The sequence below is a fragment of the Lynx rufus genome, unplaced genomic scaffold (genome assembly GCF_022079265.1).
Source record: "Lynx rufus isolate CCGP_SWC_20201006 ecotype Redwood Valley unplaced genomic scaffold, mLynRuf1.p SCAF_2, whole genome shotgun sequence".
NCBI lineage: Eukaryota > Metazoa > Chordata > Mammalia > Carnivora > Felidae > Lynx > Lynx rufus.
The window spans coordinates 103,210,964-103,355,142 of record NW_025814834.1 but is presented as its reverse complement, the minus strand read 5'-3'; the positions used below and the strand labels follow the sequence as shown (position 1 = coordinate 103,355,142).

At 45.6% G+C, this 144,179-nt stretch overlaps 2 protein-coding genes and 2 pseudogenes across 2 annotated transcripts; 1 reads left to right on the top strand and 3 right to left on the bottom strand.

The window, feature by feature from the left end:
• Positions 1-6,678: 6,678 nt before the first annotated feature.
• TMEM177 (transmembrane protein 177) lies at positions 6,679-8,335 on the bottom strand. Its single transcript, XM_047085164.1, has one exon. It carries the CDS (start codon positions 8,319-8,321, stop codon positions 7,386-7,388), a length of 936 nt encoding a protein of 311 aa, XP_046941120.1. The 5' UTR covers positions 8,322-8,335; the 3' UTR covers positions 6,679-7,385.
• A 24,853-nt stretch (positions 8,336-33,188) lies between these two features.
• Positions 33,189-137,812, bottom strand: CFAP221 (cilia and flagella associated protein 221). The gene is made up of 23 exons (XM_047085581.1): positions 137,674-137,812; positions 133,957-134,057; positions 126,351-126,437; positions 126,104-126,202; positions 123,877-123,977; positions 102,722-102,825; positions 86,916-87,075; positions 82,299-82,419; positions 82,103-82,214; positions 81,307-81,415; positions 78,039-78,126; positions 73,359-73,448; positions 71,077-71,175; positions 68,755-68,860; positions 65,561-65,694; positions 62,882-62,962; positions 62,127-62,234; positions 61,692-61,826; positions 48,704-48,862; positions 47,039-47,130; positions 41,161-41,253; positions 38,201-38,296; positions 33,189-33,365 (listed from the first exon to the last, which is right to left on the bottom strand). The coding sequence occupies exons 1-23, from the start codon at positions 137,810-137,812 to the stop codon at positions 33,257-33,259; spliced, it is 2,523 nt and encodes an 840-aa protein (XP_046941537.1). The 3' UTR covers positions 33,189-33,256.
• On the top strand, positions 55,081-55,575 carry LOC124515682 (60S ribosomal protein L12-like; annotated as a pseudogene).
• On the bottom strand, positions 92,687-92,780 carry LOC124516761 (uncharacterized; annotated as a pseudogene).
• Positions 137,813-144,179: the final 6,367 nt, after the last annotated feature.

Sequence of the window (144,179 nt, the reverse complement as noted above, 5' to 3'; positions counted from 1 at the left end):
GGGTTGGGAATAGAAAGTGGAGGGGAGCTTTCGTATCACGATGTAGATCTGACTCCTGGAAAGGAGTGGGGAATAAAGGAGGATTGGGTAGGGAAGGGTCTCGGACCTAAGACAGACCTGCCCAGGTTACATACAGTAGAGTCCTGGAGCCACAGTCACCCACTGGTGAAGTCCCTCAATTCACTGGAATGAGCCTGCCTTAGCATGGCCACCAGACCAGCCGTTGGCTGAAAGCAGCCTGTGAGAGGCATGGCCTCAGTGAGAATGCGGCGGTGGAGCGAAGGAAACAACAGCTGCGGCTGTCAGTCACTTCTGCTCCCCGCAGATCTGAGCAGCACATTTTCATGATGGCTACGGAAGCTGACAGACAGAAGGTTGGCCACACCCCAAGGACACACAGCCAAAAGCAGTGATGCCAGAATCTGTCACCTTGATGCAGGGAGAGGGAGCGGGCCCATGGACCCCTCTGAATAAGCCTTCACACACAAGTATAAACATATATAGCAGTAAATCCTTACATATATTGAATGCATAGTCATTTCAAACTCCACAGGAACAGATTTACTTTCAACTTTGTGAATTTCTTTTTCTTTTTTTTTTTTAACGTTTATTTATTTTTGAGACAGGAGAGACAGAGCATGAACAGGGGAGGGGCAGAGAGAGAGGGAGACACAGAATCTGAAACAGGCTCCAGGCTCTGAGTGGTCAGCACAGAGCCCGACGCGGGGCTCAAACTCACGGACCGTGAGATCATGACCTGAGCCAAAGTCGGACGCTTAACCGACCGAGCCAACCAGGCGCCTCAACTTTGTGAATTTCTTTCCAGGTCCTACCCATGGGACATTATTGCAATCATCATTGCAAGCAGCACTTCCTATTTTCTAAAGATTTGCTATTTGTAACTAATATTTCTACATTTCTATCATAACCTTCACAATTATGCTTTTTGGTGACCAAACAACATTCAACAGATGGATGTGCCATAATTTCCTAAGTCATTGCTGTTCAACATTTCTATCATTTTGATTTTTTTTTTTTTTTTTTAATGATCACCGCTAATGTTCTTATGTACATCTTTGGGCATATACTATTTAGTTTCTGTTAGGTCGTAGCTTTCGGATAAGTTTCTAGGTTTCAAGTTACTGGCTCAAAAGATACAGTTTTGTGGTCATATCAAATTTTGCCAAATTGCTTTCTAAAATCATTATGTCAATTATGTTTATTATTTTGAGAGAGAAAGAGAGAGAGAGCATGCAAACAGAGGAAGGGAAGAGAGTGAGGGAGAGACAATCCCAAGCAGGCTCTGCGCTGTCAGCGCAAAGCTCAGTGCAGGGCTCAATCCCAAGAGCCGTCGAGATCATGACCCAAGCGGAAATCAAGAGTTGGATGTTCAACTGAGCCACCCAGGCACCCCAAACCATTGTTAATTAATCATGTGCATTAGTTAGCTGTTGTTGCACAAAAAATTACCATAAAACTAGGTGGTTCATACAACCCACACTTATTGTCTCACTGCTTCTGTGGGTCAAGGATCCAAGCATAACTTAGCTGTGTCCTCTGCTTCAGAGTCTGTCACAGGTTACAGCGAAGGTGTTGTCTCTTCTGAAAGCTCGACTGGGGACAGATTATCTTCCAAGCCTACTCAGTTGTTGTCAGAATTCAGTTCCAGCTGTTGTCAGAATTCAGTTCCTCATGCACTGTTGGATTGCGGGCCTCAGTTCTTAGCCAGCTGTTGATCAGAGATGGCCCTTAGTTCCGTGCTATGGCAAGGCTCCGATACAGCAACTTGCTTTATCAAAGCATGCATGTGAGAAGACAATAGAGTCTGCTAGGAAGACAGAAGTCACAATCTTTTGTGACTTGATTACAGAAGTGATACCCCCTTAATGTTGCTGTATTCTACTGTTTTGAACCAGGGGAGTAAAGACAGAGGATGACACAAGGCCAAGAGCACCAGGAGTGGGAATCACTGGGGCCATTTTGGAGGCTGTTTACTATAAATGTCACCAAGAACATACGTTTGTACCAATTTCACAGCAACCACCCTAAAAGTGAATGGTCTTTAATTACCAGTATAGTAGGTGTAAGACTATCTCCCATTTTAATGACCTCTTCTCTGGCCTGGTATCTACACCAAAGGGACATGGGTCCTTTGCTCTCAGCTGCTGCCATGTAATTTCCAAAAAGTTGTCAACTGATAGCAACTCAGCAAAGGAACTGACCTAACTGGGACTTTGAAAAGCTCTAAGCACAGACTTGTAGTAGGTAGCAGTGAGTTCCCTGGGAGGGTTCCAGCCTCAAGGAATTGCTGGTATTTGGGCAGCAACTCCAAGCTCTGAACACCCTAGTACCTATATCACTTAAAAAGCAGGGAAATTTAGGAAATCAATCTTCTTTTAATTTTTTTTTAACGTCTTTTATTTTATTTTTGAGAGAGAGAGAGAGAGAGAGAGAGACAGAGCATGGGCGGGGGAGAGGTAGAGAGGGGGAGACTCAGAGTCCAAAGCAGTCTCCAGGCTCTGAGTGCCAGCACAGAGCCTGACGTGGGGCTCGAACTCATGAACCGTGGGATCATGACCTGAGCCAAAGTCGGCACTCAACTGATTGAGCCACTCAGGTGCCCCAAAACCAATCTTCTTTGACTTCTCGACTGGGGACAGATTATCTTCCCATAATAAATAAATGTTTATTTATTTTGAGAGAGAGAGAGAAAGAGAGAGAGCATGAGTGGAGGAGGGGTGAAAAGAGAGGGACACACAGAATCTGAATCAGGCCCCAGGCTCTGAGCTGTCAGCACAGAGCCCGACGCAGAGGTTGAACTCATGAACTGTGATATCTTGGCCTGAGCCAAAGTTGGACGCTCAACCGCCTGAGCCACCCAGGTGCCCCAAAACCAATCTTTTAAAGCTTACTATATACTCTCACTGGGCTTCACATTTTGCAAACTTTATTTCACTTTCATTATCAAAATAATACTGTAAGCTACATATCAATATCCCCATTTAATAGAAAACTTGGGGACCAAGATGGGACATCACCTGTTCAAGGTCACTCTGCTAAAGTGGCAGGACCAGTATTTGAACCCACAGCAGGCTATCCTGTCTGTGTCCTCTCTCTGCTTCCTAAGGTAACCTTGTCCTCAGCTGGAGCTTCTGAGGGCTCCTAATGCTTGGTCCCTCCACTCCATTCTCACCTCAGCACCAAATATGACAAATTGGGTGTCCTTTCCTCTTCAGTTAGCTGAAAGGGTCTCCTGTGGAAGTTCCAGAAAGCTCTGCTCAGTGACCATTTTCTCCTGATGAGAGGTGAGGCTAGAGAGTCACCTCTAACCAGCAGGGGAGAAAGGCTGTAGAGGTTACAGTACAAGTTTATAGCACAAAACCCTCAGGATAAATAGGACAGTGTAAACAAAGGGTTTGCAAAGGGGATCTGGACCCAGGCTCCTGACTTCAAATCTTTGTTCTGTTATTTTCAAAGCTTTGTGGCTTGGGGCCCATTTCTTCACCTTTCTGTGCTATTTCCTTGCCTGTAAAATTGAAATAACATTGGGGCGCCTGGGTGGCTCAGTCGGTTAGGCGGCTGACTTCGGCTCAGGTCATGATCTCACGGTCCGTGAGTTCGAGCCCTGCGTCGGGCTCTGTGCTGACAGCTCGGAGCCTGGAGCCTGCTTCAGATTCTGTGTCTCCCTCTCTCTGACCCTCCCCTGTTCATGCTCTGTCTCTCTCTGTCTCAAAAATAAATAAACGTTAAAAAAAAAATTAAAAAAAAAAAGAAAATCGAAATAACATTATCAACTACCTGTTCCAATTTGGGGATCAATGAAAACAGACTCTAAGAGCCTAGCAGAGTTTCTGCTACATAGTAAAGGCGCTATAAACAATACTGTAGGGATGTAGTGGGCAGGAGGACTCACTGGGTGAGGATCCACAGGTCTCTTTCAGCCCCAGACTGTGATATACGCACACCTGGGGATGGGGGTGCCAGGCATGGCCACATGGGGCATGGCACTGTGGATACTGGCTGCTGGGGATGAGTCAGGCTGCTAGGGTCAGGGATGGGCAGAGCCAATGATGGCATGATGGCTCTGGGGCTCCCTTTCCTATATTCCGGGTGTGTGGGTGTGTGTGTGTGTGTACGCGCGCGCGCGCGCGCCCCTGCATGCGCGCGCATGCGCGCGTGCATATGGGGTGGGGGGATCTGTGTGCGTTGACAGAGCCTTCTGTCCGCCAGCCTACCTCGGAGTCTGGGCAGGACTGTTCTGGGTGGGGGGATTGGGTATCTCTGCACATTCACGCTCAGAACCAGGATCATGTGGGAGGGGGACACGACTCAACAGGACAATGTTCTCTTGGGATCAGGGGCAGAGTGCTGACAGCTGAGGCGTGCTGCAGGCATCTGAGAAGGAAAGACGCAGAGCCGCATTTACAGGGTACCTTCCTGCCACCTGGTCTGTTACAGAGCTCTGGAGCATGTTTTTTCATCTTTCTAGGATCAACACCCAAATCTGTGTGCGAGGGCACAATATATCACAAAATTTGGGGGGGGAGGTGACCTATTTCCTAAAGCCTCTTGGACGCCCTGGTGGCCTGAGTGGTAATCTGTGCTCTATAGGAAGTGACCAGAAGTGTCCTGGTTTCCCCACAGAACAACAATCACAGAAGATCCGGGCCAGCCCCTGCCCTTGGAAAGTCCCAAGTTGGGAAGACAGGACAGGGTCACCTATGATTCATATGGCCTCACCCATGTGTGCAGCCAGCCCTACAGTAAATGCTCTGACTCTAGGGAGCCAGGCCTGCCTGTTGTAGCTTAAAAGTTCCATTCATTTATTCAAACATGTTATGGAAAGCCTCAGTGCACAGCAGTATACAAGACATAAACACTGTTCTTATAGATAGTACGTTTCAGTAGAGGAGATGGTAAGCCATTAGCTTCACGGTAACTTATGTAGTTACAGTTTGCACTAAGGGCTCGGGAGGGGTACAGGGTGCATGATGGGCATGAATGGGGAAGGTTCCCAGGGTCAGGTCACTGGGTACTCCTGCAGAAAGAGCACTAAATAACAGAGACAAGAGCAAAATGGGAGAAAGCACCCCAGATCAAGGCACTGTGTGGGGAAGGAAGAGGAAAGCAGTGAGGGAACCAAAGTGCTCCTGAGTTTAGGATCCACAGAACTGGGAGAAGAGGACACAAGATGGTTAGAGAGGCCATTAGGTCCAGGCTCAGAGATGCAGCTCTAGCAGAAAGCAAGGGGATGTCCACAAACTTTTTTTTTTTAATGTTTATTTATTTTTGAGAGAGACAGAGACAGAGCACGAGTGGGGAAGGGGCAGAGAGAGAGGGAGACACAGAATCCGAAGCAGACTCCAGGCTCCGAACTGTCAGCACAGAGCTGGATGCGGGGCTCGAACTCACGAGCTGTGAGATCATGACCTGAGCTGAAGTCGGACGCTCAACCGGCTGAGCCACGCAGGCGCCCCTAGCAGAAAGCAAGGGGATGTCTGCAAACAGTTTTAAGCAGAATGGAACCCAGACAGACCTGATTTTCCAAGAGCTGGGAGGGGTGGGAGCAGTGGCCAGGAGGCCGGAGGGAGGAACTATCTGGGGAGGGCAAGGACAGAGCTGAGGGTTGCCTGGGCCTGGGCGATGTGCAGAATGCAGCAGGGAGGAAGGGGAGGGGCAGCTCACAGGGTGGAGGCTCTGGGCCAAGGTCTGGAAATTGGGCCACACGAGGCATGCGTGGGGACCGGGAGCAGCTGAGGAGTGCAAAGTTTGTGACATGGACTAGAGGGAGACAAAGCAGCAGCCATCTCAGGGGATCACTTCCCTTACCACGGGGGCTCCCTTTCCTTCCCTTTTGGGCAAGTCAGCAGGAATGCCTGGCGTGGCCATCCTGCTGCTCCTCTAGTATTGAACGCAGTGGGGCGGGGAGTGGTAAGTGGATGGAGCTCACCGAATCCAGACCCCAAACCACGTTTCTCCAGCCGAGATCACAGTCATACATGGGGGCAGCAGCTGGGGGGGACAGCCTGAGGGGCCCCCTGAAGTGGTACTTCCCAGGGCGGACACGCGTTCTAGCACTCACTAACTCATCCACCTGCCTATGCATCCACCAAGTGTGTGCCCAGTGCCATCCCGGAGACCTGAGAGATGGGGTGTGTGGCCAGGCCGGACGTTGGGACCCACAGGCTGGCCCCATGGAGCCAGAGCACAGATCTGCAGCCACCGTGAAGGACCCAGAAGGAAGACATGACACCCCCCGCCCTTGCTCACTCTCCATTCAGCCTCCTGCAGGAACTGTCTGCCACTGAGTGGGCTTCCTGGCTCCCTGGGTGTGGCCTGATCTCTTTGCCCTGAGTTACCTTGGCAATGGGCCTGAATTCTTCCACTGTTCCGGGGAAAACATAATCGACAATGAAAAATAAAAATAAAAAAGGGAACCTGGCTTGCTGGCCACAACTGTCCCCACCTTTCCTGGGAAGGGGTCTCCTGTCCAAGGACCAAAAGTGGGGTCTGCTCCATTTGCCACTAGAAGGCCCAAGGGAAACAGAGCAAGGGTGCAGCATATCCTCCTGGGCCCTGAGTGTGACACCAGGCCCAGTCCATTGCTCTCCTCCACCCTGCTTCCTCCTGGCCCCTGAAAACCAAGCTCCCTCTGCCCCCACCCCCGGCCCTCTCCTCCCCAGGCACTGACCATGCATCAGCAGGCTCCCTCCCCGCAGAGCCTTAGTTCTGCAATGGCTCGTTCCTTCCTCTTCCTTCGGCCACAGGTCTCGCCGGGTCTCAGCAACACCTCCACTCCCCTTCAGGCCCAGGGGCTCTCTCTGAGCATGCCATCTTCGCTGGACACATCACCCTTGAAGCTCTCCCTCAAGCTCCCACTTCCCAGCCTCTCAGGGCGACACTAGCTTCTCACCTGGGCCTCGAAGGTTTTCAATGTCTGCCACAGTAGAAGGAAATTGGGATTAGACCACCAGGTAAACTACAGGGTGGTTGTACACGTCGTGCAAGCACCTCCAGTGGGGAGAAGTGGCCTGACTCCCACAGCCGGCTGGTATTCAAACACCAAGGAGGGACATCCCATTTCTTCGAGGGATGTCCTCTTGGCCAAGCCCTTTCGTTCACAGCTCATGCTGCCCCACAATCCTGCCAGGTAATTTACATCGTCCCCATCTGACAGCTGAGGAAACCGAGGCTTAGATTCAAAAGGGACTTGCCCAAGCTCCCCGGGATCATGAGTGGTGGACTGGGATAGAACCTAGGCTGTTTAATTCCAAAGTCTGATTTATCTGACAATGGGCTGTGGGTCCAGAGGCACCAAGAGAGCCCCCAGAGTCAACGGCAGGGTGGTGCCTGCAGGAGCCGCATCTGTCCTTGTGATGAGTCCCTCAGGAGCGGCCCGAGTTGAGCGTGGCCCTCCACATCTGCAGCACAGAATCCCGGCGGGTCGTGAAGGGTAAATGTTTGATGCGGAACCAGTGTCTGGGAACGATGTTCCCACTAGGCGTATACAGCTTCGCTCCGTGTGTGCCCAAGAGGCTGCGCAGGGCTACGTTGCCGGATAAAACCTTCTCATAGAACTCCACTCCACCCCGGGCATAGGCTGCAGACAGGGAGGCCGTGCGGCGGTCCAGCCAGGCTTCCAGGGCATGAGTGAGAGAGTCTGTGGAGAAGGCATAGGCCACAAAGCCCACCACCGCTGCCACCAGGTTGAAGGCAGCCCGTATGTTCATGGGGCCCCCATAGAGCCCCAGTGCATGCTTGGCACCCACGCCCAGTGCCCACGTTCCTGCCAGGCAAGCTGGGGCCGGCAGAGCCTGTAGGGCGGCTGCACTGCTCTCCAGGTACACCACTTCCTTGGCCAAGGCAAACTTCTGGGCGTCGCGGGACAGGGTCAGGGCATCTCTCAGCCGGGCACCTGCTGGGCTCTGCCAGTTCACTCTTTGTCCATGTACAACCACTGGCTGATCAGTGTTGGTCAATGAGCCACCCAGGAAGCTGGCTGGGATGCCCACTACCGCCCCGGAGGGGAGTCTCGGGAAGCCAGCACTCACAGGCTGGAAGGTGAAGGTGGTGAAAGCCTCATAGCTATGGCCTGCGGGGACACCAATGTCCTGTAGCACCTCTTGGAAGAGCCTCTGCAGCTCTGGGGAGAGTGGGGCTGGCTGGCCCTGAGGCCAGTACTGGTATAGCCATTGGATCACAGGATCTGGGAGGACATGGTATGAGATCTGGGCCCCAAATAGGCCTGCACAGGAACCCACCACCAGGCCTGTCCTGTGTCTCTGCACAAACGCTGCGGCCCGCCACAGGGGACCTGCCATGAGCGCTGCCACCGTTGTAAACCTGAGCCAAGAGAAAGAGAAGTCAGCCAACAGTTCCCTGGGTCTGCCTGCAGGCTGACCTACCCCAGGGCCACAACCTCTGTAACTGAGGCAATACAGCAAGGTGGGTAAGAGCATGAACTCTACAGCCAGAGCTCCAATCCAAACTCCCTCTCTTGTGCATCACCTTACCCATCTGCCAAACAGGCAAGGGACAAGGGCATCACTAGGGTGGCGGTGACGGGCATATGAATAAACATATGAATACGTAAAATAATCGGTCTGGCACAGCAGCTGACACCTCTTGTGATAATGCATGATTATTACGTTTAATAAGCACCAAGTCCCCAACTGCCTCATGACACTATTCATCCCATAGTGAGGCCCTAGGTTCAACGTATGAAGTACTTCTTAGATGCTAGACACAACTCTTAGAGCTTTATATATATTATCCAACAATTGAATCCTCACAACTCCATGCCCAATTACTCTTGCCCCTATTTATTTGTTTATTTTATTTGTTTATTTATTTTTAAAATTTTTTTTAACATTTATTTATTTTTGAGACAGAGAGAGACAGAGCATGAAAGGGGGAGGGTCACAGAGAGAGGAAGACACAGAATCCGAAACAGGCTCCAGGCTCTGAGCTGTCAGCACAGAGCCCGACGCGGGGCTCGAACCCACGGACCGTGAGATCATGACCTGAGCCGAAGTCGGACGCTTAACCGACCGAGCCACCCAGGCGCCCCTATTTGTTTATTTTTAAAAAAATGTTTAATGTTTATTTATTTTTGAGAGGGAGAGAGACACGGAGTGTGAGCAGGGGAGGAACAGACAGAGAGGGAGACACAGAATCCAAAGCAGGCTCCAGGCTCTGAGCTATCAGGACAGAGCCCGATGCGGGGCTGGAACCCTCGAGCTTTGAGATCATGACCTGAACCGAAGTCAGACGCCCAACCGACTGAGCCACCCAGGAGCTCCTACTGCCCCTTTTTTAAAGCATTGGAAACTGAGGCACGATAGGCTAAGTAAATTGATCAAAATCCCAGACTACCAAAGTGGCAGTATTAAAGGTTGAGTTGTGTTCCCTCCAAATTCACATGCTGAAGTCTTAACCCCTGCCCCCCCTCTAAGAATGTAACTGTATTTAGGGATATAACTGTATTTAGAGATAATTAAGTGAGGTCATGAGGGTAGGTCCTCATCTAATATGACTGCTGTCCTTAAGAGAACACCTTAGGACACCAACACAGAGGAAAGACCATGAGAGGACACAAGCCACAGGTGACTATTTACAAGCCAATGGGAGCAGTCTCAGAAGACGCGTCATGTTGACGCCTTAATCTTGGACTTTCAGCTCCCAGATCCTGAGAAAACCAACTTCTGCCACCCAGTACTTGTCCTGACAGCCCTCGCTGTGACTAACACAGGCACAGTATTTGAACACAGGCTATCAGGGGTCCACAGAAAATTTTTCATCTCAGAACAAAATTTAATGCTAAATTACAAATATATAAACAAGTAGAGAAAAGAGCACTTAGCCACTTAGCACTTCAACCAACTCATGGCCAATCTTGTTTCCTCTCTCCCACCCACATTCCTCCTCCAACTGGTTTATTTTGAAACACGTCCTGGGCGTCCTCTTATTTCATTCGTAAATATTTCAACAAGAATTCACAATTATTTTACTTTGGTTGAGGCTTACTGTCTTCCTGCCTCTGAAACGTGTTTAATTAGCAAGTAAGTTGCTACAAACAAGAACGTGGGGGTACCGGCTGGCCTATTTTAACAAAAAACTCCTAACGGGGCACATCACTTGGGCCTATTTTCCCAATGGAGAAACTAAGGCTAGGAAAGCAAGGGTCCTGGCCAGGGTCCCAACGCCCCCAGGCCCACCAGCGCCAAGGCCACGATCCAGGCTGGCCGAGGAAGGGCCGCGGGACCCTCGCGGAGGGCTCGCCGCCGGGCGTCCGTCCCGGGCCCCAGGCTGCGCACCGCGGCTCGAAAGCGCTGCTGGAGTGGACCCTAGGGAGGGGGCCCGTCCCCGGCTCCGCGAACCTGCCATCCCCTCCGCGCGCTCACCTTTTCCGCAGCAGCCACCTAGCACACGGCGACACGTGCGCGGGGCGGGCCCAGCGCAGAGCGCGGCCGGCCTGGGCTCTGGGGGCGGGGACTACAGGGGGCCTGGCGCAGAGCTGCCTCTGGAGGCGGGACAGGGGGGCGGGACGTCCGGGGCGGGGCCTGGGGCGGGGACTAGCTCGCTGGCGGTCGGGGTTGGAGCTGGAGGCTCCTCCCCGACTGAGTGCCTTGGGGCGGGGCTGAGGCCTGCGGGGGTCCTCGCCTTCGGCTGTGCTGCGTGGGCGGGGGCTTCCTTCTCTGTCCCTGAAAGGCGGCCTTGGTCGCCTGTTTAGCCCTCTAAGAAACGGCGGCCCCACGTGGGTCAGGAGGTGACCTGTGGTTACGTTGCCTTCAGAGCCCAAGCCCACCTGACTGCCAGGTCCGTGGCCTTTCCTGTCTGGAAGCGTTCACCGCCAGTGGTCTGCTCTGGGCTTTAGTTTACCGTAGCAGCTGCCCCCTGGCCCATGCCCCTCAAGTGATCCATGCTGTACAGCGCACAGAGCAGCGTCACACCTGTCACTTCATCTTCCCAGCAGCGCTGCTCGCCGCCTGTTTTTTGTAAATAAAGTTTTATTGGAGGACAGCCATACCTATTTCTTTACAAGTTGCGTATGGCTGCTTTCTCCCAGAAGGGCACAGTTGACTAACCAGGACAGAGACCGTCTGACCCAGAAAGCCTAAAATTTTAGCTATCTGGCCCTTATGGAAAAAGTCTGTGGACACATGAAGTACATTATTCCCATCTTACAGATGGAGAAACAGAGGCATTTAGCTTGCACAGGATGCCCAGCTCATATGCACCTAGCATGCACCAGAATGGCACAGGACTCCTGTCCCTGTACATTTCCCATTACATCTCCTGCCTTCATACAATTCAACCTAGTCGCTCTTGTCCATTCTCCCAAGTGGGTCTGGCCTCTGTGTCTGACTTTCTCTTCCATCCACGCCCTTTTCTGCCCAAGGAGAAAGAAGGGCTTAGGTCCTGGGTGGAAAGGTGAGGCTGCCAGGGAAGATAAAGATGTAAGGAGACCCAGAAGCCTGTGGGCATTGGGGTGGGGTTTTGGATGGTTAGCAGGCTGTGGGCCACTGTCTCTCCATACAAACCATCAGCTCTCTGCAGGGGTCTTGACCACGAAAGGGCTAGCTGCAATCTCAGTCAGGACCATACCTGACTCCTAGCTAACCCTCTGTGTGTAGTATCCCATGGAGACACCTTGGGGTTGGTGTTTCCTGTCTCAGGCTTGGCCCAGCAGCCCCTTCTGGAGCCATAGGCTGGTCTGGCAGAGATAACCCTACTGACACTAGGGAAGAACCTAGATCTGGTGTGGCTGCCCCCAGGCAGCCATGGGTTGGTCCCTCAGCCCAGAAGCAGTATTTATGGAGACTGAAAAAGCACTTTCTTAGGAGGCAGGGGGCTCTTGCCTAAAGGATGTCACCTGCCCTGGACCTCAGTTTCCTCATCTCTGGAGTGAGGATAATATCTATCTCAAAGGACCATGTTACCTCCTAATCCTAGAAGTTTCCTAGATACTCTCATCCCCATAACCAAAGAGGGGTCACTTCAAGTCACATGCTCCTGAACAGGACTTGGGGGTCTCCCTTCAATCGTGGCCTTGAAAGTCTGTCGTAAAAGGTTCTGTGACCAGATGTAAATCTAGAAATAGTGCAGTGCACAGAGGCTGACGCTAGACTGCTGGGGGTACATCCTGGCTCTACCCCTTACTAGCCGTGTGACTTTGGGCAAGTTAACCTTTCTGGGCCTAGTGTTCTCGTCAATAACACGGGATGAGAGTACCACCTAGCTCCTAGGATTACTGTGAGGATTCAATGGGTTCGTGTACGTATGATGTCCTGCATAGTTTGTACCAAATAGCTATTAGCTATTATTACTGGGCTCCGTTCTGTTTCTGACGGCAACTCTGGCTGCTCGTTTGTTTGTGTGTAAATGATGCTATAACACGCTTCAATATGTGACCTCAGCTAGATTCCGAAGGTGGGATAGTCTACAGGGCAGATGATGTGGTCTTTCTAACAAATCAATGGCATGAAAAACAAGGGAAAGGAGACATTCACAAAATAAGAGATGTGAAAGACAGAGCAGTTAAACGCAAGATGTGGCTTTTGTTGGGATCCTGAATCAATAGTTTAAGTGTAAAAAAAAGACACCTTTGAGACAGCTGGGGAGATCTGAATATGGAGTGAACATTAGGTAACATTAATGAATTGTTTATTTTGTTAGGTGGGATGAAGGAAGATATTTATGTAAACCAAAAAGTCCTTGTCGGTTAGAGATGCATATTGAAGTATCTAGAGGTGCAACGACAAGATGTCTGCTATTTAGTTCAAAATATTACAACCAAAACAAACCACCGCCATGAAAACAAAAACCAGGGGCATAGATGAAACAGCAACGAAATGTTGGTAGTTGTTGAAGCTTCGTGACCAGTTTAGGAGGGAGTTCGTTATCCTGTGCTCTACGTACGTTTGGAAATTTCCAAATAAAATGTGTTTTGTTAAATGTGTATTTGAAAGTACGCTGATCAATTGAACTTCATCAAATTAAAAAATTTGGGCATCAAAGAACATTATCGAGAAAGTGAAAAAACAGTCCACAGAATGAGAGAAAATATTGGCAAATCATAGATATAATAAGGGCCTAGTTTCCAGAATATATAAGAACTTGTAACAACTCAACAACAAAAAGACAACCTAATTTAAAAGTGGGCAAATTGGGGCACCTGAATGGCTCGGTTGGTTAAGTGTCTGACTTCCATCAGGTCATGATCTCATGGTTTGTGGGTTCGAGCCCTGCATTGGGCTCTGTGCTGACAGCTCAGAGCCTGGAGCCTGCTTCAGATTCTGTGTCTCCCTCTGTCTCTCTCTCTGTCCCTCCCTGCTTGTACTCTGTTTCTCTCTTAAAAATAAACATTGAGGGGCGCCTGGGTGGCGCAGTCGGTTAAGCGTCCGACTTCAGCCAGGTCACGATCTCGCGGTCCGTGAGTTCGAGCCCCGCGTCAGGCTCTGGGCTGATGGCTCGGAGCCTGGAGCTTGTTTCCGATTCTGTGTCTCCCTCTCTCTCTGCCCCTCCCCCGTTCATGCTCTGTCTCTCTCTGTCCCAAAAATAAAAATAAAAAACGTTGAAAAAAAAATTAAAAAAAAATAAACATTGAAAAATTTACAAGAAAAAAAAGTGGGCAAATGACTTGAATAGACACTTCTCCAAAGAAGATTCACAAATGGCCAACGAGCACATAAAAAGATGCTCAGCATCCTTCATCATTAGGAAAATACAAGTCAAATCCACAATGAGATACTATTTCACCCACTGGGACGGCCATAAAAACAAAACAAACCAACAGAAAATAACAAGTGCGAGGATGCGGAGAGACTGAAGCTCTCATACATTACTAGTGGAAATGTAAAACAGGTCAGCCACTAGAGAACACGGTCTGGCGGTTCCTCATAAAGTTAAGCGTAGAATTACTATATGATCTGGCAATTCTACTCCTAGGAACACAGACAACCCTCTTAGCTGTGAAGGATGGGGTCTAAGAGGCTTTGTTTTGTTCGCCATGTTTATATGATAATGATCTCACTGAGAAAGAGTGTATTGACAATATCTCATTGAGAGAGACAAATTGATGACGCCAGAGAGAGGGGATCCCTGTGGGAAAGAATTCCTTGGGTAGGTGAGAGGGGTTGGGGTCCAGGGCATGAGTGGTCCAGAGGGAGTGGGATCAGGAACAATTCTTCACCGTAACAAGATAAAGCTGCTAACAAATCAACACATTGTAACTTTAAACTTACAAAATTCTTTAAAAAGATTTATTTATTTATTTGAGAGAGAGAGAGAGAGAGAGAGAGAGAGAGAAAGTGCGAGTGGAGGAGGGGCACAGAGAAAGCAAGAGAGAGAGAATCCCTCTTCACTGATAGTGTGGAGCCTGACGCAGGGCTCGAACCCAGGGTGAGAGCATGACCTCAGCTGAAGTCAGATGCTTAACCAACTAAGCCACCCAGGCGCCCCAAACTTACATGTTATATGTCAGTTATATTTCAATAAAGCAGGTGGCGGGGGGGAGAGGGAAGCCGTGGTCAATGGGCCCAGGCTAGTGATTTCACAGGGGGAAGGTGAGGCTGTTCTTACCTGATTGCTGCTTTGTTTTCTCGGTGACACATGGAGCCAGCAGGGTGGGGAATGTATGAAGAAAGCAGAAAAGATGTGAAATTTCCACCTGAAGAGGAAGAAAGAACCCACCTGGACACTGTAATGATTGTTGAGTGCCCATTTGGGATCTGGGTCAAAAACACAGCGTGAGGGCAGTTAATATGGTTGTGTGATTTTCTACAATACTGTTCAGATGCTCAGGTGCAGGGATGGGTGGATGGATAGTTGAGGGGTTTAGCCAGAGGTAGAGTTTGCCAGTCAGGTGTAGAGTGGGGAGAAATGAACGAGGGAGGTGAGGGCGTTTGCAAAGAGGTGGTTATATACTGATGGACCATGAACTCTAGGCTAGAGAAGAGGACAGTGAGGGCCCACGGGATGATTTATGTGCTAACCACGGAAATAGTGGATACCATGTGCACTTAGCACTGTTTCTAGGCCCTTTGCAGAAGGAAGGAGTGGCAAGATCATCGTCCCAGTGGAATGTAAGGATTGTTGGAATGGGGTCACCATAGTAAGGCGTGTAGAAGTATAAGGAGGTGGTGATTAGAAGGGGGGAGGTTGGAAATGGACACTTCAGAAGTGGTGTCAATATTGGTGATGGCAAGGTCAAGAGTATGACTGTGAAGGGCGCCTGGGTGGCTCAGTCGGGTAAGCGTCTGACTTCGGCTCAGGTCATGATCTCACGACTCGTGGGTTCGAGCCCCGCATCGGGCTCTGTGCTGACAGCTCAGAGCCTGGGGCCTGCAGCCTGCTTCTGATTCTGTGTCTCCCTCTCTCTCTGGCCCTCCCTTGCTCACACTCTGTCTCTCTCTCCCTCTCAAAAATAAATAAACATTAAAAAAAAATTTCTGAATAAAAAAAAGAGTATGACTGTGGGAGTCAATGGCTATGGTGAGGCGAAAGGTTACAGAGAATTGAGGAGGTGTATGACTTGTGTTTTTAAAAAAATTTTCCATATTTAATGATATTTTGACAATTTAGGGGTCTTGCTAATGCCGGAAAGACTGCCCCTCCCAGGACTAGCTAATTCCTAGAGAGAACAAGTGACTCCCTCTACTTTGCCCATAAACATACCTTCCACATGGGAAACCAACCGTACCCCCGACCATTTCCTTCAGCTCTCACACACCATGCCAGTATTTCCCTTGCCCTAAATGAATGACCCTTGGGTCAGGTACTGGACAACTAGAGACCATCCCTGTAATCCCAGAGGTGGCCAAAATTATTCAAACTATCCAATCCTTAACTTCTTTAAACTTCCCTACCCTGCCTCACCATTCCTTCCCATGGAAACCAGAGTAGAGGGGCGCCTGGGTGGCGCAATCGGTTAAGCGTCCAACTTCAGCCAGGTCACGATCTCGCGGTCCGTGAGTTCGAGCCCCGCGTCGGGCTCTGGGCTGATGGCTCAGAGCCTGGAGCCTGTTTCGGATTCTGTGTCTCCCTCTCTCTCTGCCCCTCCCCCGTTCACGCTCTGTCTCTCTCTGTCCCAAAAATAAAAAATAAAAACGTTGAAAAAAAATTAAAAAAAAAAGAAACCACAGTAGAGGTTCTGGGCCATGCCTTCTACTTGCTCCTTTTGCTTCTTGACTGACCCCGCTACTTCCCATGTTGCCCCACGTGGCATGATGTGCTCCCTCCTCTCAGGAAATGTAAATAATAAATACTTCTTTCAATGGCGTTGACCTTTCCATGTTGCCCCTCGGTCACCTCTATAAATTACATCTGAGGTACAATCAAAACAGGAGGCTCAGTTACAAGAGGCCGAGGTCTTGGGTGGATTGTCTCTGCCAATGTTGAAGTTGGCAAGAATGGTGAAAAAGAGAGTGTTAAAGAATGCAAGGGTCCAGGTGCTAAAATAATTCAGGAAGGAGACAGAGAGTGACTAGGAGGTGGGTGGATCATGGTAGCAAGGCTGGGGGTGTATCGGAATGGTCTGACAGCACGGATGTCACAGGAGCTGAGGTTTGTGAAGGAAATGGCCATGGGGGCAAAGAGGACGCCTGTTCTATCCTGATTTCCGCAGGGTGTGGGGGGAAGTTATGGTATCCTCACAAAAGAGAGCCAAGCTTTGGCGAAAGCAAGCAAGAGAAACAAATGTTCAGAGGAGGTGGTGAAGGTATGTGGAATTTGCTGATGGCGGACCAAGCATCCTAAAGGTTGCAGTGATGTTTGGGAGGCTTGCAAGGGGTGCATGATTGGGACTGGAGTTTGCTGATGGCGGACCAAGCATCCTAAAGGTTGCAGTGATGTTTGGGAGGCTTGCAAGAGGTGCATGATTGGGACTAGATTAGGGTATAAAGAGGAAATAAATATATAGGGATAAGCACCCAGGGAATGACAGATTACAGGGCATCTGGTGGTTGGTATTTTTCGATGGTGGTAAAACACACATATTTTTAAGTTGTACAGTTCAGTGGTCTTTATACATACATTCATCATGTTGTACAAGCATCACCACTATACATCTCCATACTTCATCTTGTAAAACCGAAGCTCTATACCTAAAAACTCCCCATCTCCCCTACCCCCTAGTCCCTGACAACCACCCTCGTAATTTCTGTCTCTATAATTTTTACTAAGTATCTCATATAAGTGGAAGCATACAGTATTCGTCTCCTTGTGACTGGGTAATGTAATGCAGTACAATGTGCTCAAGTTTTGTCCGTGTTAAAGCGTGTGACAGGATTTCCTTTCTTTTTAAGGCTGAAAAAGATTCGATTTTATGTATGCACCACAATGTGTTTATCCATTCATCAGCTGATAGGCATTGAGTTGCTTCCACCTTTTGGCTATTGTGAATAGTGCGGTTATGAACGTGAGGGTACAAATATCCCTCTAAGACCCTGCTTTCAAATGTTTTATATAGACCTAGAAGTGAATTGCTAGATGAAATGGCAATTCTATTTTTTCTCTTTGAGGGACCACCGTACTGTTTCTCACAAAGGCTATACCGTTTACATTCATCAACAGTGCACAAGGTCTCCAATTTCTCTACATTCTCTCCAACAATTGCTGTTTTCTGGGATTTTTTGATAGAGGCCATCATAATTAGTGTGAGATAGTTATCTCATAGTTTTGATTTGCACTTTCCTAATAATTAGTGATATTGAGCATCTTTTCCTGTGTTTATTGGTCATTCATATATCTTCTTTGGAGAAATGTCTATTCAAGTGCTTTGCCCATTTTTTAATTGGGTTGTTTTTTTTTTTTGTTGTTGTTGTTGTTGTTGTTGTTTAGTTTTAGGAGTTCTCAGTAGACTCTGGATGTTGATCCCTTATGAGATACATGATTTGCAAATATTTTCTCTCATTCTGTTGGTTCCCTTTTTAGTCTGTGGACATTGTCATTTGATGTTTTTGGTTTTGTTTTCGTTTTTGTTTTTTTATAGAGTTTGAAAATTGTCACGAAGTCCAATTTGTCTATTTTCTCTTGTTGGCTATGCCTCTGGTGTCATATCCAAAAAATCATTGCCAAATCCAGCACCAGGAAGCTCTATCACCATAGGACAACTGTGTTTTCTTCTAAAAGTTTTTATCGTTTTAGATCTTACATTTAGGTCTTTGATCTGGTTTGAATTAATTTTTTGCATACAGTGTTAGGTAAGGGTCCAATTTCATTCTTTTGCATGTGGATATTCAGTTTCCCCAGCACCATTTGTTGAAAAGACTGTTTTGTCCTCATTGAATGGTCTTGACATCCTTGTCAAAAATCATTTGGCTATATATATGAGGGTTTACTTCCAGATTCTCTCTTTTGTTGTATTGGTCTGTCTTCATGCTAGTACCATACTGTTTTGATTGCTGCAGCTTTGTAGTAAGTTTTGAAATCAGGATGTGTGAGTCCTTCAACTTTGTTCTTCTTTGGCAACATTGTTTTGGCTATTTGGGATCCCTTGAGATTCCATATAAATTTTAGGATGGGTTTTCCCATTTCTGTTAAAAATGTCATTGGCAGGGCGCCTGGGTGGCTCAGTCGGTTGAGCATCCGACTTCGGCTCAGGTCACTATCTCGCGATCCGTGAGTTCGAGCCCCACGTCAGGCTCTGGGCTGATGGCTCAGAGCCTGGAGCCTGTTTCCGATTCTGTGTCTCCCTCTCTCTCTGCCCCTCCCCCGTTCATGCTCTGTCTCTCTCTCTCTCTCAAAAATAAATAAATGTTAAAAAAATTTTTTTTTAAAAATGTCATTGGGATTTTGATACATTGCATTTGTAGTTTTCTTTGAATAGTACTGACATCTTAACAATGTGAAATCTCCCAATTCATGAACATGGGATGTGTTTCCATTTATTTATGTCTTTAATTTCTTTCAGCAACATTTTGTAGTTTTTATCATTAAAAAGCCTTTCACCTTTTTAGTTAATTCCTAAGTATTTTGTTCTTTTTCTTGCTATTATAAATGGACTTATTTTCATAATTTCCTTTTCAGATTGTTTATTGTTAGTGGATAGCAATTGAATTTTGTGTTGACTTTGTATCCTGCGACTTTGCTGAATTTCATTTATTAACTGACTGTGTGTGTGTGTGTGTGTGTGGAATCTTTAGGGTTTTCTACATATAAGACCATATGTCATCTGTAAACAGAGATAACTTTACTTCTTCCTTTCCAGTTGGATGCCTTTTCTTTCTGTTCCTTGCCTAACTGAATTGCTCTGGCTAGGACTTTTAGTACTATGTTAAATGCAACTGGTGAAAGCAGGCATCCTTGTCTTGTTCCAGATCTTAGAGGAAAAGCCTTTGGTCCTTCACCATTGTGGATGATGTTTGCTGTGGGTTTTTCATATGGCTTTTTATTATGTGGAGGCAGTTTACTTCTGTTCCTAGTTTGTTGAATGCAGGCGTGCTAACAACACTGACTCCATCTTTGGCCTTCCATCTTGCCAGAGATGACTCCACTTTAGATGACTACTAGCACGCCCCTCAGGTGCACAGGTGGCACTATTTTAGATAACTACCTTGGGACCTCACCACCAGGCGTCTCCATTTATACAAGCTGTGGTTGCAGTCAGGGCTTGGTGGAAAATGGGCAGAGAATAACTGCTTAGCACCACTTGGATTGGCAGCCCTCCGGATTGCCCCCATCAGTAAAGTGTGCAACCAGTATGAAGTGGCTTGCTTTGTGTTTCAGTATTAAAGTGAAACACTTTCTCCTTCTGGAGGACACAGTACTTACTGACCCTCCTCTACCATCTAACAGTTGTGTGTCAAATTTTATATAAATTGAGATGATCAATTGGCTTTTTTTCTTTATTTTGTTAATGTGGTGTATTATGTCAATCTGTTATGTTGATATGTTGAGCCATCCTTGCATTGCAGGAATAAACCCCACGTGGTTTTGGTGTATAGTCCTTTTAATGTGCTGAATCCGTTTACTAGAATTTTGTTGAGGGCTCTTGCATCAGTATTCACAAGGGATACTTGTTGAATTTTTCTTGTAGTATCTTTGTCTGGCTTTGGAATTGGGGTAATCCTGACCCACAGAATGAGTTACGAAGTGTTCCCCCTTTGGAAAACATTTGAGAAAAGAAAGATTGGTATTATCTCTTAAAAAAATTTTTTTTAATGTTTGTTTATTTTTGAGAGAGAGAGAGCGTGAGCAGGGGAGGGGCAGAGAGAGAGAGGGAGACACAGAATCCAAAGCAGGCTCCAGGCTCCGAGCTGTCAGCACAGAGCCTGACTCGGGGCTCAAACCCATGAACTGGAAGATCATGACCTGAGCCAAAGTCAGGAGCTTAATTGATTGAGCCACCCAGGCACCCCCTTGGTAGAATATTTAAAACCAAATAGATCAGTGAGACCATCAGCTCCAGAGCTTTTCTTTGTGGGGAGATTTTATATTTTCATTTTTTTAAGTTTATTTATTTTGAGAGAGGGAGAGAGAGAATTCCAAGTGTGGAGCTGGATGTGCGGCTTGAATTCACAAACTGTGAGATCATGACTTGAGCTGAAACCAAGAGTCAGATGCTTACCCTACTGAGCCAACCAGGTGCCCCTTTTGTGGGGAGATGTTAAATCACTGATTCAATCTCCTTTCTTGTTATTGGTCTACTCAGGTCTTCTATTTCTTCATTAAAAAAAAATTCTGAAAAAAAAAATTCTGAGGGGGCTTTTGGGCACGATAGAAATATTTAAAAGTTCATTGTATTTTGATTATTATTTAGTTGATTAAAATAGCAAGCTCCAGGGGTGCCTGGGTGGCTCAGTCGGTTGAGCATCCAACTTTGGCTCAGGTCATGATCTCGCGGTCCGTGAGTTTGAGCCCCGTGTCAGGCTCTGTGCTGACAGCTCAGAGCCTGGAGCCTGTTTCGGATTCTGTGTCTCCCTCTCTCTCTGACCCTCCCCCGTTCATGCTCTGTCTCTCTCTGTCTCAAAAATAAATAAATGTAAAAAAGAAATTTAAAATAGCAAGCTCCAATATCCCATGTCTTCTAAGCCGAGAACCTCAATTTACAAACATAATCTTAGTAAGAAATCTAGTATTTTTTTTTTTTTAATTTTTTTTTTTTTTTTCAACGTTTATTTATTTTTTTGGGGACAGAGAGAGACAGAGCATGAACGGGGGAGGGGCAGAGAGAGAGGGAGACACAGAATCAGAAACAGGCTCCAGGCTCTGAGCCATCAGCCCAGAGCCTGACGCGGGGCTCGAACTCACGGACCGCGAGATCGTGACCTGGCTGAAGTCGGACGCTTAACCGACTGCGCCACCCAGGCGCCCCAGTATTTTTTTTTTAATAAAATAAGAATTTTTTTCTACTTGTTCTGTGATTACCTTTTAATTAAGTATGGGCTTTACAGATTAAATCTTCCTTAATTATATCACATCCCTCCTGTACTTAATTGATCAAATTCCCTTAGACATTTCCAACCATACTTTCAAATTTAATTGAGCTGATTCTTTTAAATACACTCTCCTCAGACTGCAGCCTTTCAAATCCAGTAAGCAAAATCTTTCAAACAGTGGAATGAAACTCCTTATTACAGATAACCTAACCGGCACCCAGGTACCAATTCAGGTAGATTTCTTTATTCATCCTGACATTACAAATGTCGTCTCCCAACCCAGGTGTCCAGAACCATCCTCTCAAGTCACTTCACGCTGCAGTGCTCTGGGTCAAACTTTCAGTGGTATGTTCTTGCCCAGGACGGGTCCAGAATGATTTCCGGGGTGATTCATCATGAGTTCGTTTATTAGGTTGAGTATCGGTGGGGATAATTGGACTTCCCAAACCTCTGTGGGTTTTTTTTTTTAACAGTAAATCTTCCACAATTTTTCATTGCCTGAGGAGAATTGATGCGATGCTGAATCCCCTGCCAAGATTGCAATCCATCTTTTACCTGTTTGATTTGCAATGATCAAGTTTTGATGTCATATTCAAAACCTGAATATAGTATATACATCGTTTTGGCTTTGTCAACATACTGTAAACATCATTAAAAAGTTGTACCTGCCTTTTTTTCTTTTCCTTTTTTCAGTATGCCTCATAGGGCTGTGCAGAGAACTATTGCTGTCTTTCTAATTGTCACAATTTGCTCAGTGGGAGCCCTTTCAACTGGCTCCTTTATCCTTTAAATTGCGTTGGATCACTTTGGAGGCATACTTTCTTTCTGGCAACAAAGTGATACCCCACACCCATCTGAATGATCCTTGCTCCAGGATATAGAATCAGAAAATTTTCCAAGGCTCCTTGGTTCTTGCTGGGGAACTGTAAAGACTAGAATCTAGGTGCTTCGGGCACAGGTTAGACCGCTCTACTCGATATTGGGGGTGGGCTACAGCATAACAGACTATTTTAGAGGCAGACCCAGAAAAAATATCATGGAAGGGGGGGCCTGGGTGGCTCAGTCATTTAAGCGTCCGACTCTTGATTTCCGCCCAGGTCATAATGTCGCGGTCATGAGTTTGAGCCCCGAGTTCAGCTCTCTGGTGGGCATGAGGTCTGCTTAAGATTCTCTGCCTCTTGGGACGCCTGGGTGGCTTAGTTGGTTGAGCGTCTGACTTCAGCTCAGGTCATGATCTCGTGGTCTGTGAGTTCGAGCCCCGCGTCGGGCTCTGTGCTGCCGGCTCAGAGCCTGGAGCCTGCTTTGGATTCTGTGTCCCCTTCTCTCTCTGACCCTCCCCCGCTCATGCTCTGTCTCTCTCGCTCTCTGTCAAAAATAAATAAAACATTAAAAAAAAAAAAGATTCTCTGCCTCTCCCCCAGTTGCATGGGTGTGCGTGCTCTCTCTCTCTCAAAAATAAAAAACAAACAAAAAAATCCCCCCCCAATAACAACAAAAAAGAAAAACATCATGGAATCATATTATTTTCAACTCCAACTTAACTGAGAACTTAAACAAATCATGCTTTAGTATAAAAGATTTTTTCCAGAGATACCAGCTTCCCTTATTGCCACAATAATACAACGCTGTTTTTCTAACTTTAACATGCCAAGCTGTATATTGTAATTCTGACCCGCAGAGACCAAATTAGATCCTGTATCCCTCTCCTTAGGCTGCACTGAGCACCCTCCCTTCCACTTTCATGATCCCATGTGTCCACTGACTATCATTCCTCTCTGAGTCACAAGCTGGGACTTGGGGTGGTGACTATAGTGTGGATAGTTTGATTGAGTAATATCAGCTCATTGAGGCATAGACGAAATGACTTTATTGTTCCGGTAATTACTACCAACTGTATTTAAACATGTGCTTTCCTGCCTACTGGTGGGCTCCCTTAATGATACATAGTCCAAACCTATAGTTTGTCGGTCGATGTCCGTTACTAAGACAGTATCCTTTTGGTGAAGACTCGGTTTCATTGTGTGTTTTAAAACTTCAGTCCTGTATTTGACACAAGGCTGCCCCTACCATGTCAGCACGCCACCCCCAGTGTAGACCAGACTTCTATCTCCAACAGCTTGGAGCACGGAAGTACGGTCTGCTCTCGTTCCCATAGCTCCTGGGGCTTCCTTTTTTGGTAGGAAGGATGGAAAGAGAAACAAAGATGTTTGCCTACACGACTGCTCACTGGTGGTCTTCCTGGTGGGTCGTAATGTGAACAGCTGATGTTATAGTGACCAAGTTCCTGTTGCCTTCTATTAGCCCCTCTGCTAATCTAGCTTGGTTGGTGGTGATGGTGGAGGTAAACACTGGGTCAAGATGAGATTGGCCTTGGTAAGTACTCTAGACTTTGAATCTAGGGCAAGGTGGGTAAAAGGTCCAGAGTAATTTAAAGGTCCAGAGTAATTCGCTGGAAGTTGCAGGAGAGGCTCGGGGCTTCGTTGTTCAGGCTTGCCATTGGAGGTAGATGCATCAGCCTGAAGCAGAGGCAAGAGCTTCTGGAATGTCAGAGTGGGAGGAGGAGCAGCAGAAGCCATTGGTGCCCCCAGGATGGCCAGCTTGGAGCTCCGGGCATTGGGGACCTTGAAGAGTAGCCTGTCCTTGGCTTCAGCCTCCACCTGGGTCAACTTCCACCTTCAGGGACAGTAAGCACATAAAAAAGGGCTCTACCTTTTGCAGGTATCTAGTTGTTGAGATATTGACAGCTGGACCCCAGGCAGGGTGTGTGTGTATGTGTGTGTGTGTGTGTGTGTGTGTGTGTGTATGGGCTTGCACTGTTGGTTACTGGGGGAGTAAGCATCATCTGACAACCTTCTCTATACATCTCAAGGTCTTTCTTTTGCATTGCTTTCTCTAAAGTCTTCTCACAATGGCTTTAACACACTTCCTGCAAACAGTATCTGAAATGAAACATTTTTTTTTAAGTCACTGCTATTGGAGAATGTGACACCAGACCTCTGTGCCCATGCCTTGGCCGAGTCTCGAGATCTGATTAGACTCTTTGGTGTTAAGGAGTAGATTCTCTTAAGCTTCTGAAGAAAGAGAGGGCTTGTTACAGGGTGGGGTCCCAGTACTGGGGCTACCTGAGATTGGGGCTGCTCAGGGAGAGGCATGCTTGGGTTCCATCCTGACTTGCCTCTTGTCTCTTGGTGCATCTTGGTGCATCTGCTTTATTTCTTGTGTTTACCAAACCAAGAAACCTGCTTCTTCACTGCTTCCTAACTTCAGCTGCTCAGGGCCTATCATAGCTGCCCCACATAACTTCTCTGTTTCATAACCATCCAGCTTCTGTCCCTGTTACCAGGTTGCTCAATCTCTCTCTCTCTCTCTTTTTTTTTAATGTTTATTTATTTTAGAGAGAGAGAGAGAGCATGAGAGTGTTGGGGGGGTGCAGAGAGAAAGGGGGGCACGGAGGATCTAAAGCGGGCTCTGTGTTGACAGCAGAAAGCACAATGCAGGGCTCAAACTCACAAACCATGAGATCATGACCCGAGCTGAAGTTGGACGTTTAACCGACTGAGCCACCCAGGTGCCCCAGTTGCCCAATCTCTTTTGAACTTCCTGGTTCAAATTCCTGAGAGAAGGGATCAGATTAGCTCAGTCTACCTTTTTTAAAAAAAAATTTTTTTTTTAACATTTTATTTATTTTTGAGAGAGCACAAACGGGAGGGGCAGAGAGAGAGGGAGACACAGAATCCGTAACAGGCTCCAGGCTCTGAGCTGTCAGCACAGAGCCCAACGCAAGACTTGAACCCACAGATGCGAGGTCATGACCTGAGCTGAAGTCAGATGCTTAACCAACTGAGCTACCCGGGTGCCCCTCTATCTTTTAATGACAGACTATTGGTCCCCATCTCCCATAGACCAAAAACCTTTGGGTAAGGTGCTTGCTTGCTCTGATTGAATCCACTGTGAGAAGGAAGGGGAAGGGCTCCTGGGTGGCTCAGTTGGTTGAGGAGGATCTGACTCATGATTTCAGCTCAGGTCATGATCTCATGGTCGCTGAGCATGGGGCCTGCTTGGAATTCTCTCCCTCCCTCTCCCCCTGCCCCTCCCCCCCGGTGCTTTCTCTCTCAAAAATATCAACGCTATTAAAAAAAATAAAAAAATTTTAAAAAGGAGCGGGAGGGGTGCTATGGGCTCTCTACCCTGGAAGTAAGTGGCTGCCCCCTGGATAAAAGGCCCTTCTGGGTGTCCTCTAGGAGAGGTAGTTCTCCTTGCCTTCATAATGAACCTCTCTCCATGATGCCATCTGCTGGGCAAAGGGGGAATGGCCTGTGATGTGACTGGGAAGGGGAAGGCGGCGAGGTCTGGACAGAGACCCAAGATGAAGTCCTCCTTCTTTGGAAGGGACATGAGAGACCACTGAGTCGATCAGTCCATTCCCACCTTCAAAGAGGCCCACATCCCGACCGTTCCATTCCCAATCTTTAGCATTTACGTGAACTCCTGTTCCCAAACCCTGCTTGAAGAGAGAGACTTCGTGTTCTTTAGTGCAATGTTTCATCCCCACACCTTCTGGAAGGTTCTCTTTCGTGTGCAGTTCTCAGCTTAGCCATTGGAGCATGGGAGACAGATGGTAGAGGGTGGCAAGGGGAATTGCGGAAGGTGGGGCGGCAGGTAAGGAGTCAGCTTCACTCCCTCAACAAATAAACAGGGAGACGCTCGTAACAGCTAATATCTGTTGTGTAATGTGCTGTCATATCATCTCACTTAACTCCACGGCCATCCCGTAAAGTTATTATTGTTATTTCCCTGTTTAATAAAAGGCAAGGAGATTGCATAAACTTGCTGTATTTGCTGAGAGTACACCCTTATTTACCAGGGATTCAGAATTCATTTATTACCTTCAGCTCCTATTTCTCCTATAACAAATATTCTCCATAAACATACACGTTCATGAAAATGTAAATGGATATTAGACACACAGTTTTCATATTTCTTTCATATTCTTTGATTCAACAAACATTTACTGAGAGCCTATATTGTGCCAAACCTCTTGCTGTGTGCTGGGGACACATAAATGTGGCCAATGCCCTGGTGGGGTAACATACTATCTGATTTCTTTAGATCCAAACTGATCGATTTTAGAGCTAGGAGATTTGCTAATTCGTACTTTTTCTACGTTACATATTTTAAAGAACAAATAATTAAGTAAAATGTAAGTATTATTCTGTGACACGTAGAAACCCAGAAGCTGAGATTTTAAATTAAAAGTAAAGAGGGGCGCCTGGGTGGCTCGGTCGGTTAAGCGTCCGTCTTCGGCTCAGGTCATGATCTCACGGTCCGTGAGTTCGAGCCCCGCGTCAGGCTCTGTGCTGACCGCTCAGAGCCTGGAGCCTGTTTCAGATTCTGTGTCTCCCTCTCTCTCTGCCCCTCCCCTGTTCATGCTCTGGCTCTCTCTGTCTCAAAAATAAATAAACATTAAAAAAAAATTTTTTTTAAATAAAAGTAAAGAAATATAAAGCAGTAAAATTTCCATTGACTTTCATGTGGTAGAGGGAAGAGTGGATACAGAATCAGGCAGCCTGGGTTCTGCCCAAACCTGGCTGTTCTGTTAACTGGGCAAGTCCACGAACCTCTCTGGGCCTCAGTTTCCCCACTTATATCACGATAATAATGGCCAGTCTGTGTGTCTCAGAACACTGTAAGGATCATTGAGAAAATACTTCACAAACTGAAAGTCTTAAACAAGGAAGCAGTTATAATTACTTGTAAAATGAAGCAACGGTAGTGAATTACCCTGAGGTCCTTTGGTTTCACAGCTCTTGGACTTTAGAGAGAAGGAGAGGGGATAATCTGAGTAAATGCAAGCGGGAAGGAGCTAGCGGGTCTTCAGAGACCGCTGCTTAACCCTGAGCTCCTCATCTACCCTTTGACTATATCCACGATCCCTAGAGAACCTGGCTGGCTGATTCCGTAGGAAGCCCCCGAACTTCACGTGGTCAATGATTCCACTGAAGAAACTTTCTCTACGGGATTAATTGTGGAAGACAACACGTATAAGGGTTCCTTGCCTTTTCTCATCTAAGGGTGGTCTGAAAAGAAGGAAGAAAAGCACAGACCATAGTCCCTCTTTGGAAGCTGGTTTGTTTCATGGGGGAAATCCGAGGCTACGGTGTACTTGGGAGGCAGATGAGGCCTTTCTTGTGGCATCCAGCAGGTGGCACCGGATCCCCAACACAGCCCCATTCTTTCAGAGGGCCCATAGCCATAGGACGCGTTTGGAAGGCAAGGAGAGAAACAAAAGAAGTTGGCCCTTGTTTATGTGGGGCAACAGAGCTGGATGTAAACACATGCACTGACATGAGCCCAGGTTCCAAGCCCTTGGAACAAGCCCTGAGCAGGAAAGTTCGCACAAATAATATAATGCTGGGCACCCAGGAAGAAAGGGGGAAGGGGCGGGTGGAGTCAGCCAGGGGCTCACTAATGGTGGGCTGGGTGTGCTGAAGGAAGCAAAGTAGACAAAGTGGTGTTGAATGTGGACGTCGAGGGAAGCAATTCCCTGAACAGGCAACGATGCCCCGCCGCCTTCCTCAGTAGTGGAGGTACGAGTACCAGGTACCCAGAGATGACAGACCTAGTCCCTGCCTTCGAGGTAGTGCGGTCCTGCAGAACCAGGGGCCGAGGGAAGCCTGACCTGGGAACAGGAGGCAGGAAGGTGGTGGAACCTTAGGAACAGTAAGGGCACAGGTGCTGGGTGTGCATGCGTGGGCTGTGTCTAGGGAACTTCTGAGTGAAGGTGGAGGTGGGATATGGATCTCAAGACCAGCCCGTGAGAGATTTACGAAAACTACCTATTCAGAGGATAAACCACAAACCAAAGGGACTGGTTACCTACAGGGTGCGTATGAGGAGGAGGGAGAGACCTTCCCCTGAGTCTTTTTGTGGAGCTCCGGCTCTCAGAACCGTGGTAATGCTCCACAAACCAACCCCTCCCCCCGCCGATCCCAAATATGAGCAAATAATTAAACCCAGAGATGGAAGATAAACAGTAACACATGGGCCTAACTGTATCCCAAATGCACGGCACAACCACAGTGGTAGAAGCAGAGAAGAAAAAGAAAAGAACTAACTTTGGAAAACTGTATTTTAATTGGACTCTATAACACTAACGACAAAAAGAACCCAAGCAATATAATCTAGTTAAAAGATAAGCTTCTTGGGGCGCCTGGGTGGCTCAGTTGGCTAAGCGACCGAGTTCGGCTCAGGTCATGATCTCACTCACGGTTTGTGAGTTCGAGCCCCGCATCGGGCTCACTTCTGTCAGCACAGAGCCCGCTTCAGATCCTCTGTTCTCCTCTCTCTCTGTCCCTCCCTCACTCACTCCTGCTCATGCTCTCTCTCAAAAATAAATAACACGTTTTAAAACAAAACAAAAGAAAAGCAAACCAGAAAACACCTGTTGTTGCTGGAGTCCTACCCCAGCTGGTCCGAGCTGGGTCTGAGCTATGGCTCAGGCGTCCTTTCTTTTTTCTTTTCTTTTTTTTTTTTTTTATTTATTTTTGGGACAGAGAGAGACAGAGCATGAACGGGGGAGGGGCAGAGAGAGAGAGGGAGACACAGAATCGGAAACAGGCTCCAGGCTCTGAGCCATCAGCCCAGAGCCTGACGCGGGGCTCGAACTCACGGACCATGAGATCGTGACCTGGCTGAAGTTGGACGCTTAACCGACTGCGCCACCAAGGCGCCCCTCAGGCGTCCTTTCTTATGAAGTGCTTATCAAGTGCTTCTGACGCACAGCCGGGTGGAAGTCTCTCAATCCAAGAAGAGCAGGTGTATCATTTCCCAGAATAAAACCTGGCCAACTGTCCACCCCGTGTCCGAGCCCTAGAGCATGGCCCTTACCCTGCAGACACTTGGCTTGGGGCAGCAGGCAGGGGAGATGTGTCCCAGGGCTTCCCCTTCCCACCTATTTTCCACGGCTCCAGCAGGAGCCCCCACATTGGTTGTCCTTTGTTGGTGTAATAAGATGCCTGACCCTGAGATGAGCCCCACCCCAACCAGCTCACCTTCAAAAAAAAGGCCCTGGTGCCAGACAGCAGGAGTTCTGACTGGGACAGACTGGTGCCGGCTTCCTCTCATGGTCGTCTTTGCGCCCCCGCCCCCTATGGCTAGTTCTCCACGCAGGCCCGTAAAGTGTGTTTACTTTTGTGTTTTTTTTTAATTTATTTTTTTTATTAACGTTTATTTATTTTTGAGACAGAGAGAGACAGAGCATGAACGGGGGAGGGGCAGAGAGAGAGAGAGAGAGGGAGACACAGAATCTGAAACAGGCTCCAGGCTCTGAGCCGTCAGCCCAGAGCCCGACGCGGGGCTCGAACTCACGGACCGCGAGATCGTGACCTGAGCTGAAGTCGGACGCTTAACCGACTGAGCCACCCAGGCGCCCCTATTTTTGTGTTTTTTTAAGTTTATTTATTTATTTTGAGAGAGAGAGAGAGCACAGCGAAGGGCAGAGAGAGGGGGAAAGGGGCAATCCCAAGCAGGCTCTGCGCTGTCAGCAACGAACCAGACGTGGGGCTCAAACCCACGAACCGTAGGATCACGACCTGAGCCCAAACCAAGAGTTGGACGCTTAACTGACTGAGCCACCCAGTAAAGTGTGTTTAAAACAGAACATGGCTCCTGTTACTCCCCTGCTCAAAACTCTCCAAGGACTCCCTGACCTAGGATGAAACTCCAAATCCAAAGTCCATGTCCTAGCTGCAAGATCCCATGTGACCAGCCTCCTGGCCACATCTGTGTTCTTTCCCTGTCCCTTTCCCTGCAGCCCCCACTGTTCTAGCTATCTGAGCCTTGTCCCTGGTCCTCCAGCAGGCCAAACACACTTCCTCTGAGGGCCTCTGAATGCGGCGTCCCAAGTGCCTGGAAGTGTCTGTCCCCAAATGACAGCCGGCTTGCGCCTTCCTACAGTCAGGTCTCTGTTCCATGACAAGTCCTCCGGGCGGCTCTTGGGCCACTCCCTCTCCCCTTGGCCAAACGTCAGTCTTCCTTTGTAGCACTTCTCCTGCCCTGGCTTTATAGTGCATATGTAAAATCTGGCTTTTGTTGATGACGTGTGCCCTTTGCCACGGGGCAAGCTCGGGGTTACATCCCTTGCTGGGCCCAGCAAGGCCCAGCTCCTAGACGGCACTCAGCAACTCTTCTGAATTGTGTGTCTACACGTGTACATCTTTGTGTGTGTGGGCGGGGGGTGCGTGCACACGTGTGCCCTCTTCCAGGCCACTCTTCCCTTCTCCACCCAGAGAACCACTGCCTGGCCAGCAATGGTGGCATGAGCCTGTGTCCCCACAGCAGATGGGCATCCATCCGACACCAGCCTGCAGAGACCCCTGAGCTGGGCAACCAAAGGTCCAGGCTCCTCAGAGGTCATCAGGACCAGCCTCTTGGGCTGAGCGGGACTCCCCAGGGTGCTTCCACTTATCCTGGAAACGGAGTGTGACATTTTAGGTGGGAAGGGAGATACAAATTGTGAACTCTGATTAGTCCAAGTACTGTGACCTCATTTTATCCTTGAAGCTGATGAGGCAGGACAAACGGGTAGCTTAAAAAAGGGGCAGCTGGGGAGTCTGGGTGGCCCCGTCGGTTAAGCGTCCGACTTCAGCTCAGGACACGATCTCGCGGTCTGTGAGTTTGAGCCCCGCGTCGGGCTCTGGGCTGATGGCTCAGAGCCTGGAGCCTGCTTCAGATTCTGTGTCTCCCTCTCTCTCTGCCCCTCCCCCCGTTCATGCTCTGTCTCTCTCTGTCTCAAAAATAAATAAACGTTAAAAAAAATTTTTTTTAAAGGGGCAGGAGGTGGCGGTGGTAGAGAAGGAAAACAGAGCCTGTTGTGTGTGACTCGGGAATGAAGAGTCTGGTGTCCTCGGGCAGAGGCAGGCAGTGTCCCCATCTCCGACTGCCCCTCTTGCCCAGCACAGGCGACCCAGCTGGAGTTCTAGCTGTCTGAAGAGTCCCTCTCTGATTCTGCCCGACCTCGTAGTCACACAGGCCTTGTGGGTCGTCACCAGCTTGAAGCGTCACCTGGCTTCTGGGACCTTTGGGCTTCTCTGTGCGGGAGGGTGTGAGGACTCAAAGAGCAGTCCCCCCTTATGGGCCAGCACAGGGCCTGACACATGGGGGACACCAGGGAAAAGGAACCGGTGTTCTTGTTCGGAAAGCCTGTCCCCTGCCTTACATGCGACTCCCATGTTAACCACTGACTCTGTGTCGTTCAGCCATCCCATCTTTCATTCACCAGGGATCTCTCACGAGGCTGCTGGGTGTTGAATGGGGTTGGCGGATTCAGCAAATAAAAATGTAGGATGCCCAGTTAAATATGAATTTCAGAGAAACAATGAATTTTTTTTTTTTAGCGTAATATGTCCCAGAAAGTGCATGCCCTATTGGGACATACGTACAGTAAAATATTATTTGTTGATATCTGAAATTCAATTTCAAGTGGGCGCCGTTGTATCTGGTAACCCCAGTTCTGAGGAGGGGCCGTGGCCTCTGCCTAGTGCTGTTGGTGTCTCCCTCTCTCTGGGACATTCCCCAGAGGGACTTGGTTGCATAAATGAGTGATGCGAAGTTCTGTCTTGCACGTGGGCTGGGTTAGCCTTTAAGAATACTAAAGGGGGTGCGTGGGGGGCCCAGGTGGTTGAGCGTCTGACTTGGGCTCAGGTCATGACCTCACGGCTGGTGGGTTCGAGCCTCGCGTCAGGCTCTCTGCTGACAGCCCGGAGCCTGGAGCCTGCTTCGGATTGTGTCTCCCTCTGTCTCTGTCCCTCCCCCATTTGTGCTCTGTCTCTCTTTTTCTCTCAAAAATAAATAAACATTAAAAAAAAATATTTTTTTTAAGAACACTAAAGAAATGGCTTCACAGATCCAAGCTCACTTGTGTACCTATTATACTGACAGGAAGGAAATGGTCATTGACAACATTTAATTGTCTAACGTATGCGAATTGCCTCAAACACACTGTAGGTCCTGCCCCTAAAGAGTTTTGGTTTCATGATGGAAAGACAAATCCCAGAACAAATGTCAGAATCAATGAGCTAATGAAGAGCTCTTTTAAAACGGTACATAGAGTCTGATAACAGCTTCGCACAGAAAGAGGAATGTAGGGAATACATCCAAATATACTTGGATAATGATGGGTTGTTATAACCCAAATGTCATCAGTCTTACCAGCTTCTGCAAATGAATGGCGTCATGTTAACAAACACAAGCAAAACCAAAGACTCACACAATCAAAAGGTTTTCGCTGATGGGTTCAACAGAGCCTCCCGACCCCTTGGCAGTGACCTTTTGCCTCAGGTGTTTCTTAGCGTTTCCAGAGGGATAGTTTCCAGTTGCTTCCAAACCAGTCTGCACGCTTGGGTGGCTCACTGTGTCCCCTCCGTTTTCCAGCCCCTGCTCGCTAGTGCGTGCCGTCCCACAGATGCTTGGGGAGCGAGGGTCCTCACCAAGGCTGTGACACTCAGGGGCCGTGGAGGTGAGCAAGCAACCCTGCTCTGAACCCTCCTACCTCCGGCCCCAGGCACCACACCTCCAAAAAGGCTCTCAGGAACGGCGGATAGCCCCGGCTCTTGGTCTCAGCATGGTGGCCCACGACTTACTCAGGAAGTCTGTGCCAGCACGAAATCTCGCACCGAGAAGCTTCTGACACCGCCATCCCACCAGTGACATTTTATTTTTGAAAGGAAACATCATTACTTAAAAATATATACACCGTCCACATTCCGATTTTATCCTCTAGGAAGTTTAATTCCAGAGATGGCTGGGATGCAAATGGACACAGAGGACCACGGTGACGGGGGGGAAAGCCGACGGAAGGAACTGACCTCCTGGAGGTTTTATCCTAGAATCAGGTACGAGTTGAGAGCTTTGTTCTTCAGAAGCTTCATCTCCTCCAGCACCTTTTCTCCCGCCTTCTCCTCTGGCTGTGCTTGTTCTTTGGCCTCTCTGCATATCAAACACCCAACAAGGACACATCAGGGCATTTGGTAACAGCTCCAGTCACCATCTCCCATCCCCCCACGCCCTTCTGCTGGCTCCGGGATAGCGGGATAGCGAGGTGAAGGCTGGACGACTTGTTTTACATGTTTTTATACGTGATTGATAGCATATATGTATATATGTACACACACATCTCAATGTACATAAACGTGTATGTATAACTACATGTATATATAAAAAACTATATTTAGCAATAATTTAGTTACCAGTGAAAACACTTGGCTGATAAGTGATGCAAACCTGGCTTCCGATCTTAGCTACACGCGTTTCTTAGCATGGCCAAGTTCCCTAATTCAGGCTCCGTTTCCAGACGTACAGACAGTGGGAATTCCCACCTCCCAATATTGTCGAGGTGAAATGAGAAATTACTCCTAGACATCTTAGTATGATGTCTTCTGAATGCCCAGGCAGCATTAGACGCTTCCTCACGTTTGTGAATGAAGCAGACACATAATATCTCCGACTCTGATGACGGCTCCAGAAGCGGGGGAATCAAGAGGGAGGGTTCTGCATCTGGATCAAGTGATGGCTGGTGTGGAGCCCAGACTTTGGCTGGGCGTGGCAAGGGGGTTGCTGGGTAGAAGTTTCCAAATGTCTGGCAAGGAATGACCCAAGTGCATTTGGTTGAAAGGACAGATGTCTGAGGATGGTGAGCTCAGCTAGATGATGTGCCTAGTCAGGAGAATACGATATAAACTCAAGTGTTTCTGGAATGTTTTCTAAGCAGGGTGAAATGTAAAGTTCTGACAAATGCCTGGCAGTTTTGAGAAAGCAGAAATATCTGAAAATGAAGAATTAAAATGTTCCCTGATGCATGTCATAAAAATATTAATTGGTATCATTTAATGGAATCAATCTTAGGGGCGGTGCCTGGGTGGCTCAGTTGGTTGAGTGTCCAACTCTTGATTCGGCTCAGGTCATGATCCCAGGGTCGTGGGATCAAGCCCCACATTGGGTTCCGTGCTGAGCGTGGAGCCTGCTTGAGATTCTCTCTCTCTCTGTCTCTCTCTCTCTCTCTCTCTCTCTCTCTTGCTCCCTCTGCCCCTCTCCCCTGCTCATGCTCTCTCTCTAATAAAAAAATTAAAAAATTTAAATATATAGGTCTGTCTCCCTATCTTTATTAGTAAAGATACTAATGGTTGAATGATACTATGAAAATCTCAGAAGTGCCAAATGATGTGTCATCAACTAAAGTCGCCCTCACGGTTTCTTGGACATTTTGCATGATTCCCCTTAGGGGTTCTTGAGCAGGCTGAGATCACCACGAGGGCAGCAAAGAACCTCTCAGGGTAATTACAGCTGTTGAGGGAGAACACATGATTCTTTGCATCCCTGAAAACAGAATTTTCGAGAGACCAAACAGATAGCAGTCCTTATGGGAAATTATACACCACTGATGTGTTCTTTTTATTCTGTCTACCTCCTGGTTGTGTGTGTGTGTGACAGTGCGGATGCTGGCAGCTTCTGCCTGAGGTTGAAGAGGTGAGGAAAAGGAACAAGTAGGGACAGAGAAGACAAAACAGCACAGGATAATGCTTGATACGAGCTGAAGAGAACCTGTGAATCAATGAACTTTCTAAAACCGTCTATGGGCTATCAACCTGTTGGAATAGTCTTCAGCCAATAAAATCATGATCACGTTGATAATTTTGCCATGGGAAAACATGTACATACAATAATGTAAACAGAAAAATAGGTGAATTGAAAATGCCATGATATGTCTATTGAAAGTGGGTCGAATGTTCTTGTATTTTTTAAGGTCTTTTTTGAAGTTAATTCATTTATTTTTGAGAGAGAGAAAAAACATCTCTCACCCCTACATCTGTGTTTTTTGAAAAAAATTAGAAACTAATGTGATGTGCAGAAATGTTTAGAGGTCACTCAGTTTATTTTTGTGGTAAAGCAGCTGAAACATGTAAAAAAAATACCACTGGGTGAATATATAAAGTAATAACTTCTGTTTCATTTAATAATAATTTGATAATCAGGTGGCATTCAACATTTGCTCTGTAGTATAAAGGGTGAAAAACCACATTTAAGAGCACATGAGCAGAGAGGTATTACATATTACTCCACTCGTGTGGCAAGTCATTATTTGTCCAGGGGCAAGTTTTAAAATAGAAAAAAAGGGGCGCCTGGGTGGCTCAGTGGGCTCAATGTCCGACTTCCGCTCAGATCATGATCTCGTGGTCTGTAAGTTCAAGCCCCGCATCGGGTGCTGTGCTGACAGCTCAGAGCCTGGAGCCTGCTTTGGATTCTGTGTCTCCTTCTCCCCCACTCTCACTCTTTCTCTCTCTCAAAAATAAATACTAAAAAAAAAAAAAGAAGAGTCTCTTAAAAAAATAATAAAATAGAAAAAAAAAAGGGTTTTATTTAAAACCCTCAGTCAATTGTTTGAAACCTGAAACAAATGCAGTGCAAAGAGCATCTGTTTGTTGAGGTACACGAGGTTTGACATGTTGTGTTGTGTGAGATGATATTTCATTGGTAATTGACCAAAGCAGGCTCACTGAAATTCTATTTAACATTTTTCTACCTTAAATTTCCTTTTCCTAGAAACTGCTAAAAAATTTTCCGAGGAGTGTTGGTTTCTGTAGGCCTCTGAAACCATCACAAACAGGCCAAAGGAACCCCATACTAAGACATGTGGGGGGTGGGGTGGGGGTTAGTTCCTTTTAAAAAAGGCAAGGCCTCCCAAAACATTCCAAACAAAGTTCCAAGACAAACTGAGAAACTTATAACGTATGTAAGAAAGGGTAATTATCCTTAATGTACAAGAGACACAGAAATAAACGACAAACAGATAAATGCTTCTGGCAAAAAAGGCAAAGCGAGCCCCTCGTTAAAGAAGAAAAATAGGGTGATAATATCAGCCTGGGAAACTATGTAACATCACTTGTACACACAGAAATTAAAATGAAGACAATGAGAAGGTCTTTTTTAAATCTATCCTATTGCTAAAGAAGAAAAGAAAAATGATACTTTTCCATGTTATTCAGGGCATTTGAATGTGGGCAGTCCTGACCTCTGCTGATGGAACTCTGAATGACAATTAGACTATATACAGTGATTCTCAATATGCAGTATGGAGTAAGCATGGAAATTTACTACAGCACAATCGCTAACAGCAAAACACTGACAACTCAGAAGACAGTTAAGTAACTTATGGTGGAATACAATGTCTGCCTATATTTATAAATATATGTTTATGGTAGATTGATAAATAAAAGTGCAGAAGATGAAACATTATGAATAATATGTTAAATGTTATTAAAACATAAGTATATAATCAATATAATTATGTTAATATATATTAACATATTATATATAATGAATAATATAGATACTAAATAAGTAAATATTTGGAAGACCGTACATCAGAATGTACAAGTTACTGTCTCTGGTGGAATTATTGTTTTTATTTTTTGTATTTTCTGATTTTTTAATAAGAAAAAGGCATTTTTAAATTATTTATTTTTATCTTTATTATTATTTTTTTAAATCTGTCTTTATTTTTGAGAGAGAGACAGAGCATGGGAAGCAGAGGAGCAGAGAGAGAGGGAGACGCAGATTCTGAAGCAGGTTCCAGGCTCTGAGCTGTCAGCACAGAGCCCAACGCGGGGCTTGAACTCACGGAAGCGAGTTCATGACCTGAGCCGAAGTCAGACGCTTAACTGAGCCACCCAGGCGCCCCTATTTTTATTTTTTAACGTTTATTTATTTATTGAGAGAGAGAGAGAAACCACATTTGAGAGAGCAGGGGAGAGGCAGAGAGAGAGGGAGAAAGAATCCCAGGCAGGCTCTACGCTGTCAGCACAGAGCCTGACATGGGGCTCGAACCCACAAACTGTGAGATCGTGACTGGAGCCGAAATCAAGAGTCAGATGCCTAACTGACTGAGCCATCCATGCGCCCCAAAAAGGCATTTTTTAAAAGAAAAAAGACATTTTAAACAATATTTTTATGTTTATTTATTTTTGACAGAGAAAGAGAGCGAGAGAGAGCGGGGGAGGGGCAGAGAGAGAGGGAGACACAGAATCTGAAGCAGGCTTCAGGCTCCGAGCCGTCAGCACAAAGCCCAACTCGGGGCTTGAACTTGCGCATGGTGAGAGAGCATGACCTGAGCTGAAGTCGGACGCCCAACCGACTGAGCCACCCAGGCGCCCCAAAAGAAAAACATTTTAAAAGCATACTTGGAATTTCAAACTTATAAACCATATGAACTATATCAGGTTATTTCCATTACAAAACTGTTCACCGAAACTAATGTTTTGAGGGATGACGATGTTTGCTTAGCTCTTTGGCCCCTGATGGAGAGGCGAAGGGAAACAACGTTTGCTGAGCATATTAGCTCCCATCAAGCAACTGGCGAGACGTCCTCTCGTTGGTGTCTCACTTAATCCTCACGCCGTCTGTGAGGGACACTATGTTCCGCACGGTATAAACGAGGAACCCGAAGCTCAGTTACTGAGGTGAGTGACATGGCTGGAGATCTCACGTGTAACACATGGTGGGGCTGAGACGCGGCTACAGGTGCCCCCCCCCCAAACACACCTGTGAAATGAGATGATAAGCAAATGGAAAAATTGGGTTCCGTTCTTAAATGTTCACTTACCAACCACATTTGAGGGCACGTAATTGTGCATAAACTAAGATATGTGCAAATCTCTCTTTTTTAAGCCTGAGGTATTTCGATTCGGACAACGTGACAATCATGCACTTCATATAGGACACATTCGATCGGAAGGCTGCCCGTTCCTAAGCATAAATCATCTACTTACTTCTCCTTTTTGGTGTCCTTGTGGTCCAAGATAGGGAATTCTGCTTCAATTATTTCTGGAGTCAGTATAACTTCTACATTCTGTTCGCAGAGCTCACTGAAAAGGGAGAAGACGCTTAGCTGGCATGGATTTTCCTTCCCAAAATAAAATAGAGAAATATTCTGATCGTTTAAGAGTTACGTAATTCTTGTGGCTTTCAAGGTTAGTTCTACCCACTTTTGTTGAGTGTATGTTAAGAGAAGCATAAGGCTGGGGCACCTGGCTGGCTCAATCAGTTGAGCGTCCGACTCTTGATTTCAGCTCTGGCCATGATCTTATGGTCATGAAACTGAGCCGTGGAGCTTGCCTGAGATTCTTTCTCCCTCTCTCTCTGCCCCTCCCCTGCTTGCCTGTGTACTCTCTCTCTCTTTCTCAAAATAAATAAAGTTAAAAAAAAAAAAGAGTAGCATATAGCTGATAAATTGCTTTCCACCCAAAAACAATGGTAGGAATCATTATTTATAAGCAGAGAATAAAAGGGAATTTTTAAAGTGAGGTTACAGAATTCATATTCTTTTCAAGTGCACGTTTGAAAATGTGTACCAGTCTTGACCATATCTTACACCAAAATGAAAGCCTGAATGATTTCAATCTTCTGATATTATTCACAGTATGTTCTCTGGCCATCATGGAATTCAAGTAGAAACCAATGAGAAGAGAACTAAAAAATCCACAATTGCTTTAAAAATGAAATAATATAGGGATGCCTGGGTGGCTCAGTTGGTTGGGTATCCAATTTTGGCTCAGGTCATGGTGTCCCAGTTCGTAAGTTCAAGCCCCATGTCAAGCTCTGTGATGACAGCTCAGAGCCTGGAGCCTGCTTCGGATTCTGTGTCTTCCTCTCTCTCTGCACCTTCCGAGCTCGTGCTCTGCTTCTCTCTCTCTCTCTCAAAAATAAATAAACATTAAAAATTTTTTAAATGAAATAATATATGGGAAGGCAAGCTGGTGCAGCCATTCTGGAAAACAGTATGGAGGTTCTTCAAAAAGCTAAACAGAGAACTACCCTACAACCCAGCAATTGCACTATTAGGCATTTATCCGCAGGATACAGCTGGGCTGTTTCGAAGGGACACATGCACCCCCATGTTTCTAGCAGCACTATCAACAGTAGCCAAAGTATGGAAAGAGCCCAAATGTCCATTGATGGATGAATGGATAGAGAAGATGTGGTATATATATACAATGGAGTATTACTCAGCAATCAAAAAGAATGAAATCTTGCCATTTGCAACTACATGGATGGAATTGGAGGGTATTATGCTAAGTGAAATTAGTCAGAGAAAGACAAATATCATCTGACTTCACTCATATGAGGACTTTAAAACACAGAACAGATGAACACAAGGGAAGGGAATCAAAAATAACATAAAAACAGGGAGGGGGACAAAACAGAAAGGTTACAGGAAGGGTTGTGGGAGGGGGGGATGGGCTAAATGGGTAAGGGGCACTAAGGAATCTACTCCTGAAATCATTGTTGCACTATATGCTAACTAATTTGGATGTAAATTTAGAAAAATAAAAAATAAAACAAGTTAAAAAAAAAACCAGAAACGCCATTCAGCAGTAGTAGACAGAAGTGTCATAGCAAGTTTCTGTTGTGGAAAGTACCCTCGAAAGCCACAAAAGCTGTTCCAGTCCCGTATGATTGAAAACTCATGATTCCTAAGCAGCCACAGGCTGGTGCTCTGCAAACATCATCTTCTTGTGAGCAGTTTCCTGTCTCTAAGATGGGGATGACGGCGAGACCTCATTGTGGGGGGTAGATGAGACTGCGAGCAAAGTGCTGTGCCCGATACACAGGTAGTGCTTTAAATGTTTGTTATAATTACCACCCTCATCATCGGCATCGGCATTATCACCTGTAATTTTGACAACTTGCGTGAAATAGATACTCTTATTCTCATTTCACAGATGCGGACAGTGGGTCACGACAGTCCCCGCATCAGTGCTGAGTGGAGGGTCAGAGAAGTTTTCGCCTGCTGGGCATCTCCCCGTGGCCTCTGAACCTCGGGCAGATGCGTGCCATCCCGCCCTGGCTGCAGCGTCCTCACCAATGCCCGCGGGCAGTGGTTTGAATAGACAAGACTTCAACCTTCCCATTCAGACCTGGGTTCAGTTTCAAATGCTCAGGTATTGCCAAATGTCACTGCGTGTGGGCAGGTCTGAGAACTAGATGCGCGCCTCAGATATTTAGGATTTCACTAATGGATTATTTACATGTAAGAATGTTGACATGGGCACAATGACAGAAGATTCAAGGATGTATTTCTACCGGCTGTTGGACGCTCACCAGTAAAATCAAACTTAAGCGCCTTGGTTTGGGGCCTATAGTTGTATTTTTTTAATTAATTTTTTTTTTTTTTGTAACTTTAGAGTGAGAGTGTGAGGTGGAGGAGGAGGGGTAGAGAGAAAGACAGAGAGAGAATCTTAAACAGGCTTCACGCTCAGCGTGGAGGCTGACACATGGCTCAGCTCGATCCCACAACCCTGGGATCATGACCTGGGTGGAATTCAGGAGTTGGATGCTTAACCAACTGAGCCACCCAGGCACCCCCTTTTCTTTATTTTAGAGGAGCCTATTGTTTTTTATGCCTCTCCAAATCCTACCCTTTTTCAAGTACTAACCCAAGTTCACATGACCACTGAAGCCTTCCAAGCCCACTTAGCACCACCTCTACTCTCTGGCTCCTTTGAGCTCCAGGGGCACCTAAAGATCAGCAAATGTGAGGCCGCAGAGACTGTCCATTCCCGACTGTGAATTCAGCACGACTGTGAATTCAGCATGAATTCAGTTCAGGGAGGCCTGAACTCCTCTGGGTTGCAAGCTCCGACACTGTGTGCTCTTCTGAAATCTCTCACGGCACCTGGCTTATTTTTGTGACACAGACCACATGAGAAGCCAAAGGCAAAAAAAGTACCGTTCTGCTGTTTCCAATCTGTCTTCTTCTGGTAGGGCCTCAAGAACGGCGGGGGCATTTATAGGAAGCATAACGGAATTGAAGGGGTCACATCTGTGGAGGAATCACACAGGCACCCAGGATAAATGTTCACATTCACAGTCTTGGAATGCCGACATAACTTTCTAAAGCACTTTTACTTTGCCACAGGGGAGGACTTTACCCTTCTGTCCTTCGCTCCTGAACACCCCCCATGTTTCCCTACAGACAAAGGCAGCAGGTGCAACAGGTAAGTGAAATCCGTGAGAATGCGGCCCAACAAGCCATTTCCCAGAGTTCAGAAACAGAACTTTCAAACTGGTAGTGTCTAAAATAATGTCATTTCCTGGGGGGCCTGGGGTGAAATTTAGATAGCTCACTTTTCAATTCCTAATATTTCCCCCCATCTTTACAGTCTCCCTTTATTGTTCTATTCAATTTCAGACCTTCCTCCAACCCCCTTATATATTGCTTGGTATTATATATTTAGAGCTTTATATAAAAATTCCCGGGTAGGGGCGCCTGGGTGGCGCAGTCGGTTAAGCGTCCGACTTCAGCCAGGTCACGATCTCGCGGTCCGGGAGTTCGAGCCCCGTGTCAGGCTCTGGGCTGATGGCTCAGAGCCTGGAACCTGTTTCCGATTCTGTGTCTCCCTCTCTCTCTGCCCCTCCCCCGTTCATGCTCTGTCTCTCTCTGTCCCAAAAATAAATAAACGTTGAAAAATAAATAAATAAAAAAAAATTCCCGGGTATCGAGCACATTAAAATATTTAAAAGAGGGAGAAAAAATATTGTTATTTTAGAAGTTGGCAACAGAATTCTGTTTCAAGATGGTAGCAGAGGCATTTGCTTTTTTTCTTTCCTTTGGCCTCAATTACTTAAAAACCTTTAAAAATTGAACGCACAACAAAGAGGAAGAGAAAAAACATACGTGGGGTAAACGTTTTCAACAGTTTTCTGGAGTAAGTTTCTGGAGGCTGGGAAGAGTGCTGTCTCATGAAAAAGTACACAGTGACAGAGCGTAGAACACGCAGGAAGGAAACCGGCCTCCTACAAACGCTAGAGAGGTTGTGGGCTGATGGTGAGGCAGGAGGCAGGCACGGAAAAACAGGGGATTAACAGAAGCCTCCTTGGCATGTGCACCTATGTCTTTGAAATAAGCTTTTTTCTCTTTGTTTTTTTTTTTTTTTCCTGTGCAAAAATGTACCTGCTTGCCAAGTGTAGAGAATGAATAAAACTAGGGCATATAGCTTTGCAGCTGTATAAAAGAGTGAGGAAGAGATCTATAAACTAATATGCAGCAATTTTCAGGAGATATTTTTTATAAGCAAAAAAAGCAACGTGCAGTAGAGCATATCTAGTGTGGCACTTTTTGTATAAGGCAGAAGGGGAAATGAGAAAAAAATATATATTCTGCTTAGCATCAGAAAAACTGCAAGAATGAGTCAGAAGACAGAACTGGTTACTGACAAGGATGGGAGGGAGGTGGCCAGCATGGATACTTCTCTAAGTGTGCCTTTTTGTGTAGTTTTGAATTTGGAAAGCATGTCATTATTCTACATATTCAAAAAAAATAATGAGATTAAATCTATCACAGAGGGAAGTGGGAAAACCCCAAAGTGAAAGCAAACTGAAGCAAATAATATTTCACATGAATTCCACAATCACAGTGGAGGGAAAGAAAGAGAAAGAAAGAGGAAGAGGGAAGGAAAAAAGAAAGAAAAAAGAAGAAGGGAAGGGAGGAAGGAAGGAAGGAAGGGGAAAAAGGAAAAGAAAGAACTAATCTAAGAAACTTAGAAATATAGTAGTTGACTGTCCGGTCACAGTTTTGGTGGGATGTGGGGTTCAGATAAACATGAACTCTATTTATGATGCTTGTTTGTTGAAATGGTTATCGGTGAAGCAATTCTGAAACTATTTTGGACGTACTAGGGAACAGAGTAATGAGTAAATATGTTGGGAGCCAAGGTTCTCACAGCAGAAGGAACATACAAATACAGAATGGGGGACAGCAGGCAATAACTTTACGGGTAGGACTGGAGTTACAAGCATTGCTGCGAATCCATAATTTCTAAAATGTGTGTACGTGTGCTTATGTGCACATGTATACGTGTGTGTGTGCATGTGTGTATTTCTCCACCTACACTCCCTGGCGAGTCTGCTGAGAAGGCCAAGAAACAAACCCTCCAAGTAGCAATGTGAACCCCCAGCCCCCAGGTGTTGGGTTTTAACACCATTTCTTACTAAAGGGAGCCTGGGTGCTACCACCAGGGATTAGTCCTATCTACTGACTTCATGACAAAGGTCCTAACTGACAAGTCCACTGACTGCCAGTGTCGCAGGGGATTCCAGACGGGAAGAGGTGCTGAGAAGTGGAGAGCCCAGATGCCTCTCTCCAGAGTGTGAGCCGGTCTGGGAACACAGCCCGGCAAGCATTTCTCATAAGACCAAACGTACCTGATTTTTAAATTCTGAGACTGTGTTTCTTTAACTTTTTTGTGTGTATTAATATGTTCTTCTGGAATTGAAATGGTGGAGACAGTAGATGGTGGTTGGGCTCTTTGTTTTGGTTTGCTTGGTTTTAATGCCTTTCTTGGCAAAGCAAAACTCGGACGGCTCTAAAAACGGTTCTCAGAATTCTTCTGGACGTTTCACTCGTCTATAAAATCCGAAAGTTGGGGGGCGCCTGGGTGGCTCACTTGGTTAAGCAACCAACTTCGGCTCAGGTCATGATCTCACGGTTCATGAGTTTGAGCCCTGTGCGGGACTCTGTGCGGACAGCTCAGAGCCTGGAGCCTGCTTCAGATTCTGTGTGTCTCTCTCTCTCTCTCTGCCCCTCCCCGCTCATGCTTTGTCTCTCTTTCTAAAAAATAAATAAACATTAAAAAGAATTTTTAAAAAATCCAAAAGTTGGGGTGCTACTGGATTAGGTAATTTCTTCTGTTGCTGCTGACTCTTGAGATGTGTATGGAAGTCCTAGAGACTCAACAAATTCGCACTGAATTATTAAGGAGCAGAGAAGCCAAGCAAGCTTGTTTTGATTAGTATGAATACAAAAATAACTTGAAATAAATAAACAGTAAATAACCATATCGCATGGTCTGACAACAAACAGATAATTCTCAGGGGCAAAAGAAACATCTCATAAGTAATAGGTCATTTATTGAAGCAAAATGACTACAAAGTTGAAGTATCATTAATGGATTTGTAGAAACTTAAAAAAGAATACCATTATTATTTTGTAACTGCCTTTAAAAATAAAAACACGGGGGGCGCCTGGGTGGCTCAGACGGTTAAGTGTCCGACTTCAGCTCAGGTCACGATCTCGCGGTCCGTGAGTTCGATCCCCGCGTCGGGCTCTGGGCTGACAGCTCAGAGCCTGAAGCCTGCTTCCGATTCCGTGTCTCCCTCTCTCTCTGCCCCTCCCCCATTCATGCTCTGTCTCTCTCTGTCTCAAAAATAAATAAACGTTAAAAAAAATTTTTTTTTTTTTTGGGGCGCCTGGGTGGCGCAGTCGGTTAAGCGCCGACTTCAGCCAGGTCACGATCTCGCGGTCCGTGAGTTCGAGCCCCACGTCTGGCTCTGGGCTGATGGCTCAGAGCCTGGAGCCTGTTTCCGATTCTGTGTCTCCCTCTCTCTCTGCCCCTCCCCCGTTCATGCTCTGTCTCTCTCTGTCCCAAAAATAAATAAACGTTGAAAAAAAAAATTTTTTTTAAATAAATAAAAACACGGTCCAGAATCTGACATCATGGAAATCCATGATAAGGAAACATAGAATCCTCTCTTGATTTTATAATCTGTTATGCAATTACGGTTTATTTTGAAACAAACTGGCCCCACAGAGCACCCAGGCACAGAAGTTGAAACTAACAACTCATAGTTGGAGAGTTTTCTCTAATTCATGTAGAGTTCATGTTTAATTCATGGTTAGTTCAAGCCCAAGGTAACTGCATTCTGACTGCTTTTTGAAAGAACAGCCTCTGGAAATTTTTCCAAGGACATGGGTTTGGAAGAAAAAAAAATAGGATTTTTTTTCCCCCTTAATTCTTGAGACTTCTGCGTGCCAAAAGCTGGTGGGCACTTCTTACCATCTATCCATGGGTCATTTTGCTTATTCGGTCTCCTGATGGTACTCCACAGCCAGCTATGCCTGGTTGACTGGTTACCTGGGTGAAGCGTCCCTACCCTACACCAAATGTGTGTCAAGGCGGTGGCAGACCATCGCCATCTGGTGGCAGGAGAGCCACTGCAAGATTTAGTGGCTGGGGGGAGGGCAGGGGGGAGGGTAGAAGGGCCGGGAAGAGTTATTATCAAGGATTGTGCTAGACGCTTCACATCATCGTTTTACTTTGATCCACACAACAGTCCGGGTAGGACACCACTGCTGTCCCTGTTCACAGGTGAGGAAATTATTGCTCAAAGGGCTTCAGTAATAAGTAACTCGCCCAAGGACACAGAGTAGGTGACCCGCTAATGAGTTACCAAGGCAGGACTCCAAGGGCTCCTCCAAGGCGTTCATTCTCTCTACAGTGCCATCGCTTCTCCTAATTCTGGAAATTTCAGATTTTAAAAACACGCTAAGGTGGAGAACAAAGATGTGGAGTTTATTTTGAGGTGGCTCCAGGATGGATGAAGTACGGAGGAACCCACAGAAAAGGAACTAATATCTTTGAGCCCCAACCAGGTCGCAAATCCTAGGCTGGGTGTTTTTTTTGGTTTTTTTGGTTTTTGTTTTTTGGGTTTTTTTTTTTGTTTGTTTTTTTTGTTTTTTTTTGGTTTTTTTTGTTTTTTTTTTGCTTGTTTCCTGTTCATCTCCAAGCACAGGAGAGTAGCTGAGAAGTGCTAATGAAATAACACAAAAGAAAGAGCATGTGGAAATGCCTGGGGAAGTGTGGCTGAATGTTGCTTAATTCAGAACCAGCCTTTCCTCTGGCAATGAAGGAAGAAGTAAAATTCAGTGGTCTAGAGTCACAAACTGGCTTTCACCGATCCCCTCAAATACCTGGGGAAGGCGGGTGGACAGGGAGTCTATCAGGGTCACTGCACATCCAGTGACTCCCTGGTGGGAGTCAAGGGGCATAGTGCTCACCTGTGGATCCTGGATAGTGGCAAAGCTCAGGTTTCCCCGGGGGGTGGGCCTCATTTTGGATCAAAGGACTTGAACGAAAGGTGACTGCCTGCCGATGGCCATCATTGTGGATACTAGTCACGTTCACTCACCAATAACCGATTTAACTATGCTTGTAAGGACAGTGGACTAAAGAAGCAAATTCAGGGGCTCAGGAGCGGGGTACTGACCAGCCAGAGTCCCAGAGAAAAGGCACCGGACTCCTCGTTTGAGATCTTAGGGCTCTGAAGAGGTGTTAAATAAGCAAACTAGCAAAAAATGTGGCTACTCTAGATTTCTTCTTTCTTTGGCCCAACAATATTCTCATCTACCCATTCTGTTTCTGCAGCTGTGGCACCTCTCAGGGAACGCCAGGCTGCGGCAGAGAGAGGAGTACGCACTCTAGAATCGGATAGGGAGGGTGTTGAAGGCTCATCTTGGCAATTCAAACATATTAAAACCTGGCCATGAATATTTCAGCTGAATTATATGGATTGGTTGTCCACGTTTATTGAAATATGGCCAACCAACCGCTTGGGACATTCATTTTTTTAACAAGTAGACCTCAATGATGATAATTCAAAATACGTGAATCAGTTATACACATCATCATATTTCTCTAACGAGCAAACTTCCCTCACGCACTTAAAGTAGGATTTGATACATTATTGGCATTTAACTTTGAGGATCTTAACCTCTGTGATCCGTGGGGCAAACATGCCCCTGGGAGACACACAGATGAGTTGTGGCTTACCTCTGTGTAGTCTCCGTCTTTGAAGTTTCCGGCAGGAATGAGAGGGCCAGGGGCTGGAACTTGCACCAGTTCATTATTCCAGGAATAATGTCCTGTAGGGAGAGCCGGCACAGGATCTGACATGTAAGGGAACTGTGTGGTGAGGTTAAAGTCTGGGAAGGACTTCCGTTTCACTCAACCGGCTTTTTTTGCAGTCTTAGAAGTTAAGTTCCAAAATGTATTTATGTATGCATTTATTTTAAATGTTTATTTTTGAGAGAGACAGCGTGCGAGCAGGGGAGGGGAGAGCAGGGGAAGGGGACAGAGGATCCGAAGTGGGCTCTGTGCTGACAGCAGGGAACCTGACGTGGGGCTTGGTGCTTGAAATCACAAACCAAGAGATCGTGACCTCAGCTGAAGTCAGATGCTCAACCGACTGAGCCACCCAGGCGCCCCAAGCCCCAAAATGTATAATTTCATGAAGTTTGACTGAAGTGTTCCGAGGTAAAAGACAATTTCTCTAGCAAAGGGCACTACACAATGCTGTATGGAACTTAAGTAGGGGTGAAGGAGACCTTTTCTCCCCCCTGATTCATCAGGCACACAAGAAAATTCTCCTGGTGATGGAGGACAGATCGGACCTTACAATCTGTTTGGTGAATGTGATGCTAAAGCAATATTCAAAGCGATGGGGGTTCATCAAATGGCATTCCGGGCGGGGCAAAGTGCCTGCAAATGCACAGAGATGCAAAGGAGAGCACTGTCAGGGGACCAACAGCTTGGCTGAATGCAGGGCTAGATGGGGCCTGGTGGGAAGTGAGTCTGGACAGGCAGGCTGGGCAGGAAGGGCCTAGCCAATGATCAGGGCTCATTGGGGCCGAGCCAATGAGCTCCAGCCGTGCCCTCGGGCAGCAGGGAGCACTGAAGGTTATTAAACTGGAAAACAAGACCCGATTTGTGTCAAGGGAAGGTTTCCAGGGAGGGCTGACCACACAGTCAGTCCGTGGGGTGAAGTAGAAGGAGACTTGCCTGTTGTGTGGGGCACACTGGGGGATCCGGTGATGGGCAGATATGGGGCAGGAAGGAGAGGGAGGGATCAAGGACCACATGGGTCACTGCACAAGAGCATGGAGAACAGAAAGGCAAGTGGGCAACCCAGGAAGGGGAGGTGGTATGAGGTCTGACTGGCAGAAGCAGGGCAGAGACAATGATCTGAGTTAGGGACTTCTTGACTTTGAAGGGCCCGAGGGCCCCCTTTAAGAGATGTCTCTGGACATTCAGGTCAGGTTGGTCATCTCAGGGGAGAAGGAGTTCTCTGGAGCCTCTCCTGTACTGTGCACTGGTCACATTGCCACCTTGTCCATTCTGATGTTTCTGTACTTCTTGGAGCCAAAGAAAGAGGAGGTCAGGTCGTGAGGTTACACCAGGCACATGACCATCTTCTACATGGTTGAAATAGGAAGAAAATGAATAGTAGTCACAGCTTTCATGGGTAAAGGAGAGTGATAACGTTGAAAGAATCGGCCACATGCTGCCTGAGACGTGGGCATGGAGGGGACAAGAGCGGCGCCGGGGCTGTGGCTGCAAACCTTCTTCTTGACTCCAGCTGTGACCCTCTATCCTTGTCCCCTGCCCTTCCCTGCAGCCCAGGGCCAGCCGCGACAGTGAGCCCACCATTGGCATTACCGTGTGATGAAGAAACTGCTTTTGGGTGAGAGGAATGCTGGACCCCCTGTGGGACTCCTTGATGAACTTGTACTTGGGGTGAGGGCACAGATGGTAATCTATCAAGGTTTCTGCGTAGGTCAGAGGGTGCATCACAGGAAATAATCCTGGGTTGGGATTCTGCAGGAGAGAGACAGAGAGAAAGAGAGAAAAAAATCTCTTTTGTTTACCAGTTTCTACGTCAGGCACAGGCCAGGCGACAGCGAGTGTTGTCCATGGCTCCTGCTAGCACTAACACTCTGGGTCCTCGTCAGCTCGTCTGGGAAAGAGAAGCAGCAGAAGAGACACGTCTTCAAATTGGTAGCAGCCACAGTCATTCATAAATGCCACTTTTCTGGTTTAAGAGCCTCAGTACATGCCATGTAGATTTACTAAGTTCTTGTGGAAACAAGCACAACTGAAATCGTAGCTTAACACAGCTTAAAGTTCTGTATTTATTTCTAAATTTGATGAATTAGGGGACTCTATTAGATAAGCAAACTGGCTTTAAAAAGCAAATAAGCTTCTGGGTTTGAAAACAAAAATAGCTTCTTGAAGGCTACTTTAGAGACAAGACAAAGAAGAGGATGACATTTGATCAGGAAATGTCAACATTTAACATTGTTTTGGTAATGTTTTTAATTCAGGAAGGCTCCATTTGGAAGCAGTATCTGGTTTTAAGGGAGATCCTGTTTTTTCCTAATTTTCCAACAGAACTAATGGAGGCCCAGAGCAATTATATCACAATAGGAAAATAGAGAGCCTTTTAATGTCCCTTCTGGGGCTTGTCCAACAAACCCCGCTCTTGTCCCATACAACAATGGAGCTTTTGTCCCTCACGGTTGTTTAATTTCAGATGTTTGAGAACCACTAACTTGACACTTGGTTCTTTTTGTATGCTCATCTGATTTTTATTTTTTCTTTATTATGTCTCTCTATATATTTAAAGTTTATTTATTTTTTATAATTTTTTAATGTTTATTTATTTTTGAGACAGAGCATGAGCGGAGGAGGGGTGGAGAGAGAGAGGGAGACACAGAATCCGAGGCAGGTTCCAGGCTCTGAGCTGTCCACACAGAGCCCGACGCGGGGCTTGAACCCATAAACTGTGAGATCATGACCTGAGCCGAAGTCGGACGCCCAACCGATTGAGCCACCCAGCTGCCCTCTGTTCATGTGATTTTTAAGGACATTTTTTTTTTTTTTACAAAACAACAAAATTCCACATGGCTTACAGAAACCCAGTCTCACTGCCAAGCAACAAATGTCTCCCACAAAGAAGAAAATGTAGCTAGCCAGGTGGGGAGGAGGGGGGGAGCCCCAGAGCACCCAGATGTCAGGGGTAGGAGAGCTGGCATCCTCGGTGGTGTACTAATCAAATGTGGCCCAGTCATGAGCACTGCCAAGAGTATATGCTGTTGGTGCAGAGGCTGACCTGCAGCTAGAGCCAGGGAGAGAGATGCAGAGAGGACCCCTGCCTGAACTGGAGGGTACAAAGGAAGGTGCGGGGCAGGGAGAGGGAAGGTGCCCCCTGGTGGAATCCGCAACACCCACAGCCTTGTAGAAACAAGCAAACCCCTCAGTGAGCACTTGCGGTTGAAGGAAGAGTTAGGGTACACATCTACATGTATTTTTTTGACAGCAGCAGGTTCTTTTCAGGTCCCTCAAAGCACGGCATGGGGTGGGGGCAGAGACAGAAGAGAATGGGCTCCCGTGGAGCCCAAGGGAAGACCCCTTCCCCAGTTAGGGGCCGGAGGGTTGGAAGGGAACAAGGTGAAAGTGGGGGCCCTGGCGGGACAAAGCAGGGGAGGTCTGAGAACATAGAGAAAGGTGGGTGAGGAGGAAGGATAGTAAGGAGGGGGGTGGTGGAGGAAGTGGGGGACATTTCGTGTTCCATTCAGTGCATTTCAGGAGGAGAACCCAAGGACAGAAGACAGAACGAGCCCCCCAGTCTTCATTGGGTGAACCAGGTCGTCTGTATATTACACCACAGAGATGCCCAAGGAGCAAGGAGGACTTTGGCCACCCCCAGCCAGGAAGCGGGGGAGACCGGCAGGACTGGAGAAGGGACAAAGGAACACAGCCCCACCTCAGGGATAAAGAGAGCGATTGGAGGGTAACAGTCTGATAACTGCTGACTCCCACCACCAGGAGTTGAGAGGCCTGAGAAAATTGAAACTTAAAAGCTTAAGTTATGGGAAACTGAAACCTAACCAAGCTTAACCAGCTTGTTCCGCTTCTGTACAATTGCTTGGCGCGCCCATGTATTCCTGATCAATCATTATTGCCTGGCACATCCGTATATTCTTGATCAACCATTGTTACTTGGCACATCCGTGTACTCCTGATCAATCATTGTTGCTTGGCACATCCGTGTATTCCTGATCAATCATTGTGATACCCGTACCCCCCGTTGTGGTCTGACCTAAAGGCAGGAACCAATCGAATACTGTTAAGTGTCCAACTTTAAACACCAACCAATCGCAGCTCTGTAACTGTGGAAAATTCCTGATTTCCCCATGACTTGTTTGTACCTGTCTATAAAAGGGGTGTAAAAACCTCTCTCAGGGCCTCTTGGCGTCACCGGCAAGGGGGGCGCAGAGGTCCAGGTTCGAACCTGCAATAAATGACCCTTGCTGCTTAGCTTTGACTCTGGACTCTGGTGGTTCGTTTTTGGGGGTCTCTTAGACTCTGGGCATTTCAGAGTCACCCCTGAGGTGACTGAAGGCCAATCGGGAAAGTGCCTGGGAAAGGACTCTAGGGGGAATTGGGGCAGGAGTGACGGAGACCTCAGTGGGGCTGGGTCACAGTGAGACTAGGAGACCGTGTGATGGCGGACAGGCCGGCTGCACCCTAGTCAGGTGGCGAGGAAGGCAACAGTGCCCAACACCAGGGAGGTGAAATTAGCTGCGTGGCCTTCAGGCGCCTCTCCTACCCTGCTTGATTGAGGGCCAGTGAAGTTGTGTGGCCGACTCTCTGGATGGGCCTTGGGGCCAAGGGTGATTAATGAAGGAAATGCTTTTGGAAACGGCAATATCACTATCTTTAATAGTTGTCATACTTCAGATTCCCCTGGGTGGCCATTGCCACCAGAGTAAGCGGCCTGAGTGGTCATCCCATAATTATTTTAATTCTCATTTTCCTCAGACTAACGCACGCATGTGGCAGCAACTCGTCCAGGCTGGAAGGGTTTGTGATGAAAAGCCATGGGGCTCCTGAAGACCATTCCTGTCCCCAGGCCCATATCCCAGAGGCTGTTTCTTTCCATTATGTCTGAGTTTCGTGCCTCCAATGGCCATTACTCTAAACATTATGCTTGTTCTCCCAGTTCTCCATTACCAACCTCAGCCAGCAGCCATTGACTCATTCCTATGCGAGATAGGGATTTTGCTCATGTACACAAATGCTCCTTCCAATTTTGAAAATCACATTGTTATTTTTAGTGCTGCTGTGAGTTATCTTTGTGACTTGGAAGGATGCACTTATACCCCTATTTGTTGTTTCATTATCTTTGGCTGAGTATTTCAACTCCCCCCTCACATGCGATGAAAACATTACCATTCCTATGCTTTCTTGTAACCCTCCTGCCCTCTTCCACAGTCTTGCTTTTATGTCACGGAGATGGTTAACATCTGCCTTCTGGAACCACAGGCAGGACCTCCATACTTTGTTCATTAGTTGTCTTTGAAAGTTGGCAACTAATAAAGAGCATTTCTTTTGTCTTAACTGTGGAAATATGTTTCTCTGCCAGGCCAAGTAGAGGCTCAGATTATAGTTCTTTTTGTGTGTGTGTGAAGGTTCACTATCAGGTCACTGACAGAAAAAGAGTCCCAGTAGCAAGGCTAACTGGATTCCACTTTTTCTTTTATTTACCAGTAACTCTTAAAAATGACATCAAATTTTAGTTCGGTTTCCTATTTGGAACAAATATCGATTTTTAGTTGATTGTTTTCCCCCCTAAAGTTTATTTTGTTATTATTTTTTTAATGTGTATTTACTTATTTTGAGACAGAGGCAGAGAGCGAGCAGGGAAGGGGCAGAGAGAGAGGGAGACAGAATCCCAAGCAGGCCCCACGCTGTCAGTGCAGAACCTGACACGGGATTCGAACTTACCAATGGTGAGATCATGACCTGAGCTGAAACATAGAGTCAGATGCTTAACTGACTGAGACACCCAGGAACCCCATCAATTCTTTTAAAAAAAAATTTTTTTTAACATTTTATTTATTTCTGATAGAGAGAGAGCACAAGTGGGGGAGGGGCAGAGAGAGAGGGAGACACAGAATCTGAAGCAGGCTCCAGGTTCTGAGCTGTCAGCACAGAGCCTGACATGGGGCTCGAACTCACAAACCGCGAGATCATGACCTGAGCTGAAGTCGGATGCTTAACCCACTGAGCCACCCAGGCGCCCCTCCCCTCTAGAATTTATAATGGCTTTTTCTTTTGCCTGGATGATGTACCTTTCTCAGATCCTTGAATGTTTCCATCCTTTCGACTGCACTGTTAGTGTGTGGGGCCCACCCTTCCCTCTACACCTCTTTCCCAGAGCCCTTTACCTTTCCTCCTGAAAGCTGAATGCAGGAGGACTTCGCGATAATGCTTTCCAACCAGTATTTCTTTCTTTTGGTTTTTGTTTCTTTTGTTAGGGTTTCCAAATTCCTTCTTTTATAGCTATACTGATATAGAACTGACACACAATTAACTACACATATTAAAACTATGTAATTTGATGTCTTGATGTATGTTACATCTGCAAAACCACCAGAAAAATTACAAACATCTCAGGAGCGCTTGGGTGGTTCAGTCTGTTAAGCGACCAACTTCCGGCTCAGGTCATGATCTTGTGGTTCACGAGTTCGAGCCCCACATCGGGCTCTGTGCTGACAGCTCAGAGCCTGGAGCCTGCTTTGGATTCTGTGTCTCCCTCTCTCTCTGCTCTTGTCCTGCTCATGCTCTGACTCTCTCTCTCAAAAAAAAAAAAACAAAAAAAAAAAACAAAAAAAAAAACCATTAAAAAAATTAAATTAAAAAAAATTTAAATTAAATTAAAAAAAAGATCAAGATTTTTCTTGATCACCCTCCAAAGTTTTCTCTTGTCCCTCTGTAAGCTCTCTGTCTTTCCTCCCTGCTCTGCCATACCAATCCATCCAACTCATCACTACACAGTCAGTAATCTGCTTTCTGTCTCTATAGATTACTTTAGATGTTCTAGACTTTGACACAAATTGAATCATACAGCCTGTATTCGTTTTTTGGTCTGATTTCTTTTACTCGGCATAATTATTCTGAGAATCATCCATGTTGTTACATGTATCAAGAGCTCACTTTTTCTAGGTTACTCAAAAAAAAAAAAAGAAAGAAAGAAAGAAAGAAAGAAAGAAAGAAAGAAAGAAAGAAAGAAAAAGAAAAAAGAAAAAGAAATACCATATGACCCAGCAATTCTACTTCTGGGTATTTACCCAAAGAAAATGAATGCATTAATTTTAAAAGATATATGCACCCCTGTGTTCACTGCAGCATTTTTCACAACAGCCACCATATGGAAGCAGCCCATGTCCATCAATAGGTGAGTGGATAAAGAAGATACGGTACATATATACAAAGGAATATTAATCATAGAAAGAATGAAGTATGGCCATTTGCAACAATATGGACGGACCTAGAAGGTATTATGAAAAATGAAGTAAGTCAGACAGAGAAAGACAAATATGGAATGATTTCACTTACATGTGGAATCTGAAAACAAAACAAACAAGAAACCAGACTCTAAATACAGGAAGCAAACTGGTAGTTGCCAGAGGGAGGTGGGTGGGGAGATGGGTGAAACAGATAAAGGGGATTAAGAGGCATAAATTTCCTGTTATAAAATAAATAGAGGCACCTGGGTGGCTCAGTCAGTTAAGCTTTCGACTTAGGCTCAGGTCATGATCTCACGGCTCATGAGTTTGAGCCCCGTGTCAGGCTCTGTGAGGACAGCTTGGAGCCTGGAGCCTGCTTCAGATTCTGTGTCTCCCTCTCTCTCTCTCTGCCCCTCCCCTGCTCATGGTCTGTCTGTCTCTCAAAAATAAATAAGCATTAAAATTTTTTTTAAATAAATAAGTTATGGGGATGCAAAGTACAGCATAGGGAATATAGTCGATAATACTGATAACACTATACAGTGACAGATAGTGACTATACTTCTTGCAGTGGGCACTAAGTCATAAATTAACGTTGAATCACTATGTTACACACCTGAAACTAATATAAAATTGCATCTCAACTATACTTCAGTTTTTAAAAAAGGAGTTCGGCTTTCAGCTCAGAGGAGGCAAAGGTACAACTGTCTTCCATTGTCCCAAATCCAGGTTCATCTAACACCAGCCGCCTCCACCATGTGGCCCAAGTTTGACCGCAACAAGATCAAAGTCATATACCTGAGGCGCACTGGTGGGGAAGTTGGTGTCACACATGCCCTGGGCCCGAAGATCGGCCCCCTGCGTCCTTCTCCTAAGGCAAATGGTAACTAGAACAGTCTACGGATTACGGTGAAACTGACCATTCAGAACAGACAGCCCCGGATTGAAGTGGCACCTTCCTGCCTCTGCCCTGATTATCAAAGCCCTCAAGGAACCACCAAGAGACAGAAAGGAGCAGAAAAACAGTAAGCACGGTGGAAATATCACTTTTGATGAGAGCGTCAACATTGCCCAACAGATGCGGCACCGATCTTTAGCCGGAGAACTCTCTGGAACCATTAAAGAGATCCCGGGGACTGCCCAGTCCGTGGGCTGCAATGCTGATGGCCGCCACCCTCATGACATCATAGATGACATCAATAGTGATGCGGTGAATGCCCAGCTAGTGAACAATAACAACAACGGAAAATATCTCAATAAAGGATCATTTGGCAAACCACCACCGCCACCAGTAACAACAAAAAAGGGTTCATTGCTTTCTATTACTGAGGAGTAGTCTACTGGATAGTAATACTACAGTCTGTTTATCCATTAACCTATTGGTGGTCACTCTTTTCCAGGTTGGGAAACATATAAAGCTGCTATGAGTATTCTTACTCAAGCCTCATGCTTCCATCTGTCTTGGGTAAATACCTAGGACCAGAATAGCTGGATCATATGATAGGTATATGTTTACAACTAACTTTTTACTTCTGTAAGAGACTGTCACACTGTTGCTCAAAGTAGTTGTACCATTTTACATTCTCACCAGCAGTCTTTTTAATTTTAGATATTCTAACGAGGTATCTCATTGTGGTTTTAATCTGTATTTTGCTAATAACGCATTATTTTGAGCACCTTTTCATGTACATATTTGTCACCTGTGTATTTCTGGTGGAGATCTTTTGTCCATTTTAAAATTGGGTTGTTGAGGGGCGCCTGGGTGGCTCAGTCGGTTAAGCGTCCGACTTCAGCTCAGGTCATGATCTCACGGTCCGTGAGTTCGAGCCCCGCGTTGGGCTCTGTGCTGACAGCTCAGAGCCTGGAGCCTGTTTCAGATTCTGTGTCTCCCTCTCTCTCTCTGACCCTCCCCCGTTCATGCTCTGTCTCTCTCTGTCTCAAAAGTAAATAAACGTTAAAAAAAAAAATTAAAATTGGGTTGTTGAGGCACGTGGGTGGCTCAGTCAGTTAAGCATCTGACTTTCAATTTCAGTTCAGGTCATGATCTCATGGTCGTGAAATCAAGCCCTGAATCGGGCTCTGTGCTGGGCAGGAAGCCTGCTTAAGATTCTCTCTCTCTCCCTCTGTCCCTACCCTGCTCTATGGCATGCATGTGCTCTCTCACTCTCTCTCTCTCTCTTTCAAAAAATAAAAATAAAATTGAGTTGTTTTCTTAGTATTGAACTTTGAGAGTTCTTTCTATATTCTGGATATAAGTCTTTTACCAGATATTGTGATTTCAAAGTGTTTTCTCCAAATCTGTGATTTATCTTTTCATTTTCTTAACAGTGTCTTTAGAAATGCAGGAATTCTTACTTTGGACAAATCTTATTAATCCATTTTCCCCCCATTCATGGATTGTCGTTTTGGTGTTCTAAGAAATCTTTGTCTAACCCAAGTACACACAGATGTTCTTCTATGTGTTTTCTAGAATTTTTCTAGTTTTTAGTTTTATATTTAGGTCTATGTTCCACTAATTTTTGTAAACAGTGTGAGGTACAGATTAAAGTTCTTTTATTTTTATTTTTGGTAAATAGATACCCAAATATCCTAGCACTATTTCTTGAAAAGACTATCTTTTCTCCAATGAATTGTCTTTGAGCTTTGTCAAAAATTAACTGGCCATGTATGTATGAACACATTTATTTCTCGATTCTCAGTTCTGTTCCATTGATCTGTTTGTCTGTTTTTATGCTGATACCCTACTGTCGTGGTCAGTGTAGCTTTACAATACCCACTGAAGTCAGGTAATGTAAATCCTTCAACTTTGTTTTTCAAAGTTGTTTTGGATATATTTGCATTCCAAATAAATTTTAGAGTAAGCTTGTCAATTTCTTTAAAAGTGGGGTGGGGGTGGGCTGCAAGCTTTCGAGTGGATTGTGTGAAATACTTTTATGTTACTTTGTACATGTGATGTCTTAGTAATATTAAATCTCCCAATCCATCAATATGGTGTATTTCACCATTTATTTAGATCTTTCTTGATTTCTCTCAGCAATTTTTCTTAATTTCGGTGTATTAGTCTTACACGCTCTTGTCAGGTTTATCCCTAAGTGTTTCATATTTTTTGGTGCTATTGTTCAGTGAAATGAATTTTTAAAATTTCAGTTTTGGACTGTTTGTTGCCAGTCTATAGAAATATAGCTGATTTTTGTGTCTTGATCTTATATCCTGCAATCTTGGTAAATTTACTTATTGGTTTTATCAGATTTTTGGATAGATTCAATTGTATGTTTTGCACAGACAATAATTTTGTTTCTGAATACAGATAGTTTTGCTTTTTCCTTTCAAATATAGAGTACTTTTATTTCTTTTTTCTTGACTTGTTACACTGGCTATAGTTACAATCTTAATAGAATTAGTAAGAGCAGACATCCTTGCCTTATTCCTGATCTTAGGGGGAAAGGATTCAATCATTTACCATTCAGTATTGTGCTAACTCCAGGTTGGTTTTTTTTTTCATGTTTATTTATTTATTTTGAGAGATAGAAAGAGCGTGAGTGGGGGAGGAGAAGAGAGAGAGGGAGAGAGGATCACAAGCAGGCTCTGTACTGTCAGCACAAAGCCTGATGCATGGCTCGAATTCACGAACCATGAGATCATGACCAGAGCAGAAATCAAGAGGTGGATGCTTAGCTGCCTGAACCACCCAGGTGACCCTCCAGGTGTTTAACAGATACTCTTTACCAGGCTGAGAAAGTTCCCATCTGTCCGTCACTTACTGAGACTAAGTATCAGGAATGACAGACTGCTCCTCTGTACCTATAGAGATGCTCATGTTGTTTTTTCTTTTTTAGTCTGTTAAAATGGTGAAGTACCCTGAGTTTTGAACATTAAACTAATTTTGTGTTTCTTGCATAAGCCCCTATTTGTTCATGATACATTATTCTTTTTGTATGATGAATACGATTTGTTAAAATTTTATTTGCTTGTTCATGTATTTATTTATTTGCATCTATGCTCATGAAGGATATTTGTTGATCCTTTTCCTGTAATGTTTCTGTCTAGCTTTGGCATTAGAGTAATACTGACTTCTAGAATGAGTTGAGAAGTAATCTCCTCTTCCCTTTTCTGGAAGAGTTTTTGTGGATTTGGTATTATTTCTTCCTTAAAAGGATTGCTGAATTCCGCAGTGAAGGCATGTGTACCTACAGTTTTCTTTGTGGGAAGGCTTTTAATCACCAATTCAATTTTTAAAATAGATATAGAGCTAGCAGAGTTATCTATCTCTTCTTGAATAAGATTTAATATTTTGTACCTTTTAAGGAATTTGTCCATTTAACTTGTTGAACTTACTGGCATGAAGTTTTTCATAACATTAACTTATTATCTTTTTAATATCTATAGAGTCTGTAGTGATGTTACTTCTCTCAGTCCTGATATTGATAATTTATGCCTTTTAACCATTTTTTCCCTAATCAGTTAGATTACAGGTTTATCCAGTTTACGGATCTTCTCAAAGAACTAGTTTTTCTCTATTGTTTTTCTTTTTTCTGTTTCACTGGTTTTCAATCTAATCTTTGTTATTTCTCTTCTCTGATTGGTTTGGATTTCATCTGCTCTTCTTTTTTGAATTTCTAAAAGAGTAGCTGAGGACATTAATTTAAGTCCCACCCTTACTTTCTAATGTAGGTGTAAAGCATTATAAAATTCCCACAAATTTTTTTTGTTTTCATTTTCACTAAGTTAAAAATACTTTCCAATTTCTCTTTTGATTTCTTCCTTGGACTATAGGCCATTTAAAATTTTTTTAATGTTTATTTATTTTTGGGAGAGAGAGAGAGAGAGAGAGAGAGCAGGAGACGGGTAAAGAGAGAGGGAGACACAGAATCCAAAGCAGGCTCCAGGCTCTGAACTGTTAGCATGGAGCCCAATGCGTGACTCAAACCCCTGAACTGTGCGATCATGACCTGAGCAGAAGTCGGATGCTTAACTGACTGATCCACTCAGGTGCCCCAATATAGCCTATTTTATAGTATTTAATTCAGCTTCCTAATTTTGAGGGGAGGTTTGTAGATATCTTTAGGCTCTTCTTTTCTGATTCAAGTTCTTCAAAACCAGAAAAAATACTTCATATGATCGGAGTATTTTTAATTTTATTGAGACTTATTTTATGGTCCCAAATATGGTCTATCTTGGCAAACTTTCTGTATACACTTGAAGAGAATCTTCATTCTATTGCTTTTGGGTAGAGTATTCTAGCAATGCCAATTAGGTGACGTTGATTGATAGTGGTATTTAAATATTTTATATCCTTACTGATTTTCTGTTTACTTCTTCTATCAACTATTGACAGGGGGGTGGTATTGAAATCACCAACTATAATTGTGGATTTTTCTCTTTTTTCCTTTGCATTTCAATGGGTTTTTGTTTCATGTATTTTGAAGCTCTGGTTATTAGGCGGATAAATATTTAGAATTGTTGTGTCCCTCTGATGAACCGCCCCTAACCTTAGGTTCCTAACCTAAGGCATGCTCTTAGTATTTGTGGAATTAATGAGTTAATAAGTAACTACTGATATTTTCCAAGGAAGTATGAGTGTGACTATGGAAAATTCCGGTAACTCCTTTAGACCAATTTCCTGTCTTTTAGAACGGGGAGGGGGTGGTAATGGGTGAATCTGGGGGACAAAAGATTGAAGAGTGTTTTTCAAATCTTGCTGTGGGGAGCCCCACAGTTTTGCAGGGACATCTTCCCCAGGAGAGCCTTCTACCCCACTGCCATCCCAGCAAGTAAGTAGGATTCTAGGTCATTTTACCTATTGCCTTCTGACATAAAATTTCAGCTGATGTGAGGACTGTAGTTCTAAATGAAGTTTGAAAATCTCTGAGTTAAACATCCTGTGAGTTTATCCCAGCTCTAAGATTCTAAGTCTCCAAGGAACACTCCTCTCAACCAATGTGACTATGAAAAAATGCCCCATAATGGCTAATGTAGGAAAGCAACACAGTTCGGAGGAAGAGCCCTGAGGCAAACAACCAGGAAATAGGCAGGTTTCTGTCCTACATCTCCCACTAGCTGACTGAGAGACCTTTGGTGTTGAGTATCAGCATCTCTGCCCACCTTAGAGATGGAGATTCCCATTTGGAGATTCTCCAAAGAAGACTTTCTCAACTAGTATCTAAGGTTGTTCTTGGTTGTATGTATGTGTGTGTCTGTCTTTAAAACATAAACCATAACTTGGGCAACTACTGTGGCATCTCACTGATGATCCCATCATTACATAGAACCTCATCAGATTTCCTGTCAGCGTTTCATTCACTTGGGACTTGGGTAGGAAGAAATATAAGGGTAGGAGAAGGGACCCCACGAGGGCAGATCAGCAGAAGTGGAGGCCTGGTGAGGGAGGAAAGTGCACCGAGTTTGGCAGGGAACTATGCAGGGACGCAGAGAAGGGGGTGGTCTTGTTGTTGGTCTCACATAGGCTTGGACTTAATTTGGAAGAAAATGGGGAGTCAGTGAAGAATGTGGAGCAGGACAGTAGCATGGTTAGGGTGTGCTTCAGGGAAGTTAATCAAGTGTGGCTACAGAAACAAAGTGGAACAGAAATCTGGGAGACAGAGGTAGAAGTATGGAAGGAATGCCCAAGGAAGAAATAAGGCATCCAGAGAGCTCTGAGTGATGAGGTTTGGTTGATTTAACTTTCTCTTTCTGCTGTTTTTCTTTCTTTCTTTCTTTTTCTTTCTTCTTCTTCTTCTTCTTCTTCTTCTTCTTCTTCTTCTTCTTTTCTTTGAGAGAGAGGGAGAGAGTGGGGAGACTGCAAGCAGGGGAGGGGCAGGGAGAGAGAGAATCTTAAGCGGGCTCCGTGCCTAGCATAGAGCGCTGACTCGGGGCTCGATCTAACAACTGTGAGATAACAACCTGAGCTGAAAACAAGAGTCAGATGCTTAACTGAGTGAGCCACCTACGTACCCTCTTCTTTTTTTTTAACCATCCATATATGTATATACATATACATATAATATCCATATTATATGTATATCCATACACATCCATATATGTATATACATATACATATAATATCCATATATGTATATACATATATATATAATATCATATAATTATATGAAATTAGAAAAGACCATAAAGGTATTTTCATAAACATAAATAAATTCTGGAATTGCTAGAAGACAGGAACATTGACATTCTTCAAACAATAAATGCTGGCAATCGATTTCAAAGGTGAGATATCGCTTAACACTTGAAACTCCAAAGACAGAAAAATATTCCCAAGTAATGCTTCTGTTTTCTTATAGAGTAACTTTTGAAACAGAGGAACATACAACATGAGACTTCTGCCAGTTGTCACTTACAAAAATATAAAGCGGGTCATAATCTGGAGACCTGGCTAAGGCCTCAGGTGGTTTCATGCCCAAGACCGAGGTCTTGCCAGGGAGCTGAGTTGTGGCGTCCTGCTTGGGCAGAGTTATGATGGTGGTGGCTTCATCCTGTGAAGGGACCAGGCAGCGTGTTAGTCTTGACACCAGGACAAGAGCGGAAACATAAGAGCACTGCTTTTTATTTTTCATGTTTATTTACTTATTTTTGAGACAGAGAGTGAGAGAGCGCAAGGGTGCTAGTGGAGGAGGAGCAGAGAGAGAGAGACAGAGAGAATCCCAAGCCTGACTCAGGGCTCGATCTCATGAACTGTGAGATCGTGACCTGAGCCCAAATCAAGAGCTGATGCTCAACCAACGGAGACACCCAGGCCCCCTGAGAGAAATGCTTAAAGGTGGGGGTTGTGTTACCTCAGCCCCTTGTTTCAGGGTTCGAGCAAGCTTTTGAGGTCTGTAGCTCGTTGACGATCTCTGGACACAGAATGGCTGATACCCTTTAATTTTGTACAGCTGAGGAACCTGAGGTCAAAGAAGACAACTGACTAAACGCTCTTAAAACACCCGTTACCAATGAATGGGATCTCATTCTCAATAACAGCACTTCTGAGTTGCCCAACGGTAAAAGGAACACGAGTACCGGGTTGCAGCCATCACCTTGTGCGGTCAAGCACTGGTTTGGCCCAGCACTGGGGGACATTAGCGTAAGTCCCAAGCCCTGTTCCCGGTCCCTGCTCTGGGTCCCAGGACACATGTGCATTTGCCATTACTCTTCTGTACCACAGGGCTCATCTGTAGAAATACACCGAACACTGGTTAACAAACCAGTGATTTAAAATACTTATATTTTCGAAACCAGAAGTGGCTGTATACCTCAAGAAAGGCTGACTAACTTCTGTTCACTTCATCTTGTGCTTTTTCTTAAAGTTTATAATATATGTAGTTCAGAAAGCTTCACGCACGCGATATATACCATATATCCCCAGGGTAAAGAGAAACCACGTATGTTACACCTCGCACATACCATCAAATGATAGCAGAAGAACACACACGGTATGCTCTAGTGTATCAACTATAAAAGAACAAAACCGGTAATGCAATTCAAATTCAAGAATATTTTGTACACTTCATAAGAAACCCATTAGCTAATCCCGTATGACAGGTCTGACCTGCAGATTGAAGAAAGAGTAACTCTGCTTGATTTGGATTTCCGAAGATTTAATTGGGACTGGTCCAAGGCCATCAGGAGCCTAAAATGAGGAAATTCAAAAGACAAGGACACATAATCAACGCTGGGCAAAAGCGGCTACGCTTCTATTCCTCTACCTCCTGTCACCTTTCCCGTGACCACAGTTGCTACCTGATGTGTGAGGCATGGAGGCAGTGCTGACCAGCCTCCCCTCATCTCATAGTGTCTGTGATCCTTCTTCCTTTCCTATTGTTGTGGGTGCTGCAATATGCCACCCAGAATCCCCTTCAGGCTTAACAGACTCAGTCCTCCTACTTCAAGGAGTCCTCTCGACAGAAACAACTCTCAGGGGTCAGCCCTCTTCAGGGGTTGCTTTGGTTGAAGGGAGCTGCCTCTTTCAAGGTCCTGTGCCTCACCCAGGGAGGCCTGCCTACAACCTCAAGTTGAAACAAAGGTATAAATGCCGGGTGGCTTCATGCTGCCCCAGCTTCAGAGCCCCTCGCGAGTTCAGCTGAGGCCTCTGCCCAGGAGGGCGGTTCTCCTCTCTCTGTCCTATGCCAGCTCCCACTGCTTCCCTTCCCCAGGGGCTGATCCCCAAAGCATTACCTTCCTGCATGCCGTCTGCCTCCATCACCCAGAGAACCTGGAACACTGCCTGACATACTATGGACATTCGATAAATACTGTACTTCACCCAATCTGAGACACCATCATGAAATGAATCCGATGCAATCTAACATGCCATCCATTATAAGACATTTCCCAATTTCAAAGATGGTAATAAAAAAGAATTGATGAGATAAAGTATCTGTGGAATGAATTATACAATTCTTTATAAACAGGAGTGCTGAGCACTCTTTCATCAACCCTGAGTGGCAGAGAAGTCTTTGTAGGACTAAGATGCCAGATGGAATGTGTGAGATGGGAACGACTGAAAAATAATGAGGTGCGCCCCACAGCACAGTGATCTCTTCATCCCTCTCACCCTTTGTACCCCATTAATTATTAAGTGTGCTTATTAATGCTTGAAAATCACCGATTTATTATTCCCTAGGAATTCTGTAGTCTGATCTTTTAGGTCATTTAATTATCTAATGCAGGGGTGCCTGGGTGGCTCAGTCGGTTAAGCATCCGACTTCGGCTCAGGTCATGATCTCGCGGTCCGTGAGTTCGAGCCCCGCGTCGGGCTCTGTGCTGACAGCTCAGAGCCTGGAGCCTGCTTCGGATTCTGTGTCTCCCTCTCTCTCTGACCCTCCCTCGTTCATGCTCTGTCTCTGTCTCAAAAATAAATAAACATTAAAAAAAAAATTAAAAAAAAATTATCTAATGCAGAAAACACATGGAATTTCTAAAGTCAGTCCTGCAATTCTTGAGTAGATGAACCGGCAATGTGTAAAATACATCGTAGGATGTGAATGGCAAGCTTATTCTTTAAAAGTAAAAAATTAGGGGTGCCTGGGTGGCTCAGTCAGCTGAGCGTCTGACTTCGGCTGAGGTCATGATCTCGTGGTTCGTAAGTTTGAGCCCTGCATCGGGCTCTGTGCTGACAGCTCAGAGCCTGGAGCCTGCTTCGGATTCTCTGTCTCCTTCTCTCTCTGCCCCTCCCCTGCTCACGCTCTGTCTCTCCCTCTCTCAAAAATAAATAAACATAAAAAACATTTAAATTTAAAAATAAATAAATAAATAATTTGCCTGTGCACTTTCAACATCAATTTATTAAAAAAAATTTTTTTTAATGTTTATTTTTGAGAGAGACAGTGTGAGCAGGGAGGGGCTGCGAGACAGGGAGACACAGAATCTGAAGCAGACTCCAGGCTCTGAGCTGTCAGCACAGAGCCCGACGTGGGGCTCAAACCCACGAATCGTGAGATCATGACCTGGGCCGAAGTTGTCCGTTTAACCAACTGACCCAGATGTCCCTCAGCATCAAATTAAAGATGCCTTTTATTGCTAAGGACATGAACTTAGGCTACATTTTATTACCGGCCATATGACCTTGTGTCTCAGTTTCCTCCTCCTCTGTAAAACAGTAAGCCTATCACATAGATTCGTTGAAGATTAAATGAACTGTTACAAGTGAGGCATTTCAGGCACTGCCTGATTCATGGTAAGTGCAATGTAAGAGTCAGCTATTATTTTTATTTTAATGCATCATCATGCCCATAAGGCAAGAAAATGAACTGTCTCACCTCTTTCCAGAGAGAGTGAGAGAGAAGGAGAGAGAGAGAGAAAGACAGAGAGAATTGAGAGTCTCATGGCTTAGAGTGTTAGACCCCCGGGCTACCCGTCCCTGGCTGCCCCATTGCCCATGCAGTGGGGCCCACCTCCCCAGGCCTGGCCTTCTCGGATTCTCCACCTGCCCTTCTGCTCTCAGGCCCGGTTCCCCGGGCTGTCTGGAGGGGTTCTTGCTGGCTTCCAGGCTGGAAACCACCCAGTGCAGATTACCAGGGAGCTCTGCACATGTGTGTTAGGGGCCGGGCAGGCGGCAGTAGATGATCCCTGGTTTCCCACTGGTCACAAGTCCCTGGGCACAGGTGTCCCCTGGGAGCTTCTCAGGGGGAGGTGAAGGGACAGAGACTGAGGTACGGCTTGCCTTGGTATCTGCCCAACAAGCATCTGCTCGTGCCCCGTCCCCACCCCACAGTCCAACAGCACCTACCAACTCGTTGGAGCTCTGAGGAGGACTGTAGGATGGGAAGGCAAAGGGCAGCACTTTCTTGGGTGAGACAAAGAACGAGCTGGAATAATCATCTCGACTGATCTGGGACAGGAGGTGTCTGGACGAATTCTTATCTGTGGGTGAGAAACAAAACAGCACTTTGGGGGAGTTCTTGGGGTATTTTTATGTGAAATTACCATCTTCAGTTTCTTATTTGCCACCCACCAATTAGTGGATACGTGCTGCATGCCATTGTGGAAAAGAATAGAGGTCTGGGGTGCCTGGGTGGCTCAGTCAGTTAAGCATCTGACTTCTGCTCAGGTCATAATCTCACGGTTAATGAGTTCGAGCCCTGCATCGGGCTCTGTGCTGACAGCTCAGAGCCTGGAGCCTGCTTCTGATTCTGTTTCTCTCTCTTTCCTCTCTGCCCCTCCCTTACTCTCACTCTGTCTCTCTTTCTCTCTTAAAAATAAATAAACATTAAAAAATAAAAATTAAAAAAAATTAAAAAAAAAGAAAAGAATAGAAGTCTATGCATACGGTCCCATTTGTAGTTTTCTTTAGTTCTTTATCTCACCCCTTTTCCAATTTTTAAAAATTTCATTTTTTTACCTCCAAAAAAACTATAATTCCTAACGAAAGGATTGCTAATGAATATTCTTTGTCCTTGTCAGCAAAGAAAAAGATCATATTAAAAAAAGACATATGAAGGGGCGTTTGGGTGGCTCAGTTGCTTGAGCGTCCGACTTTGGCTCAGGTCATGATCTCACAGTTTGAGAGTTCGAGCCCTGAAATCTGACTCTCTACTGTCATCGTGGAGCCCCCTTCAGATCCTCTGTCCCCCTCTCTCTCTGCTTCTCCCCCACTCATGTTCTCTCTCTCTTTCTCAAAAATATATAAACATTAAAAAAAACTAAAAAAAAACCATGAAGACATTTTACATGGGTCCATATATAATTAACAGGTAAACTTTACAATACTTTAAAAAAGGGGGTGTCTGGATGGCTCAGTCAGTTGAGTGTCCAGCTTCGGTTCAGGTCATGATCTAATGGTTCACGAGTTTGGGCCCCGAGTCCAGCTCTGTGCTGACAGCTCAGAGTCTGGAACCTGTTTCGGATTCTGCGTCTCCCTCTCTCTTTGCCCCTCCCACACTGGAGTTCTTGTCTCTCTCTCTCTCTCTCTCAAGAATAAACATTTAAAAAAATTAAAAAACAAAACAAAACAATACTTGAAGAGTTCCTTTATTAGAAACATCAATACCGGACATCAAAATAATATAGGAGGGGAAAAAAGCATAATTAAAAAAAATGTTTTATTTATTTTTGAGAGAGAGAGAGAGAGAGCACATGAGTGGGGAAAGGGGGAGAGAAAGAGGGGGACAAAGGATCCCAAGCAGGCTCTGCGCTGACAGCAGTGAGCCTGATGCGAGACTCAAACTCACGAACTGTGAGATCATGACCTGAGCCAAAGTCTGATGCCCAACTGACTGAGCCACCCAGGTGCCCCAAAAACATAATTTCTTTTTAAAGTTTATTTATGTATTTACTTGAGAGAGACAGACAACGCGAGTGGGGGAGGGACAGACAGAGAGGGAGAGAGAGAATTTCAAGCAAGCTCTGTGATGCCAGAGCAGAGTCCGATGTGGGGCTCGAACTCATGAAACCCTGAGATCATGACCTGAGCCCAAACCAAGAGCTGGATGCTTAACTGACTCAGCCACCCAGGTGCCCCAGAAAAAAGCATAATTAAAGTGCAATAAAATGTTATGAAAAACAAAATACCCATCTGGATCTTGAAGGGGAGGAAGAACCGGGGTTTCTCCCTCCCTTGGGGCTATGTGGGTCTCTCCCTGGCTCTGATTTGGGGGCCCTGCCTGTGACAAGTGATGGGATACTGCTGGGGACATGCCCAATGACTGTCAGGTGTGTCCATGGTGAAGGTCTGGACAGGCTGCTTGTCCTCTGCAGGACTCTAAGCCTCACACCTGCTGCCCCCCAAACCACACCCTCCTGTGGTGAAGCCCAGCCCACTGTTTTGTGATAAATGGCAAGTATTTTCTTCCTCTGATAATGGACTCAATAAACAGCAATGGATGAAGAAAAAAAAAAAAAAAGGATTAAAATGCGATAAAATATTTTGAAAAAAAACACCTATCCAGATCTTGAAGGAGAGGAAGAACAAAGAGCCAGGCTCGGAGGCCTCAGGCTAGGGAGGGCGGGAAGGGTCTGGAAGGACAGGGGCCTGCCCGTGGGTCTGCAAACAAGCCGCAGATGGAGAAAATGGTGACACAGCTTTTGGACTCCCAGAAGCCACTGAGAGCGTGGCTCCAACAGCCCAGTCAACTCGGGTATCCAAGGACTGGAATGCCTTTAAGTAGCAAAGATGATATGAGATAAAAAGCTTTTTGTGCAAATGGTAGGTTGAGACAGCACCAGATGCAGCCACTCAGTCAGCAAGTAGGAATATGGACTACTCCGGTCTCTCTGATGACCCGACAGAACAGAGGGCACACAAAACAAGAGATTAAACCATGCCCAGCCTTTGCGGACATTACAACTTGACCCGGTTGGTCGGCCTTGCTAACTCTCAGTTGGGCATTTCAACCAAACCTGGTGGGGAAATCTGATTCACGTCCTGGGTAGGCCGAGAGGTGGTCCCCTTAAAAGATGTGCACGTTCAGTTCCCCGGGAGCTGTGACTCCATCACCTTACATGATAAAAGGGACTTTGCAGGTGTGATTGAGTTAAGGCTCTTGAGATGCGGAGAGTGTCCTGAGTGATCCAGGTGGGCCCAATGTTGTCACAGCATCCATGTAAGAGGGAGGCAGAAGGGTCACAGTCAGAGGAGATGTCCCGACTGAAGCAAGAGGTCAGAGTGGTATGAGGAAAGGGCCTCTGGAAGCTGGAAAGACCAGAACAGACTCTCGGCTGGAACCTCCAGAAGGAGCCAGCACCACTGACACCTTGATTTTAGACTCCTGACCTCCAGCAATGTGCGATAATACATTTATGTTTGTTTTCAGCCATTAAGTTTGTGTCGCTTTGTTATGGTGGCCATAAAAAACAAAACAAAACCCTAATGGATGTGATTTATGAAACTGTTTTACCTCTATGCAGCTAACCTCATTACACAGAAGAATCATGTTCAGAGAACTTATGGCCGAAGCATCGTTGCACCTGACAGCTGTGCTTTACCTGATGTTATTGTCTGTCTTCCTTGGCTGAGCTTTCTGATTATGGTCTCTCTGTCCATGTTATGAATAGCACTCAGCATAATGAGTAACCTCCGATGAACCATGATCTGGAATGAGAAGGGACAGCTTCAGATTATTAAATTGGTACATGCTCATTTTGACGTACGAGTTAATTCATTTTCCCCAACCACGCTAAGGGCTGAGGCCTCGGCTCTAAGTCAGACTTCACAGGGAAAATGGCACGCTGCCCCAGGGTGAGGCCACAGGGACTTCAAGGTCTCGGCCATGTTGACTTGCCTGAATACAAACAAAGACCAAGTTGTCATCTGGCCTTGTCCCACCCAATTTATGAGCCCTGTTTTTCTATTTCCAGAGTGGAAAGAATGACTAGTCCCACATTCCTTCTTTTTAGTGTATCTGAATAATAATTCTCTCCTGCCGTGTTATTTTCAGAGTGGAGGGACCAAATAAATAGACGATTGTGTGGGAACAGGGCTGTGGATTTTGGGCAATGCTAACTGTCTATCACTGTGCTTTGCACCCAGAGCACCTGCTACTGGAGGTGAGTGCTACCTGTGCACAAAGCTGTGGCTGAAAGGACCATTCCTTCCATGATTAATACCCCTTTCCATCCTGTAAAGGACTCTATTTAACAAATAAATAGTACGACGTGCCAGTGCTGTGGCCAGTTCTGTTCAAGGTATTGCAGATACCATGAGATCAAACAATTGTCCTGCCTGCACAGAACTGATGTTCTAGGTGTGTGTGTGTGTGTGTGTGTGTGTGTGTGTGTGTGTGTGCAGAGGTGATAACAATAAACATTTAAATGAATCTAGAGGATAAATACCATGAAGATGATAAAAGAGTAAATGCACAAGGGCATGACCGAGGGACTGGAAAGGGGGTTGGTCTGGCCACTGGTGCAAGAATAATTAGGCAAGACCTCACTGAGGAGGTGAGGCTTGATCTCAGACTTGATGAGGAGGAGAGAATGACCTGGGAAGAGAATTCAGAGCAGAGGAACCAGCGAGTATGAAGATCCTGTTTCAGGAACAAAGGAGACCTATTTAAGGGACAGAGAGAAGTCCAGTGTGGCCTTGGCCTTGACAAAAGTTGTGCACTTCATTCCGATTGCAATGGGAAGGCTCTGGAGGGTTTTACCAGGGGAGAGGTGTCATCACCTTTAAGTTTTGGGAATGCTAGTCTGGCTGCCATGGGGGCACTGGAAGCAGGGAGAGCTGTTGCCCTGGTCCAGGCAGGGGATGATGGGGCTGTGGCCGATCCAGGGAGATGGCAAGAAGTCATCAAACTGGGCGCATATTTGTACATTGAGCTGACAGTCTTGCTGAGGAGTGAGGGAAAGACTGAGCCATCACTTAGAGCAAAGCACATGACTGCTGACAATACTTTTTCACACTAGAGGGCTCACCCCAGAAAGGCCGTGTGGTCCCGCTGCTGGGGAAGCCAGCCTGGCCAGTCTCACTGTTGTTTGCCCATTGTCAACACCTGTGCCCTCGTCCCTTGACAGTTTTGTGCTGCCTCTTTCCACCACTTTCTTCCCCACACTGGAGCATCTTGGGGCCACCTCTGTTCACACATGCAGAGCCCTACAGGGCCCTGGAGGTTGACACACAGGTCACCCATCAGCAGGCTCTTCCTCTCTCCCCCTAGATTGTCATCAGTCCACACTGAAAACACTGCTCGAGGGGCACCTGGGTGGCTCAGTCGGTTGAGGGTTCGACTTCGGTTCAGGTCATGATCTCGCAATCTGTGGGTTCGAGCCCCGCGTCGGGCTCTGTGCTGAGAGCTCGGAGCCTGGAGCCTGCTTTGGATTCTGTGTTTCCCTCCGTCTGTTCCTCCCTAGCTCACACTCTGTCTCTGTCTCTGTCTCTCAAAAATAAATAAACATTAAAAAAAAATGTCCAGAAGAGGTGAATCCATAGAGACAGAAACAGATCAGTGGTTGCCAGGGACTGGGGGATGGAGAGGGGCTCCTAATGGGAACCAGGTTTCTCTTTGAGGTGATAAAAAATGTTCTAAAATTAATTGTTGATTGCCAAATCGTACACCTGAAACTAATAAAACATTGTATGTCAGCTATACTTCAATAAACTTTTAAAAAAAATGTTCTTGAGTTTGGATGGTGATGGCTGTACCACTCTGTAAATATATTAACACCCACCAAACTGTCTACTTTACCAAGAGTGAGTTTTATGGTATGTGAATTATCCCTCAATAAAGCTGTTATAAAAAAATTCACTGCTTGATTTCCTTGTGCTGAGGGCTACACGAATTGAAATTTCTGTCTGGTGCTGGGACTCACCTTGCGGGCTGCTTGTTGAAACCGCCTTTGCGCCCTGAACTTGTTGACCCAAGTATTATTAATGAGTGGATCAAAATTAGGATGCAATTCCTTGATTTTCTGTGAACACAGAACACAGGCACATCTTAGACTTAAAATTCAACTCCAGGCATGAGCATTTAATAAAAACATTTATTTAACTCCAGGCATGAGCATTTAATAAAGACTTCGATCCCAAATCAAATTATTATTTATTTGTTCTGCTACTGAATGAGCATTTATTCAGCACTTTAAGTGTATGTAGCAATATAGAGACTTCTTGCAGGGGGTGGGGGTGGCAAACGTGGGATTTGCGATTTGGGTTTTAAGAAATTTACAGTCTAGGGGCACCTGGGTGGCTCGGTTGGTTAAGCATCCGACTTCGGCTCGGGTCATGATCTCACAGTTGGTGAGTTTGAGCCCTACATTGGGCTCTGTGCTGATGGCTCAGGGCCTGGAGCCTGCTTCGGATTCTGTGTGTCTCTCTCTGTCCGTCTTCTGCTCACGCTGTCTCTCAAAGTAAGTAAATGTTTTTTTTTTTTTTTCAAAGGAAATTTTAGAGTCTAGAGAAGCTCAGGCAAATACATGCAACCCTGAAGAGGAAGAGGCTTGCAGAGCAATCAGTCCCATGTGGTGGGTGCTGGCACTGCCACATTGAGAGGCGAAGACTCTATGACCCCCCCCAACCCCCCCCCCCCCCAGTGCAGAAGAAGGAGTGCTCTGCTCAGCCCCGCCCTCAAGCACCACACAGTGCTTGCATATCGTGGCACAGAGTGTGTAGACTGGGGAGGAATGGGTGTCTGGGGGTCCACTGAGGCCAGCCAGAACCTCAGGCACTGTGGGTTCTTGAGCAGGGAAACGCTATGAAGAAAAAGGCATCAAACGTGAATCAGTCTCAGGGCATCTGGCTGCCTCAGTCGGCAGTGTGTGTGAGACTCCTGATCTCGGGGCTGTGGGTTCGAGCCCCAGGCTGGGTATACAGTGAATTAGTCTCACACTGGCATATGCAGTGGGCTGCAGGGGGCAGGGAGGACGGGCAGATATATGAACGAACAATCCGTTGGAATAGTTGAGGGTAAGACACGAAGGCTTGAGCTCACGTGTGTTTTCGTGGAGGAGCTATGGGCAAGACTTTGTGGCCAGATTAAATGTAGGGAGAAGAAAAGAGGTAAGAAAATTCAGAGGTGGCAAACCCAGGAATAAAAATCGAGAATGATGGGGGTGGGGAACATTAAGAATTGTTTTCATTTTCAAAATTAAAAATCGGGGTTTTAAAAAAATAAATAAAATAAAATAAAAAATAAAATAAAATAAATAAAAATTGGGGGTTTTAACCAGACACTATCCCATGACAGAGGACTCTCAGGGGGAGGGGCCACTGTCCCCTTTTTATGTTTGAGGACACTGAGGCACAGAGGCTAAGAGGGCTTTTCCCTGGTCCCAACTCTGTGGTAGAGCTGGGACCACGACTCTGGCTTCTGACTTCCTGTCATGCAGGAGGCAAGGAACGAGGCCCTGGGACCCACCTCGAGGACCTGCAGAGGGGCTTGGAGAGCAAAGGGAAACAACAACAAAAAAGATCCAAAAAGGAGAAAGTAGAGAGGCAGAGAAGAGCCAAAGAATTTAAAGCCGTTCATTTCAAGGGTAACATTAATGAATGACTTTTGATGCTTCGCTTGCAAAAACGTAGCAAAAAATCGGGCTCTGGGCTGACGGCTCGGAGCCTGGAGCCTGTTTCCGGTTCTGTGTCTCCCTCTCTCTCTGCCCCTCCCCCATTCATGCTCTGTCTCTCTCTGTCCCAAAAATAAATAAACGTTGAAAAAAAAAATTTAAAAAAAAAAAAAAAAAAAAAAAACGTAGCAAAAAAAACCACTCTGAAAATGTACGTTAAAATGTAAACGTATATTAAAAGTTAGCAAGCCTCTCTTAGTGGAAGTGTTTCTATAAAATTATTCAGTGTTTTAAAAATAAGCATTATAGGCCCCTGGGTGGCTCAGTCAGTTGAGCATCTGACTTCGGCTCAGGTCATGATCTCATGGTTCGTGGGTTCGAGCCCCACGTTGGGCTCTGTGCCGACAGCTCAGAGCCTGGAGCCTGCTTCGGATTCTGTGTCTCCCTCGCTCTCTGCCCTTAACCCACTCGCATTCTGTCTCTGTCTCTCTCAAAAATAAATAAACATTTAACAAAAAATTAAATAAATAATAAAAATAAGCATCATAAAGGGCTACCAAAAATTAGGTCCCAAATAAAGGAAAGTTACCTACTTCTTCCAGATTATGAACAACCCGTTTGTGGCTGACTTCTGTCTTGAGGCGCTGAAATTCCTCATCCAAAATGGGATCTCCTCTATCTAGCTGGGTTTTTTAATCAACAAAAATATTAAAATTGAATACAAATGCGCACAACGTTGCATCTCTTTCAAACTGACAGCAACCCATCAAGTGATCGGCCACACCCGCCATGAGGTCTGGCTGGGAGCCTGACAGAAGTTTCAAGTGACCATTATAATTACACTCACTGTTTCAACATAGGGGTTGGTTACAGACGCACGGACCCAGCACTTTGTTTTCGTAACCAGGGGACAGTGGCTCTGGCAATCATTTCCAAGACATTTAAAATTCACAGAAAGGATTTTAGAAAACCGTGTAACTACGGGAGTGCAGAGATTTCATTTAAAAGAAATTTAATGTCTCAGTAAAGTTTCAAGCTCTTCAGAGTGGATTATCTCAGCATCAGGTTCAACAAAGGCCCCATAACCCCTCCCCCTCTCCTGGGCGGTGCAGGTGGATGGGGATCTGCCCCTTCCCTGGAGGAAGTGTCCCCCCAGGCTGCTCCCCTCCCTCACCTCCTGCTTCCCCTGAACCAGGAGCCCCGGGACACTGGGACACTCCTGGGAAGGCTGGCTGGCTGGGCTGGGATTGATATCCCCACATATACCTGCTTTCGGGGAAAAGGGGACTGTGCACACTGCAAAAACTTACTGGTTTTTACCTGTGGTTTTTATTATTTAAGTGACTTCTAAATCTAGCTTGCTTTGTGCATACGCTGTTTGCAATCATTTAAAAAAATTTATTTTTAAATATTTATTTTTGAGAGAGTGAGACAGCGTGTGAGTGGGGCAGGGGCAGAGAGAGAGGGAGACACAGAATCCGAGGCAGGCTCCAGGCCTCTGAGCTGTCAGCACAGAGTCCAACGCGGGGTTCGAACTCACAGTCCGAGAGGTGATGACCTGAGCCGAAGTCAGATGCTTAACTGACTGAACCACCCGGACGCCCCTGTTTGCAATCATTTCCAAAGACCTAACTGAAAGAAAGGTACTCTGATCACCACACTAACATGAGAAACAAGAGAACTGTATTATTGTCACCAGGGGGTAAGCTGTGCAGCTCTGATGTGCACGTATCTGGGAGCTGACTGTGGATCTTAGCTTCAAAATACAGATTTTGTGGGGGAGACACCAGACCTTCACCATGACTAAAAATAAAATAAAATAAAATAAAATAAAATAAAATAAAATAAAATAAAATAAGCACCTTAAAGAAGGGAATGGCGAATAGGTTGGTAGCCAGAAGAGAGAGGAGGGTGATGTATTATACGTTTATCAAGACTCTACTTATTTCCAATGCACATTTTGGAATTCACTATCATTGATCATCTCCCGAGGAAAAGCCCATCATCCTGCTATAATGCCTACTCCCTCCGCTCCCTCCACAGCCCCCTCCAGCTCTCTTTCATTCGCCTTTCTGCCACCTGCCTTGGGCCTCCAGGTGTTCCTTGCCACTGGGTCACCTGCCAGGATTCGGCTGCCAGATGAAATCTCCCGGACACAACAGAGTAGGGTCTCTGCAACAGTCCACCTGCACTGGGGCTCAGGGTCCTGGTGGGTGTTGTTAAGGGTGTGACGGCTCCTTTCCTGCTCTACTCGGGCACCTTTGCGGACGCTCACTACTCTCTGCAGGCCTCTCTCCAGCCCCTGCTCACAGCTGTCTCTGCTTCCTGGACCAGAGAAGCCTTTTCTTCTGGGATTGCTCTTTGCTCTCCGTGTACAAACACGCCCGAGTCTGCCAACTCAGAAACCAACCTCCTAGACACCTCATCTTCCTCTAATGGTCCAGGCCCTGACTCCTCGCCCCTGCTCATCTCAACTTTTCAAGAAACCATCTACTTGCTTCCATACATTCTTTGGGCAATTGAAATTTGGCTTTTTACCTCCGCATGTCTCCCAGGATTGCCGTCGCTAAGGCAAACAAAGGCCTCCGAATGGCCAAATGCCATGGGTTCTTCTCAGGCCCTGCCATCCTGGATCTCTCCCCCATCGGTTTGCTCAGCGTTGTCCGTTTCTCCTGACCTCCCTGACCACTTCCCTTCTGTCTTCTCCATCGTCCGCTGCTCTTCCCTCAAATCAGGAGCTTCTCTAGATGTCCAGTCTTGAGTTACCAGCTTCTCGCACCATTCACTTTCCCCAGGTCACCGGGCTCCTCCGTGGTCTAGTGGCTCCCTCTCTGCTGAGGCAGACTTGTTCCTTCAGCCGCCACCTGGATGCCCTCCAGTCCCCCCAACAACATGCCCCAAACTGAACTTTTCATCTTCCCCCTTCTTTGGTGTTTGGGATCTCATTTAAAATCGCCAGCAAGCATCGAGCTGGACACCTAGGAATCATCCTATCTTCTCCTTTTCTTTACCCTTTAATTACTGCAGTTGGTACATTTTTAAATCATCCCTTCATGTTTCTCTGCCCCTTCTGGACTGTGCCCTTCTTGAGGGCAGGTAAAGTGGCTTATTCTCCAGCAGAATCTTACAGACAGTGAGTATTCACTAAGCACACTTGCCACGCGAACGCACAGTTGGGTTGGCCCGTCCACCAAATGCTGGCAATTCCAGCCCTAACGGTCACATTGACCTGGTCGTGCCATGTCTGTATCACCTTCATCTCTAAAACAGTTAGAGGGGTGCCTGGGTGGCTCAGTTGGTTAAGCGTCTGACTTTGACTCAGGTCATGGTCTCATGGTTTGTGAGTTCGAGCCCCATGTCGGGTTCTGTGCTGATAGCTCAGAGCCTGGAGCCTGCTTCTGATTCTGTGTCGCCTCCTCTCTCTCTGCCCCTCCCATGCTCATGCTCTGTCTCTCTCTGTCTCTCAATAATAAATGTTTAAAAAAATACAAAAAATAAAAGTTAGAAAATATCATCAAAAAAATAAATAAGGGGCACCTGGGTGGCTGAGTTAGTTAAATGCTGGACTTCGGCTCAGGTTATGATCTCACCATTCATGGCTTTGAGGCCCACATCAGGCTCTGTGCTGACAGCTCAGAGCCTAGAGCCTGCTTCAGATTCTATGTCTCCCTCTCTCTCTGCCCCTCCCCTGCTCACGCTCTGTCTCTCTCTCTCTCTCTCTCAAAAATAAATAAACATAAAAAAAAATTCTTTAAGAAAACATCACCCACTGTAGGGTGGACAGAAAACTTGGTATTTTGTTTTGAAAATCACATATGGAGAAACTGATCTACTCATCAACCTAAATTTAAATGCCAATCTAATATGTGCCTTCCCTCAATGCTAAGATTTACTAATGCAATGATTTTACATTCTTTTGTCTATCTCATGAAAAATAAAGAAAAGTAAGATAAATTTATTCAGATACTTGACTTAGACTCTAATCAAGAAGAAAACGGAGGAAGAAAAATGTATTCTATACGAGAAAAATATTCCTATCTGACAACATACCTATTTTTCCGCAGTCCCTCCTACCCAATGCTGCCACTGTGTGCGTCTCTGACTGTGGGAAGCACACACTCCCGGGTTGAAATATATGTGTTATGGCTGAATTATGTCCCCAAAAGTCATATGTTGCAATCTCAACCCCTAGTCACATCAGAATATGGATGTATTGGGAGATACAGCCTTTGAAGATGTAATCAAGTTAAAATGAGGTCATGGCGTGGGCCCTACTCCAGTGTGACTGGTGTCATTTAGAAGAGGAAATCTGGACACAGAAACTATGAAGTCACAGGGAAAAGACGATCATCTACAAGCCAACAAGAGGGATCATTCCTTCATGTCCCTTACAAGGAGCCAACCTTGCCAACACCTTGATCTTGGGCTTTCAGAACGGCCAGAAAATACATTTCCGTTGATCACACCACCCACTCTGTGGTACTTGGCTATGGCAGCCCCGGCAGGCCAACAGGACAGGTGGTGATTCTGCAAGTCTTACCACCAAAGTCCGAGCCCCCGAGACAGGAGGTGCAAGTGAAGCCCTATCTCCTCTGGCCTGTGTGTGTCCTGTGCTTTGGCCACTACAGGCCTGTCCCCAGTGTCCCCTGCACCTGTCCTCAGGGAACAACATCTCTCATGCCATGACAAGCCCAGGGGTGTGATCCAGCCCCGCCAATCCCGTCTCCACCCCCCGCTCCCTGAATCCACAGGTGCCGCCTTGGCGACCCAGCCGTGGCTCCCCCCCCTCAACCGGTTTCCTGCTCTATGCTTAGCCCCCTTGAGCATCTCTGACTTGGACCTTTTGTCTGGCTCTGACATGGCTCCTGGCCACTGTCTTTGTGTCCCTCTTACTTTCATGTCCTGCAGAATACAGGACAGATGCACCTAATGTCCAGAATTCCAACCTGAATTTGAGGCGTTTCCCTCCCTCTGAATTGAATGCCTCTGTCCTCTCTATTGCTTTTCAAAATCATACCGTGTCTTCCAGGAAGCTTTTCAATTAAATGAGTTCTCTCATCTCTCTGGCTTCAAAATCCCCACTAAACTAAATACTTAGTAGAGGTCTCTTGTGACACTTACGGCCGGCCTTGATTTATGGTTAACAATGAACTTGTCATCAGCTTCCTCCCCCCAAATTTAAGTTTTCTTTCTCCTGATGTGGCATCTTGCATATAGCCGGAATTCGACCTATCGAGTGCAATCAGCGACATCAAACTAACAGTGATTCTGACCTTGTATTTGGCGTTTTCTTTTTGCCGCTCTTCAATAAGGTCTTTTTTAAATTTTAAAGACACATGATCTTTACCAAGGTGCACCTGCCTGGGGAGAAAAAAAACAACAACAAAAAAACCAGCTTCCAGAACCGATCAGAATACCATGGTCGGCTTGGGGATGGAATGTCTTAGCTATACTCTACAACGGAAGAGGAATGCTGAGACATTGGAGCAGGGCCATGGGGGGGGCAGACACCGTGGAGACTAGAGCAACACAGCTGAGATGAAGAATGCGTTCTACAAAATGAAGCTTCTCTTCTAGCAACACATGCTGGATCTTTATAAATAAATGAAACAAAAATCCGGACGCTCAACATCTCTAGTCATGAGGGAAATGGAAATCAGGACCAGAGTGACTCGTGTACTGGTATGCCACACCCACGAAGATGTCAGTGACGAGGATGATGGCAGCAACAAAGCAGGCACTGCCAAGGATGTGGGCCAACTGGAACCTTTGTTACACCGCTGACAGAAACGTTCAGTGGGGCAGCCACTGCGGAAAACAGTGTGGCGGTGGCACAAAAAGTTGAACATCGAGTTCCCACGCGACCAAGCAATTCCACTCCTAGGCATGTACCCAAGAGGACTGAAAAGATGCGCTCACACAAAAACTTGTGTGTGAATGTTCACAGCAGCGTTATTCACGATGGCCAAAAAATGAAGACCACCCAATGCCCATCAACTGAGAAACGGATAAACAAAACACCGCATGGCCATACAATGGAATAGTATGCAGCCATAAAAAGCAACAAAGCCCCAACAGATGCTATGATGTAGATGAACCTTTAAACCGTGTTAAATGAAAGAAGCCAGTTACAAAAGGCCATATGGGTGTGTATGATTCCATTTATTTTTTTTCAATGTTTCTTTATTTTTGACAGGGAGAGAGTGTGAGCTGGGGAGGGGCAGAGAAAGAGAGAGAAAGACAGGGAGACACAGAATCCGGGCTCTGACCTGTCAGCACAGAGCCCATCACAGGGCTCGAACTCATGAACCATGAGATCACGACCTGAGCCAAAGGTGGGTGCCTAAACAACTGAGCCACCCAGGCGCCCCTGTATGATTCCATTTAAATGAAATGTCCAGGGGTGCCTGGGTGGCTCAGTCGGTTAAGCGTCCGACTTTGGCTCAGGTCACGATCTCGCGGTCCGTGAGTTCGAGCCCCGCGTCGGGCTCTGTGCTGACAGCTCGGAGCCTGGAGCCTGTTTCAGATTCTGTGTCTCCCTCTCCCCGACCCTCCCCCATTCATGCTTTGTCTCTCTCTGTCTCAAAAATAAATAAACGTTAAAAAAATTTTTTTAAATAAAAAATAAATGAAATGTCTGGAATAGGCGAATCTACAGAGATATAATAGTGGTCACCAAGTGCTGGGGGAGGGGAGAGGGGACTGGGGAGCGACTGCCTAATGGGTATGGGGTTTCTTTCTGGAGTGATGCAAATATTCTGGAGTCGAGTAATGGTGATGGCTGCACAGCCCCGTGAATACACGAAAAACTTCTGCATTGTACCCTTGAAAATGGCTAAGATGGTGAACTTTGCGTTTGGTGAATTTTACCACAGTTTAGAAAACTCTTGTATGGAGTGTATTGACTGTGGAGGCTGGCACATATTCAAAAATAAATACGGTGTGTGGCGGTGGCACAAAAAGTTGAACATCGAGTTCCCACGCGACCAAGCAATTCCACTCCTAGGCATGTACCCAAGAGGACTGAAAAGATGCGCTCACACAATGAGCTACGATGAGAAGGAGAGTGAAGAGACCTAGAAGCTAAATACATATTGTATGACCTTTGGATGCTGGATTCTTCCTCTCCAAAAACAAACAAAAAAGCCAGATAGAAAGGACATTATTGAGACAACCGGGTAAATCTGCATATAGGCTGGAGATGATAATATTATGGTATCAATGTCAGCGTTCTTGGAAGTGATTATGGTAATGTTGGAGAATGTCCTTGTTCTTAGGAACTACACGCTCAAGTCCCTAAGAGTGAAGCCTCATGACATCTGCAACTTACTTTCCAATGGTTCAAAGAAAGACGCGTGTGAAGCGTGTGTATGTGGAGAGGGAGGAGTAGATATGGCGTAATGTCAGCAACCGGTGACATGTCAAGTGTCAAGTGTGAAGAACCCATGTCAAGTGTCTATGGGTGTTACTGGCAGGTTTAAAAAGCTTTCAACAAAAACAGCCAGGGGAAAACATGAAGTGAAGAACACAGCATACAAAACTGAATTTAGGATGTGACTTCAGGTATGCTGCAAAGAAGCAGGGAAGGAAGGAAATACACCAGGGCTAATGGTGGTCATTAGCACATTATAGAGATTTTTTTTTTCCCTTCTCTACACTTAAAAAATATGTATTTTTCAGGTTTTCGACAATGACAACATGATCATTTCGTATAATAGGGAAAGAGTATTTTAAAAAATGATCTGAAGGTACTTGGCGTTCTTCCCATTTAATGGAGGCCAGCCCGTGGATACAGACTGCCACGGAAGCAGAGGTGCTTCCGTGAGAAACTAAGGGTGGTCCTCTGTGCAAGCAGGGGGGCCGCAGGGGGCATCTGTGAGGGCCCTGGGGCTCAGCGCACCTTCCTTCTGTCCAGGAAGTGTGGAGGTGGGGCATGGACGAGGCGGCCTCTCAAAGACTCTAACAGTGTCTTTTTTTGCTCAATTCAAGAGTTCCTAAAGTTTACGTTAGTGGAGTCTGTGCACACGGATGCATCTGGTATGAACTCGTAACAAATTGTGGAAAGGGCTCTATTTTGACTGCAGGGGCACAAGACAGAAGTCTCACGGCTGAGTTTTAGAACCCCCCCCCCCAGGGCCTCTCCTAACCCCTAGCCCGCACTGCTGGGCTCCCCGCAAGGCCCCTGGGGCACACTGCCCAGGGCACAGGAGGCTAATGCTGGGGCAAGAGTTGGGGCACCTGCGGAGAGAGAGATGGGACGCTGGCAGCAGTGGCCGGAGGGAGCAGGGTCCTGGTTCTGCCACTGTCTGGTCACACTGAGGAAAGAACGTGTTTGCTTGCAATAATTTAGTCCTAATGGAAACGTCGGAGGGCCAGTGGAGGAGAGGGAATAATCAAACTTCTAAAAGGGCACAAAAAGCTGTTACATTTCATCGTGTCTCATGTATAAAAAGCCATTACTAAAAAAAAAAAAAAAAAAAAAAAAGCCATTACTAAAAACACTGTATTTTCATTTGATATAAATAATTGCTCAATATTTACCACTTAAGGTGATTTTCCATCTCTTCATAAGTGTCCTGTCTGACTTTCTGTTCAAACAGTGCTTCCTTCATCTGTCTTGTTTTTGAAATCTCATTGCCTTGGTCCAAAACTGAGGGCAGAAGCAAACGATGATTATACCAGAGTCAAATCAGAATCATCTGCTAAGACAAAAACACATTTCTTTCTTTTTTTTTTTATTTTTTTTTTAATGTTTATTTATTTTTGAGACAGAGAGAGACAGAGCATGAACGCGGGAGGGTCAGAGAGAGAGGGAGACACAGAATTGGAAGCAGGCTCCAGGCTCTGAGCTGTCAGCACAGAGCCCGACGTGGGGCTTGAACTCACAGACCGTGAGATCATGACCTGAGCCGAAGTCGGATGCTTAACCGACTGAGCCACCCAGGCGCCCCCAAAAACACATTTCTAATGGCAAAACACAACAGCAATCTCAGCTTCGTTGCTGCTGTTCATTAACAGTAAATGTGGCAAGCAGTGGGGCGCCTGGGGGGCTCAGTCGGTTGAGCGTCCGACTTCGGCTCAGGTCAGGATCTCGAGGTTCATGAGTTTGAGCCCCGCGTCGGGCTCTGGGCTGACGGCTCGGAGCCTGGAGCCTGCCTCGGATTCTGTGTCTCCCTCTCTCTCTGCCCCTCCCCCACTCTCACTTTGTCTCACTCTGTCTCTCAAAAATAAATAAATGTAAAAATAAAATTTAAAAAAAAATTTTTTTAAAAATGCGACAAGCAATAATTCTTTCCTGTTCCACCCGGGGCTGATTTATAATGAATCGACCAGTTACCTTCTCTTAATTCTTTAATCTTCAATTTCCCTGGTTCTTGGTTTAAAACAGTTGCCACAGCAAACGGATTTGATAAGTCCACTGGAAATCTCAAGTCGTGATATTCAATTTCCTGAGACCAAATCAGGAGGGAAAAGTCACTTATTTTGCTTCTCTATCATTCCTTCCAGCGTGTTGAGTGTAATGCGCATGTTACCTTAATCTTTGGGGGCTTTATTTTTGGTGGCAGGTGGTGAAAATTTATGTGTGTCATTGCCTTTTCTGGAGGAACATCCACTCTCTTAGAAAGAGCATTTAATCTTTCAAATTCTTCTAATCTATAGTTTAAAACAGGTATTAAATTAGTATATGATCCAACAATGCAAGGTTCCTATTTTTTTTTTATTTTTTTTTAACATTTATTTATTTTTGAGACAGAGAGAGACAGAGCATGAACGGGGGAGGGTCAGAGAGAGGGAGACACAGAATCGGAAACAGGTTCCAGGCTCTGAGCTGTCAGCACAGAGCCCGACGCGGGCCTCGAACTCACAGACCGTGAGATCGTGACCTGAGCCGAAGTCGGACGCTTAACCGACTGAGCCACCCAGGCACCCCAAGGTTCCTATTTTTTAAAGGATTTTTTTAGGTAATCACTACACCCAATGTGGGGGCTCGGATTTACAACCCCGAGATCAGGAGTCACATGCTCTACTGACTGAGTCAGCCAGGTGCCCCACAAGCTTTCTATTTTTAATGTTCCTTCTGGTAATACCATGGCTTTTGGTCAATTAATGACTATATCTGCACTGAAAATAAATTTATGTGCTAAAACAGTGGTCTACTAGGACGCCTGGCTGGCTCAGTCGGTAGGGCACGGAACTCTTGATCTCAGGGTCGGGAGTTCAAGCCCCACGTTGGGCGTGAAGCCTACTGAAAGAAAGGAAGAAAGAAAGAAAGAAAGAAAGAAAGAAAGAAAGAAAGAAAGAAAGATTTATATTAAAAAAAAGTAAAACAGTGGTCTACTAAAATAAATGCAATGTCAGTATACCAGCGTACAATCATATGTATCAAAATAGTCTACCAATGGGTGCTTTTCTTTACCTTCTTGAAGAATATAACAAGAGGACAATGTGACACACTGAAAAATGCTCTCACAGTCTAGTGTGATTCATTTCTAGGCTGTTGGTTTTCAACAGCTAAATCTACTACATTAAAAAAAAATCTTATACTGATTTATCTTCCTAGTAAAAGAATGATTATGGCCACTGTTTACAGTAAGTTTTTTTTTTTTTAGAGAGATAGAGTGCACGTGTGCACACACACACGCATGTGTATGTGAGGGAGAGGGGCAGAGGGTGGGAGAGAGAAGAGAATCTCAAGCAAGCTCCACACTCCGCTTGGAGCCCAACGTGGGGCTTGATCCCAGGACCCTGGGATCATGACCTGAGCCAAAATCGAGAGTCAGATTCTCAATCAACTGAGTCACCTAGGCACTGCCAGGAAGATCTTTTAAAAAGCAACTCGGACTAATATTTGAGATCTTTTCTGCAACTGAAAACTGTCTTGGACACATGTAGGTATAGGCAGTGCTATTACCGTGCCTACAGAAGCTACCGGACTTATTTATTATGAGATGTAGTAGAACTGCGTCACGTTCAATACTGTGAGGCATTTCTTCAAGCTACAATATGTGAACACTTGTTTTGCAAAATGACTTATGTCCATGATATTACAGAAAAAGGAATACCCTAACGTTTGCTCATTCTTAATTTTTTTTAATGTTTATTTTTTTGAAAGAGAGAGATGGAGCACGAGCGGGGGGGGTGGGTCAGAGAGCGAGGGAGACACAGAATCCGAAGCAGGCTCCAGGCTCTGAGCTGTCAGCACAGAGCCCGACGCGGGGCTCGAACCCACAAGCTGTGAGATCATGACCTGAACCGAAGTCAGATGCTTAACGGACTGAGCCACCCAGGTGCCCCTAACGTTTATTCATTCTGACAATCACAATACACATGCTGAACCCCTACCCCCACTGCATAACATGGGACACACCAGCAATCTCAAACTTAACATTGCCTACATAAGAATATCTTGAAAGGTCGATAGCCTGAGAGAACATGACCTTTGGCAAGACACACATTGACTGAGGGCTGCGACGTGCAGGGCAGAGGCAGCGGGTCGGGGGGCGAGCTGTGGCCCAGTGTCCACATCTCATCAGAGCGTCGACACCACTCTGCTATAAACATTGGGAAACATTTTTGTTTCCACATCTTTGAAGGCGTGGAAAAACAGTCTCCTCACGCAATCTAATGGCTGACGATGGAAACGAAGGGGTCGAAGAAAATGGTAAATTTTAACAAGGAGTTACTCAGGGAACTTGAGGAATTCCATCATACACCATATTCTGCAATGACAAAAACCAAACAAGACCCAGAAACCTATGAATCTTTCAGAGAGCACTGAGGCCAGGATAATTTTCTTCCTTCATGGTGGAATTTATATGTTCTAGTACTATCTACAGTCTGGGGAGATACGTAGGTCTTGAGGCACAGTCCTTGAAAACATCAAGTGTGTACTAAATGAGACATTAAATTCCAGCTGGGTGACCAAAACATAGTAGTTTAAAAACAGGGTATGTCTGCATTTGCATGGTGCTTCTACTGTGCAACGGCCTCGTATATTTAAGAACATGTCTTGGGGGGGCTCAGTCCGTTAAGCGTCCGACTTCGGCTCAGGTCATGATCTCGCGGTCCGTGAGTTTGAGCCTCACGTCGGGCTCTGTGCTGACAGCTCAGAGCCTGGAGCCTGTTTCGGATTCTGTGTCTCCCTCTCTCTCTGACCCTCCCCCTGTTCATGCTCTGTCTCTCTCTGTCTCAAAAATAAATAAACGTTAAAAAAAAAATTCAATAAAAAAAATAAAAAAAAAAAAAGAACATGTCTTGGGAAGCAACAATCCATTCAAGCGAGGTCTTTAAGAAAGCCATTTGTACATCACAGCATACGACATGAGACGGCAAATAGCATTTTGTGTGGCCAGTTACCTAATACCAGAAAAATTACTACGGTCTTTCCCTCATATCCAATGCTACTTGTTCATTGCCAGGATGATTTTATTTCTACCGTGGTTACTTGCGGGATTCGGGTTCAGCAGGCCACGTTAACATCCTACAGTTGATTTAGTCTGCTTTGAATTTTTAGGAAGAGTCATGACATAAATATATAATCATGGAGTTCATTCATATTTTGATATGGGGGTGTTACTCTACTTTCAATATGCTTAATGATGTCAACGTGGGATGTGTATCTCTATGTGAAAAGGAAACTCCAGATATGTTTTTATCCTTTTCAAAACATCTGTAAGGATTTTCCTTATGCTGTGACAAGTTTTCCTTTAGCTTTTATACAAATCACGCATATTAGGAAAAATGTGTAACTTTAACCAGATATATTGGGATATAAAAATACACGCTCACAGTCAAATAGAAATAGAAGTTCAGAAAAAATTTGTTACAAAGTAAAACTGAATCTCATTTCACACCTTTACTCTGTGAATCCTGATGAGTTTAAAAAAAAAAAAAAAAAAACCTCCCATGTGGCACATTTTCATTTTTGCCTTATGTTGAAGTCACTTGTTATACCTGACTTCTTTTAGCTCCTCTGCTGTGAGTGTCTTCAGAGTGTAGACTGTGTCCCATAGGGCTTTGCAATGGACACTGCGCACAGCAGGCACTCAACTAATTATAACATCATATTGAGGCACCTGGGTGGCTCAGTCGGCGTCCAACTTTGGCTCAGGTCATGATTTCACAGTTCATGAGTTCAAGCCCCACGTCGGGCTCTGTGCTGACAGCTTAGAGCTGGAGCCTGCTTTGGATTCTGTGTCTCCCTTTCTCTCTGTCCCTCCTCTTCCCTGTGACCCTCCCCCACTTGTGTTCTTTTTCTGTCTCAAAAATAAACATTAAGAAAAATGATGTCATGCTGAAAATTTGAAAATAGTTATGCTGTTCCTGTCTTATGATTTACATTTAAAATAGAGTGTAGGGGGGCACCTGGGTGGCTCAGTCAGTTAAACATCTGACTTTGGCTCAGGTCACGAGCTCGCAGTGTGGGAGTTCAAGCCCTGCATCGGGCTCTGCACTGATAGCTCAGAGCCTACTTGGGATTCTCTCTCAATCCCTCCCTCTCTGTCCCTCCCCCACTCTCTCTCTCTCTCTCAATAAATAAATAAACTTAAAAAAAGTAAAAAATAAAATAGAGTGTAATACATACATACGATCATGTATGTAATGTGTAATGTACATACATGAAATACATGCATAAGGTCAAAACTCAACCAGCCCAGCAGTAGTAATCAGTAAAAGCAAGTATCCCTCACACCACCTTTTCTTGGTCATCTCTTCCCCTCTCAGTAGGAACAACTACTGCTACAAACCTAGAGCTATTCTGTGCATTATTATTTTTTTAATTTTTTTTTAACGTTTATTTATTTTTGAGACAGAGAGAGACACAGCATGAGCGAGGGAGAGGCAGAGAGAGAGGGAGACACAGAATCGGAAACAGGCTCCAGGCTCTCAGCTGTCAGCACAGAGCCCGACGCGGGTCTCGAACTCACAGACCGCGAGATTGTGACCTGAGCCGAAGTCGGACGCTTAACCGACTGAGCCACCCAGGCGCCCCATATTTTATAAAGAGTATTTTATGAAAGCTCATCATCTTACGTACGGTTGTAATGGCATTCTGCTACAAGAAAGAAAGAATGGGAAGAAATGGCGACTTAGGAATTACTTTAAACAAATTTTAGGAAGAAACAAAAGACATTCCAAAGCAGCCATACGGTAAAGCCACGTTGGGACAGCATGTTCCGGTGAAGACACATTCGTATGGTTGAGAGTTGAACTGTGAGATCCATAGCTGCATTTTTATTTGTGCAATCCCATAGTGAAATGGTGTGAACTTCACGGTCACATTCATCTTCCCGTTAGCCGGGATTAGTCCTGAGGGGAAAGAAAAGAGACGATTCTTTCTTGTCTTGCGAAGTCCAGTCAAAGAGGCTGATACACACACAAACATGTTCTTCCCATGGTAAGTACAAGTATTTCCATGCTCTTTTCATTAAATCCATGTGAATCGACTTCTACATGTTTACGCTGATCTTATTTACCAACTGCTATGTTAATCCTTCATAATAATTGACTGTCACTTATATAAATAGATATATGTCCATCAGCATTAGTCAGACGTGAACTCCCAGAACTATCATCTTTAAGCCAATTACCACTCGTCGATGTTAATGCTGTAAGCAACAAAGAATAGCTAGGAACACGCATAAAAGTTTCTGTCCAGGTAATTCAGTTTCCTGCATTTTGGTGTAATTGGATTCTCTCCTTCCAAATCTTTGGGACGGACTACTGCTCTCTCTGAAGTCAAATATCCCAGCTTACCTTATTTTTCTTTTCTATCTCTGATGCCAAAAGGGCTTAGTAAGTGCTCAATAACAGGGAAAGGGAAAGAAAAGGGAGAAAGAAAAGGAGGGAGAGAGGGAGGAAGGATCAATGTGGTAGATACAAGAAGGGTTAATGCTCTCTCTGATTTCCACTGAAGGCTCTTTGGTTTGCCTTCTAGATGAGTCCTTATGCCCTCATGTGTCTGGTCTTTGCACTATCCCTGCAGAGGTCTTATACTTTCCCTCCGAATTGCTTGGCATACCCTCCTTCTCATCTACGCCGTCCTCTCAATCTTGTCCCACTGTCTTCCTTGTTCTCTATGCACAACCACATGGACCTTTTATGTGCCTATCCAAGCATTCACTAAGCATTTACTGTGTTCCAGGCAACGTTTTAGGCACCTGAGAAACAGCAATAAACAAAACAAAGTCCCAGATCTCACAGACTTTACATTCTAGCTGGGGACTGAAAGCAAACAAACAAATAGATGAATATAAAAAAAAAAAAAGTCATGTTATGAATACCAGCAAGAAAAGTAAAGCAACGTATGGGGGAAGCAAGTGAAATGAAATGCTCCATTTGAGACATAATGAACAGGAGGCTTCTCTAGTGAGGAGATGTTGCAGCTGAGACCTGAAGGAAGGTCATACACATTGGGCTCCTGCTGCCTCAGGGCCTTGGCACGTGCTATTCCCTTTCTCTAGATCTTCTTTTAGTTTTTGTTTTTGTGGTTTTTTTTTTAGACACAGCAAGTAGGAGAAGGGGGAAGAGGGAGAGAGAACCTTAAGCAGACTCCACGCTCAGCACAGAGCCCGACATGGGGCTCGATCCCACAATCCTGGGATCATGACCCGAGCCAAAATCGAGAGTTGGATGCTCAACCGACTGAGCCACCCAGGTGCCCCCTCTTTAAGTTTTTTAATCCTACTCTCTGAAATGACCTCTTTTTGCCATCTGCCTTCTCCTAGACTCAAACATAGTTTTACAAAAGTAGGAACCTGCTCATTACTGTGTTCCCAGCTCAATAAATACTAGTTGAGTGAGTGAATGAAACTTAGTTTCATTCACTAAGTTTCATTCACTCACTCAACCTCTGTATCACGTGAAACTCCTCCTGACTCCTCATCCCTAGGAGCCTTCACTCCCTTAAACTTGTATCAGCCCAAGGGCCACCTGAACTGTTGCCTGCTCAAGTTTACAGCTCTCCCCCTGGACTGCACACCCCTAAGGCTGGCAGCAGGCCCCAAAGCTCATTTACCATCCCAGACCCTTAGCTCAGTGCTTCAGAAATAGGTATGGGTCAACTTCCTGAGAGCAGAAGGCTAAACCTTTAAATGACACCCACTAGTGACCCAAGAACTCCCTGCAGGGCATAGTGAATCAGCAGAAGAGCTCGGTTCTATAGGCCAACCTAGGATCAGCTGAATACAAACCCATGTGCTACAGGTCCATACCTTGACCACCCACCCGGTCAGAAAATAAAACATCATCTGACCCGCAGTTCACTGGGGGGCTTTAGACTGCTTCTGCTCCGGCTCATTAACTTAAAATAATAAGAACAAGCTCTGGAGCAAGGATTAATGTTTGCCTTGACCCGGCTGATTTATTTTTAAGTGCTCCCGGCCCACACCTAATACATAAAACACACTGGAGGCGTAACCTGGGCAACCAGAGTGGACAATGCCTTTTCCATTAACGGGGACACCAGTTAGCACAGCTCCGTTAACGGAACTTGGTTGCGGCTGATTGTCAAATGTTAACAGCTCTTAAAGGTGTGCCTAGCAGTCCTGGCTTACTGCTTGGCAAAAACTAATGGTGGGAGGAAGGAGAGCAAGTTTCATGTTTTAACAGTAAGAACCCCCCCGTCCCCAATTACTACTTTATTTTAAAAAGCCCAAACCAAGATTTTATGGGTTCCGTCCACTCTGGGGGCAATTTCAGATCACTGCCCTTAGATCAGCAGGGATACTGTTAAATTGCAGGGCAGTGAGGGTGTAGGGCAGAGAGAGAGAGGAGGTAAAAACTGAGAAATGAACTAAAGGCTAAGAAAATCCTAGTCTATCAGTAAAATGGCTATAACGAAGAAAACATAGCAACACTAAAAAATACTATAATGATTCATGAAGTGACCAGAAAATACCACTGGATCTTTGCCTTGATTTTTGTTTTTTTATATATTTTTGAGAGAGATAGAGAGTGCGAGCAGGGGACGGGCAGAGAGAGAGGGGGACAGAGGATCTAAAGCAGGCTTTATGCTGACAGCAGCAAGCTTGAAGCGGGACGCAAACTCGCAAACTCTGACCTGAGCCGAAGTCAGATGCTCAACCGACTGAGCCACCCAGGCGCCCTGACCTTGATTATAATTATGTAAAGTATGCATAAACATGGCCAGCCACCCACAGGAGATTTGTTAGGGTGATTAGGCCCAGGATGGGGATCATTTTTTATTTTTATTTACTTATTATTTTTGGGGGTGGGATCATTTTTTAAACATTTCTTCTTTCACGTCCATATAGTGTCATTACAATATTGTTATCCTTTTTAAGTAACTTTTTATTTCAAATTCTCAGAAAGCACAGATCATCCTCCCTAAATTATCACAAAGCCCTCATGCTTGAAGTATTAGTAAGTATTGGTTTTAATCTTCCAGGATTTAGGGTTTTACGAGCTGTGCGATGTGGGGTAAATTTCTTTATCTGCCTAAGCTCCGGGCAGGGATTTAATAGCGGATAGTTTAAAAACTGTCCACGAACAATCCGTTGACAAATTCAGTGTTTTGGATTCACTGGATCACAGAAGGGAGGGCTTCGAGACTCACCACCATGAACCACATGCCATCCACAGGGACACTCACAGATCACTGCCACTGCCCAGGGTGTGTGGACAACAGAGACCCTGGCTCACTGGGCCCCATACGAGCTCTGTGACTTGGCTTGTTATGTTACCCGAGGCTCAATTTTCTCAGCTGTAGGATGGGACAAGGTTTAAAGGAGAAAACAGTGTATAAAGTCTGGGATAATGCTTACTTAGGAGGGAGTGTGTGTCCTATAAATGTGTCCTTCCCAACATTTGTGCCAAATATAATGAGTAATGCCTTATTCTGTATTATATTATCGTTAAAATGTCAGGAGGAGGGGGCCCCCGGCTGGCTCAGTTGGTGGAGTGTGCGACTCTTGATGTCGGGGTTGTGAGTTCCAGCCCCACGATGGGCATGGAGACTATTTTTGTTGTTGTTAAAGTTCAAAAAAAAAAAAAAAAAAAACAAGATGTCAAGAAAAACTTACACAGTTGATTGTGGAACAACATGAGGGGGAAGAGCACTCACCCCCTGTGAAGTTGAACACCTACATACAACTTTTTTTTTTAAGTTTATTTACTTATTTTGAGAGAGAGAGACAGAGACAGTGCGAGTGGGGGAGGGTCAGAGAGAGGGAGACAGAGGATCCCAAGCAGACTCTGTACCTTCAGCGCAGAGCCCAATGAGGGGCTCAAATCCATACAACCGTGAGATCATGACTCCAGCCAAAGCCAAGGGTCAGACGCTTAACCGACTGAGCCGCCCAGGCGCCCCTCCTGCATATAATTTTTAACACCCCCAAAACATAATGACTCATAGCCTACTGTTGACCAGAAGCCTTACCAATAACATAAACAATTAACACATATGTATAAGTTCTATGTGTTTCATTTTATCTATTTTTTAATTAATTAATTTTTAAATTTTTAAATTTACATCCAAGTTAGTGAGCATATAGTGCAACAACGGTTTCAGGAGTGGATTCCTTAATGCCCTTTCCCCATTTAGCCCATCCCCTCCTCCCAAGTTCTATGTATTTTATACTGTATTCTTACCATAAAGCAAGTTAGAGAAAAGAAAATGTTATGGAGAAAATCATAAGGAAGAGAAAATATATTTACAGTTGTGCTGTACTTACTGAAAAAAAAATCTGCGTTGAAGTGGACCCAGACAGTTAAAATCGGTGTTGTTTAAGGGACAACTGTACCTGTACCTAAAAAAGGAAGAGGCAACAGCCTCATGGTGCCAAGCCACTGGGATGGGTTTCCGAAAGCACCGGGTCTTTCTTTTTGCTTTCTTTTTCTTTTTGCTGCCAAACTCAGGCTATTCTACAGGTCATGAGACAAGGACTGGGCTGCCCCGGGAAGGTCTACTTAAAAAAATTTTTTTTGCATTTATTTTATTTTTGAGAGGCAGAGAGAGTCAGAGCACAAGTGGGCGAGGGGCAGAGAGAGAAGGAGACACAGAATCCGAAGCAGGCTCCAGGCTCCGAGCTGTCAGCACAGAGCCAGACGCGGGGCTCGAACCCACACACCGTGAGATCATGACCTGAGCTGAAGTCGGATGCTCAACCGACTGAGCCACCCAGGTGCCCCTGGGAAGGTCTACTTTAAATTTTAGGCCTGTGGACTTTCTGTAAAGGGGTGAAATATGGGCCCTGAGGCTTTCAGTTATCAGTTCATTTCTAAGCTTCCTGGGAAGAGCCAACGCTTGCTCAGCCGCAGCAGGTGCGGGACGGATGCTAACAGCCAATTACCCCCGATCTTCCTTTAATCTTTCATTCTGTTCTCCCTCCAGCAAGCCTTTGTGACGGAAACTAGAAATAATCAGTAAAGTGAGAGTTTGGGGGGGATCTTCCTTTTCCTCCTTGTCTACCAAGTACCCAAAATGCAGGCCATGGGAGCAGGATCAGAACAGCTTGGGGACCCTACCTGTGCTGATGGGAAGCTGAGGGGCAGTCTGAGCAGGAGGATGCTGGGGAGAGGCAAGCCAGGCCACCAATTCATTTTCTGTCAAGCCTGTAACCTGCTGGCAGGGAGCACTGAGTGTAGCACCCACATGTTACATGGCCACCGTCCTGGGCGCTGTCCAGCACGCAAAGACAGCTCCGGGGAGGCCAGAGAGACTGTATGGGAATGCTTATAGCTGAACTCAAGAGCTGCACGAAGCATCACGCACAGCACCTGCACTCCCCATCGCTCACGGCGACACAGGGAGCCACCCCCTGAGCACGCCCCCAGTTCACCGACGCCTCAGCAAAGCCCAACTGTGCCACCACCCACCCTTCGCCATTTTCACAGCCAGTACCCATCCAGGCCAACCTGGCTTCCTTCCTTCCTTCCTTTTTTTTTTTTTTTTTTTTTTTTAAATATGGAATGCTTCACGAATTTGCATGCCATCCTTGTGCAGGGGCCATGCTGATCTTCCCTGTGTGGTTCCCAGAGGCGAGCCCTGGGCTTCCTTCCTGAGGACAACCTGCTCCCTACTTGTGCTACTCCAACCCACTCTCCCCTCAGGAGCGTCATGAGGCCCCACCTCCTGCTGAGAGCCCTCCACTGGACTCCCTCCCAGCTCAGAACCAAACCCTCAGCTCCCCGGGGCCTCTCCAACCTGGTCTCCCCTTGGGCACATCCTCCAGACATGCTGGGCTTCCAACCTTATAGCGATGGTGGCTCCTGTGCTTAAAGCCCCCTTCCCCAGTTCCTGACCACCGACGGAAGCAGTCACCTGGTCACATCCCCTTATTTTGTTTTTCTTCACAACCACTTCCACCCCCTGGACAATGTCCTCCTTGTGTGCCTGTGTCTCTCCCCTGAACTGGGACATCAGAGAGGGAAGCAGGACTGTCTTGTTCCCTGGGGCAGTCCAGAGCCTATCGGTACCTGATGCACAACAAGTACTGAGTGCTTAGTTCTGGAACAAATGCAAATGGGGGGCCACAGGGCAGGAAGCAAACCCAGCAGCAGGAGGAACCGAGCCCAGCAGCATTTCTGGTACAAGACGGTGAAGCGAAACTATTCTAACTAGAACACCCTGCTGGAAAACTCACCAAAACTCCAAGAAGCAAATGCATAAAATGGAAGAGAAGGAAAGTCTTCCATTAAACAATCCCAAAGCCTGAAAAGCAGCACGCTTACCAAATACAGTAACACCCCCAAAACTTATTCTGTGAGCGTTCCACAAGAGGAGCAAACATTTCTAATAAATTTCAACTTGACAAACGAGCCACGTCTTGCAACGCGAGTAGTGTGTGATGCCGAATGTCACGTGATCACAACTGAGCCCATGGTTCTAGAAATTCGCTTTGACATACGAGTGCTTTGGAAGACAAGCATGTTTCCGGAATGAACTATGCTAGCAAACCAAGGTTTTACTAGTGCAAAGTAAGGCATGGGAGTGTGCCGGGAGCTGGGAGGGCAACAAATTTCCCCGAGGATAAGGGGAATGGCCCTGAAAAAAAAAAAAAAACACTCACTAGTCTTTGATTAAAGAGATAAAACGTGGTATGTGGCTGGGCCCTGGAGAAGCAGGGATCAGGACAGAAGAGATGTGACCTCAGCATCCTAGAATAGCGGGGGAGGCAGCTGAAGAAGTAACTACATTGCCCTGACATTTCTATGGCCTTAGACCTGGGACCGGGAGGCTGGAGGTGACATGACGGGGACAGAGCAGAGCAAGTGACCACAGAATGACAGCACACAGCACAGAGGACACACCCTGCCCTTGTGAGCCTGAGGCAGTGATGGGAGATGTCTTCCCAGGATGCCTGAGCCCACGGACTGTGGGCCAGACCCTGGTTCCAATCCCAGCTCTACCCTTGGGCAACTCACCTAAACACTCCATGCCTCGGATTCCTCATCTGCAAAGTGGACATAATAATAGCATCCAGTCATAAGTGTCATTGGGAGTATTAAATGAGTGGTGTTGAGGTGCTGGGGTGGCTCAGTTGGTTAAGCCTCTGACTCTTGATTTCAGCTCAGGTCATGATCTACCTCAAGGTCATGAGATCAAGCCCCACATCCAGCTCCATGCTGACAGCACAGAGCCTGCTTAGGATTCTCTCTCTCTCCCTCTCACTGTCCCTTCCTCCACTTGTGCGTGCACTTGCGTGCATTCTCTCTCTCTCAAAATAAGTATTTGTTAAAAATGAGCAGCACTGATGTCTGGCACGTGGTAAGCACCGTATAAGCATCAGCTGCAATTGTAATTATTATCACCGCCATCATTTCTTTCCCCACGTTATCCTTCTGCTGGCAGCAGGCCCTACTCAACGCTGAGTAAAATGCTGAGTGGAACCAACATTTTGTGTTATGCACAAAAAAACGAAAATTCAAAAATTAATCCACTTTGGAGGAGGAAGGGAACATAAGCAAAAGCCGGTGAAGAACACACAAGCAAGGAAGGGAGAAACACAGGGAGAGCCGTGGCAGGGAGGAAGAAGGAATCCGTACAGAATTAAATTATTTTCAAGAAGATAACAGATAGCAGGGGCAAAGGGGAGCCAACCCATACACATAATTTATATGCCTGAGGGAAAGAACAAAGCAAATAGAAGATTAACGTATCCAGTTTTAATAGTTGAAAATTTTCTGAAAACAGGGGCGTCTGGGCGGCTCAGTCACTTAAGAATCCAACTTTGGCTCAGGTCATGATCTCACAGTTCATGGGTTTGAGCCCCATGTTGGGTTCTGTGCTGACAGCTTGAAGCCTGGAGCCTGCTTCGGATTGTGTGTCTCCCTCTCTCTCTGTCTCTCCCCTGCTCGTGCTGTCTCTCTTTCTCAAAAATGAATAAAAATTTAAAAAAAAGAAAAGAAAAAAAAAGAAAAATGTCCTAAAATAATGAAAGTTCTTTCTCTCCAGACCAAAAGGACATGCGATGTTCAAGGAAAACAAATGATATGGAGCAACACCAATACATATCTTGGCAAATTACTTAACCTCAAGGTTGAAACAAAAACAAAAAGAAAAAGAATTCTAAGGGCATCCAGAATTCACCTTGGGTGGGTAAAGATTCCGACCAGCCTCTGAATTCCTAGCAAGTTCAAAGCAAAGGGCAATCAAGCAACGTCTACAAAGTTCTGAGGTGACCAAAGCTGTACGCCAAGACTTTTAGACCCAGTCAAGTTGTCCTTCAAGATGACAGGCTGCAGGGACGTTGTCAAACACGCAGGCACTCTCGGTATGTTGCCTCCAGGAAACTTTGGTTAACAAGCCGCTGGATTACATAGTCCAGACAAGCCAGGAGAAAGGACGGACGTGAAGAACTTAGAGTGGAGAAAACATGGAACAAGAATGGAGGGGACACCCTGGTTCCATTTAAATAGAAACTAAGCAACTGTGGCATTTATGGTCACAAGGCAGAATGCAAAGGCTGTAAACCCAGATAAGGTAAGATAATATCACCGAACAGGAAGCCATAAGGAGCGGGGGTGGGGGGTGGGGGGAGACAGTTATGGATGCTACTTCCCCTTTCTGCACCACCAAGACTCTAGCTGAACTTGAAGCATGCAGCTGAAGGAAGCAGTGGCTCTGACCTCTTAATCCCTTTTCTTTTTTTTTTTAATTATTTTAATGTTCCTTTATTATTTTGAGAGAGAGAGACAGAGTGTGAGACACGGAGGGGCAGAGAGAGGGAGACACAGAATCCCAAGATGGCTCCAGGCTCTGAGCTGTCAGCACAGAGCCCGACGCGGGGCTCAAACCCACGAACTGTGAGATCATGACCTGAGCCAAAGTCGCATGCTTAACCGACTGAGCCACCCAGGTGACCTTTCATAATCTCGTTTCTTAATTTTTAGCAGTAAATTTTAGGAATATCACGTTTTTAAAGTTTTTACTTATTTAATTTGAAAGAGAGAGGGAGAGAGCACATGAGTGGGGGAGGGAAAGAGAGAAGGAGCAGAGAATCCCAAGCAGGCTCCACACTGTCAGTGCAGAGTCTGATGCAGGGCTCGATCCCACGAGCCATGAGATTATGACCTGAGTCAAAATCAAGAGTCGGATGCTTAACTGACTGAACCACCCAGTCAGGGTATAAGGTACCCTTAGGAGTATCACTTATATCAAGGAAGTTCATTAATTCCTTTGGCTTCACCTGTTGTGTTTTTTTTAAATCAATATCAAGTAATGAAACATATTTTCATAACAAACATATTTCATTTTTATAAAGCCATTTCTTAAAGAAATACTTACGTTTGCTCATCCCACTATCTCCCACACTTATTTACACCCAGAGCTTTTCTTGTTTCCCTCTGTCGTTGCTGTTGCCTGGTTTTGGGCAAGTTGCCTTTCCCATACCGGCCCCTTGGGACCCCCAGAAGGGCCTGTTCTGTAAGCAAAGCTGGCGTTCCCTTCCAGTCTCCCGGAAGACAGGCTTTTCCAGCAGGATAAAGGGTTGGGTCATGCTATCCTTGGCCTCTCCCTGGACCTCCCTGGGGCTGGCACTTCTGCATGGGCAGTAGGGGTACAGAGTTTGGTCAAAGCACAGGAGTTGGTCTCCGGGCGAAGTCCACTGAATGGTGTTGGTCAACTGAGCTCAAACCAGCCCAGACTGACATGCCACCAAATGATCATCTTGAGCAAGAGATACCTAAGGACCCTGAAGGCAAGGAGAATACACAAGGCCTGGTTGAGAGCTATTATTGATCTCCCTAACTTTTCTGTCACAAAAGAGAACATTCCTAAACTCTTAGTCTTGTGATACAATTCTATTTGGCTTTCTCTCCTATTTCAAGGATCCTATATCATTACTCTTCCAGCTTAAGGGGGTGGTTGAGAGCTCGGGGTCTGGAGTCAGACAGACCTTGCTGCCTTGGGCGAGACATCTGGCCTCCCCGAGTCTGGGTGTGGTTGCTGTAAAAAGGTGATGCTAAGAGTTCTCATCGGGTTGTAGAATGCAATGTAGTAGAGCATCCAGTGTGCTTAGGACAGCGCCTGTCACATGCTTAACAATTAGCAAACGGAAGCGATTATTAACATTACGCCAGCTACTCTATGTACAACCACTGTCACCCATCAAGGAGATACCAACCGCCAGGTAAAATGTAGCATTGCTACAACGTGACAGAACGGCCTCAGGGCTGTGCATAAAGAATTGCTACCTGCCTGTCCAGCTTTTCCTGCTTCCATTAGTTACTGCTATAAATTAGTTACATATATCCTTAAATAAGGGGCTTTGGGAACTCATTTGCATTTGATATATTACCTGTCCGCAGTTGTTCTCACTTCCTCACCCTTAAGTCTGGTGCTCTAGAAAGTCATAGAAACGTTTGATCTCTTGACTTTACTTCCCATAAGTGTTCTATTCTGACCTGGCATATGGGCCCTGGCTTTTCTCCAGTTTGCTGACCTGAAAGGTAATCAGAAGCATTTGGCTGGTGTATCTCACTCATTTCTATCACTTGCCAAAGATATATCTGTGTGTCTCCATTTCGCTATGTAGCCATATAATAAGCATTATTTTCTGGGATGAGGCTATTCATGATGGACCTAACTACCAATAAGAAACATTTTATGGGAGCCTCCTTTGTGTGCTGAAGATCCAAAGGTCTTACCATCCTCCTGACAATCCTGATCTGTCCCCTACTCAGTCTGTACTGGGATTGGGGGTCTTCTGTCTCACCCACCAACAGGTGTGTAGTGAGGTGGGGAGAAGCAGGGGCAACCTTCCCTATTCATACTCTTGTCTGGAAGGAAGGGGTTTGCTCATGGATTCTCACCTGCCGGTGAGGCTTGTTACATGATAAAATACCTCAGCCAGTGGGGAAGGAGCCTTTGGAGAAAAAAGACGCAAAAAAATGAGTTAACCCTCACTTCCTGTTGAAACTTAAATGGGTAAATGCTGGGGTATGGCCAGCACCATGGCAGGTGCTGCAGGAGTATGAATGAATCCAACGGAGATCACATGATTGGACTAGGGGTCAAGTCCCTCTGGCCCACCCAGAGTAAGAGGTGCATGGAGGTGCCTTGGGCTTTGATACGTAGGGTGCACTCTTTATGGCATCCTAGTGCTCATCCAGGGGTAAGGGAAATTATTCTTTGCCAAGATGTGCTCTGGGCTGGGTTGCTTATAATCAAAAAGTAGTCTGGGTCCAAAGCGAGGCCAGAGGCTCTGGGATTACTCCCAAATCAGTATCACATTGTCATAAATTTGCATTTCATAAGAAAATGCAAAATATAAAATTATTTCCAAATGGCTGCTCTATGCCTCATCACTGGGGAAAAAAGAGAACAAAAGTATTAAAACTTTCTATAAGAACTCTGGGCAATAGTCCTCAGGAACTCTTGCTTAACTAGCCATTGTATGCTACAATTTACTATTTAAATGAATTGCATGCATTCGTCTGAGGGTATGGGACACCAAGTGAATGCCCAGGATCTCCAAGTGTTCAAAAGTGAACAAATTCAACAATATTTTTTGTGTGTGGCATTTGGCTGCTCTCCAACACTAATAAAATGTATTGCTGCCTCTTCCAAAATTATCAACGGAGTGAGCGTTCTTGATGCTTTAATTGTATATGATTTCTTGTCAGCACTGTAAAGAAGGTCACAAAATCCTTCACTCCTTTCCCCCAGTCTCAGGAAGATCTTGGCACAGTCAACAGATCCAGCTTCTGATAGCTATAGCACACACATGCATCTTAAGGATGCCCAGTGGGCAAATGGCCAGTTGAGTTAAAGTCAGGGGCACTATGTCAGATTCGTATCTTGTAAATGGAATTAGCTTTATTCAATTTTTTTTCATTTGGCAAGCCTGAGCACGAAATGCCTGGAAGGCATGGATAAATGATGCTTCTAGCTCCTAGAGGAGAACTTGCTTTATAACCCCATGGACCATGGATGTCTCCACCGCCTCTAAAGATGTGCCTAAAACAGTGTCTATAACTATACGCCCTAACTGTGTAAAATCAGCCCATGGTTCTTAGCCTATCTGGGTCCTATTTATAAAATGGGGGCAATAAGGACTTAACTGGCCGAAATGTGATCCCTGACTGTCCAACTGTATAAGACCTAGGAGTCAGGTCAGATGCCTGGCAAGTCAGAAAAGCCCAGCACCTGCCTGGGCTACATGCACCTGACCTGCAGTCACCGTCCTCGCAGACAGAGCTTTTTTATTCCAGGTGAGTAAAAGTCATCAGCAAATTCCATAGCCTCGAAGATGTATAACAGACGCATCAGTACATTAACAAAGTGGGAAACCAAAGCAAGAAAATGCCAGAGAGACCAGTGGGCCAAGGAATGCACCAGGCCTCATAAAATGGCTACCAAGGAGGCTGAGCGGTCCAGCCTAGGAGACCTGCTTGTGTACAAGCACATCAGTCACATCAGCAACACCATCCACATGACGCAGAACATTTGAAATCATATAGGTGGATCCCCAAAGCTCAGGAGCCCTGGCTCGCTCACTCACCCACCCACTCACTCACTCACAGCTTTGCTTGCCTCACACTCTCCAGATTTTCTTCCTGGTCTCTGTCCTGCACCCACTTCCCCCCAGTGTCCTCTGAGTGCCTGTGTGCTCAGGTCTCAGTTCTCCATCCACTTCTCTTCTCTGGCCACCCCTGCTCCCCGGGTGATGTCATCTCCAGACCCCCAGCAGTATGTTCCATCAGTACCTAGGTGACATCAAAACATACGTCCCTAGCTCCCACCTCTCTCTTGACTTCAAACTGGTATATCCAACTTAATTTCACTTAAGGGAAGAATTTAAAAGATAAGCAACAAACAAAGCACCAGAGCAACGAAAGCTCATCAGGTGGATCAAAGAGCTCATGGCCCCATTTGTCTGAATTATGTGGCTGTGCAATTTATAATCTGAATGCTCAAGGACACACCTGCATGATTTTTAAGTACAGTTGTCGTTCATCGATGCTCAGCACTTACCTGCATAATTTTTAAGTACAGTTGTCGTTCATCGATGCTCAGCACTTAATTGCTTATGTATGTATTCCACTGGTTTTACGAATAGGCCTTGTTTCAAAACCCTTCTCGTCGATTAATATTCTGTGTCTTGGGACAACAGTTCTTGGCAGAAGTATGACTTGGCCACAAGAACCTCTAGCTTTCTTCCAGATTCTCCCTTTCTTTTCCTTGGCACTGATAACTGGCTTAGTTCAGGCTCTCAAGGCCTATGCGATTTCATTCCCGATACAATGATTTCCTGGTTTCCTGCCTGCTCCCACCTCAGTCACACCTGCACACTGCAGCTACACTGGCCTTCCTAAAAAACCGCTCCTATCACAACTGCTCAGAAGTCTCGGTGGTTCCCTCTCTTCCCTTAACAGCTTTATAGACCATCAGGTGGGACAGGATCTTACTGGTGAACCTTGTCCAGTGATTACCAAGAACCACTGAGGAATGCCTATATCAGAATCACCTGGAGGTGCCTGTTACCAGTACAGAAAACCAGACCCTTCCCAGAGCTACTAAATGCAAATCACCAGGGATGGCTCCCTTGGCTTCATAGCTGTCCTAAGTGTTCAACATCTTGGGGCACTGCCCTACTCTAAGCCCCATCTGCTGTCTGAGCCTTTGGTGAAGGTGAACTGGCTGCTTGATAAGAAACTGATTTCATATTTAAGCGTCTCTGGTGATGTACCGGGAGCCACCCGGGGCCAAGGCTGTTCCTTTCTACACCACGGTGATTCCTGTTACTGACACAGCTAGCCTGCCTCCAATACCTTTCTCTTCTTGAGGCTCCCCCATCCCTGTTCCTGCCGTGACCTGATGCCCTCTCACTGGGATTTATCTGGATCTGTTTTAGCACGTGGCTTTCAGGGACAGTCCCAGAGGTCCAGTATGGTCTGATGGCCCAGGCCGGAAGAGGAACCCCTCCTCTTTCTTGCCATAATCTCTAAGCAGAGCCTGGACTAAGATCGCAGGAGCTGGCTCACTTTACCAACTTACCTCGCGGGTCAAATTTTTATAACCTTTTGGAGTTAAGGCAAAAATTCAGTTTGTATTTCATGAGGCAGGTGCACAGGCTTTGGAACCAGAATGACTGCCTTCAAGTCCCACCTCGGCCACTTACTACTGAGTGTCCCTGGATAAGTTATTTAAACACTTGGCACCTCATTTCTATGTCTATCAAATGGAAATAATAATTGTACCAATCTTACCCGGTTGTAGTGCAGATTAAATATATAGGTACATAGGGGCGCCTGGGTGGCTCAGTCGGTAAGCGTCTGTCTTCAGCTCAGGTCATGATCTCACGGTTCGTGAGTTAGAGCCTCGCATTGGGCTCTGTGCTGACAGCTCGGAGCCTGGAGCCTGCTTCAGATTCTGTTGTCTCCCTCTCTCTCTGCCCCTCCCCCACTCACACTGTGTCTCTCTCTCAAAAATAAATAAACATTAAAAAAATTTTTTTAATGTATAGGTACATACACATATATAAAATGTATCTGTATCTATCACTTAGAATAGTGTCTGGCATATAATAGTTACTCAGTGTTACTATTATTACTCTACCAAAAAGTTTAGAGTGAGAACATCAACTATAATTAAAAGCAGAAATATAATATTATTTAGTACAATTTTGGTAACCACTTATTCTCTCTTCTTTTTAAAGCCTAAAAATAATAAACCTTCTCTCTGGAAAGAGAATCCAGTCCTGTTTTATGCAGTATAAATGGTAAAGCTACACTGAATTTCCAAAATCTCAGAATGGCTCCTTGTTCCCTAGGAAATAATCTATATACATTTCATAATTTAGAAGTAATTCAAAATTTCTGCTTTGAACACTCATCTATGCACTTGCAATCAGGAAATTAATGGATTCCTACCCAGACATTCAAAAACAAAACTATTTTAGTGTTCGCAGCAGACTGCTGTGGACAGATATTTAAAGCCCAAACCCAAACATCAAGAGACAGAAACCGGGAAGCAGAAATCACTTCAGATGGAGACGGCATTTCCAAAAGTCCTGAGCAGTGTCAGGATCTACGTCCTTTAGGGCAGGCGAAGACGGACTGGCCACACCACGTGCAGCAAATTCACAAGAGCTTTCAACAACATTCCAAACGCTTGGTAAGAAATAATGTTCCCATGTTATTTGAAATTGAATGAAAAGATGAGTGCAAATCCAAGGATATACCAAGAGCCAAAATTAGAGTAGGAATGGATTAGTTTCCAACTTCAAGTGTTGATCGTGAAAGAGATTTACCTGGATGCTATTATAAATGATCCGCATGACCCAAATGATCCCAAAGTGTCCTCATTCTCTGGTATCCAATCCCAATTTACAATATGTCAGGTACGTCAAATTTGCTATTGTTACACATGTGAAAAAACCATATTCAAATGAAGTTTATTCTCTTTCATAACTTGAGGCCTACTCTCCAAATCCTCTCTGATCTGAGAACTCTGAGGAAATTGGAAACTTGAAACCTTGATTCTCCTTACCTGATAACGGGTCAACGGTAAAGGCTTCATGAGACTGAATCAAAGTGATATGAAACTCGAAATCTATAGGGCAGCTGCACTGTAAAGGGATAACATATTTTTTGCTGCAAAAAAAAAAACAAAACAAAAAGGAAAAAATTTTTTTTCTTTATAACTAGTTCTTTTGATATCAAGGAATAGACTCAAGTTACATAATAAAGAACCACAGCAGGGGCACCTGGGTGGCTCAGTCGGTTAAGCATCTGACTTCCGCTCAGGTCATGATGTCGTGGTTCGTGAGTTCAACCCCCTTGTGGGGCTCTGTGCTGACACCTCAGAGCCTGGAGCCTGCTTCGGATTCTGTGTCTCCCTCTCTCTCTGCCCCTTCCCCCACTCATGCTCTCTCTCTCTCTCTCTCAAAAATAAACATTAAAAAAATTTAAAAGACCATAGTCAATGCGGCTGTAGTAATTCCTGGGTGCCAGCTACTGTATACATTTCCCAGATATTAACTCTTCTAATCCCATGAGGTGGTACTGTGATCGATCATCCCCACTCACAGACAAGGCAACCAAGGCACGAGAGAACATAAGTGTCCTGTCTGAGGTGACACGGCTAGTTAATGGCAGAACCGGGATTCAAGGCAGGTCAACTGTGCCCAGTTTCCACACCCCAAATACCTCGGTCCTCACTGCCTCTTGAGTACCAGTGGGTTTATCCTGTGGACACTCAGTCACAGGGAAAGGGCTTCTCTGCCACACAACGGGCCCCAGGGAACCTAGGGAACACTGAATGGGCAGGCTTTACACAAAGAAGCCTGGGAAGCTCCTGGCCTTTACAGAGCTTAGAACTAGACCATGTTGAAGAAACCACACTTCCGGCTGTGTGTGATGGAAATATGCCAGAGACTGTTTGGTAAGAAGGGCAAACAAGCAGTAGAGGACCTGGAGAGGGTCTGTGAATTTGGAAATGCTCCCTCAGCCAAGACCAGCCCAACTTCTAACTGGGCCTGCGGTGGTCCCTTAGGGCACTACAGGAGTCATTACAGCTGTGACATCTCTCAGAGAGGCCTGAACTTCTCCTCATGTCCTCTCCTTCTACCAGGTGGGCCAGAGTTTGTGGGATGAGCAAGGCATGGAGAAGCCGAGTTCTCTACTTGTCCCCTGGCATCCTACAGACACAGAGCTGGGGAGGGTTATCTGGGCCCCTTTCAGCACCTGGACATTGTGCTTCTCCACTAAGAGATTCAGCCCTGCCCTCTCTCCCTGACCTTTCTGCCTCCTCCCTTCTCTACCCCGTAACTCCCATGCCCTCACAGCCCATCTTGCCCTCCTGCCCAGTGGTCGGTCCTTACTCCTTAAGCTTTCGACTAGAGCCTTCCTGCCCACTACACTTCTCCCTCACATCTCCCAGTCCTGGGGGAATATGACTGTAAGCAGAGCGGCCAGACCAGCTAGCGTGCTGCCTTCTGGGTGGTGCCCATCCCGACCTAGTCTGTGTGGGGACCTTTCCCATCAGGACCCTCTTGTTTACCTGCCCAGCGCCTGTCTACCTGGGAGCCTCTAAGTCCTATGAAGGCAGAACTGGGTCTACTTACTTCTCTAGCATAACCTCAACAAAATTCCAGAGTCCTGCACAGGCCAAACATTCAACAAACGTTTGTTGGAGCAAAGTAGAGTAACTCTTTTTTAGTAGTAATTCTGAGGATATAGTATAGCTCAAATGTGGTCTTAAAACTTATGCCACAGGGCGGCTGGGTGGCTCAGTTGGTTAAGCGTCCAACTTTGGCTCAGGTCATAATCTCGTGGTCCGTGAGTTCCAGCCCCGCATCGGGCTCTGTGCTGACCGCTCAGAGCCTGGAGCCTGCTTCGGATTCTGTGTCTCCCTCTCCCTCTGCCCCTCCCCCACTCACACTCTGTCTCTCTGTCTCTCTCTCTCAAAAATAAATAAACATTAAAAAAAATTATGCCACGAGGGGCACCTGGGTAGCTCAGCCAACACTTGATTTTGGCTCAGGTCATGATCTCACGTTTCGGGGATTCGAGCCCCATGTCAGGCTCTACACTGACAGAGCAGAGCCAGCTTGGGATTCTGTCTCCCTCTCTTTCTGCCCCTCCCCTGCTTGCTATCTCTCAAGATAAATAAAAATAAACTTAAAAATTATGCCATGAGCATTTTTACTTGGGTTTAAGTTCATTACCTTTTTTAAATTTCTGGAGTATCTCAAATGTAAAGAAAAATACAGAGGATAATATAATCGAGGTCACTCAGGGTGCCTGAATGACTCAGTCGATGAACCAAGGTCATGATCTTGCAGTGTGTGGGTTCGAGCCCCGCGTCGGGCTCTGTGCTGACAGCTCACAGCCTGGAGCCTGCTTCAGATTCTCTGTCTCCCTCTCTGTCTGCCCCTCCTCTGTTCTCCCTCCGTCTCTCTGTCTCTCTCTCTCTCAAAAATAAATAAACATTAAAAAAAAGGAGAGGTCCCTTTACCCACCATCAAGCTCTCAAATCTCCCGCTTTGGATAAATCAGTGTTTTATTTTCAAAGAAATAAAACACTGCAGAACACTTGAAGCTCCCTGTACACCTCTCCGCCCCCCTCTACTTCTTTTCTCTCCAGGAGTGATCCCTACCTCATCTCTGCTGTCTACCATCCTCAAGCATTTTTATAACACTGCCACATATGTATGTGCTCACGAAATATATAATATGGTATTACTTGTTTTCAACAATGTTATTCCAAAACTGCTAATGTTGCTCAACACTCTGCAGATTTATCCCTGATACACAGTTTCGAATCATGATACACGAAGTACTGTTCGTTCATTTCACTGGGGATGAATATTCTAATACATGACTATGTCATCCCTGTCCACCTACTCTCTCGCTGGGAGCATTTAGGTTGTTTGCACTTTTTTCACTATTGCAACGTGGCGGTGACAATCCTTGTGTGTGACTCACGCATCTATACCAGAACTACTCCAGGTATAACCGACAAGAATTGCTGGTTACGAGCAAAGTAAAATTAGCAACTTTACTAGACATAGCCCAAATGCTCTCCAAAGCTCTTTTACTGATGTCTACCTCCATGAGCAGCCTATGAGAGCCTCTCTTGCTTACCGACACAGGATTTTCAGACATTTTAACTCCTTCTGGCCCAATGGGGGTAAAGTGCTATCTCATTTTATTTTCATGTTCATTTCTTCGAGGTTGACCTTCTATTCAGAGGGAGACGTTTGGGTTTCCTCATCTATGGACTATCGGTACATATCCTCTGCCTATTTTCCTATGAAGTTGTTCTGCTCTCTTGTCAATCTGTAAATTCTAGAAATTAATTCTGTCAATTATATCTAGTGATATAAATTCAAGTCAAGGATCATTATACATAGTAATCTCTTCAGCCAGCAGTGAGATGAACCCTTCATAGGTTTGTTTGTTTTTTTTTTTTTTTTTTTTTTACCAAACTCATAAACCCTGTCCTTGGTCAGACTCTCTAGAAGCAGCCAGTCCATCTTAACTCTCTGAGGTGCTTCCTAATTCTGAAACACAGGGCACATAAAGGTCATTACATTTTCAAGACACTGGGGTCCCACTGAACATCAGCTGCTCCACAGCACTGGGGAGATAAAACTAACCGTACAAGTTACATATGCCCCTCAAGAAGTGAGCAGCCTTGGGGCGCCTGGGTGGCTCAGTCGGTTGAGCATCCGACTCTTGATTTCGGCTCAGGTCATGATCTCACTGTTTGTGGGATCGAGCCCCACATGGGGCTCTGTGCTGATAGTGCGGAGCCTGCTTGGAATTCTCTCTCTCCCTCTCTCTGCCTCTCCTCTGCTCATGTTCTCTCTCAAAATAAATAAATAAACATTAAAAAAAAAAAAAAAAGAATGAGTAGCCGTGGGTGATGGTCAATGTGAAGTCTAAACTGCTCAGACGTGGTCTCTGAAGACCAGGCTGGGGACTCCCACAGCCACATGAGTTGGATGGTGCTTGGGGCGTTAACCCCAGCCATCGGCTCAGAGCCACCCAGTGAGGTAAAGCCGGCTGCTCAAGAATCTTCTGCTAAGAGCTGCATGTTTGCATTTTCTGAGCTAAAACAAAAACAAAAACAAAAACCTTGCCGGAGCTTTTATATATGCCCAATTTAAAACTAATTTTAGACCTCCGATAATTCCCATAGAAAAGGTGCAAGGGTATTTGTTTAGTGATGATTACGTGAAGCCAAGTTCCCGATGCATTAACCAGCCTGGAAAAACAAACAATTCCTTAAGGGCACAGAATTCCAAGCACCCTGATTCTGAAGGAGACATTGCAGTGCAAGTAATACAGAATACAGATTTGTGTTCCTTACTGCAGCTCATATTATGGCTGTCAAATTCGCACAGATGACCACCAAAATCATAAATCAAGGACAGTCTGGATGACTTTGGCTCACAAAGAATTTTGACAAATATAAAGTTTAGTTTATTCAGAAATGTTTCCTGTTTGAAAAAAACAGAGTCCCATTAGATTCTAAGGGGACTTAGAAATTCTACACTAAATTCCTATGCTAAATACCATTAAAACCATAAAACAGACTCTTGACTATAGAAAACAAATTGAGGGTTGCTGGAGGGGAGGCGGGCAGGGGATGGGCTAAATGGATGGGTATGGGTGATGGCTATTAAGGAGGGCACTTGTGATGAGCACTGGGATTTGTTTGTAAGTGATGGATCACTAAATTCTACTCCTGAAACGAATATTACACTGTATGTTAACTAACTGGAATCTAAATAAAAACGTGAAATAAACAAAAACAAAAAACTGATCTGCACTGAAGAAACATGAATACATACACATATCTTATGCCTATGGTTTCACAGGCACAAACAGGACCCTGAGTTCTTCTGTAACTTATAGGAAGCAGCCAGTTAAAAATCTCAAAGCAGATAGAAGTTAGTACTTTTGAAGTTAACCACAACTTTTATACCTGTTACTTTATTATTTAAACATTTTATTGGTTATGCTAAGGCTCTGCATAAATATCTATTAAGTACGTTAAAAGGATATACAAAAACATACTAAGTACTTCAAAAGAATTGTTCCCTATTTTGCGGCACCTGGGTGGCTCAGTCTGTTAAGCACCTGACTCTTGATTTGAGCTCGGGTCATGATCTCATGGTTTGTGGGTTCAAGCCCTGTATCAGGTCCACACTGATAGTGTGGAGCCTGCTTGGGATTCTCTCTCTCTCTCTCTCTCTCTCTCTCTCTGCCCCTCCCCCACTCACACTCTGTCTCTTTCTCAAAAATAAATAAAAATTTTAAAAAAACTTTTAGAAGGCATTTCCTTTCATTATCCCATCAGCAAGAGAGGCCTAGAAAATCCCAAGACCTTTCCTCAAATGTTACCGGCCTCCTCTCAAGCACTGCTATGCACACAGAGACAAAGGAAGAAATTTGGGGGCTGGCTAGTTATTTTTCTTTAAGCTTTAGATGTAAATTTTTGTATTCAAAGTGTGACCCCCAAAACAGAAAGAAAGCAGACATAATGATTAGTTGCCTGATAAACCAGACCCCACCCCCCACAAACAGGCAACAATTTGAAAAGACATAGAGTTGAGGGTAAATTACGTTTCAAATTTCAAAGTATGTCCTTTCATCTAGGATAATTTATGTTCGTATGAACTTTCATTTGCTGCTTATCTTATTTTCAAAGACACAATTAATCTCACCGGGACTGGAGCCTCAAACCAGAAGCAGAGTGGACCCGTGGTCCTTAATGATATAGTCAAATAAAGAAAAACACAAATTTACATGTTCAAGTAGCAGGCATTTTTTTTTATTTTTATTTAAAAAAAATTTTTTTTTAACGTTTATGTATTTTTGAGACAGAGAGAGACAGAGTATGAACAGGGGAAGGGCAGAGAGAGAGGGACACAGAATCGGAAGCAGGCTCCAGGCTCTGAGCCATCAGCCCAGAGCCCGACGAGGGGCTTGAACTCACAGACTGCAAGATCGTGACCTGAGCTGAAGTCGGACGCTTAACCGACCGAGCCACCCAGGCGCCCCTCAAGTAGCAGGCATTTAATTATTTTTTACACCTAGAGAATTAAACAACACCCTCCTTTTTAGCCTAAGCTTAGATCAAAATTGGAGGCAAAGAACAAGAAAGAGTCAAAGAATCAGGGAGATTCGATGTCTTTGTCTTGCTGGCCTGGCCTTTGAGCTCCTTTCTTGCCTTTGGTTCAACTCTTTTCTCAACCTAATTACTTAGTCCTCCCTGTTGGTAAAATCCCCCGTTCCCTGCTCTCATTCATGCCTCTGTAGTTTAGAAAAAGGTGCAACACTAGGGAAAAATCAGAATTAAATGAGGTCACTTCTGCCTTCTTGGTAAAAGAAGTTCAGGCATTTCTCTAGGGGCTGGAATGGAACTGAATTCGGAAAAAGTTCGAGGTGACCATGACATGTTATCTGCCATCCGCAGAGATAATATGTGCCCTATTCTTTTTTTTTTTTTTTTAAGAAAACACTTAAAAAACGGTAAGGCATACATAACATAAAATGTACCATTTTAACTATTTTTAAGTATACAGTTCGGTGACATTAGGCACATTCACATTGTTGTGTGACTATCACCACCATCCTTCTCCAGAACTCTCTTCATCCTGCAAAACTGATACACTGTTCCCATTAAACACTAACTGCCCCTTCCTCCACACCCCCAGCCCCTGGCAGCCTCCACTCCTTCTACCTTCTGTCTCTGAATATGCCTGCTCTAAGCACCTCCTGTCAGTGGTCTCATACAATAATATATAATACCTTTTAAAAATTAAACATTAACTTTATTTTAAAATGAGAGTATTCAGATAAATAACAAATGTTAGAGAAAATTGCACCTTACAACTCACCAGAGGGATAATATGGGATAAGGAAGGAAATTCAGGGGGTGCTCCTTTGAGTCGGAGCAGGGCCTGTGGCCGGAGACCAGAGAACAGGGACATCTGGCATCAAGCAAGAGAGTCACATTCAAGGGAAAGGAAGCAACTAAATTGAGACAAGAAGGGAGATGAAAAGCCTCCTGCAGACTGCTTTTTCCTTTTGTTGAGAAAAATATAGCGTTTATTCGGAAAAGATAAGAGGATACACTAAAAACTACTGCTAGGCCTCTTCTTCTTTTAGAATAGAGGGCAGAAGGAACCTCACGCCAACTGTGTTCCAAACATACTTCCTCAGAGCTAAGTGCCCTATAATGTCTGGCCTGACACAGCCAGCAGGGCGCCCAGCTGCCAGCTTCTAGTCTTGTGGCTTACCCACCAGCAATTACTAGAGGAGCAAGAAATGAATTTTTAAAGCCAAGCAACTTAAATTCAAATAATTCTGGTCTTGAAATGGTATTAGGATTTTTCATAAGAAATTTGGGGCATATTCAAGAGAAAGCAACTATTTAAGAAAAAAAAGAGTCACAATTCAGTGGGCTGGTGGCTAGTTACTCTGTTCTAAGTGTTTTGACAGGCATTAAATCATCACATTCTAGAAACCACATTAAAAGTGTGTGTATGCAGGGCGCCTGGGTGGCTCAGTCAGTTGAGCGTCCGACTTCAGCTCAGGTCATGATCTCGCGGTCTGTGAGTTCAAGCCCCGCGTCGGGCTCTGTGCTGACAGCTCAGAGCCTGGAACCTGTTTCAGATTCTGTGTCTCCCTCTCTCTGACCTTCCCCCGTTCATGCTCTGTCTCTCTCTATCTCAAAAATAAATAAATGTTAAAAAAAAAAAAGTGTGTGTATGCACATGCGTGTGTAGGTATCACAAACCTTTGAAGTAGAACATGGAGTGCAACAACAGTGGTGACCAGATGTGGCTGCTTGGATAGTGTTTGGTGTGAGATGTAACAGTTGTATAAACCAAGAGAGGAGGAGGAGTGTCCAGAACCATGGAAACATGCCACCTTTAATTACCGCCCCCGATGCACACATTCATTTTTCAATTTAGCGGTATCTCTCCAGGACCGAAAACTATCCACAGGAACGTGCTTTGGGTAGACTTATGGAAACTCCCTGTGTTGTATTCTTAAATATCAGAATTAGGAACTGACCCATGAATATTTTTTGCAGCATTTAAAATGTAGAACATCTGGGGTGCCTGGGTGGCTCAGTTGGCTGGGCGTCCAATTCTTGATATGTGCTCAGGTCCTGAGCTCGTGGTCGTGGGATCGGACCCAGGCCGGGCTCCTAGCTGAGCATGGAGGTTGCTTAGGATTCTCCCTCTCTTCCTCTCCTCCCTCTCAACTCCTGTGCGCGGGTGCATGCATGTGCCCTCACTCTCAAAATAAATAAGTAAACATTAAAATAAATAAAACGTAGGGGTGCCTGGGTGGCTCAGTCAGTTGAGGGTCTGCCTTCAGCTCAGGTCACGATCTCACAGTTCATGAGTTTAAGCCCCTCATCAGGCTCGCTGCCATCAGCACAAAGCCTGCTTCTTCAGATCCTCTGTCCCCCTCTCCCTCTCAAAAATAAAAAATAAACATTAAAAAGATTAAAATGTTCTACATTTTACTTATTTATTTTTTGTTAAGTAGGCTTCATACCCAGTGCTAGGCTTGAACTCCCGACCCTGAAATCAAGACCTGAGCTGACATCAAGAATTGGACACTTAGCTGACTGAGCCACCCCGGTGCCCCTAAAAAGTAAAACATTTTCAAGTTCTTACTGCTTGGTCCGTGATACTAGCTTGGTAGTTTCACGTAAGTCACAACATTTATATACTGTTGAGTTTAAGGAATCATTTGAAAGACTAGAGGACCCTAAACCGAAACATGCCACCTTCAATTACTGCTCCCGATGCACACGTTCATTTGCTCTAGATGCCGGCCATACATTTCTGCCGCTCCTTTCCTGAGCCCCACGCAAACCAAGTGAGCAGTTTTCCAAATAAATCTGTACAGAAACTAAGGGAGGAAAGCAGAGTATGAAAGCCAGGCTTCAATAAGGTCAATAGTGCTTTCCCCATTTTCAGTTTTCTAGACTTGCCATCACTTTCTCCAAGAGTCAAAAGCCTAGATTTCAACATTTTGTGAGACAAACTTGAAAAAAAAAATAATTTAGGCCTTCCGTTGAAAGTTCCCTTTGTTGGGGCGCCTGGGTGACTCAGTCAGTTAAGCGTCCGACTTCAGCTCAGGTCATGATCTCGCGGTCTGTGGGTTTGAGCCCCGCGTCGGGCTCTGTGCTGACAGCTCAAAGCCTGGAGCCTGTTTCAGATTCTGTGTCTCCCTCTTCCTCTGACCCTCCCCTGTTCATGCTCTCTCTCTCTCTCTCTCTCTGTCACAAAAATAAATAAATGTTAAAAAAAAAATTAAAAAAAAAGAAAAGAAAGTTCCCTTTGTTGACGGTACCCACATCTGCTGAATGAAAGGGGAAAGCAGGGGCGCCTGGGTGGCTCAGTAGGTTAAGTGGCTGACTTCGGCGCAAGTCATGATCTCGTGGTCCGTGAGTTCAAGCCCCGCATCAGGCTCTGTGCTGACAGCTCAGAGCCTGGAGCCTGTTTCAGATTCTGTGTCTCCCTCTCTCTGACCCTCCCCCGTTCATGCTCTGTCTCTCTCTGTCTCAAAAATAAATAAACGTTAAAAAAAATTTTAAAAAAAATGAAAGGGGAAAGCATTTATATCCTTTAATTATTAATATAGATCTCTATGGTTTAGGGGTGGGATGATTTTCTTTCCTGCTAAAATTCACAGAGACTGGGTCAAGATATTAGCTCAACAAAGGGATATTAAATCAAAGCAATTTTAACTATAAAATGTGGTAGAATTTTTCATACAGTAAACATTTAGGCTGTTAAGTGACAGCAATTTTTTAAGTCTGAATATCAGCTTTGAAGCAATTTTGAAATGTAAGTTCACGACGGCTCAATAATCCCAAGTAAGGGCTGAAATAAATTAAAGCACAAGTGTGTTGATGAGCTCAAGTTGCCTTTGTCAGAAAGTTTCCACAAAATGCTGCTGCTCCTTCAAGTCAGCTCTGACTTTGGGATATGAGAAATGAGTCCCTAGAATGAGTAAGGAATGTGTTTCCCTGGATGAGCTAAGAAATGGGAATTATTCTCTTTGGGTAGCGAGGGCTCCCAAAAACCTTTCTGAAGATCAATTTTGTAGTCATTCTGGCACCTTCTTTCTAACTCAGATATAGCTGGTTGGTGGGCCTTTCACACGGAGACTCTTTCCTGGCACAGTTCAAAAAAGGACCTGGTTGCTGTCTATGCTGGGCACCTGCACTGTAGATCTTTCCCTCCAGTGCTAGTTTAAGGATGCACCTTCTCCCATGACCCACATGCTTTCAACTGTAGGGCAGTGAGAGAACTGAGTTTCATTCGGACATCCTACTCTGACTTTGGCCATTCCCACACTTTCTAAAATGAGGCATGAGGTTCAGTTCCTAAGGAAAAGCATCCTTTGGTAAATTCTTAAACTTGTGTAAAAGTTCCAGAGGGTAAAATATCCTGGCTTTGGAATGGTGCAGCCAGGGACAGGTTCTACTGGTGTTGTTAATGTGACCCTGTGGTCTACACAGCATCTGTATCCCTGAGATAAACTCAAGAGTTCCACTTGCTTTAGAGCAACATGGCTGCCTTGTCTATGGCACGGCCCAGAGTGAAAAATGGGAAGTGACAGGGAATCCAGGGGAGGACCCAGGTGACTTTCACATAAGCTTGTCTAAAGCACACTAACCAAACAGTCAACAGAGTCAGCTTGGGGCAAGGAAGATCAGTTGATGCCCCATGGAGAGACCAACCGGTCAACTGACTGGGTTTGTTCCAGATTTCAACCAGTTATTTGGTAGCAGGTTGGCACCGCTAGAGAAACCAGAGAGTATGATGAATTAATATGAATTGTTTAGAACCACAAGAATGGAAAGATACCGAATTTCAGTACCTAAAAGCAGCAAGTTCTTCTTTACTTGCGCATATAGGAAGGGGAAAATCGTATTTTATCGACAGCACTCTCTAAGATATCACGTGATCGGGGCGCCCAGGTGGCTCAGTCGGTTAAGCGGCCGACTTCAGCTCAGGTCAAGATCTCACAGTCCATTAGTTCGAGCCCCGTGTCGGGCTCTGGGCTGATGGCTCAGAGCCTGGAGCCTGCTTCCGATTCTGTGTCTCCCTCTCTCTCTGCCCCTCCCCCGTTCATGCTCTGTCTCTCTCTGTCTCAAAAATAAATAAGACGTTAAAAAAAAAAATTTAAGCTATCACGTGATCACGGAATTTAATCAGCCAGGGTGGTGAGACTAGTTATAAAGCAGAATTTCAAACTACAAAAGGGAAAGAGAGTTGAAAGTCCTCTGCACCCCAGTGTTTGATTTAGAGATGTTGGACAGAAACCAGAATGCAACTTTTGGTTATTTACAGAAGCTGTCAAAAATACATTTTACCAGATCTCGAGCCACCATGGTTGTTTATGGGTAGCTGGCAAATGTCCACGTGGGATTTTATCTCAGCAAGGAAAATTTACAACCGTCAAATCCAGCCAGTGGAAATAAGGTTGATGAATATATGTGAGTCTACTTCATGACCTTGTGGAAAATGTGTGAAGACTATCCAGTCCTCAGAGAGGCGCTATCCAGGCCAGACTTGCTTCTCTCTAGAAGCAACCTCAAAGTAAGAAAGCAAATTTGGTGGTATTAAATGCAGGCCCTGTGACTTCTAGCCATTTTGTCTAAATTGATTCTATATGCAAAGGGAAAATATACCCTCTGAATCTACCTTCTGTTTGGATTTATATTTTCCCATCACCTTTGTCATTGTAATTTTTCTTTAGCTGTAGAAATGGCTGCTTTACTCTGACATTTACAAATGTAAGTGCCCATTGGAACTCTCGTACATTGCGAGAAATTAAAAATGGTGCAGCCACTTTGGAAATTAGTTCCACAGTTCCTTGAAACACTACACATAGAGTTCCCATATTCCCTAGCAATTGCACTCCTAGGTATACACCCAACACAACTGAGCACATGTAGCCACATAAAAACATGCACACAAATGTTGCATTATCCAAGGTGGCCCAAAAGTGGAAACAGTCAATATCCATCAACCGATGAAGGGATAAATAAAATGTGGTACAGGCACACAATGGAATATTACTTGGCAATAAAAAGGAATGAAGTGTTGATACATGTTGTAAGTTAGATGAACCTGGGACACATGATGCTAAGTGAAAGAAGTCAGTCACAAAAGACCATGTAATGTATGCTGCCATCATATGAACGTCCAGAATAGGCAAATTTATAGAGACAGAAAGTCGGAGGCTGCTTGAGACTAGGAAGTTTGAGGGGAAAAATGAAGAGTGGATAATGGGTTTCCTTTTGGGGTAATGAAAATGTTCTAAAATTGATTGTGGTTATGGCTGCATATACTAAAATCCATTGAACCATACATGTTATTTTATTTATTATTTATTTATTTTTGAATGTTTATTTATTTATTTTGAGAGAGAGAGAGATAGAGAGTGAGCAGGAGAGGGACAGAGAGAGAGGGAGACTGAGAATCTCAAGCAGGCTCCTCACTGTCAGTATGGAGCCTGACACGGGGCTTGAACTCACGAACTGGGAGATCATGACCTGAGCTGAAACCAAGAGCCAGACGCTTAACCAATTGAGCCATCAGACGACCTGAACTGCACATTTTAAATTAGTAAGTTTTATGACATGTGAATTATATCTCAACAAAACTTGTTTTTTTGTTTGTTTTTTTTTAAGTATAAATGCCAAGACAAAAGAGCTCCTGATCCTGGACTTACAGCCACACCCTCCTCCCTGCCCTGCCCCTCTGTCCACTTGCCACTGGGCCACTCTCCCCAGCTGGGGCCCAGTACCTGCCTGGCTGTTCCAGAGCTTCACACACGCCCCTCAGCTGCTAGCCCAGCCGCTCAGTGTCGGAAGGCCACCTTCAACTTGGCCGCCGCCTTCCTGCTCCGAGCTTCTCATCCTGATTTCTCTATATGCTGTCTACCTTTGCTCAAGTGTGAGCCAACCCGTCTGGGTCTCACATGTGTGTTACTTAGGTGAAAATCTCTTGGGTGATGATGATGATGATGATGATGATGATGGCGATAGCTAATATGAATCAGGAGCTACATGCTAAGCACCGTTCTTAGTACTCGTAAGTATTAAAAACTTACAAATGTTGTTAACTATTAATAAGTCCTACTTTAACCTGCTTAATCCTCCAGAACAACTTTAAGAGGCAGAGACTCCTACGCACTGTATTTTACAGATGAGGATTCTAAGAGGCAGAGAGAGGCTGTTATGTTTCTGGGTCACACAGCCAGCATGCAGCAGAGGGAGCCTGGAGTAGACATGCAGACAGAAGGGCTCCAGAGCCATCAGTGGGTCCGTGCTCTGGAACCCGACCCTTGGCTGCCTTGTCTCCTTTTCAGTGTTTTTGCCGCAAGTCCTCAGAGGCCAGTCAAGTAACAAAAAGGAGTGAGGAGGGCTGTATGTGAGGTGATAAGGAGTGGTGGGGACTGCAGTGAGCTGGCAAAGGCACTGCCCTCTAAATAGGCGGCTTCAGGTGCACCCGGGTGGCTCAGTCGGTTAAGCGTCCGACTCCTGGTTTTGGCTCAGGTCATGATCTCATGGTTTGTGAGATCGAGCCGCAAGTCGGGATCTGTGCTGATAGTGAGGAGCCCGCTTGGGATTCTCTCTCTCTCCCTCTCTGCCTTTCTTTCTCTCTCAAAATAAATACATAAACTTTAAAAAAAAATAAAGAGGCAGCTTGTGTTTTATCTCCATTGAACTAACTGTGATCATGCAGGACCGTGGGCCCAGTATTGCTGGATCTTTTCTTTTTTTTTTTTTTTTTAATGCATTTTAAATGTTTATTTACTTTTGAGAGAGACAGACAGCATGAGCAGGGGAGGGGCAGAGAGGCGGGGGGGGGGGGGACAGAGGTCTGAAGCGGGCTCCACATTGACAACAGTGACCCTGTGAGGGGCTCAAACCCATGAACCGTGAGATCATGACCTGATCTGAACTTGGATGCTTAACCGACTGAGCCACCCCGGCACCTTGTTTTTCTTTAAAAAAAAAAAAAAGAAAAAAGTAAAAATTTAAATTTTTATGTGAAATCTTTTGATTTTTAAATGTTGACAGCGAATTCAAGGTTTAAAAAAAAACAAAACTGTGCGGGCCACCACCATCTGAACGAAACCAAACAGGTCAGCAGTTTAATTAAATCAGAAGCTACAAATTGAGGGGCGCCTGGGTGGCGCAGTCGGTTAAGCGTCCGACTTCAGCCAGGTCACGATCTCGCGGTCCGTGAGTTCGAGCCCCGCGTCGGGCTCTGGGCTGATGGCTCGGAGCCTGGAGCCTGTTTCCGATTCTGTGTCTCCCTCTCTCTCTGCCCCTCCCCCGTTCATGCTCTGTCTCTCTCTGTCCCAAAAATAAATAAACGTTGAAAAAAAAAATTTTTTAAAAAAAAGAAGCTACAAATTGGGGGTCAGCAGGTCCAATTCAGAGTGGATGAATGGACGCATGAATGGATGGATGGATGGATGAATGAATGAATGAAGCAATGACAAGTTGGGGACTAAAAACAGTCTTCAACAGACAAGCTTTGGTGGACTTTGTTCTCTTCCAACAATCTAAAACCTCCTTAGAAAACCATGCGGGGACTTAGGTTTTCCATGAGGAGGCACAAACGGAGAGGCCGAGGATGCGGAGCTAAGGTGGGAGCAGAGAGAGCCAGAAGCAAGACTGCAAGCAGCCAGGCGCCCCCATCTCTAAAAGACACCAAGACAGGTGGACGCAGGGCAGAAGGAGGTGCTGACTGGAGTTGCCCCGGGGCAGGGCGGGGCGGGAAGGAGAGCCGGGTGAGGCGGGCACAGAAGCAGCTGGGACAAGTGTAGAGTTCAGCATGGGACATGCATCCCCATCTAGTCCCCACCACGATCTCTCAAGCAGCCCCTGCAGAAACCGAAGGAGCAGTGTTGGGGGTGTTCCGTGTGCATAGAGGTGGCGGGGGGGGGGGGGTGAGCTCACACTGAGGCAGAGAAAGAGCCAGAAGCCCACTGCCAGAGATGTCCCAATGGGCCGCACAGGTGAGGAAACACTGTGATAGGAACAAAAATGAGGCTTCAGGGAGACTGGTGGTCACGAATGAGGGGATCGCTTCTCATGGGTTTGAGCAGCAACTGGGAACAAGTCTGCCCTTGTAGGGAGGAATATTTCATCACCGGTAATATTTAGAATTGTTGGTGTATGGTGCTATTCAAAAGGAGTCTGACTTCTAGAAGGTTATGTCCTCTTCAAATATTTTTCCACGGGGACGCCTGGGTGGCTCAGTCAGTTAAGCATCAAACTTCGGCTCAGGTCATGATCTCACGGTTTGTGAGTTCGAGCCCCGCGTCGGGCTCTGTGCTGACGGCTCAGAGCCTGGAGCCTGCTTCAGATTCTGTGTCTCCCTCTCTCTCTATCTCTCCCTGACTCATGCTCTCTCTCTAAAATAAATAAACATTAAAACAATAATAAAAAATAAATAAATAAATAAATAAATAAATAAATAAATAAATAAATATTTTGCCACAGACAATGAACTCCCGCTATTGCTTGCAAGTGGGCAAGATCTCTCCCACCACCTACCTCTTGCTGTGCCACTGACAGAAGTCTCTTTCTTAGGCCCTGCTCTGTCCTGGGGAGGGAAGGCAGCCTGGAGACAGCCGACCCCGTGCACATCAGCCCTACACTATCCAGTCACGGCACAGTCCACCAGGAGTCCCCAGACCTCAGTCTGCCTGGCACAGGCGACGGCCTCTATCACCTCCACTGCCTCTGGAATCCACACCGCCAGTCCAGAGAAGTGCAGCTCCAGAGCCAGAGATAGCCAGATGGAGTGCTGACGAGTGGATGTAGAAACCAAGGGCCGGTCTGCTTGCCGCAGATCTCCAGCAGGCACTGCTGGTACTCTCTTTCTCCAGCTGGTGCACCCATCACCCGGCTCTGGGACTGCTGTTGCTTGGCCATTCTGGAAGGCTGGGCACTCCCATCCCTATCCTTCACTCCTTTACAGGTCATGCCTTAGTATATCATGGGCAATGCGTCCTTGTTTCCGCCTCTAAGAAACCTGGCCTGAGACCCTCCTGCCTCATTTATATATTTGCAACCACTGCTGTGTCTGAACTGTCCCAGTGGTCCTAGCCACACCCCCTCCACTTCTCCGCACTGGCTCAGTCACCAGAGTGAGCTTTCTCAAAGGTAGACCTGATCATGCCATTTCTCTGCTTAAATATTTCAGTAGTAAAATCTACATTTCCCACCAAAGCCTATGAGGCCATTCTCGCTCAGCCCCCTCCCCACTTGCCCTGCCTCTGAACTTGCAACCCACATCCATCACATGAACATTCTAGACCAGCCTAAGCGTGCTATGGCATTTCACTTTGCCCAAGCTACTGCCCTGCCCGGAGCACCCCTCTTCTCTCCGTTCTGCTCCCTTCTTCTGCTGGCTGATTTCTGGTTATCCTTCACAAACTCAGTTCACAGGGGTGCCTAGATGGCTCGGTGGGTTAAATGTCTGACTTCAGCTCAGGTCATGATCTCACAGTTCATGAGTTCAAGTCTCGTATCGGGCTCTATGCTGACAGTGCAGAGCCTGGAGCCTGCTTCGGATTCTGTGTCTCCCTCTCTCTCTGCCCCTCCCCTGCTCATGCTCTGTCTCTCTGTCTCAAAAATAAACAAACTCTAAACAAAACAAAACAAAAACAAAAAAAAAAAAAACAAAAAAAATCCACAACACCTCAGTTCAGAGATATTCTCCTCTAGAAAATCCTGTCTGAGCACTTCCCACCCCCTGTCCCAAATGCCCTCACTTCCCACTGCACTGGGTTAGGTGTCTTTGCTCTGAATACACCCACATTAGACATTAGGATTGTCTGCTTAGTCATGATCTCAGCTCTTAAGCATCTCTGTGTACTCAGTACCTAACATGGTGCATTGCACCCACTGGCATTCAGTAAACATCTAATGAATGAATGAATCCCAAATAAAGAACCCACCCAAAGGGTACCTTCAACCCTCAAGGTAGCCTAGGATGAACAGAGAACATTTAAGGTGAAAGCCATTTCAAATCCTTCCCTCCTGCCCTATAACCAGATGTTTTTAGATTGAACGAAGCAGAAGACAGTTTGGACAGTTAACAGTTGTTAAGTAAAGGGCATAAAGCCTTGGGAGGATACTGCCTGCTGCCAGTATGTGTGAAGGAAAAAAGGAGCATGCTTATCCTTTGACAGATTTTTAAAAATTTCACACCATTATACACAGTAGCTCAGTTTAATAAACTGTTTAGCTGAAATTTTCATTCTGATTATAAATGAAGGGCATTATGTACAAAATAGTTTGGGAAAAGCTTCTCATAGAGTTGGTAGATTTATGTATTAAGAATCAGACTAATGTCTGCACTATAAGCTACATTGTTTTCACCAGTTTATTAAACGATTGTTCTCAATTCCTTTTTTTAACTTTTTTTTAATGTTTATTTATTTTTGTTTGTTTTTTTATTTTTATTTATTTATTTTTTTTTCAACGTTTATTTATTTTTGGGACAGAGAGAGGCAGAGCATGAACGGGGGAGGGGCAGAGAGAGAGGGAGACACAGAATCGGAAACAGGCTCCAGGCTCTGAGCCATCAGCCCAGAGCCTGATGCGGGGCTCGAACTCACGTACCGTGAGATCGTGACCTGGCTGAAGTCGGACGCTTAACCGACTGCGCCACCCAGGCGCCCCAATGTTTATTTATTTTTGAAAGAGAGAGAGAAAGAGACAGAGTGTGAGCAGAAGAGGGCAGAGAGAGAGAGAGAGAGGGAGACAGAGAATCCAAAGCAGGCTCCAGGCTCTGAACTGTCAGCACACAGCCTGACACGGGGCTGGCACCCATGAACCATGAGATCGTGATCTGAGCCAAAGTTGGACGCTTAACCGACTGAGCCACCCAGGTGCCCCTGCCATTGTTCTCAGTTCCTAAGCCTGGCTTATGACCCAAACAAAAAGTAATTTGAAATTTGTGGAGGGAAAAAAGGAAAGAAAGAAGGAGGGAAGGAAGGAGGGAAGGAAGGAAGGAAGGAAGGAAGGAAGGAAGGAAGGAAGGAAAGAAGGATTCAAGAACTAGGAAGTTAGATAGTTCTTACTTTTCTACCACTTTGATTTTCATAAAAGTCACGATAGTCACCCATTTAAAGGAAATAGCTATATTTGGCCTCAAAATGCATAGAGTGAGTGGGTCCTGCCAGGAGGGACTCAACTTTGCAGAGCACTTAGCACTGACAAGGACTGGGTGAAGACAGGAAGGGTTGAAGAGGGGGAGAGAGGAAATACTGGGATACAGCTCTGGCAAAATGTGTTCCAGAAAATAAAGAGGGCTGAAGGGCAAGGGGGCAAGAATATATGTCAGTGAAAATGTCAAAATCTGATAATACCCATCGTTCGGCAGTGGTATAGGCAGACAGGAATTCTCCTGCGCTGCAGGTAGGCGTGTGAATGGGCATAGCCATTCTGGAAAACAAGCTGGTGTTACAAAGTTAACAGTGAACTTGTGGTAGACCATCCACTTGTAGATGCATACCCTGGAGAAACTCTAGAACATGTGCTCCACACCACGTGCAGGGAGACACATCAGCAGTGCTGGTCAAAGCAAGGCACCTGGGTGGCTGAGCATCCACTTTCAGGCTCAGGTCATGATCTCACTGTTCATGAGTTCATAGTTCAAGCCCCGCATCGGACTCACTGCTGTCAGCACAGAGCATGCTTCTTCAGATCCTCTGTCACCCCCACTCTCTGCCTCTCCCTCGCTCATGCTCTCTCTCAAAAATAAATAAAACGTTAAAAAAAAACTAAAATAAAAAAAAATCGTGGTCAATCCATTCAGTGGACACCAACTCTAGCTACGTGAGTTAACATGGCGAAACCACAAAACCCTAATGTGGAATAGAAAAAGCAAGTTGCAGGAGAACTTACATACAGTAAGATTCCACTTATATAAAGATCCCACACTGGCAAAACGAAACAATGTGTTACTTAGGGGTGCATGCGTATGTGGCAAAACTACTAAAATACATCAAAGAAATGATTATCACAAAAGTCCAAGTAGTAGCTGCAAAGTTACTGGTGATGTGTTATGTCTTGAAGGCAGTGTTCATTATATTATTATTGTTTAAATCTTACACATGACTATATATTCTTCTGTGTGTACTATTTATTTGTAATTCTTAAAGAATTTGAGAAAAAAAGTATAGACGGATGGAGAGTCAGAGGTCACGGGAAGGTGCGTGGGCTGGGGGGCGGGTAGGAGGAGAAGGTTACACATCGGCTGAACTAAGGCCACTATTTCAGAATTAATTTGGGGGTTTCGCTCAAGGATGCCAAATGGTGGGGCGCCTGGGTGGTGCAGTCGGTTAAGCGTCCGACTTCAGCCAGGTCACGATCTCGCGGTCCGTGAGTTCGAGCCCCGCGTCGGGCTCTGGGCTGATGGCTCAGAGCCTGGAGCCTGTTTCCGATTCTGTGTCTCCCTCTCTCTCTGCCCCTCCCCCGTTCATGCTCTGTCTCTCTCTGTCCCAAAAATAAATAAACGTTGAAAAAAAAAAAAAAAAAAGGATGCCAAATGGTACTACAAAGGAAGGGCCATGAAGCTATACATATTAGTCTATAAGCGGTCCCTCATCCCAAAGGGTTCAGCTGGCTCTCTCTCTACCTAACCCTGCTATCTGGTCATTAGCAATTTGTACGCACCCTGCTCAGTGCTGCTGCAGGCACTTGAACTCGCTTTCACCCCCAAAGCATGCTGAAGCCCAGTCTTTGTTCACCATCTGGACCTATAGCAAGAGACATCTAGTATCTGCCAGCTACTGGGTGAATTAACACCCTCCAGTGGCTAAATCACCTATAAGATATAGTCCAGGCTCTCTGCTGCCACCATGCCTTTGTACGTGCTATTTCCCCGCCTCAAATGCCATCCTCATATTCTACCACCCTATGGAGTCCTCTTAGGACAACCAGATGTCACCCCCAGAGAAGTGAGGAGTAATCACTCCCATTTCTCCAGTCAGCTTCATCTTCTGGGCCTATATAGGACCCCCAATGTGTCTCTAATACATACAGCACTTAGCGATCGATGTGATTAACCGATGCCTTGATTCTATCCCCATTAGACTCTGAGACATTCAGAATCAGAACCTTTGTCGATTTACCTTTTTGCCATGGGTGATATTCAAAGTGTCAATCAATCGGGACTTCTGAGCAGCACTCAAGTAGAGTGGCTATAAGGCTGAGGCTGTGTCCTGCAGATGTCTCCCCCCGACCCCCAAATTGCCAGGTATCAACAACTTAGTTGCTGAGTCATTCAAAGGTGGCACGGAGGGCAGGAAAGGGGCCAGGCAGCTGGGATGGAGGGACGGGAGCTCAGGACGGTATATATTTCCCAACCAGTATAGAAGTAATAACAACTGGCATGGCCATTATATAGCTTTATCTAACAGCTCAGGATCCATCTTTTTATATCTCTAGGGACAGGTAGAGATATTTAGGTATGCGTAGTAAATATTTAATAAATATTTACTGGAAAAAAACAACAACAGGTACATGACACGGGAGACTATTTTCCCAATAAGACAGGGTCGAGGAATCTTGAGACGTGGCTTGGACAGTCACTTTCTGTTCTTTTTGCTTTCCCACCCAAAGCAGAGTTGGGTTAACGGATGGGCACAAGATCCAAGTTGGTCCGATAAGACTCAATCCTGGGACTTTTGCTCGAACACCCCCAACCCCTCCAGTCCCTGCAACCCCTGTTGCCAACAGTGCTTAAAGCTTCTGGCAGCTTTCTTACCCCTGTGAAGGGGAAGCCTCTTGTGAAAGAAGCCTGCAGAGAGGGAAGCAGAACCAAGAAATGGAGAGAGGCAGGCTCCTGAAAGCTGATTTAAACCCCTAGAACCAGCCGTGCCTGAAGATCCACCTTGCAGCTTTCAGTTAAATGGCCCCATAAATTCCCTTCCTTGCTCACGATATTGTGACATGGGCTTTTGTTTTTGTTTTACCTTTCCGACTATTAAGTCCAGGCTGACTCAGCCAGAAAATTACAAACCTAGGAAAAATACAAATCTCAGTTTCTGTTATGCGTATCTCTTAACTTTTCATGACCTATGACGTTTTGGTGGGTCATCTTGGTAACTCACCTTTCACCAAGGAGAACATCTGATAGATTTATAAATGAGGGAAAGTCCAGTGTGTTCATGACAGGATAGGCATGGATAGGAATGAGCAAAGTGTCATCTCCCTAAAATTAATGGGAAAAAAAGTCAAGTTTATCATACTGGAGGCTATAATTTTCAAAGGTGAACCTGTAGGCACTTTATTGCTTATGTTGTCTTCTATCGTTAAAAATATTTCCTTAAGAAAGCTGAGTGCTTAAACAGAACATTAGACATACTGAGCTTTCTTAGCTATAACCAAAATGTAGGAGATTCTAAGCACATTTCATTGAAGCGATATTCACTATTACCCAGGGGAGATGATGCCTTTGTGTAGACACAAAGACAGTAATCTATCAGCTTCTATTTCAGAAAATTAGAAGAAAACACAATCGGCAGTAGCCTGAGAGGAACAGAAACCATGATGGCAGCAGCTGATCCAGATGGCACCGAACAGTAAACAATGAACTGGTATAGGGCACATCTACTTCCAGCCCTGCCTAACGTATGACCTTGAACAAGACCGTTAACCTCTCCAGGCCTCGATTCTTCCTTTGCAAAATGGGAGTAATTTTGCCTTCACTTTAAAGGTATTTAAAAAAAAAATTTTTTTAATGTTTATTTATTTTTGAGACAGACAGAGACAGAGCATGAACAGGGGAGGGGCAGAGAGAGAGGGAGACACAGAATCGGAAGCAGGCTCCAGGCTCTGAGCCATCAGCCCAGAGCCCGACGCAGGGCTCGAACTCACGGACCGCGAGATCGTGGCCTGAGCTGAAGTCGGACGCTTAATCAACTGAGTCACCCAGGCGCCCCTAAAGGTATTTTTAAGAATGAAAGTCGGTGCTGGCCTGGAAGAGTTAAGAGCACTGCATAAATGCAAGGTATCATTATTAGCGCTACCATTAAGTAGCAGCAAAAGTGCTGTGGCGCTCTGTACGTCTGCCCTCGAGATTTGTATTCTTGGTATAGATACTCCTTCTGAAAGCAATACTCTAATTTTTAGTTGAGCTTTTTTATTTTCTGTTTAAAAACTGAAACTCACTGGGGCGCCTGGGTAGCTCCGTAGGTTAAAGCATCTGACTTCGGCTCAGGTCATGATCTCCCAGTAAGTGAGTTCGGGCCCCACGTCAGGCTCTGTGCTGACAGCTCGGGGCCTGGAGCCTGCTTCGGGTTCTGTGTCTCCCCTTCTCTCCGTGCCCCTCCCTCACTTGTGCTCTGTCTCTCTCTCTGCCTCTCAAAAATGAATGTCTCAAAAATTTTTTAAAAATGAAAAAAAAAATTGAAACTCATTGATCACTAAAACATACTCTTCCAGTTTTAGTTTTGAAAAATTAAATTTAGGGGCGCCTGGGTGGCGCAGTCAGTTAAGCGTCCGACTTCAGCCAGGTCACGATCTCGCGGTCCGTGAGTTCGAGCCCCGCGTCAGGCTCTGGGCTGATGGCTCAGAGCCTGGAGCCTGTTTCCGATTCTGTGTCTCCCTCTCCCTCTGCCCCTCCCCCGTTCATGCTCTGTCTCTCTCTGTCCCAAAAATAAATAAACGTTGAAAAAAAAAAAATTAAAAATTAAATTTAGTTCACCCGAAGGCTTCTTGCCTTGCAAGAGCCAGACGTGGGAGAGCAAAGGGAACTGTCGTGGTGGGGGGGGACAGTCTGAAGAGAGGGATTGACAGCACGTGGAGCTGGGCTCCGGCTGGAGGCCACGGGATGAATTCACTGGCTTAGAAGAGGCTCACAGGGACTCACATGGCGCAGCCAGCTGGGGTCAGGCCACACAGGCTCCCACCTCCCTGCAGACCCCCAGGGCTGCCTCTGAGGGCCTTCCCACAGGACACCATCCGGTCCCTGGGGTTTATAATCACAAATTAGGGGTGTTGCTAATTTTGTAACCTAGCACTTAAAGGAGTATGTCGAAGCTACTTGAAAAAGTCCTTATCAACTCCTAGCGCTACACGATAAATGAGGTTTCTAGGCCAGGGCAGGCAGGACACCTACAGCAAATGATGTCTCTGCCCTGGTTCTTTGTGGCTCTCACACCTGGGCCCATGTCACTGGACAAGGACCCTCGTGCCACTCACGCCAACTGCCCAAGGAACATACGCACTGGGTGAGAACTTCACTTACCGTATCATTTCTTCATTCTTCCCTCAGGATGGAAGTCTTGACATCCTTCTGCCCCTTACCCCAAAAACACCAATTTTAAGAAAACTTACCTTACAGTGAACCCGAATGCAGTCGTAATAGTATCGCCACTCATCCGGAGAAAATGTAATGGTGATTGTGAGGGACAAGCCGGGGACAAGGTGGTGTTCCTAGAAGACAAGTAGGCAGTCATGGGGACAGGCCCCAGAGCACACAGGCTGTCATGGGGACAGGCCCCGTCCCAAGCCGACCTACCACCCAGAAAGCCACAACCTAACAAAGAACACAGTGGAGAATAGGTAACCGGACCACACTTACCTTTTTCACATACTTGATCTGAAAGTATTCGGTTTGAGGGGGTAAAATATGCACATGTGTGTCTTCATTGGAAATATTGACCAGATGCTGCGAGAAACAGAGAAGCATTCAGAGAAAACACGGTCTTATGTATCTGCGTACTTACCTCCTCATTTATTTAGACCTTACCTTGTTCCTGAAGGGATTTGAGGAGATAGAATTTATTGTTTAACTTTCAAAAAGATTTGAAATGCATCACACCCCATTTAAAGAATAATAAAATAAACACAACCCCATTTAAAGGACAATAAAGCACACCCACGTGCCTTCTGTCCAGACTAGGGGCTTTACGAGAGCCTGTAGCCCCCAGGAAGCTATCTGCTTGGGCACATGCCCCTCCTCCCCAGTCCTGACCAGTTACCTTGTGTGCCTTTTTGTTGAACTCAGTTAACCTCAAAAACAAAACTGCCGGGGGATGCCTGGTGGCTCAGTCAGTTGAGCGTCTGACTTTGGCTCAGGTCATGATCTCACTATTTGTGAGTTCAAGCCCTACATCAGGCTCGCTGCTGTCAGCTTGTCAGCAGAGCCCGCTTTGGATCCTCTGTCCCCTCCTCTCTACTCCTCCCCTGCTTGCAATCTCCCATAAATAAACAAAAATTTAAAAAACAAAACCAAACCTGCCAGTCATCTTGCCAGCAAAAATGGGTTTATTCAGAAACAGCAGAGAACTGCAAACCAGGACGTGCAGGCTACTGAAAAACCCATACACAAGTGCCCAGACTAAAGGAGAGGGCTGCTCTCTTATATTGGAAAGGGGGAAAGGGGGAGAGCTGTTATAAACAAAAAGTCCATTGGGGTAAACTCCACTGGAGTTTGAAGTATAGGAGTTTTTCACTGGCCGAGCTGTGGCTGGTCTCTCATTGGCTGGGCTGTTGCTAGGGCAGGAGGAAAACCTTCCTTTTTCCTGCTGAGATAGTAGCATAGTACCTAAGGTACATCTCTTCCTATTGGGTGTGCAATTGCAGAGTGGTGGGGGCGTGAGAGCTCCCCCTGCTGGCCACCAGACTCCTCTCAGAACCAGGTTGCCTTTCATTAAGGAATTTTCACAACTCCATTTAGGCCTGTGACTCAACTAAGAAGAAGCCAGCTACCCGGTCATCTCCCACAGTTTCTGGAATTACATGCCACTGGTGCTGGGGGCCCAGCAACACTTAGGCGGTCAAAAAAATTAGGAAAAAGGCCTGTGGCTAGGACAGCCTCCAATCCATCCCTGGGGCAAATGGGAAAGAAGTCCAGGTCGGGAATTCTCTGCCTGTGAGGTAGGACAATATGATGGACAAATTAACTCGGTCTCCAAGTACAGGTGTCTTTCCTCCTTCTGCTTGAGATGGGACCAAGAACTTTGGAATCTGGGGGTTTGGGCTTCACCTGGGCAAGGAACAGTTAAGAGGAGTTTGGTTTCCAAAGTCTAGGCCAGAGGCTGGGCCTGTCACAGGGCCCGTTGTCCAACACTGAAGCCCTAAATTAAAATTCAGATATTACTTCCTGATGACGTTACAGTAGTGTTTGCATTTGTTAAAAGTTCTTTTTTGTCACCTCTGAACATGCCTAAAGTGACCCTGTGTTTTGGCATATCTTTTCTTTTTTTTAATATGCTAAAAGCCTTAAAAAAACAAAAAACAAAAAACTAAAAAAGTTCTCCAGGCCACTCCTGACCTCCAACGAGCCTGCAGAGGGGCAGTTTTGGTGAAGGTGTGGGCTCCTGGGGCCCTGCTCTTGAGAGGGGGTCTTTCAACAGAGATTGGGGGGACAGGTATGCTGGGACCCAGGATGCCTGGGGCCTGTGTTCATCACACCCAGAACCCTGGGGTGGTGGGACCTGCCTGGAGGTGGAGAGGTAGCCATGCAGCCCCAGGACCTGGAAGCCTTGACAAAGAACTCGGCACCCTGGGGCGCCTGGGTGGCTCAGTGGGTTGAGCATCTGACTTAGGCTCACATCATGATCTTGCAGTTCATGAGTTTGAGCCCCACGTCGGGCTCACTGCTGTCAGAGCAAAGCCCACTTGGGATCCGCTATCCCCCTCTCTCTGCCCCTCCCCTGCTTACATTCACTCAAAAATAAACAAACATTAAAAAAAAAAAGAACTCTATGCCCATGCTTGTCATCAAGGGAAGCCCTCGCGTTGGAGTCCAAGAATTGGGAGTAGAGGTGGTTTATATTGTCTGTCACTTAAAAAAAAAATCCTGGGGCGCCTGGGTGGCGCAGTCGGTTAAGCGTCCGACTTCAGCCAGGTCACGATCTCGCGGTCCGCGAGTTCGAGCCCCGCGTCAGGCTCTGGGCTGATGGCTCAGAGCCTGGAGCCTGTTTCTGATTCTGTGTCTCCCTCTCTCTCTGCCCCTCCCCCGTTCATGCTCTGTCTCTCTCTGTCCCAAAAATAAATAAATGTTGGGGAAAAAAAAATCCAGTATGAGGATAGGACAACAAACAAGGGTGGTAGGGACTGCTTTTACTGTGTATCCCAGGTGTGTATTTCTTAGAAGAAATCAGTAATCTGCACTCTAGGAGTACTTAGTGCACACTGCAAGATCCTAACCCAGAGTCCATACTCCAGAGGTGGCTACTAAAAGCACTTCAATCCTGTTCACCTAAACTGACACTAGAGGGTCTTCAATATAAGCATAAGGGATGTTCAGGGTATACGTACTAACTAGGAACATCATACAGGCATTCCCGCTCTTAAACGAAAGGCACAGGAGAACCTGGTGAGCCCAGAGCCCAGTGTCCTTTACAGTGACCTCCAAAGACCCAGGACTCCTTTAGGTCTTGCGTTTTGCACAGCACAAAACATGTTGTTAGCCCGTCGGAAGGGTGGCCAATCTTACCCACAGATGCTCCTGCATCTGCTGCCCGCAAAGCTTCCTTGCAAGGAGCTAATGGCTGGGCCTTCCTGGAGACTGCGAGTATGGAAATTCCTTTTTGCCTGCTTGCTAGTAAGTGTCTTATGCGTGGCACAATTTCTTCTTGGGCCTGTTTGCATTGCAGCAGATAAACCTGGTAGTGAGGCTGCTGGGAGGGGACCGGTGGCTCCCATCTCCCATCGGGGTCAGATTATCAATATGCACCTGGCAATGAGACATAACTTCATGGACTTAGGTCAGTTTGCAATCAGCAGCATCACGGGCTATAGAGAGGTCCGTCCTCAAAGCTCCTGAGGTGGCTCAGCTGCTCCAGTCTTCCTGAATGGGAGGAGACAGAAGCTGGCTCTCCCGAGACTGGAGAAGCGGCCAGCACCTGTGGGTGAGGGCCCAGCCACAACTTGATTGTAAAAAATACAGAAGGGGCGGGCGCCTGGGTGGCTCGGTCGGTTGAGCGTCTGACTCTTGATTTCGGCTCAGGTCATGATCCCGCAGTTGGTGGGATCAAGCCCCCTATCAGGCTCTGCACTGACAGAGTGGAGCCTGCTTGGGATTCTCTCTCCCTCTCTGTCTCTACCCCTGCCCTACTCGCGCTCTAGGTCTCTCTCTCAAAATAAATAAATAAACATTTAAAAAAAAGTAGAAACCTGATGCTTCCTCCAACCTGAGTGTGGCAGAGCAAATTCAAACATGCCCACTACTCATTTGTAGGTGAAGCCTATGCTTTGGAACTCAGGAGATAATACCTGCATTGTCAAATGAATAAAAAAATAGCAATAAGAAAATACTGAAATAATTTCTTAAATAATTAAACAACATAGATCCCATTTATGATCATAAAAGATGTATTCTCTGGCTATACATTGCAGGGGGGTGGGGAGGATCTTAAAGGCTGCAATAGGGAATTGAAAACTAAGACTATTATTTCAGAAAGCCTGAAGCAACTGTTAATTTATGTAAGATAAGTCTGTATAGGCTAACAACTTTGTTTTGGGCTGGCTGTGGCAACACTGCTTGTCTCATGAGAAAATGGAGTAATGATTTATTTAATAAATATAGTTTCCCAAACAAAATCTTTCTTCCAAGGGGGTAAAAATAATTTAAGAGGTCTTTGTTTTGAGAAACACTATTTCCGATTTTGAAATAAGTTGAAGCATTGATCTCAATATGAATCCAAGCGAAATGCTTTCAATCCTTTAACCAGATCTGGATCAATCTCAAATGTTAATGAACAATTTATTGTGGTTTTAAACCCACATTCAATCATTCCATTCTTGGGAAATTTGCATAGTTTCCTGTAGCAACACCAAGATAAAAACAGAGCTGGATTTTCCCCGTGTTTGGCAAGAATCTCAAGGTAATTGCCTTAGGCTTCCGCTTAACTCTGCTGGTGGAAACAGGAGGCTTGGCTCTCCCAAGATCTCCCAGAAGGCTATTAAGATGAAATCATTTTTCACATGTATCTATTCCTGTTTGTACAAAAGAGATGATCCCTATTCTTCAACAGAATGAAGCTTTCACCTCCCTCCCCAAACCCTACAGTCTAGGTAAACCAGATTGCAAGCTAGTATGCAAATATGCAGCATGGACCCTGAACTTCTCAACGTCTTCCTTTATGCCCTGAATATCCTTTTCCCACTTCTCTTTCCTTCTGGGCTATATCAAGTGGCTTCTCCTCCTCATGCTTATCTTTTTGTTTTTAAGAAACAAAACTTTCTTTTTTAAGTAATCTCTACACCCAGTGTGGGGCTCAAACTTATAACCGCAAGATCAAGAGTCACATGTTCTGGGGTGTCTGGGTAGCTCAGTCAGTTAAGCCTCCGACTCTTGACTTCAGCTCAGGTCATGATCTCACGGTCTGTGAGTTCAAGCCCCACGTTGGGCTCTCCACTGACAGTGTGGAACCTACTCGAGATTCTCAATCTCTTTCTCTCTCTGCCCCTCCATTCCCCTCAAAAATAAATAAATAAACAATAAAAAAAAAAAAGAGTCACCTGCTTTACCAACTGAGCCAGCCAGACGCCCCCACAAGATTTTTTTTTAAATCATGACCATCCTGGCCTAAATATCTTCAACATCATTAGTCTTTAGGGAGATGCAAATAAAATGTGCAAATACACAAAAATACAAATAAAGTAGTGAGTTGAACGGTGGCCTCAGGAAGGCATGTTCATATCCTAACACCTGGAGCCTGTGAATGTGACCTTATTTGACAAAAGGATCATTGTGGGTGTTGTTAAGGACCTTGAGATTCAATCATCCTGAATTACCCAGGTAGGCCTCAGTCCAATAACCTGTCTGTGTACGAGAAGAGAAGACAGAGAGTCAGAGAGGGCCATGGGAAGGCAGAGGCAGAGAGTGGAGTCATGTAGCCACAAGCCAAGCAACGCCTGCCAGAAGCTGCCGGAGGCGAAACTACATTCTCCCCAAGAACCTCTGGAGGGAGCACAGCTCTGCCGACACCTTGATTTCGGACTCTGACCTCCAGAATAAATCTCTGGCTTACTAAGATCCTCAGTTTGTGGTTATTTGTTAGAGCAGCCACAGAAAACTAACACACCATATAACCCAACAATTCTACTCCTTGGTATACATCCAGGAGGACTGAAAATAAGTCCACGCAAAAACTCGTACACAAGTGTCCCTAAGAGTGCTATTCATAGGAGGCTCAAAGTTGAAACCCAGACATCCATCGGATGAATGGCTGAACAAAACATGGTATAGGCATACAATGGAACAGTATTCAGTCATGGAAAGGAAGGAAGTACTGATAGATGCCACAAGTCGGGTGAGCCTGGGAAACATTAGGCCAAATGACAGAAGCCAGTCACACAAGACTACATGTTATATGATTCCACTTATATGAAATGTCCAGAGTAGTTAAGTCTATACCAATGGAAAGCAGATTAGTGGGCGCCTGGGGTAAAGGTAGACTGGGTGAAGGAATAAGGAGAGTGAGGGTGCTGGGGGGGTGGGGTGGGGAGTGAATTGTTTATTCATTAATTATTATAAACAGCGAGGAACTCTGAAAGATAATTATTTTAATTCTACCCTACCACCGTTGAGGCAGCAAACCTAATATCAGGAAAAATAAGCTTCAAAATCAATTATTAACCTGGGTCTTTGATGCTGTGTTCTAAGAAATGTGTCCTCATTAGTTGGGGTGGGGGGGGATTTCCTATTCACCATTCTAAACTCTAACCCTTTTTCCGAGGGGAAACACTTGGCACCTAACAGATTTCTCTCCGGATTCATTCTCTCTACCCACTTGGAGGCACGAGGACTCACGGAAATGGCGTTGTTTGTTGGGGACTGCCTGATAGAAACCTGACTTCACTTCCTGACGGCTTGGCCATGTGTCAGCTTCTTCTCCTTGACCTGAGCAATCCAACACAATACTTGGAGTTCTTTCTTAAAATGACCCACTCTGGGGCGCCTGGGTGGCGCAGTCGGTTAAGCGTCCGACTTCAGCCAGGTCACGATCTCGCGGTCCGTGAGTTCGAGCCCCGTGTCGGGCTCTGGGCTGATGGCTCAGAGCCTGGAGCCTGTTTCCGATTCTGTGTCTCCCTCTCTCTCTGCCCCTCCCCCGTTCATGCTCTGTCTCTCTCTGTCCCAAAAATAAATAAATGTTGAAAAAATAAATAAATAAATAAATAAATAAAATAAAATAAAATGACCCACTCTAAGACATGGCTTCTAAGAATGCATCACGTCTAAAAGTAGAGACTCTTGAGGCATCTGGTGACAGAGCCAGAGGGGGGAACATCGTGTACAAAGCCAGAGTCTCAGAGGGCCCTAGTGAAGAGAGCCCACCTCTGCCCCACTCCCAACACATGTGCAGATGCCATTGTGGCTCAGATCCAGAACCCAGTAGGAGTAGTTCTGAGATGTCCTGCTCCGTGTGACTTTAGGGGGTCGATGTGAGGTCATTGAGGTTGTAGAGGTGACTTAAATGTTCAGGTCCCTAGAAGCATAGAAGTTAGGGATGCTGTGGCCACCCAGAGCCCACCCCAGTTTGAACATGCCGTCGATGAAGGGCACCCACGAAGCTCTGTGGTGGACTGAAGTCCGTCCTTTCCACTGTCCCTTCTGGAGCCTGTCCAGTGGAGCTGACCCTTGCCACCAGACCCAGCTAGAATCTCTCTGGTCAGAATGGATGAATTAGGCATGGGCATCAGACCTGAACAGGTGGAACAGAACCCTCACCAGAGCCTCTTAGGAAAGGGATACCCCTTTCCCTGGTGGTGTAGGCTTGGAGCAAGCAGGCACTGGTTTAGAGGAAGGCAGCCGAAAAGTCAAAGTCGGTCTCTATCACTTCCTAGCTGTGTGTTCTTGAGCCAACTATTGAACCTCCTGGAATCCTGGTTTCCTCGTCTATAGACTGAGAGTAATAGTACAACCTCCACAGAGCAAGTGTAAGGACGAAATTGAATCATGGGAGGCACAGGGCACCCAGCTCCTAGCCCCTAAGAGCCAGTTAGCAATGACACCCATTCGAAAAGAATGCCGTGAGGAGCCTTTGGCGGGAGAAAGTAGCTTGTCCAAGGACACTGGTACAACTTTAAAATTTCTCATCCTAGAACCATCTTTCTGGCCCAATTGACATTCGTGCTTCTGCAGATTACGCTGCTCTTTAAATGAATAATATAGGTGCAGAACATTCACGTCATGTCATTACTATGATTAGTTATCCCACTTAAAAAATACCTACCAGAATCTGTTGGTGTTGTTCTTCTACTTGATAGCCTCCAAAATGCACTACGCCAGGTTTTGCCTGTATGACCGTATTATTCAGAAGTTTTGCATAAACCTCTATAAAAGCAATGTAAACAAGTACATCAGGAGATGAGACATAAAAGAAAATCTTAAATAAAAGAAGATCCTGTTAAGGTGGGCTCTCTTTAGGATATTTTAAGCCTATGAAAGTTTCAGACAGAGGACACAGATGTGAACCAGATTAATGATCTATTCCAAATGAACTGTACTGCTTCTCCCAATTTTTACACATTGTTTGGGAGATGTTATCATCACAATACAAATTCACATGTACTGTTGACCACTTAGTGAAATAATCTGCTCTTCACGTTTTGTGCAAGTCTTCAAAATAAAATGCGAGCTTGTAAAAAGCACGCGCCTTATCTTTGCTGCTCCGTATAACACCAAGATTACCTAGCATGCGATGAATATCCAAACACCAAGTGTTAGTTTTCTAATGTGTGTTTAACTGTTATTCTTTCATTTCCTCTGGATAGAATTACAATGTGATAGAATAATTCTAAAGCTCTGAATAATTATCGCTCTGGACAGAAAAGTCTCCAGCTGCTATTACTATAATGTGAATGTCTTGTCTTTTCTTTTCTTTTCTTTTTTTCAGTTTTGAGAACAAGGTTTAAACAGCTGATCTCTTTTACAAAAGGGTACAGGCTCAGTCCCTTAAGTGTCTAACTGTTGATTTGGGCTCAGGTCATGATCTCACAGTTTGTGAGTTCCAGTCCCACGTTGGGTTCTGCGCTGACAGTGTAGAGCCTGCTTGGGATTCCCTCTCTCTGCTCCTCCCCCTGCTTGCTCTCTAGCTCTTTCTCAAAATAAATAAAAATTAAAAAAAAAAAAGTGTCACTGTTTCAAAGAAGACATCCAGATGGCCAACAGACACATGAAAACATACTCAACATCACTCATCATGAGGGAAATACAAATCAAAACCACACAGATACCACCTCACGCCGGTCAGAGTGGCTAAAATTAACAACTCAGGAAACAACAGATGCTGGCGAGGATGTGGAGAAACGGAAACCCTCTTGGACTGTTGGTGGGAATGCAACCTGGTGCAGCCACTCTGGAAAACCGTATGGAGGTTCCTCAAAAAAAAATTAAAAGTAGAACTACCCTATGACCCAGCAATAGCACTGCTAGGAATTTATCCAAAGGATACAGGAGTGCTGATGCATAGGGGCACATGTACCCCAATGTTTATAGCAGTACTTTCAACAATAGCCAAATTATGGAAAGAGCCTAAATGTCCATTAACTGATGAGTGGATAAAGAAGATGTGGTTTATGTATGCAATGGAATACTACTTGGCAATGAGAAAGAATGAAATCTGGCCATTTGTAGCAACGTGGATGGAACTGGAGGGTATTATGCTAAGTGAAATAAGTCAGGCAGAGAAAGACAGATACCATATGGTTTCATTCCTATGTGGAACCTGAGAAACTTAACAGAAGACCACGGGGGAAGGGGAGGGGAAAAAAAGAATTACAGAGAGGGAGGGAGGCAAACCATAAGAGACTCTTAAATACAGAGAACAAACTGAGGGTTGATGGGGATGAAGGGGGGGAGGGGAAATGGGTGATGGGCATTGAGGAGGGCACTTGTTGGGACGAGCACTGGGTGTTGTATGTAAGCGATGAATCACGGGAATCTACTCCCGAAAACAAGCGCACACTGTATGCTCTGTATGTTAGCCAAGTTGACAATAAAATATATTAAAAAAAAAAAAAAAGCATCCAGGTCTACACAACTTTTCCCAGCTCTTCATTCAGGCAGGAACTGAGATGTGTAGGAGGCACTGGGAACCCACTACCCCATTGTCTCTGTGCCTTTAGCGCTGATGTCAGGCATTTGTTCGTAATCCTCACTCCAACCCTGCGCAGCAGGTATTATTTCCATTGTGCAGATGAAGGAGCTGAGACTCAACAAGATTAAGCAACTTGCCCACGGCTGGTAGTTGAAAATCAAGCCCAGGTCTGATTCCAGCTGCTAGACTGCCTCCTTCAATACGAATGCACCATCCAATTTCTCACCAACGGTGACTTTTCACCTTTGGCTATATCCACACCCTGTGAGCCACAGATCCCCCACCCCGCTCCTTAGCCCAGTGTGATTCTTGTAAACATCTAGAGTGAGTGTGAAATGGTTGGTGTTCTTGCTCCTCACCAGGTGAGCTGAACACTGTCATCAGCTTTGGGCCAAAGTGAAGGGCTGGAATGGGGTTAAGGATGGTCTTTCTGGGGATAGATGATCTCTGTCGGTTATCTGATCATTTTTTTAAGTATTGAAATGAACATTATTTGGTAATTTTTTAAAGATTTTATTTTTAAGTAATCTCTAGACCCAAGGTGGGGCTCGAATTCACAACCCTGAGATCAAGATTCACACGCTCCTCTGAGTGAGCCAGCCAGGTGCCCCATTTGAAAAAATTTTTTCAAGTTTATTTATTTATTTTTGAGAGAGAGAGAGCACACGCACATGAGCACAAGGGATGGGCAGGGAGAGAAGGGAGAGAGAATCCCAGGCAGGCTCCACACTCACCTTGGAGCCCAACATGGGGCTTGATCTCCCAACTGACCATGAGATCATGGCCTGAGCTGAAATCAAGAGTCAGAAGCCTCACCGACTGAGCCACCCAGGCACCCCTATTTGGTAAATTTTTTAGATGCTGGATGTTTTGCTTTTGTTTTTAGAGCCACAAACAGGTGTAAAATAGGCATTGCTCTGCTAATACCCCCAGAAATAGTTGAGTATATTAATCTGCATTCAATAAGTTCTACGGTAATGAAAGAGCCACACCAAATTACTGCATTTCCAGCATTTGTGATGGGCCTTGCAAGATGAATTGGAAGCCAGCTAGTGTGATGGTAGAGAGCTGGACATTGGGCTACAACGACTGAACACCACCTCCCCACTCAGCTGTGCCGCCTTGGGGAATTCGTTTGACCTCTCTGATTGTCAGCTTTCCCAACAGTAAAATGAAAACAGAACGCTGATGTTGTGCAGAATGAGTGAGAATAACGTAGGCCGAATGATTAGTCTTCTACATAATCACTAGAGGATCTACCAGGCTTTCCACGTACATAGAATGGGAGAGATGTGCACGGAAAAAAGCAAGGGGGTATTAAGTGCATGTGGTCTTGAAGGAGCAGGAGTAATGGTGTGGCTGCAGCTGGGGGTGAGAGGTACAGAGCATGGTAGGCCTGGGGGGCGGGGCCGAGTAGGCAAGTTCACATCCACGGCAGAGGAGGCCAAATGCCAAGGGAAAGAATCGCAGCTCTATTCCGTATGCAAGGGAACCGCTGAGAGCATCTGAGCAGAACAGGGGCAGGGACAGCCGTGATTCCACAAAGGAAACTGACGGGGTATGAAGGTCGGAAGGAGGAGAGCACTACAATATCCTAGTGACCTGCTGAGGCAGTGGGGACAGATAGGTAAGATATTTGAGGAAGTGGGAGCAGCAGAACTTGGTGACTCATGTACACCACAAGGACCTATCACGTGAGTGGATGGGCCTAAATAGAACCATTGTTCTTAATAATAAAACCTATTGTAAGCCTATAAGACAATATAGAGAGATCAGCACCAAAAATTTCTTTGTGCTTTCTGGACTTTGGATCCTCTGCGATCCAACTTACTTGATTAGATTCCAACTTACTTGATTCTAGAAGGTGATTAGGTACTGGAGTTCTTTTCTTAGGCTCCTCCACGAGGCTCCTCAAAAGGAGGGGAGATACGTTAGTAAATGGTTCTTTGACACTGTTTAGTTCTCTGCTGGGGGTTTTCACCACTGCCATTTTATCATGAAAAATTGAGTCTCCTTTTTAGAGCCAAAGGTCACTTCCTGGGAAGAAAACAGTAGCAGTATGAGAAACCACGCACATTTTTTTTTTTCTCAATCTTTAACAAACGTACCTCTGTGACTGTGCGGTTAACTGTGGCCCAGGCCCTCCCTGCCTCCCTGCCTTTGCCGGCCACTCCATTCCCACACAGGGCTGTCCCATTAATCTGGCGTCACATATCACACCCCAATCTCCTGCCGTCGCTCAAAACCCTTCGGTGGCCCTTAATTTTCAAGAGCTTTTCCCAAACTCTAGTCCTGAGATGCTTTGGACTCCTGAAGGGAAAAATAAAGGCACTCACAATCAAAAAAATCAGAAAATGTTGAAGTAAATAGTTAAACAGGCCTCTTCTGAGATTTCTCCAAATCAGTTTCTTACCTGCATGTGACCATGAAACCCTTTAACATTTGGAGACACTATTTATAAGACACTGGCATTTTTGAGCCACCTTCCTGGGCCCCTCTCTGGCGTGAAAAGGAGACAGGGTAGCCAATAGGCCCCCTCCACCACCAGGGGGTGCATTCCTAGGGGCTCTGTCCCAGGACCTAGGATCCCAGTTCATGTTGACCCTTTGTCAGACTTGCGTTTCCTTAACATTCATTTCAAGTTCCACCCTCTTCATAAAGGCCACACTGACCCCAACACCCTTCAACATACTTTACAACTACTGCCTCTACTACTCATGAGGTATGAATGATTTATTGCCATGTACAAGCCTAGGCATCTTGGTATCTTCTACAGCTAAGTCTCTAAACTGGGGGTCCTTGGACAAGCAAGCTTGCGGGGGCTGCTCTGTGATGCCTCTGAGACTGAATGTAAAATCCGGTCTGGATCTTCACGTGCTTGCTTTTTTTTTTTTTTTTTTTTTTTTCCTGGAGAAGACTCATAGCTTTAGATTCTCCGGAGTCCACAACAGCAAGCAAAATACAGTGACTATACTGAAGCAGGTGTTTACCAATCATTTTCTGAAAATTTCTCCTTTCCCCTTACCCCCAGCCCCAGCACCTCTGAAGATTCCCTACTCCTCAGCACAGCCTCTACCTCACCTGCTTCGTTCCCTTTCATCCCTTCAACACCTGCCTCAAAGTTCACTTTCCAGCCCCCTCTCCTTGGGGCCCCTCAAATTCCCCGCCTGTACTTCAGGCAGGAACAATGCCTAAACCGTTTTCAGGAGAGCTCTCCTATTCCAGTTCACTCACTCCAGGGTGAACTTGTCTCTTTTCACACACCCCCATCCTTGGTCTCCTGGCCCCATCCTCTACCCGCAGGCCCTCTCATCCTAGCCAGACGCCTGCTCCCCCTCAGCGCCCCTTCACTCCATCTCCGGCTAGGGGTAGGGGTCGACCCCAGCCCCATGCACTACCCACATCCTCACTTAACCCTTTAGGTCCGACCTCTCCTCTGACCACCTGCCCGCGGTTCAGGCAGCCTCAGCAGCTCAGCGGCGGCCAAGGGGGCACCCCTAGCCCCAGGTCCCAGGCAGCTCACACGGGAGGTGGTTCCGGGGCGGGATTAGGCCGGCGCCGGCGCCAGCCACCGTCGCCATGACAACTAGGACGCGCTCCCAGGGTCGGCGGCCGGACGCGACCAAACTCCCCAGGGACGTGGGGGCGGGGGGGATACGGGCGGCAGGCGCTCGAGCTCCGGAGGCCGCTGGTGACTTCTGGGGACTCGAAGTAGTCTGTGCGGCCTGGGCAAGAACAGAGACAACGACTTAGGAGGTGCGAGGGCAATGGATTTCCGAAGGGAAATGGGAAAGTCATAAAAGTATAAAAAAGTATAAACTGGAATCCTGCGAGAGCAGATGGCGGAGAGCGGCTGACCCCCCAAGGGGCGGGGCCTCCTGAGCTCAGTGGGTGGAGCTTCCCGCCAGACATTCATTCACCCAATCACTTAATTCTTCAATATATTTTGTTTTCCGTTTTCTGTTATGGTAAATTTCAAACATATACGAAGGTAGGCAAATGGTATGATGAAGCTTCAACACCCATCTGTAACAATGATCAAATCACGGCCAGTCTTTGTTTCCTGTATACCTTCCCCCTATTCCCTGTATTCTTTTGAAAATCTCAGGCATCATTTCATCCATAAATATTTCAGAATATACCTCCAAAAGATAAAAATTCTTAAAAAAAAAAAAAGAGTACAACCACAATGCCAGTACCTTAATAAGTTACAGTGATTTAACATCTTCACTTACCCAATACCCAATAGTTCCACAAATGACTTACATGTCATGTTTAGAGTTGCCAGTCTGAATCAGAATTCGAATAAAACCCACACGTTACAACAGACTGATATGTCTTTAGGTGTCTTTTAACCAACATGTTCTCCCTCCATTTCTTTTTGTTGTTGTTGCAACTTATTCACTGAAGAAACTGTTTGTGTTCTGATACTGGTATTTAGGAGTTATACACCATGAAGCTGGACCTGCCCCCCCAGACCTCCTGCCCTGTCTACTCACCCTGCCCACCCATGGACATTATTCCATACACAGACAGCTTGGGCTTCTCTCTTCCCAGGAGTTGTCCTTGTCTCGTTTTTTCATTATATGACTTGACACTTGCGTGATATTATTTATGGCTTCATGTCGATAAGAAATTATAGCAGGAATCCAATAAGAATACCTGCCTTTCCCACACCCACATCACTTGTTGTGCTCTATGTGGTCCCCACCTCCCCCACGCACACTCACACTGGGAATATTTACTTTTCCCATCATCCTATTTTCCAATCCCTCCCCCACTGCCATCATCACTGGGTAAAAATCTGCCCATCTTTCAAGACTGGTGCTAGCGATGGTATATTTTCTACCCTCCTTGAACCAGAAGGACTGTTTCCTTCCTCCGGGTTCCCACACACTTTCTTCTATCATCTTTTTTGGCACTTATCTTTTTATATGTTGCACCTCTTATTACTTGTGTGTCTTAAACTGTGAAATTCTTATCAGGAGGGGACTGTGCCTTATCTTTGGATCTCCCACAGCCCTTGACACAGATCTTTGTTTATGGTGATTACCCAGTAACTGTTGGCCAAGTGGATGAAAAAAATCTATCTGCTTATACAGTAGGTTGTTTTAGTTCTTTCTGTTTTGTTGCCCCAACAAAGTTGTAGATTTTAGAACAAGTACTGTGTTTCCCACAGTCCCAGACCTTTCTACTCCAGCTTAAATCATCAAATGCTTGTTTCCATATACTTTTTAGTGGGTCTTGGGTAAGACCCATTAAAATCCTTAGTTTTTTTCATTTTTTATTTTATTTTATTTTTTAATGTTTATTTATTTTTGAGACAGAGAGACAGAGCATGAACGGGGGAGGGACAGAGAGAGAGGGAGACACAGAATCCGAAACAGGCTCCAGGCTCTGAGCGGTCAGCACAGAGCCCGATGAGGGGCTCGAACTCATGGACCGCGAGATCATGACCTGAGCCGAAGTCGGACGCTTAACCGACCAAGCCACCCAGTCGCCCCTAGTTTTTTTAATTTTTAATTTAAAAAATCCTTATTTTTTTTCCTTAGGTAAATTTGGCAATGTCCTTATTTCATATGTAAAGATAGACACGAACATAGATATATAGATATCGATATCGATATAAGATGTAGGTTCTCTGCACAATTCACCAAAGTGCATATTATAGTGTAGTGGACATTTCTGGTTGTGTACTCCCACCTTTCAGCTTTGATCAGGCTTCTCCCCAGTCCCTGATCCCCAGATCCCCACTTCCAGCAGTAGATGCTGGTTAGTCTATGCTGGTCATGGAAACTTCTGTCCTCTTGCCCACCACTGATTTACTGTTGAGTATGTAACCCAATTCTGGCCACAGAGACATTAGGAAAAGGCTTCCGGGAAACTTCTGGAAAATACATAAACAGATAATGTTTCATAAATACAGTATCTTTCTCTTTCTGGACATTGTAGTATCCAGAAGTGATTCCTTGGAAATGCAGCAGCCATCAGAGGCCAGGAGGGGCCTGAGGGTGAAGGTGAAGCTGGTGAGAAGGATTAGCAGGGCAAGGAGACAGGAAGAAGATTCTGGACCTGCATGACGTCATCTCACCTCTGCTTGTCTGGTGCCCGCATCCCGTTATCTCCTTTCAACTGAAATCGTTCTGACATACAATGATTTCTAGGCACTCACCACTCAAAGCGTGCACTTTAGCAGAGGAACCTGTTAGAAATGCAGAATTTCAGGTCACCCAGACCTACTAAATCAGAACCTAAATATAAATAAGATCCCCCAGAGATTCACAGACACATTTTAAAGTTTGAGAATCACTAAACAAATGACCTACAATTACAGCTGTTTTCCACGATCAATTATTTAACCAATTCATTTATGTATTTCACATTTATTTCACTGAGAGTTTGCGGTGAGCAGAATACAAAGGTATCCCAGCCTCTGCCAAACTAAGTCAATGAAATGAGTATAATAACAGACACAGAAGCTATAAACAATAAGCTTCAGAAGCACAGGGAACAGCTCATTTCCTTCCTTAAAACTCATCTGTGGCTTCATATTGTATGGAAAAGAAAATGCAAAACCCTTAACATAACTTTCAAGGCTTGGCAGAACCTTACTTCTGGCCTTCTCTCTCCTCCTTCTCTCACCACACCCCACGGTGCATCCCCTGGTGTGCTGGGTTAAAGCTGGCTGAAAAAATTCTGACACTCCTCTCATGGAGAGGTGGGGTCCCTGGGCCCTGCCCATGAATCTAGGTAGGTCTGTGACTGCTTTAACCTCCCAGTCCAAGCCTGCCTGAATTTGGGACTGCAACATTTGTAGGAAATAATAAAATGGTGGTTGCTTCAAGCATGCAAGCTCTGGGATAGATATAGCTGCAGCGATAAATAACCCGAAACTCGGCCAGTTCCTACTCAGCCTAAGGATCCCTTCCTTAGAGGGGCGTTTACTGGCTTCCTTTTCTAAATCAGGCCCTACCCCAACCCCACCACCCTCTCTCCCAGCACTGGGTGCTCTCCCTTCAATGCACTTACTGCAGCGTGTGATTCTAGACCAATGGGCTTACCTCTCTGATGTCTGTCTTCCTGATGTCTACCTCTTCTGAAGTCAGCTGATGGCCTGACTTGTTCACTACTGTATACTTATCACCTTGCACTCTGCCTGGCACATGGGAGGACCTCCAAAATATTTGTAGGATCAGGTCATTAATGATTTATGCCAACAGAGATCTAAATTTCTACATACGTATACATATATTATATGTATATGTACATGCATATGTATATATTTTTGGAATATTTATATATTTGGAATATATATATATTTATATATATTTGGAATATGAATGATATACAGTTCAAAATACCCACATAATGCCTGGACTTCCTCACAACATGACCACTGGATTCCAAGGACAAGTGTCCCAGGACAGAGCCAGGCATATGCTAGCCGTATGACCTAACCTTGAAAGTTGCACAGTTCTACTTTCACCTCATTCTACCCATTGAGGCCATTCTCAAAGATCCACTCTTTTATAAGAGGGAACATAGACTTGTAGGGGCCAAGGGCAGGCCACTCCAAGATGGGCCACTTTGTCAGGAAGATTATTTTGAATTAAAAAGCAATCATGGGGCCCCTGGGTGGCTCAGTCAGTTAAGCATCCTACTTCAGCTCAGGTCATGATCTCACAGTTCACAAGTTCGAGCCCCGGGTCTGGCTCTGTGCTGACAGCTCGGAGCCTGGAGCCTGCTTTGGATTCTGTGTCTCCCTCTCTCTCTACCCCTCCCCGGCTCTCTCTGTCTCTCTCAAAAATAAATATACATTAAAAAAAATTTTTTTAAGCAATCAAGGGGCACTTGGGTGGCTCAGAGGGTTAAGTGTCCTGCTCTGGATTTCAGCTCAGTTCATGATCTCACTATTCATGGGATCGAGCCCCGAGTTGGATTCTGCACTGGCAGCCCAGAACCTGCTTGGGATTCTCTCTCTCTCCCTCCTTCCCTCTCTCTGTTTCTCCCTCTGCCCTTCCCCTGCTCGTGCACCACGTGCACTCTCTCTCTCAAAATAAATAAATAAACATTTAAAAACATCAACAAATAAAAAGAAATCAATACCCAGAAGATTCAGGAAAAGTTCTTTATCTCCCCCTCAGCTCCCTGAAAAGAATGTAGCTAAAGGAATTGCTCTAGGAAGGGAGCTATCACTAAACACAACTACCTTATACTATGAACTGGGTACGACAGACAGGGAGGGACCCAGCAAGGCCTGTTTGATCAAAGTTGTCTATGCCCCCCTGTTTCTGAGGGGCCCAGCAAATGTTTGTTTACAGCAAACATTTATTCTTTTTCATCTTCCTATGAATTTA

Coding starts and splice junctions, on each gene's coding strand:
- TMEM177 (XM_047085164.1), bottom strand. CDS start 8,321: ATGGCAGGTCCCCTGTGGCGGGCCGCAGCGTTTGTGCAGAGACACAGG.
- CFAP221 (XM_047085581.1), bottom strand. CDS start 137,812: ATGGCAGTGGTGAAAACCCCCAGCAGAGAACTAAACAGTGTCAAAGAA. Junction 82,420..86,915: donor TGTCCCAACGTGGCTTTACC/GTATGGCTGCTT, acceptor TTTAAACTATAG/ATTAGAAGAATTTGAAAGAT. Junction 61,827..62,126: donor CCCTGAAACAAGGGGCTGAG/GTAACACAACCC, acceptor GTCCCTTCACAG/GATGAAGCCACCACCATCAT.